Source organism: Taudactylus pleione, unplaced genomic scaffold (assembly GCF_031769625.1).
Source record: "Taudactylus pleione unplaced genomic scaffold, aTauple2 ptg000002l, whole genome shotgun sequence".
Taxonomy (NCBI): domain Eukaryota; kingdom Metazoa; phylum Chordata; class Amphibia; order Anura; family Myobatrachidae; genus Taudactylus; species Taudactylus pleione.
The window spans coordinates 475,647-619,825 of record NW_028284405.1 but is presented as its reverse complement, the minus strand read 5'-3'; the positions used below and the strand labels follow the sequence as shown (position 1 = coordinate 619,825).

At 45.0% G+C, this 144,179-nt stretch overlaps 1 protein-coding gene across 3 annotated transcripts; it reads left to right on the top strand.

Annotated features, from left to right (window-relative positions):
* The first annotated feature begins 62,047 nt into the window (after positions 1-62,047).
* Positions 62,048-133,449, top strand: BCAP31 (B cell receptor associated protein 31). Of its 3 annotated transcripts, none has more exons than XM_088468611.1 (8): positions 62,048-62,163; positions 71,851-71,962; positions 78,478-78,578; positions 90,476-90,620; positions 98,165-98,300; positions 103,868-103,988; positions 109,646-109,746; positions 132,919-133,449. In XM_088468611.1, the coding sequence occupies exons 2-8, from the start codon at positions 71,871-71,873 to the stop codon at positions 132,955-132,957; spliced, it is 735 nt and encodes a 244-aa protein (XP_088324737.1). In that variant the 5' UTR covers positions 62,048-62,163; positions 71,851-71,870; the 3' UTR covers positions 132,958-133,449. The 3 variants fall into 3 exon arrangements, with proteins under 3 accessions (XP_088324737.1, XP_088324654.1, XP_088324600.1); XM_088468528.1 differs by having other exon boundaries at positions 62,048-62,210; XM_088468474.1 differs by having other exon boundaries at positions 62,049-62,159.
* Positions 133,450-144,179: the final 10,730 nt, after the last annotated feature.

The following is a 144,179-nucleotide window of genomic DNA, read 5'->3' as shown; positions in this document are numbered from 1 at the left end:
ATAAAACGATTTAATAGCTTACATATGTCAGTCGACGTTTCGGTCCAACATGACCTTAATCAAGACCAGCATCAGCACAACGTGTGAACAAAAGACAGCATATGTCCAAACAGAGCCCCATGGGGCTATTAAACATGTATATATATATATATATATATATATATATATATTATATATATATATATATATATATATATACAAATAAAGTGAAAAATGCTAGATCCTTCATATAGTGTAAATAATTCACTTATTGCATAGAAGTGTATAACGTGTGAAATCAGCAAGAATGCATGCAAACAATTAAAATTTAAAAAGTAAAAAGATTTAATATTTCAGTATAGAGTTAAAACATTACTTGCATATTAGAAGCAAGATGCAAAAAAAATTAATTCAAAAATATATAAAATAATTTAAAACAAGCTCCAACGTGTTTCATCCTTTCAAGAGTTCATCAAGGGATGAAGTCTTGAAAGGAAGAAATGCGTTGGGTTTGATTTTTGCCTGCCACATTGACTACTAAGTTTGTACCTCAGATAAGCTGCTCTACCTATGTTTTCTTTTTCTGATGGTGTTTTAAATTATTTTATAAATTTTTGTATTCATTTTTTTGCATCTTGCTTCTAATATGCAAGTGATGTTTTAACTCTATACTGAAATATTAAATCTTTTTACTTTTTTAATTTTTATTGTTTGCATGCATACTTGCTGATTTCACATGTCATACACTATCGCGCCGCCTTTATCGGCTGGACGAATAATTAATTCTTTATTGCTAGATAATGTTTTCAAGGCTAATCGCTCTTGAGGTGTCAAATTCGGATATCAGAAGCAGATGATGGGGTAGATTTAGCAAAGAATTCCTTGAGTTTAAGCTGGCGATTCAGTTGATGGGTTTCAATTCACCATCGGAAATCATTAAAGGGAAAATTAGGCACGAAGGATAATCCCTTATTCAATAGATTAAATTCAGAATTCGATAGATCATATGAAGAATAATTAAAAATTATTTCTTCCTTTGGATAGGTGGTCTTCCACGTGCCTTGCTTTTTGTTTTGGCCTCCTCTCCTTGTGAATCCGCATGTATATCGGCCACCTTGGACCGAGTATTTTTGGTAACGGGGCACTTTTACTTTTGCTTGGTTCTGAATCAGTAGCTGTACTCATAGTTTCAACAGGCGAATCTGTATCAATGCGAGTTTTAGAGTTTTTGCATTTTTGTATTATTTACATTATATATACATATATATATCTATTGAACAGATTGATTATTACAAGATATTATTTACTAATTTTAACCAACTAGCCAGTCATCTAAAGAAAGGACGCCTTGATGTACTCTGTTGAAGTCCGCTTAACCACTGATACACTCTATGCTCATAGTCCAATTCCACCCTGTTGAGTTTTTTTGAACTTAATTAAGTCATGTTTGTATATGCCAATCTGATTATTCATTTTGTGAGCCCAATCGATATCACAATCATTGGTCAAATGGGTATGTATTTATTTTCAAAAGATTTGATCTGCTCTTTAACTGTTGTTAACTCTTTCCTGGATTGCTCGATGACTAAAAGTATTAGATCAAATGAGCATTTGTTAAGGATTGCGATCCATCTCTTGCAAAACTGTGGGTCGTAACGGCCAATGATAGGGCAATTATTAATTCTAAAACCCCTAGGGATCATCTTGGCATAGAAATAGTCGCTCAATGAATGGTGTTGTTTATTTCTCTCTGTATTTCAGCTACAGCACTGTATTTAATATGTTTACTTTGGTTGCCTGGTGATGGGCACTCTGTTACACGCCCACGACATTGCGGACGTCATGACGTCATCTATAGCTGACTCCAGACGGGTGGCTGGTCCCGCTCCCTGCGCGGTTTTCACTGGTGGTGTTACAGTATTTAAGGTAAGAACTTTTTGTATGTATTGTTATCCTGAAGATAGTACGTCAATGTACTGAAACGTTGATATTACAGACACAGTTGTCGTGTTCAATTTATTGAGAGTGCCGCACCTTTGCCCGATTATATATATATTTATTTATTTGTTGTACAGATTGATTATTACAAGATATTATTTATTCATTTTAACCAACTAGCCAGCCGCTCTAAGGTCAAATCTATGTACAAACATATGTATATATGCAAGTATTTCCTGTAACGATTCATGGCAGCACCACAATTAAAAGGAAAAAAATTAGGCGGCACTCCAAAATTGTTTCAGCGCTGGATGTCCCCACAGCACGGCCAGTGGGACTTCCGGCGGAAGCAGGGGGATCCAAGCTCGTCACCCAGCAACCGCGGACGCACGGCGAGCTGCATCACCAGGAGGCACGGCACTGCAACAATGTGTATCAAATCAATGAGACAAATGTAAATATCAGTGCACAGAATAAAAATAGTGTATCACTGATGTGAATGGCCAAATATACTCTGTACAGCGCTGCGGAATATGTGTGCGCTATATAAATAACTGGTAATAATAATAATAATGTGTATGATGGTGAAAATATAATGAAAAACCATTAAAATATATGTGCACTTCTGGATATCTGAAGATGGTGAAAATTAATGGGGTCAAACTTTGCGTTTTGGTGTTTGGTACATAGGGCTGAGATCGTAGTCCCCCATAGACAATAATGGTGACTGCGATCTGCAGTGACATTATGTAAATATACATGTCCTCATTGTAGTTATTTTATATAGCAAGTACCACTAAGGCATAGTATACAGCATTATAGGACTGAGTTAGATGCATGGATGTGCACCAGAGAAGGGCTCTGTAGCAGCATTCGCATAATGTCACAGACACAATTGCTGCAAAAAATGCAAGGAAGGCTGCAAGTGAATTAGGTCCTATGAGGAGGGTGTATCCCCCCATGACAGACCCCGCCCTCATTAGGGCTGCTTCCAGAAATTTCCCAGCCTGGTTTTCCATTCCAATCCACCCCTGCATGTTAAGTAATCTAATTGGACCCCTCCCAGCACCCCCTGTGGTGCACTTCCATCTGCGCATGCACAGGAGGCACTAGGGGGACCTCTGGGTCGTAGACCTAGAAGTCCTTCTATAGCAAACAACAGATCTTACTGAGAGAGCTGTCCTTTGCATTTTTCTCCATACTTACCGGCGTAATTAACACTGGCATGCATACAAAGAGTGGCAGGATGCATCGCATACAAATTTTGATGCGTCATGGACGGTTTAGTGTTAAGGGCTTATTTATCTTGCGGCACTAGGCCTATGAGGGTTTATTTATCTTGCGGCACTAGGCCTATGAGGGCTTATTTATCTTGTGGCACTAGGCCTATGAGGGCTTATTTATCTTGCGGCACTAGGCCTATGAGGGCTTATTTATCTTGCGGCACTAGGCCTATGAGGGCTTATTTATCTTGCGGCACTAGGCTTATGAGGGCTTATTTATCTTGCAGCACTAGGCCTATGAGGGCTTATTTATCTTGCGGCACAAGGCCTATGAGGGCTTATTTATCTTGTGGCACTAGGCCTATGAGGGATGATTTATCTTGTGGCACTAGGCCTATGAGGGCTTATTTATCTTGCGGCACTAGGCCTATGAGGGCTTATTTATCTTGCGGCACTAGGCCTATGAGGGCTTATTTATCTTGTGGCACTAAGCCTGTGGGGACTTATTTATCTTGCGGCACTAGGCCTATGAGGGATGATTTATCTTGTGGCACAAGGCCTATGAGGGATGATTTATCTTGTGGCACTGGGCCTATGAGGGATGATATATCTTGTGGCACTGGGCCTATGAGGGATGATTTATCTTGTGGCACTAGGCCTTTGAGGGCTTATTTATCTTGTGGCACTAGACTTTGGGAGATGATTTAGCTTTGGATGCGAACCCTGTGCAGGAGACATTTCATGGGCAATTTAAACTTGGGCACTAAGCCCATAGACATTGCATACTACCCTTGTTGGTGTCTCTGGGGTGAGGGGTTGACCGCTGCCACACTACCCACTGCACCACCAGGTGCTAACAGCACGTTTCCCACCATATTCTATACCATTAATGTAAATTGCTGTCTGCCTGAGTGTAATTCTGGACCTTGCTGTCTTATGTTTGGACATTGTCTAGCTGGAGAGCAGATTGTCTTTTAGGCCTGATAAAGATGTGGATGCAGCGCCGATCATTGTGCAGGTGGCCAATGAATTTTTTACTGCGCACATATCCGAGTCACACTGCGCATGCTCTCCAATGATTACTGTCAGCGATCGCAGAATACATTTCAAATGCAGGAAGGAACTTTGATAAGAGGTCCTGGGAGGTAACGGGGTGGCTAGCCAGGTGAAGGTGTGACACCACCAGTGACTGTCCTAAGATGCAGTTGCACTGGCTGCCATGTTACAATGGACATTCTAAGCAGCTCCAATGTCTGATGGTGTGACCGATGGTGCATCTTTGTACACAATCGGCATATTAGAGAAGCAGCCGGTGGGCATCTTGGTAGGAAGCCCATTGGCTGCAGCATTAGCAGAGATTTGCAGGTTCGCTGAGAAGAAAGATGCAGCCATAGCGTCCACCTCTGAATCAGCCCCTTAGCCTTTAGCATAGTGCACCACACCTGAGTTATTGTGTATTGTTGTGTCACACTAGGCCAGTTGTAGTTAGGGCCGTGTTATGTTAGGTAGCGGTTGGTTAGTCGGGTGACACATTGTTAGGTTAGTATGGAGGTAGTTGTGTGGGTGGCTGTGTAATATCTCCTCACAGGTGCTGTGTGACCCTCAAGCAAGGTGACAAGTATTACAATGGTGAGTATACACTCTGTGTGTGTGTCCTGATCTTGTCCCCTTCCTTCCGGTATCAGTGATCCTTGCACACCCGCATTTCACCCTCAGTGCACAAGTACTATTAGGTGATACCTGGGTGGCTGAGGCACCAGTGCCTGTGATGACCGTTTAACCTCCCAGTGAAGGTCACCATCAACCGTGAGCAGGACCGGATTAAGAGGGGGTGACAGGGTCGATCGCTCTGTGACCCCCACACACAGAGGGGTCCCCACACAGGGTCGGTGTGACACTGTCGAGAACAAGTATCTTCCCGGATGGGGGCTCAGCTGCCGCAGCCCTATGTTCTGAATGCAGCAGCACTGTCGGTACTGCTGCATACAGCACAGAGCGGTTCCCGAGTCCCCTCATCATTGTCACGTGACACATGACGTCCGTGAAACTGATCACTGATGTGTGGCCTCAGGAGCTACTCTGCGCTCTATGCAGCAGCACTGACTGTGATGTAACAGCCAGAATCACAGGAGGTGAGTAATCAGGGGTAAGGGGGTAGGAGGGGTGGATATGCTCCATGTGGCTTGCGGGTGTGGTGGAGGCTTTATGTGGCTTGGAGGGGGCCCCTTTAGCTTAGTTGCCCCAGGGTCTCCACAAGCCTTAATCTGGCCCTGCCCGTGAGTGTTCCCTTGCTTGGCAACCTAAAGGATGATACGTGCTGAATAGATCATTCTATTCTTTTCTCCCTTAGTGACAACGGCCGGAGGTCCCTACTGATGGTCCCTACTGATGGTCTTCAATGGCGCTCAGAAGGAGGACCCTGCTAGGGACACTCTGACAGTGAGCACCTGTCAGGGATCTTCTCCTCCCGAGTTCTTACATTACAATAATAAATACTCTATTAAATACTCACATTAGAGACATGAGAAATAAAACTTATTGAAGCACCATTAGCACAATGCATGTCAGCATTACCACTGTATCATGTAATTCTCAAACATATAATAGTGGACACACCCCATAATAATAATTAAGGATTTGTACTATAAAAATAAAACATATAAAATATTTTAGGATCACCCAGTGACCAGGCTTACCATTAGTGTCCCCCCTGAGATAAGTAATAGAGATATGTCCTAACTTCTATTCCTATTCAATGCTCCATAACCTCAAACACTATACAGATTATAAGGGGAAGCAGTCGGGAAGCAGGCAGATGCAATGCTGACCGCCGACTTCCTGTCTGCTTAATCCCGGCAAGGGTTAAATGACAGGCGTCGAAATCCCGACGCCTGTAATTTTACCTATGCCGGGAGACGGCGCCCGGCATCCTGATCGAAGGGATACCGGGCGCCGGCCATGGACAGCCACGGGGGGAGGGTTAGGTTTAGGGCTCCCGGGGGGGACTTAGGGTTAGGCACTCCCCCGGGAGGTTAGGGTCAGCCTAACCCTAAATCCCCCTGGGGTGCCTAACCCTTACCCCCAGGGGGATTTAGGGTTAGGCTAGGTGAAGGGGGGGTTAGGGTTAGGCACCCCCGGGTGGAGTGTAGGGTTAGGCACCCCCTGGGGGACTTAGGTTTAGGTGGCGGGGAAGGGGAGGTTAGGGTTAGGCACCCAAAAGAAGGGTTAGGGTTATGGAGGGAATTAGATTAGTTATATTCACCTCTCTAGACCATCAGGATTTCCTCCTCTGTCGGGCTGCTGCTGCCAGGATTTGAACCGCCGGCCATGCGGCCGATCATACTGATCCCATTATAAGCACCCACATTACTGACCTTATGGTTGTAGTATAATTACTATTGGTGAGTGGTTAGTAAGACAATATACACTATCAATCACAAGATTTAGAACAACCACATTTCCCAGCTCTTAGTGAAGTACATGCAGTTTAATGTCTCATTGTACAAAATTCAGGCCGTGATTCAGAGCCGGACGCTCTGACCAGAGCGCTCGCTCTGAATCAGGGCCCTCCTCCATTAATATGGAGCATCCTCCTGGATGCTCGTATAGCTGTGGGTCACCACCCATCGGACTTGCGAGTGAAACCCTGTGGTTGGGTTTCTCAACCACAAGCCCTGGAGTGATTTTGGCTCTATCAGAGCCAAAATCACTCCCACTGACATCACTAGTGATGTCAGTGGGGCCGGCTTCAGATGGTAGGCGTTCCCATGGGAACGCCTCCGTCTGGCAGGCATGCCCCTGGCACGCCCACCAAAGGGGGCGTGCTGTCAATCAACATTGACAGCACGCCCCCTTTGGTGCGAGACCCGGAGCGATGGAAAGTCCTTCGCTCGCCGGGTCTCGCGCATGCGCATGACGGAGCTCCCTCCGTCATGCGCATGCACAGTGGGGACCATCGACCCACTTGCGAGCGTACTGCCGCTCGCGAGTGGGTCTGAATGACCCCCTTAATCCCTATTTTGGACTCACAGTCATTCTTTCTCATACCTACCGACATTTGTAGTCTGCTGTCCGGAAGAAGTCTCCATCCCTAGATGCCGGTGGGCAGTGATGGGGGCGGGGCAGATGATCGTGTCATTAGGCCCCTCCCCTCACAATGAAATGCCAGGAATCACAGACATTTAGGTAGGGTGTGGGGCTAAATGATGTAATTATCATAGAAACACATCATTAAGCCCCGCCCCCTTCCGGCGGATCACGGAATCACGGTAATATTCTCCCCATTTTGCCCACTTCACTATGAAGTGGGCAGAATGTGGAAGAAGTGCGTGCTCTACCGGGGGTTGCGGGGGGCTACCCAAAATATTGTGAGCCTCACGCAGGTTCCGGGAGAGTAGGCATGTATGTTCTTTCTACAATGGAAATCAAACAGAGGGCCTGATTCAGAGATGGATGCTAATGAAGTTGCAGCTGCGATTTTTCATGGGTCGCAATTACGAAAATATACTAATGTTTCCAAAGCTTGCCCGGGCATAGGGATGCCCACTGCTGCCTTCTCATAGCCGTCCAATGTCTCACACCAGCATAACCATCGGTAACATCGGCGCAGATCGGGCAGCAATGCAGCGTATGCGACAAGTCTGACCTGTCTCACACACAGCGACTGACACGCAGAGAGCTCTCATGCTGCGAAGGAGATCGGAATGGCTCATTTATCCCCACCCATGAAATGGCGTTTAATCGGTCAGACACGGCTGCATTTCTCTAGTCACCCCGTTATCTCCCCCAAACGCTGACTACCTGTCACTCACTCTGCGATTGACTCCTCTGTACGAGCATAGTTGCAACACAATTGCTGCGCATGCACAGTGCGGCGTACACCCGCCCAATGCCCAACAATCGCTCGATCTGCGTAACTAACAGCATTACGTACATCTCTGAATCTGGCCAAGAGTTTGGGGAGTTCTTACTAACACTGTTGTAGAAGTTCTCACAGATGTGTCAAGATTAATGGTTGGTTGCTTTTACCCTTCTGTCCAGTTCATCCCAACCCAGCTCAGTTGGGTTTAAGGGCCTGATTCAGAGCCGCTCGTAAGCGGCAGTACGCTCGTTCCGAGCGATGTTCGCCCATCTGTGCATGCGTACGGTTTGTAATACGCGTGCGCGAACCAGTCAGTGCGGCCAGAAATCGTTTGTTCGCTATATAGTGAATGCCTTTTGAGTGACAGGAGGAGGCGTATGTGGATGGTAACAGGGGAAGGTGCTTTTAAAACGGGGAGTGGAATTCAGAACGCAGGCGTGCTTAAAGGTCAAAACGGGCGTTTTATGGGTGTGCATAATTAATACAGCAGCGTCATTGACCACGTCACTTGGTTGTTTTATAGTCAGAACTGCTTGCAATATAGTGGTTGGAAAAACCAGCCACAAGAATAGCGAGCAGTTCATATGCTGATCGATGTACTCGATTAATCTAATAAATAGCAGACATGACGTATGATGCGAGCGGCCAGGGGGCGTATTTTTCAAATAAACGTCCGCATGTTTTGTTCGCTCATTCAGACATAGAGGCGGCAACAGACCGCAAAGAGCGAATGGTTCATTTGAATAGCCACCCCCTTTTTCTGAATGAGCGAGCGCTAATAGCGTCCGGGTCTGAATCAGGCCCTAAGTCAGGAGACTGTGCGGCCACTCCATGATATGAAGCCTACCGTCTAGTTTTATTCCTCGGAAGGCAGTTCTGACATAGTCCGGACATATGTTTCAGGTTATTGCTGTACGATGAACTCTTGACCAATTAGGCGCAGACCAGAGGGTATTGCATGGCACTGCAAAATGCTGAGGTCACCCTTGTGGCTCAAGGTGACAGTAACTTCATGCAAGTTGCTGACTTTGGATCCAGCAAAAGAGCCCCAGACGATCACGCTTTCTACTGTATATATTGACAGTTGGTGTCACAAGGGTTTATTTACTAAGCTAGCCGCCACTTCCTGGTTTCAGCCTGAAATTTAAAAGGACAATGGGCTCTATTTATTAACATTATTTTTACTAAAATAAAGTGAAAAAGGGTGTTTTCACACCCTTTTCACATAATTTTAGTATCACCTATAGTTATTACAGGGCATGGGGTAGAGGGTGCGGAGGGTGCGCTCGCCCTATGGGTGTAATGCTGGAGTAATAGTGTGTTGTGGTCTTTCGTGTTCGATGTTGTGTGTGGAGTGATGGGGTGTAGGGAGGGAAGGGGGTCTAATGGACTGGAGGTGGTGGGTGAGGAAATGAGGAAATGAAGACAGAGGCAGAAATGGGGGCCAAAGGGTTTATTGGAAAAAAACAGTACTAATCCTGTTCGGTCCCAGGCACCCAGGTGGGGTGAGCGATCCACTTAGGGGTGTGTGTGGGTGGAGACGGGGAGGTGAGTGGACCCTTTTAGGGGGCTCCTTTCCGTGCAGTTCAATACACCGGCACGTTACCCCTGCTGGACCTTTGGTCAACAGTCTTAGGATGTGGTGGGTTGGCAGCGGGTCTGGCGGTTGTGGATGTACACCCTGGCGGCGTCCCGCGCAGGGGATAAGTCTCGGAGTCACTTACCTACCGGTAGGATTTGTTGGTGAAAAAGGCTTGGGCTGCTGGTAGCTGGTGTTAGTTTCCTTTTGCAGATGCGGTGTTGGATGGCTGCTGCGGTGTCAGCGGTTGGAGGAAGCTCTGTGTGTGGTAGTGGCTTGCTGGTGCACTTTGGGTCTTGGTGCACCGCGTTGTTGGCGTTCTGTTCCCGCTGCCTGGTGGGTGCCTGCTGGTGTGGATCGCTTAGGGATTGCTGCTGGACGAACAGCTGTGAGTGGAGCTGGTGTTGGTTGCTCCCAGGGGGCGGTGCGTGGTCGCCTGGGTCTAGCAGGTGGAGTGGTGATCAAGAGGGGTGCGAAGGGCCGCGCTAGGTGTGATGCCCAGCGCGGCCCTGCGGGTGGTGGGTAGAGAGGGTTCTGGAAGCAGCAAGGCTCGACCGAGTTCTCCGCAGGAATGAAGAGCTCTGGTGTGAGCTGGCTGTGGTGTCAGAATATAGGGGGTCTCCAATACGTTTCGGCAGGGGCTCCGCCTTCTTCAAGGAGGTAAGAAATGTGGCTATGCATGTGTGAGGTTTAAATGTGGAACTTCCGGGTTCTGTGTTTGTCAGGTGGTGGAGATGACCAATCAGGGCTAAGAGTGGGGGTGGCCCATGTATCTGATAGGTCATGGGTGATTGTGCGAGGCTAAGCCTGTGGTTGGGTAATAACATCACGTGGTTTGGGCAGCCAATGGTTTACTGTGCTGCTGTGGGTGTGTTAGCTGGGGCTCGTGTCTGGGTGCATATGTGGCTGCTATGGGGATTGTGACCGGCTGTGAATGGTCAGCGGTGGTCATGTGGTGTCGGCAGCCAATCGTGTGCTCTTCTGGTGTGGGTGTGTATGCTGGGGCTGGTGTGCTTTAATGCATTATGCAGCTGCTATGGGGATCGAGACCAGGTGCGGTTGGCTGGAGGTGGTCACGTGGTGCTGGCAGCCAATCTTGTGCTGTGTAGGGTTTCCGTATGTTTACATGGGTTGAGGTGACAGCTGGCTCTGGCGTGCGTTGGGCGGAGGAGGTATGCGGAGTGTTTTGTGCTGTGTGGAGGATTTAATGAGCGGGCAGGGGCATGTGGTGAGTAGGGTGGGGGTCAGGGGCACCGGAGTGTGTAAGGCAATTATTGTGGAGGTGGGGATGTGAAACCGCATTGTCGTGGTAGTTTAGTCCTGTGGTGCAGGCGGCCAAACGTGTGTGTGTGGGGGTGATTATGAGGGTGATGGTTGGTGGCTCGGGTGACCGCAGGGGTCCGGGGAGGTGTGGATGGGCATCTCTCCGGGGATGGTGGCTAGGTGATCAGGCAGGGGGAGATGGAATAAGACTGGTGCGTGTGGCATGTGTCAAGCTGGCAGTGCTGTGGTGGAAATTCCTGTTATGTGTATAATGGTGTCTAGATGATGGCCGTGTGTGGTGGGAGGGTGGGTGTAGTGGTTAGTATCGCTAACCTGTATGATATGTGGAATGCCAGGGTTGTGTAAGTATATATGTGGTGTGGCCAAGTGGTTAAATCGACTGACACGGGGAAGTGTGTCTTAACATGTGGCGAGGAGGAGTAAGGTTGGTGTGTTGACTAATAGGTTCTTAGTGTGTGGAATGTGTTTGGTGCAGTAGTGTGTAAATGGTCTTGTTGTGGAGAGGGGGGGAAGGGGTGCCGTCTTGGGGTGGTGTGGTCACTATAGAGGCAGGAATGTGTGTGGGGGCTGGGATAAAATGTAGCGTGAGGGGGGGTAGGGGGCAGGTGTGTGTTCATGTTGCGGATCGGTGATGTGTGTCAGACAGGAGCCATAGCAACATAGAGAAGCGGGGTGTCTTAAATGTGTGTGGCAGTGGGGTGTAATGGGTGCTTAATGTGCTGGGCGATGAGGTGAGGGGGACGGGGGTGGCTCGGATGAGGTCATGACTAGGTGTATAAGTGTGAGGGCCGCTGTCTGTTGTGTCGGGGGGAGTCCGTTTGGGATGTGGGTGGGGGTGTTGGAATGGGTGGTGCGGTCGATATAAGGGGTATGGGGGTGAGGGTGATCAAGGTGTCAGGGTGTGTATGTGTTAGGGCATGTCAAGGTAACGGTGATGCGGGGGGTGAATGGGCTCACTGATTCTGGGTGTCAGCATTTGAAGGTGAGTATGGCTTGATGGGGCGGTAGGGGGAGGTGGTAGATGATTTAGTGGAGGGGGGGTTTGGATGGTCAGAGGGTGAAAGGTCGGATTGTCTTGACATTTTAAGAGGTTGAGTACACGGGGTTGCGTGGGGATCGGTGTTGTTAATGTGTCAAGTATATGGTGGCCGTGTTCATTTAGAGATGACTGATTTAATCTCGTTATCGATGTTTAGTCCTTTGGGTGCTAGTGTTTTGAGGGTGAAGATCCACCGGAGTTCCTCCTTGTTTAGGGTCTTGGTGTGGTCCCCTCCCCTCCAGTTTTTCTTGATGTGTTTAATGCCTGTGAATCTGATGCCTGTCGTGTTGCTATGGTGGTGTTCTTGGAAGTGTATCGGTATGCTGTGGTTGTCTGTCTGTTTCGTGATGTTTCTGAGGTGTTCTTGGATCCTGGTTTTAAGTGGTCTGGTGGTTCTGCCGATGTATAGTTGGTTGCAGGGGCATTGTATAAGATATATGACGTTCGTGGTGTTGCATGTTATGTGTTCCTGTATTTTGTATGTTTCTCCTGTCTGTGTTGATGTGAATGATGTGGTGGATCTGGTGCTGCGATATTTCAAGGTGGTACAATTGGTGCACGTACCGCAGTGGAAAAAACCTTGTGTGGGTCTAGAGTTGTCCAGGGTAGTTTGTGAATGTTGCAGGGGTGGGATGTGATTGCGTACCAGTTGGTTCTGTATGGGGGCTTTCCTGTAGATGACTTTTGGTTTGCTGGGTAAGATGTCGATGGGTTGTTCGTCTTATAGTAGTAGGTGCCAATGTTTGTTCACGATGCATTTTATGCTGTTTGCATGTGTGTTGTATTGCGTGATAAATGGGATGTTGTTCTGTATATCTTGTGGTTTTTGTTTGTAGTCAAGAAGTGGCTGTCTGTCTTCTTTACCTATTTGTATGAGGGTGCATTCTAACTTGTATGGTTTGTATGCTTTGTCCAAAAATTGTTTTTTGAGGGTGTTGGCTTGTTCCTTGTAGTCTGTGTGTCTAATGCGTTTGAATTGTCCTGTGGGGATATTGTCAAGCCAGGTGGGGTGGTGACCACTGGTGTATAGGATGTAGCTGTTGATGTCCACTGGTTTTTGGTAGTTTCTGGTATGTATCTGTTGGTTTTCAATGCAGACTTCCAAGTCAAAGAAGTTGACTGATGTCTGGCTGTAGTGTGTCGTGAAATGGAGGTTTCTATCATTGTCATTGATGTACTTGATGAAGTCAAGTAATGTGTTGAGGGGGCCTTTCCAGATGCAGAGGACGTCGTCAATGTACCTCGTCCATAGGACCAAGTTCGCGTCCCAGCCATGGCCCGTCCATATGTGGAAGTCTTCCCAGCTACTCATGAACAGGTTCGCATAGCTGGGCGCGAACTTTGTCCCCATGGCGGTGCCCATCCTCTGCAGGAAAAACTCCCCATTGAACCAGAAATAGTTATGTGAAAGGATGTAGTCAATGCCTTGTAGAATGAAGGATAATTGGTCTGGTTCCAGTGAATCGTCGTGTTTGAGGTGTTCGTTGATGCTGTTGAGTCCTTGTGTGTGATTGATTACAGTGTAGAGTGATGTAACATCGCTGGTGACCAGCAAGTGGTCATCACCCCATGTTTTGTTGTCAAGGATTTTGAGTACATGGGTGGTGTCCTGGAGGTGTGATCGTTGGCGTTTGACGTGTGGTTGCAGGAAATGGTCAATGTATTGTGAGAGGTTGCTTGATATGGAATTAATGCTGGATATTATTGGTCTGCCTGGTGGATTGGTGATGCTTTTGTGTATTTTCAGGAGATAGTAGAAAACTGGAATGATGGGGTTGGAGTTGTATATGAAGTTGTATTCGTGTTTGTTCAAGATACCTTTCTCTAGTCCATTTTGGAGTATGTGTTTGAGTGTCATGTTAAAGTTATGTGTGGGATCTGTCCTGAGGGTCTCGTATGTGTTTGTGTCTTGTAGTATGCTTAGGGATTCTGTGATGTAATCGGTTTTGTTCAAGAGTACTATTCCCCCTCCCTTATCAGCTGGTTTAATTATGAGGTTGGTGTCAGTTTTGAGTTCTTTGAGTGCGCTGCGTTCACCTGCCGTGAGGTTAGGGTTGCGGTGTTTGATTCGGGTGTCAAGTTTGTTCATGTCTTCTGTTACCATGTGTTCGAAGGTGTTAATGAAATGTCCTTTAAGATGGCTGGGGAAGAATTTGGAAGGTGGTCTTAGTGTTGTGTGCTTGAATTTGTCAGGGTTGGTTTCTGAGGTGGTTTTGTTGGATAGGAAGTACTTTTTTAAGGTTAGTTTGCGGATAAATCTGTTGATGTCTAGGTAGGTTTCGAATTTGTTAAGGTGGTTGTTGGGTGCGAACTTGAGGCCTTTGTTGAGGAGAATGATGTCTTTTGGTGTGAGGATGCGTGAGCTGAGGTTGAAGATGCCATTGTTGTCGGGTGTTGGGGGGTCGGTGGGTGTTTGGGATCTGGTCGGGTGTCCGCCTCTGCATCCACGTCTCGTTGGTCTAGTTTTCTCTTTATGCTGTGTGGGTGTTTGATTAGTGATGGTGATAGGCAGGTGCGGATGCCTGCCTCCAAAAGTTATTACAGGGCAATTGGAGTAGAATTAGTAAAATTCTACTCCAACCCCCAGTATCACTTATTTTTAGTAAAGCAGATCGCATTTCTCATAATTGTAATGGGAAATGTGATCCAACCACAGTTACTAAAAATAAATTGTAAAAAAATACCGGGAAAGCCCTGTGATAATAACGCCACCTGGAGGTGGCGTTATCCAGGGTCTCCCCCGGTTACCGGGCTCCCACTCTGCTCTAACGGGGAGAGCAGAGCCGGGAGTCGGTCCCAGTAATCAGCTGTGTGGTCTAAGCAGACCGCAAGCTGATTTCTGTAAAAAAAAGAAAAAAAAAATGAAACTTTTTTTTTACTTACCTGACTCCAGGGACCGGTGATCGGGCCTCCGGTGATGGCTCCTCTCCGGTCAGCTGGTCTCCCACAGTGCACTGCGGCCCAGTCATCAGGTGATCAGACCCCAGTGCAGTATGGGAGATCACCTGATCGGGAAGCCCGGAGAAGATCACCGGAGGCCAGGAGGATGCAGGTAAGTGTAATGAAAGGAGAGGGGGTCGCGGGGGGTGGGGCTTAGCGCCAGGGGGCGGGGCTTAGCGCAGGTGGGGGGGCGGCAGCGACGGTGGGTCGGCGCATGCGCAGGCTCTTAGTCACGGTATTTTTTCCGAAAATACCGCGACTACAGTGCAGATGGGATCCGCAGGGACAGAGCTTTATCGTAAGCTCTGTCCCTGCAAGGGATTTATAGTAAATCCCTGTGATATTGCCTGAATTCGCAATGCAAATTCACTCGGTAATATCACACTACAATCCGCATTCAATATGCGGATTGTAGTAAATAGAGCCCAATGACCCTAATCTAAAACATGGAGTGTTTTGCCATTAAAAGCATTGCCCTTTTAAATTTTGGTCTTAAACATATGTAGAAATGGTGGCTTTTACAAGTTGAGGCCTAGTAATTATACCCCACACATTGATGAACCATCCTTTCGTTTACTCTACAGCATACAAAACCCTGCATGGTGAGCCAATGATTTAACATTTGGATTAATCAGCCCATAAGACCTTCTTCCAGTCTTCAGTAGACCACTGGCGGTATATCATGGCCCAGGCAAGCCTCTTTGTCATTGCTGCAGAACAGCTGTAAGTTCTTAGCCTATTGCGTGTCCCCTGACAAAGGTGTTTTCTTTAAAGTCTGAAATTTACATAAAATTTGGCTATTTTTCCTTATCCTCTAACTAGCAGCTCACCACTTCCCTATGTAAGGTTATTAACTGGAGTTATTATTAACTGGACTTATCAACTTGAATTGCTGAAGTTTCAATAAAAACTGAAAAAAATGGGGTTGTTGTAAATCTTTTGACCACTAGTAAAGTTACTAAATTAATAGTTTTTGGAAGTGAGGGCCTGATCCAGACCTGCTCGCAAGCGGGTCGATGTTGTTCCAGTGCGCATGCGCATGACGGAGACGGCTCTGTCATGCGCATGCGCGAGACCCGGATAGCGACAGGCAAACCATCGCTCCGGGTCTTGCTACAAAGGGGGTATGCTGTAGATGGTGAGTGACAGCACGCCCCCTTTGGTGGGCGTGCCGGGGGGATGGCTGGCCAGACGGAGGCATTCCCATGGGAACGCCTACCATCTGGGGCCGGCCCCACTGACATCACAAGTGATGTCAGTGGGAGTGCTTTTGGCTCTGATAGAGCCGAAAGCACTCCAGGGCTTGCGGCAATGAGACCCTACCACAAGGGTCTCGTTGCAAACCCGATGGTCACGATGGTCTTGACTATCATGACCATCTTCCTGCCCACTCACTATAGCTGTGGGTGGTCACCCACAGCTATGCAAGCGGGCAGGAGGCAGCTCTAAAAATCAGGAAGACCAGCCCTGATTCAGAGCGAGCACTCTGTCAGAGCATCCGGCTCTGAATCAGGGCCTGAGTTTGACTGATAATGATATCGTTATCATTAACGTTATCATTTAAATCGCTCATTAAAAATTACCCTACCAACTTACCATCGACCAGCGATGGATGATAGTGATATCGTCCATCGGCCGTGCATGCTGGTCAACTTGCTCGATTTCAAGCAAGTTACTATAGGGACCCGTGATCGATGATCACGGGTCGCTATAGTCGATGGTAAGTATGTGGTGTGCTGAGTGATCGATATCAATTACCCAGCACAAAAGGGAGGGTGCATAGCGATCTGGCAGCGATATCATATTGCTAGCAGATTGCTACATTAGAAGAGATGTTGCCCATAGCAACCAATCAGATTTTAGCTATTATCTTCTAGAAGGTGCTAGTTAAATGTTAAGTAGAATCTGATTGGTTGCTATGGGCAATATCTCTTCTAAAACTCACTTCTAAAAACTCTCACATTAGTAAATTTACCCTCTAGTGTAGATATTAAAGTTTCTGGGCCAAATGTAGTAGCCCGTGATTTACAGGAGCCGGCACAATTCTGGTGAGATAGTCACTCGGTTTAAAACTGATATTGCCTCTTACCTAATCGCTGCTTTAAATGTAAAGACTATGGGCCTGATTCAGAGCCACTCATAAGCGGCAGCTCGTTCGCTCCGAGCGATGTTTGCCCAACTGCGCATGCGTACGGATCGTTATACGCATGCGCGAACCAGTCAGTGCGGCCGAAATTCATGTGCTCGCAAAATAGCGAATGCCTGATAATTTGAGTGACAGAATGAGGCGTATGTGGATGGTAACAGGGGAAGGAGCTTGAAAACGGGGAGTGGAGATCCGAACGCAGGCGTGCTTAAAGGTCAAAACGGGCGTTTTATGGGTGTGCATATTTAAAATAGCAGCGTCATTGAGCGCGTCACTGGGTTATTTTATAGCCAGAACTGCTCGCAAAATTGTGGTAGCAAAAACCAACCCCAAGAATAGCGAGCAGTTCATACCCTGTTCGATGTACTCGATTAATCTAATAAATAGCGGACATGACGTAGGATGCGAGCGGCCAGGGGGCGTAGTGTCCCATAAAACGACCGCAAGTTTTGTATGCTCGTTCAGACCTAGAGGCGTGAACAGACCGCAAACAGCGAACGGTTCATTTGAATAGCCACCCCTATTTTCAGGACGAGCGAGCGCTAATTGCGTCCGGCTCTGAATCAGGCCCAATCTTGCTGGGATCATGGCAGCTTCCACAAATCATGGCCTATTACATTTGGCCCTCTTTCGCAACACCCCTAACATGAGATTGAGGGGTTTATCCCGAGATGGAAGGAACATCAACAAAAGTAATCCATGTTAAAATGCAAGGAGTGCAAATACATGTATTTTATTTCTGCATGCAGCACATCACCAATTTACCGCCGACTATATCAATCCGTGATCATCGATCGCGAGTCCCTATAGTAACTTGCTCAAAATCTAGCAAGTTAACCGACATGCACGGCCGATGGATGATATCGCTGTCGTCCATACGTGGCCATGCATTGCTGGTCACAGGTAAGTTGGTAGGGACCTTTTAAATGAGCGTTTTCAATGATAACGATATCATTATCGTTCAAATCGCTCTTTAAAATCAATACGTGTGTATGCACCTTCACTGATATAAAAGAAAAACTGCATGTAACCTAGGGGTGTGCACCGGCCACTTTTCGTGTTTTGTGTTTTGGTTTTGGATCTGGATCTTTCTTCGTGTTTTGGATCTGGATTGGTTTTGCCAAAACCACCCTTCCGTGTTTTGGGTTCTGGGTTTTGTGTTTTGGATCTGTATTTTTTTGAAAAAAAGCATAAAAACAGCTAAAATCACAGAATTTGTGGGTTTTTCTGCTCCTATGCTATTATTAACCTCAATAACCTTAATTTCCACTCATTTCCAGTCTATTCTGAACACCTCACACCTCACAATAGTGTTTTTATGTCCAAAAGGTTGCACCGAGGTAGCTGGATGACTATGCTAAGAGATACGAGTGGGCGGCACAAACACGTGGTCCATCTAGGAGTGGCACTGCAGTGGCAGACAGGATGGCAGTTTGAAAAACTAGGTCCCAAACTATACATAATGCAAAGAAAAAAAAGAGGTGCAAGATGGAATTGTCCTTGGGCCCTCCCACCCACCCTTATGTTGTATAAACAGGACATGCACACTTTAACAAACCAAACATTTCAGCGCCAGGGTCTGCCACATGACTGTGGCTGAAATGATTGGTTCGTTTGGGCCCCCACAAAACAAGCTGGCAATTAATCTGTCCCTGCACAAACTGGCTCTACGGAGGCAAGATGTCGTCCTCGTCCTCCTCATCCACCGATTCCTCACCCTCTTCAGTGTTGTGTACATCCTCATCCTCACAGAGTATTAATTCGTCCCCGCTGGAATCCACAACCACAGGTCCCTCTGTACGTTCTGGAGGCTGGTCTCCCTGGAAGAGTTGATAATTCATTTTATGAACATCATCTTCTCCACATTTTGTGGAAGCAACCTCCTACGCCTTTCGCTGACAAGGTTCCCGGGTGCACTAAACACTCTTTCGGAGTACACACTGGAGGGGGGGCAACTCAGGTAAAATAGAGCCAGTTTGTACAGGGACCTCCAAATTGCTTCTTTTTCCTGCCAGTACAGGTACGGACTGTCTGACATGCCTACTTGGATGCTGTCACCGATGTAATCCTTTAACAGACAGACGCACGCTTGTCGCTGCTGCTTTGAGGATGCAAGTGCGGCTACAGCCCACACAATTCACAAAGACAGAAAAAAAATGAACAATATTTTTATTGTTTGTGTAGCACACTTTGAGAGTTACACCACCCTTTAACAGACAGACGCACGCTTGTCGCTGCTGCTTTGAGGATGCAAGTGCGGCTACAGCCCACACAATTCACAAAGACAGAAAAAAAATGAACAATATTTTTATTGTTTGTGTAGCACACTTTGAGGGTGTCACCACCCTTTAACAGACAGACGAACGCTTGTCGCTGCTGCTTTGAGGATGCAAGTGCGGCTACAGCCCACACAATTCACAAAGACAGAAAAAAAAAGAACAATATTTTTATTGTTTGTGTAGCACACTTTGAGGGTGTCACCACCCTTTAACAGACAGACGCACGCTTGTCGCTGCTGCTTTGAGGATGCAAGTGCGGCTACAGCCCACACAATTCACAAAGACAGAAAAAAAAAGAACAATATTTTTATTGTTTGTGTAGCACACTTTGAGGGTGTCACCACCCTTTAACAGACAGACGCACGCTTGTCGCTGCTGCTTTGAGGATGCAAGTGCGGCTACAGCCCACACAATTCACAAAGACAGAAAAAAAAAGAACAATATTTTTATTGTTTGTGTAGCACACTTTGAGGGTTACACCACCCTTTAACAGACAGACGCACGCTTGTCGCTGCTGCTTTAAGGATGCAGGTGCGGCTACAGCCCACACATTTCACAAAGACAGAAAAAAAAGAACAATATTTTTATTGTTTGTGTAGCACACTTTGAGGGTGTCACCACCCTTTAACAGACAGACGCACGCTTGTCGCTGCTGCTTTAAGGATGCAGGTGCGGCTACATCGCACACAAGTCACAAACACATTAAAAAAATAGTGTTTTATTTTTTGGAGCACTTTGAGAGTTACACCACCCTTTAACAGACAGACGCACGCTTGTCGCTGCTGCTTTAAGGATGCAGGTGCGGCTACAGCCCACACATTTCACAAAGACAAAAAAAAAAAGAAGAATATTTTTATTGTTTGTGGAGCGCACTTTGAGGGTTACACCATCCTTTAACAGACAGACGCACGCTTGTTGCTGCTGCTTTGAGGATGCAGGTGGAATCTAGACGGGATTTGGAACCGGGGACACACTACCTCCATCAATTGTCTAAATCCCACTGCACTAATGGCGGATACCGGACGCACGTCTAACACCAACATAGCAGTCAATGCCTCAGTTATACGTTTTGCTTCAGGATGACTGCTGTCGTACTTCATCCTCATCGCTAGGGACTGTTGGAGGGTCAATTGTTTAGTAAAAGTAGTGATGTTCCTACTTCCTCTCTGGGATGATGAACAACTCCCAGCAGCAGCAACAGCACTAGGAGGAAGTGGTTCTTGATCTTTCCCTATTTTATTTTTATCGGAGAAAGTTTGGTCCTCCATTTATGTTATATTGATATATACGTGCGGCTAAAGCGCACACAAACACAGAAAATATTTTTTTATTTTTGCTGGAGAATAGTGCACTTTGTGGGTTACACCACCCTTTAAGAAATGAGCCAGCCAGCTCTTTACCTATGGGACACAGGCGCACGCTTGGCGCTGCTCCTTTGTTGATGCACGTGCAGCCACAGTGCACACAATTCACAAACACAGAAAATAATTTTTTTTTGGTTTGGACTGGAGTGTACTTTAGGGGTTACAGCACCCTTTAACGGTCAAGCCAGCCGGCCCTTTACTTATGACACAGGCGCACGCTTGGCACTACTTTGTTGATGCACGTGCGGCTACTGCGCACACAATTCACAAACACAGAAAATATATATTTTTTTGGTTTGGAGTGTACTTTGGGGGTTACAGCACCCTTTAACGGTCAAGCCAGCCGGCCCTTTACTTATGACACAGGCGCACGCTTGGCACTACTTTGTTGATGCACGTGCGGCTACTGAGCACACAATTCACAAACACAGAAAATATTTTTTTTTTGGTTTGGAGTGTACTTTGGGGGTTACAGCACCCTTTAACGGTCAAGCCAGCCGGCTCTTTACTTATGACACAGGCGCACGCTTGGCACTACTTTGTTGATGCACGTGCGGCTACTGCGCACACAATTCACAAACACAGAAAATAATTTTTTTGGGGGTTTGGACTGGAGTGTACTTTGGGGGTTACAGCACCCTTTAATGGTCAAGCCAGCCGGCCCTTTACTTATGACACAGGCGCACGCTTGGCACTACTTTGTTGATGCACGTGCGGCTACTGCGCACACAATTCACAAACACAGAAAATATATATTTTTTTGGTTTGGAGTGTACTTTGGGGGTTACAGCACCCTTTAACGGTCAAGCCAGCCGGCCCTTTACTTATGACACAGGCGCACGCTTGGCACTACTTTGTTGATGCACGTGCGGCTACTGAGCACACAATTCACAAACACAGAAAATATTTTTTTTTTGGTTTGGAGTGTACTTTGGGGGTTACAGCACCCTTTAACGGTCAAGCCAGCCGGCTCTTTACTTATGACACAGGCGCACGCTTGGCACTACTTTGTTGATGCACGTGCGGCTACTGCGCACACAATTCACAAACACAGAAAATAATTTTTTTGGGGGTTTGGACTGGAGTGTACTTTGGGGGTTACAGCACCCTTTAATGGTCAAGCCAGCCGGCCCTTTACTTATGACACAGGTGCACGCTTGGCACTACTTTGTTGATGCACGTGCGGCTACTGCGCACACAATTCACAAACACAGAAAATAATTTTTTTTTTGGTTTGGACTGGAGTGTACTTTGGGGGTTACAGCACCCTTTAACGGTCAAGCCAGCCGGCCCTTTACTTATGACACAGGCGCACGCTTGGCACTACTTTGTTGATGCACGTGCGGCTACTGCGCACACAATTCACAAACACAGAAAATAATTTTTTTTTTGGTTTGGACTGTAGTGTACTTTGGGGGTTACAGCACCCTTTAACGGTCAAGCCAGCCGGCCCTTTACTTATGACACAGGCGCACGCTTGGCACTACTTTGTTGATGCACGTGCGGCTACTTCGCACACAATTCACAAACACAGAAAATAATTTTTTCTTTGGTTTGGACTGGAGTGTACTTTGGGAGCTACAGCACCCTTTAATGGTCAAGCCAGCCGGCCCTTTACTTATGACACAGGCGCACGCTTGGCACTACTTTGTTGATGCACGTGCGGCTACTGCACACACAATTCACAAACACAGAAAATATATTATTTTTTTAGCACTTGGGGGGAGCACCCCTGATGGACAGAGCACCCCCTGGACAACACTACAGCACCCCTTTAGGACTGGGACACTGCACAGGACTTTGGAGTGGACACAGCCCCTATGGAGAACTGACTGCACAACACAGTCCAGCCAGCCCCTATGGACTTTGAAGTAGTGGACACAGCCCCTATTAACAACAGCAGCACAGCACAACACAGCCAGCCCCTATGGACTTTGAAGTAGTGGACAACAGCAGCACTACACTACACTACACAGCCCAGCCAGCCCTAACTCCCACCCTCCCTCTTCACTGTCCACAGCCGAGTGAGAAAATGGTGCCGACGCGGGTACCTCATATAGGATCCAAAACCCGCGAGACTCGGAAGGCGGGATGATGACGTTTTGCCTCGATTTCAGATCCGAGTCAGGCGGGAAAAGTCGAGCCTGACTCGGATCGGACTCAGATCGGGGGGGCTCGGGGGGGTTCGGATTTCAGAAATCCGAACTCGCTCACCCCTAATGTAACCTGTGCATCACATTATAGCAGCCCATTTTCTTTGCTGTTTTTGTTTTTATTTAGTTTCATAATAAGTGAAAATCAGAGAAGAAGGAAATAATGTAGGAAAATGGTCTCGGAAGTACTAGCAGGATCCGGGAGAATTATATATCACAGCAGCCAGTACAGACAGACAGATATCACCTGACTCTGATAGGCAAAATAAGTACAGTCATTACATATGAGATTTGGGTGACACATTGGACACAGCCCCAAAGATTCCCATCATAGTGCTTGGGACAGGGCCCACCAGTAATTTATATAAACATGGTTATATTATAGAACTGTGGGTAACAGGCAGTGACACTGGGCCTACAGCAGCTGGTGATGTCACAAAGCTTTATGATGTCATAGAGCCGCTGGCTCAGTTGATTACCTGCATAAGGTACGTTTGTGTGTTTTCACCTATTGAAGTGTGAAGGCGATTTTGTTCGTGCTTAGCGAATTTTTGTTTATTTTTCCTGAGTTTTCTTGATATGAGATCAAGAAAGAGGAAAAGGCGACCGGATAACAACAGGTCTGCTATTAAGGAGTGTAGTAGGAGTAATAAGGAGGATATCTGTGTGGGAAGAGGAGATTCTCCCAATATCACAGAGGGAGGAGATATTGAGGGGAGAGAGGACCATCCATGTAAGAACAACAGGAACCAGGCTAGAACATCAAAGCAGCCAGGTGAGGCCCCTAATAAGAGGCCCAAGGTAGACAGCACCATCAGCAAGAGATCAGCTGTAAAGAGACCCTTAGACAAGACCGGGGACACTGGCTGCAATAAGAAAAAGAAGGAGGAGCTGAGACATGACAGCCCAGGAGAGGGACCCAGTGCTCCCATCATAGAGCTCACAGCTCGGAGGGGCAAAAAGAGAACTCACAAAAGTGAGGCCCCAGACCATCAAAAGAAATTTAAAAAGGGAAGAGCAGGTAAAAAGCTTTTTGCTTGAAAACACTAATAAGGGAGAGATGTATAAAATCTTCTAAAGATAGAAGGTTTGATACATCTCCCCCCACATGTAATGTAATAGAGAAGTAAGTGAGATGTAGGTTAGTACTTACATGGTAAGGGTAGCTCCTGCACCTCCTGTGTGTAAGCGCTGAGCATATGGCTACACAGCGCACAGGTCTGACATAACTCTGACCCTAATATGTGTGATGCTCAGGGAGATGCCAGATACAGGACTGTGCTGCACTTACCTATAACACCCCTGATCTGCACTACACAGCACAAGGGGTGATAAGTGTTTGATGCTCACAATACTGGTGCAAATTGTGCACATGTGCAATACGGTGACGTCATGTTCTCACCTCTCACCACCATTCACATCCTTTCCCTATCACCTAACTCTACAACGCCTTTATACCTTGTTATTACTATTCTGCAGCACCTGTGACTGTTACATTGTCCTATCCAATGCTGGCAGCTATTCCCTATTCATTTATTTCATTTCTCTTACACCCCAGCAACATATATGCCCCTATTTAGTAATGAGTTTAATCACCAAAACGAGTGATAAATTTGTATGATAAGTGGTGCTCCAGCCAATCAGCTCCTAACTGTCAACTGTCAAATGACAGTTGGGAGCTGATTGGCTGGAGCACCACTTATCATACACAGTGACATTTATCACTCGTTTTGGTGATAAACTTGTTTGTAAATGGGGGCCACAATTAGGCAACATAACAATATTCTTACCAGATACTATATAATACAGGGTATAAATACTTTCTATGTTATAATTATCTCAAACCTTTAAAGGAAAAATGCCAAATATCTATGTTTATTTCAGTCAATAAATCTGATTTCTCTTTATACCACAAGGTGTAAGTGGGACCCCTTCAGCCAGCCCCCCGGAGACAGCAGCTGCCTCTCATATACTGGAACGTTTGATCTACCACAGTATTATTGGAGAGGGCAGTTTCGGGAAGGTAAGTGATCAGTACAGATTTGGTGACTTACCTGTAAACACTGCAGCAAATATAATAAAATGTGTAATGACTAAAGAACTCTGCTTTAATAACTATATCACATATCTCCCAACTGTCCTGCATTCAGTGGGACAGTCCTGTTTTTCTGGGATGGTCCCGCTGGGACTGCGCATGCACATGGCATCTGTTTTCATGTATATGGCTGCCGGGGGCTGCCCAGCATCTCGGAGAGTGCTGGGCATGCCCCTAAAGTGCCGAAAACGTTTTCATAGGCTTCGACCTTTTCGAATAAGCCACACCCCCTTTTTGACTGCGCGCTCCTTGGTCTCATCAAATGTTGGGAGGTATGATATCATTTAATTATCTATCATTACATGCACATGGATGCTTACATTGGGAGCTCTCCATTAAAAATACAGTGAGGCCTATGTAACAAGGCAAATTATACAGCAGCACATTCCCACACTCACCTCCATATATGGCTTTGGACTGTTGCTTTGTGCAGCTAACAGGGGCGTGGCCAGTGTAGGATTCAGGGCGGAGCTAGGGCACACTAGCATGGCAATGATATTAGTTATGCAGCCTGTTGTACCACTCCCTGTGCTGAAATCCTCTGTCACCTCTGAGGTGCTAGGGGACAGTTCTGCTCTGCATTTTAACAGAGCTGAGCTACATGTAATAGGTCAGTGTTAGATATATTGCTGTCTGCACAAAACTAGGGCTTCATTGTTGGTACATTTTGCTGCCCAGAACAGTCACCAAATAAGCTCACTTCAATGTTCAGCTTGTGTACAGGCTATTACAGAGACTATAGGGGCTACGAAGCTGGTAATGGTTGGTTGCTATCTCAGGAACAAGTGTACACCCACAAGGATCTACTAGATGGGGAGATTGGACTTTCTGTAATAAATGTTGAACACAAGAGATCTCTCACCATCCTGGGCTCAGGGAAGACGCGCGTCCCCTGTACTTTTCCCTTCACTGTGATGGGCCGTTCTCACTTTGCTGTGGTCAGTTTATCTTGCCATCTCCTGTTTGTACAATGATCTCTGGGAGTAAGCACGGGTCAGAGCCGGGTTTTACACCTTTTACGCTAGTGGCTGGACCTGGGTTATTTCCCAGGTCCAACTGTTTAAACTGGATCCAGGTCTTCTGTGATCTAGGTCTTCCGGCATTACAGTGGATGTTTAGAGATGTTGTAATCTCCAAGCACTACTAAAGCCAGCCAATCCGCTGGTTTGAGGCATGACTCGGGTCATCATGACCGTTACTTGGCCCTTCCTGGATTCAACCCTGATCAGGATCAGGGTCGGATTACTGGGTCACTCGACCCGGTTTATTTTTCCGGGACCCTTTTCCAGACGAGACCTGTGTAGACTCAGCAATAACCTGTGTTATTGCAGCAGTGGAAAAGGGGTATTCGTACCAGTGAAACAGCATCACCTGCCCTGTGTTACATGCCTGACTTTCTATGCTGCTCCCTGGGGCCCTAGTCCTTACTCTCTGTCTTATCCAGGTACTACTGGCATCCCATCCCAACAGCAGAGAACATCTGGCAGTCAAGCTGGTGAAGAAGAGGACACTACTCAGAGGCAAGAACCCTATTTTTATAGAGCGGGACATCCTGCAAGTAACCAGCAACAGCTCCTTCTTCACCCATGGATTTGCAGCATCCCAGACCCCGGTAAGAGTCTCTGTCACTCTGTCATAATTGTAACTATCTTCTGAATAGCAGCTTGTGTAATATAAGACAATTATTTTACCATTATGGGACACCAGCATAATTCCAATGGCACATATTGTATGAAGCATTATTCTGACACAGATGTTCATTATCCTAATTCTACAGCTTTCGTGTAGTATCTGGGCTCACTTACCCTATGTCCCATGTGCATTATATATGTAGAGGCCCATCTCCGACAGAACACCGGCTGGATACAGCGTATACATTGGGCCTCATTCACATCACTAGTGGTGACTGAGTATTACTGATTATCATCTGCTGTGTGTCAGAATTTGGGAGGCTAATCCTGGACCGTTTTTTCAATCCCGGGATTCGGGATTGAAAAATGCTCAATCCTGGAATTTCCAGGATCCCTTGGATTGTGTTGGTCAATAAAAATGTAAACACCCCCCAGGAATAAAATAAGTTAACTGACCCAGTCTGACTTCTCTCCTCTCCTTTCCTCCCCTCCTCCTCCTCCCGTCGCTCAGTGCCAGAACTAGTTTTAATTGAGACCTCAGGGCTACCTAAGCCATGCCACCACTGCTTACTGCCCTGTGTGAGCAGCAGCACCTCTGTCCACCTCCGCTTAAGATAGCTTCCGGCACGGCTGAAGGGGGACAGGCGGCCTGGGGCTGCGCTGCTTGACCTTTGATGCCACGCAGTGCCATGACAGCCACACAGCCAGGCAGCATCTCAGCCGAGTGCTCAGGTGCTCAGCGTTGCCTGGTAGAAACCACTATCCCGATATCCTGAAATTGGAACCTCCAATCCCAGAATTCAAATCCCTGTAATTTTGGGCCAAATCCTGGGATCCCACCAATCCCGATACCGGGATTGGCCACTCTAGTCAGAATGAGTAATGTCCATAATATAACATATCATGCTCTCTGATTACATAGGAACACGTCATCTTCATCATGGAGTACCTGAGTGGGGGAGATTTGTACCAGCTAATAGAGAGGAGCGCCCCATTAGGTAATGCTACTACCAGGTAAGAGAGAACATGAGTGTATTATTATTATTATTATTATTATTGATATGACAAATAGTAACATCAGTGTTTCCATCCCTGCACCTGGGCTGCAGTAGGACCTGGCCTATGTGGCCTAACATATCCAGGCTGGGCCTTTATAGGTGTCCATGGTGACAGGTCTGTGTATAATACAGAGTCTCCTGGACACAGGGGCTCCATTGTGTTACTCAGCTATACAGAGAGCATGGTGGATAATAATATGTCACGTGTCACTCTTATACTCTGATACTATATCAGGGGGAATGTACTATCTCATTATTGGTCATTTTGCTTTCAAAATATTTGCTATTAATATTTATTTTCTTTCTTCCTCATCAGATTTTTAACAGCAGAAATTCTTTGTGGGCTCCAATTCCTGCACTCAAGGGGCATTATCCATAGGTAACTTGTTATTTCTAATGATCACATACAGTAGCCCCCTATATGTAGTTACAGTATAGCTATTATGTTGCTGGGGGTCAGGCTATAGAGAAGTGTCTCTGCCCTTTTCTGCAAATGGGGGATCATTCATTCTTGAGTTACATGATATGTAGGGTGAGGTTCTTGTGACTGCTTCACACACCTTCTTATCTCCCTCTTTATCCCACCACATGAATAGGAGCCTATTTATCATAGATTTCCCCTGAAAACACTCATTTATAGGTGGTACCTGCAAATATTAAGTAACCCCTGAATGTATGTATAGGGGATCTCAGCACATATTGGGGATATCTGCTGTGATCCCCCATTTTCGATCACAAAAGCAGCCCCCATAGGTTTTTATAGGTTTCTACGGGGGCTGCATACATACTGAATTTACCAAGCTCTGGAATGTGAAGTATTCTGGAGCTTGGCCCCATTAGCTAACACCATTGTTAGATAGTTACTGGGAAAGGGATCCATAGGATCTCTGCATGGCAATGACTGCTCGCACATGCATGGTCTGATGGCCGCACATGCGCAGTAGTGCATCCAGCCCCCGAAGCAGAAAGTGATCTTGTTACACATCGCAGGGATGAGCTCCCGTCACAGCCCCTGTCCCTGCATTTGTTTTGCTCCATAATTTATTTGCCACGATAAATGGAGATAAGAAATTATAATTATTGGGTCTAAAACCTGATAACTAATAAATAGGCCCCATAGTGACTCTATGCAGCTGTCAGTCACAGTGATTGCCTCCCTACAGTCACCATGTTTTACATCACTGATCCCTTCTTCCCACTGTGATGCTGACATGGTTCTTATTGTGTCTCTGGGAATCTTTCTCTGTAACAAACAAAGTTAAACAGCTGGTAGTTGTCTGACAGGCAGAACTTACACTCATTCTCCTCACAGGGACATCAAACCGGAGAACGTGCTCCTGGATGCAGTTGGCCATGCCAAAATTGGTGATTTTGGTCTTGCAGTTAAAGACACCAATGGCCAGAAGATATTAGGAGCTGCCGGGACACTGGGTTACATGGCCCCAGAGGTGAGTAACAGATTCATTGTCTACAGGCTTCTCATATCTCCATTTCACTATTAATTGGGCAACATCTTGGTTCTTAATGATATCTAAACACAGGGATGGATGCAGTGTCTTATTCAGGGATGGATGTAGGGACTAATTCAGGGATGGATGCAGGGACTGATTCAGGGATGGATGCAGGGTTTGATTCAGGGATGGACGCAGGGTCTGATTCAGGGATGGATGCAGGGTCTGATTCAGGGATGGATGGTAGTGCACAGCCACAGAGAAGCAACTGTGTAATACCATACAGCTCAAATTGCCCCTCGCAAATCCATAGCCGAGGCCAGGAAATGCGTGTCAGAAGATGCAGACCCTGGCCTTGGTACTCCCAGAAAATGTGGATAAGACATGCCCCTTTTTCTGGAATGGAGGCTGGCCCCGCCCACTACCCGCTGAGTCACAGGCTGCGGCTTTGGGGAACTGTGAGAGCTCTCGAAGTAGAAGATTGATGCATGCACTGATCTAACATCGGAGTAGTACATATACCATCGGGTTTGCATACTCCTCTGAATCAGGACAGCAATGCAGATGGTTACATAGTTGAGCAATTATTGGTAATCTGCGCATGTGTCTGTATCGCACTGCGCATGCTTTAGGTTCCATTAATGCCAGCGGAAAATTATCGGGGCACAATTGTAACCAGGAGATATCAGTGATATCTCCTGCATTACAGGAATGATGAATAATCCTGACACTTCATTTATACAGAAGTAGGTGAAAATCTTAGTTTTCACCCCCTCTTATAGAAATTAAGTGATGATGTATGGACCACATAGACTCTCAGCTGAATATTGTATAATTACCAGTATATGTTCAATGACATTCTTCCTTCCATCAGATCTCTCAAGGGGGATAATTCAATTCAACAAGATGCTGAGTTTCCCTGGGTAGGAGTTCCCATAGCTATTCAATTCAGTGTTCTGTTAAGTCCGACTGCAACCACTTAAGTTGAAGAGTACTGGTTACTGCACCTTAAGCTGCGTATTTAGCCATGGTAACCAACATTCTCCGACTAAGGTGCCGGCCATAAGGCTGTTAGCACTGTGCTAATCCAGAAAGCAGCATTGTGGCCAGAACCTTGGTTGGATTTCTGCAAGCAGAAATTCTGTAGTCAAACGTAACACCGCACTGAATTGAATGGCCCCAGGAACTCCTTCCCAGGGCTATTTGGAATAGCGCTGAATTTAATTGCCCCCAATTTGTACAAACAGCAGCACTGTTAGCATAACTTGGTGCCGTCTGCCAGGTTGGACAATCTCCATCGGTTTCTCCATTATGTTTTTACAGCTGCTGAGACGTTTCCCATTTGATGCCATGGCAGACATTTTCTCTTTGGGTGTCATGGTGTTTGAGATGGCCACAGGATACCAACCGTTTTACTGAGGTGAAGAGTCTATGGAGGTTGTACGATCTGTCCTCACTGATGAACCAGTCTACCCAGAGGAACTAAGTCCTGGCATTATAAACATTATGAAGCGAGTGAGTATGCAGTATACAGGCTGATCACAGGGTCAGGAGATTATACAGTCACAGGGGAAATAAGGCACAGGTCTGAGAACATACATTAATACTAGCATAGGCAGTCAGCATGCCACCACATAGTTATAGCTACAACTCTCATTTGTAACTACAGTACCAAGGTGGCAAGGGTGACTAGTGTGCCCTGGGAAGATTGCCCCAATTTAAAGGGAACTATCATGAAGCTGTAATTGGTTTAGGCTTTGAGTATTATTATAATGATTATTTTCCTAATGGGTAATTAGCTGGGCAGAAAGTAAGGCCTGCAGGGAGCTGGGCTACATAGGCAGTCATATTATCAGTGGCAGGAAAAGGGAAGCACTTAGCAAATGGGGTGGAGGACAGAGCCAAACCAAATAGCTGCCCAAACCTGGGTAACCCCCTGTCAGGGCCAGCGTTGTGCTTCTATATTATGTAATGATAGTAAATAATAAGTAAGTGAGCAGGTCATACATTATGGAACAATAGAGACAGATAAGTAACATCACAAATATGTATATTACTAGAAGAATAGCAGGTACCTTGCATAAGCCGCCAGCAAATGTAGTTGTAAAACAGCATTAAATATTTTATACATGTCATCCTGAGAATAAAGTACCATTAGGAAAAGGTATGACATTGGTCAGCTAGTGCTTATCTGCCATAAATACTTTTCTGTTTATTCCTTTCATAGTTCTTATGCAAATCCCCAGAGAGGAGGCAGCAGCTATATTATAACATCAGGGATCATGTTTTTTTCTGTCCCATTAACTGGGAAGCCCTAGAGGCTGGCAGGATATGTCCCCCATTCAAAATGCAGCTGGTAAGTATATGAACAATATAGGAATGTACACAATATGTGCTCTGTCATACAGTCCTATTATCTCATAGACAATGCTGGTGATCAGGAGAGATGAATGTCATTGCACTAATGGTCACACAAATACCAATCTAGAGGGACAATATTCTGTATCACAAAGGTGCAAAGTTCCGGTCACACAATGGCATTCTTCACTCTATCTGTATGGATAAAGCTGGGCTGATAGTAAATTCATAATTGCTGTGCGGTGTGGTTGGGTATAACTGGGAACACTTATAGTACGGCTAAATTACTGCAGTGAAAAGTTTGTGGCCAAATGCAGAATGAGGAGAATATATAGTGAATTATATTTGAAAATTCCATTAATCTCTAACAATTGTGAATTCTCTCTTCAACATTGCCCCTGGTGGTGAACATGAGGCATTACAGTGCTATAACAGGTTGTGAGTGTACTGACCTTTGTGCCCTCAGTAGAATCTCAGAGCTCCTTTCAATGATTTTAAGAGGACCTATAACCTTTCTTTGCTAGTGATAACTTCACAGATCCAATGTGTTAACACAGCGCCTACCCGAAAACAGATTGTTAATAGGCATTTTTTTCAGAATCTGCTAAACTCCTGAATAGAAATCCTTGATAAACAGGGGTGCAGAGAGTGGGGGATTACCCAGGCCTGGGCTTGTTGGAGGGGTCCGGGTCTGATGCCACCCCCACTCCCCCCCACCTCCCATTACCTGTCAGCAGCCTAGCACACACTGCTGTGTGCTGGGCAGCAGTGGGACCAGGGAGACTGCTGCTGCTGAGCCTATGCGGGGGTGTGAGGGAGCGATCACCCTAATCACCAGGGGCTGGCTGGCAAAGTTTAGCCTGGGGGGCAAGCACAAAGCACTGGCCCATGAGTGGCAGCCCTAATTTTTAACTATGAAGGTGGTACTCCCTGTTCTGGTAATACCATCCACAGATGTCATCAGAATTTTTTTTTTAAAATGCTTGATTCTTGGTCTTCGCATATTGCTGCAAGGGGATGGGCCTAATGACACCCAGTCCTGCCCTCATCTACAACCTGCAGTTCCTGCATAGTAAGTGTGTAATGTGTATCATATATTTTATATATATATAAATATGTATTTATTATTCATTGTGGGTGTAGACTGTATGGCCTGTTTCTTATCTTTATGTTATTCTATGTGAACTGATTGGGGGCAGCTGTGCTCTGACTCTTGCTGCAGTTTCTTATGGCCCCTTTTCTTCTTTATGTGTAGGAAGCGGAGCTGGGGACACAGAAGGAGTAGGCTGGTATTGGAGGAGGAGGGGTGCTGGGTAATAGGTATAAAAGGATAGCCGGGGACAGGCAAAATAGGCTGGCATAGGTGAAGGAGGAGGGGTGCTGGGTATTTGGGGATAGCCAGGGACAGGAGAGATAGGCTGGCATAGGAGGAAGAGGAGGAGTGCTGCGTATTAGTGGATAGTCAGGGTCAGAAGTAGTAGACTGGGACAGGACACAAAATGAAGCCAGATACCGTACTGTGTAATCAGGGCCATAGGAAACCGAAGGGGGTATGGCGTATTTCCGGGTAGCGTGGGCACGCCCCCTAAAAAAAACCCTTTTGCACAGCGCAAATTTGGGGACGGGGTAGGGGATGTTTGATCAGTGTGACCGCTCTTCCCCCCTCCCACAGACAAAGGAGGCTGCAGTGAGCAGTCTGCTGATAGGTACTCGGTGCTCCTGCATGTAATAGGGGTTGAGAGGAGCCAGGACCAGGAGGAGTTGGGTGCCAGGTAATCAGTGGGTGGGATTTGGAGAAGGGGGCAGGGTGCCGGGTATTAGAGGTAGAGGGGAGCCGCAGCCGGGGAAAGGAGAAAGCATGAGCCATGCATTAGAGGCAGGGAAGGGACAGCTGGGGCCAGGTGTGCTGGGGTACTGCCTGGCATATCCTCTCTGGGGCTGACACTGAATGAGCATGGCCACACCTGCTTCCCTCAGAAAGCAGTAAGGGGAGGAGAGAGCCATACACATAAAGGGGGCGGGGCCATGCATCTGCGCTATTCCTACAAAGCACTGCCAAGCGCAGCCAATTGTGCAGCTCTGCAGGGATCTGCGGCCGGCCCAAAGTACTGAAAATGGGACCGGTCCGGGGGCATCTATCACCCTGACCCCCGGCCCAGCCCACCTCTGCTAATCACACACCCATACCTCCCAACTGCCTCGCATCCAGCGGGGGGTCAGCCCGTCTTCCAAAGGCTCTGCCCTTTTAGCACAAGCCACGTCCCCTTTTTGTCCCTCCTTAGGATTTTAAAATGTTGGGAGGTATGCACACCCCCCTCCTCAGCCTGCACAGCACAGGCTACACCCCCAATAAGTGTGGGCTTTAATTAGCCAGCAGTAAAGTGCCATGGATAATTGAATTTACCCTGTTGATTGTTTACATAATCACACAACATACAGGTATAGCATAATATAGTATAGTAAGCAGTTTGCACATTATCTAATTATTTTTCATTATGACACAGTGACAAAGAGCCCAATTAGCTGTGTATTTATTTTGTGTTTACAGGATGGATCTGATTTGTCTCCTCTTCATAGACCCCAGTTACCATCTGTGAATCCCATACATTGGATGACCTAATGCAACATCAAACATCAGGGGAGTCACCAATATCTGTGGAGGAGCAGCGCCGGTTCCGTGGATTCTCTTTTGAAAGCGACCGGTGGAAAACCATGGACCGCCAGTGACCTGCATAACATCCTGCCTGGTTTCATCACAGCAATTTTCATCTGCTTATTAACATCAAATACAGCAATAACACCTGTTGTTTACCAACATAACAGCAATAACACCTGCTGTTTACCAACATAACAGCAATAACACCTGCTCTTTACCACCATAACAGCAATAACACCTGCTGTTTACCAACATAACAGCAATAACACCTGCTGTTTACCAACAATCACAGCAATAACAGAAGAAGAAAGGTGTATAACCAGCGCTGAAAACACAAAATTATGAATGATGGACGGTTTTACAATGAATAAACAAGAATTTATTATATATTCTAAAATCTGTGGTCTGTAATTTATATAATAATAATAATAATAATAATTTTATTTATATAGCACTTTTCTCCTAAAGGACTCAAAGTGCTTTACATTTACAGTACAAAATACAAAATAAGCTTAAACAAGGGACATTAGTGAAATACTTGGGTGAATAGGTGAGTCTTGAGTCTATTTTTGAAGGATTCTAGAGTGGAGGCCTCTCAAACTGTGCGGGGAAGTGAGTTCCAAAAGGTTGGAGCCACAAAACTGAAAGTTCGACCCCCAGACGAATTCCGTGAGATTCTAGGTACTGTTAATAGTCCTTTGTCAACGGATCGCAGTAATCGAGTGGGACAGTAAGGAATCAGAAGCTGCTTCAGGTACCCTGGGCCATGGTCATGAAGGGCTTTGTAAGTTATTACAGGTGGTAGACAGGTGGGTTTCCAGTTGCATTGCCACCACTTTCTTAATGACCTTTCCTACAAAAGGAAGGTTTGATACTGGTCTATAGTTGGTCATGCAGTCAGGGTCTAAAGTAGGTTTTTTAAGAAGAGGTCTAACAATTGCTTCCTTTAGTGGTTCTGGAAAAATGTCTGTTTGCTAAGAGCATTGAACTATTTTTGCAATTACAGGGCCAATAATGTCTATACACCCTATGAGAAGTTTGGTTGAGGCAGGGTCCAGATCACAGGTGGTGGGTCACAACATTCTGATAATTTTAGCAATGTCTTTTACATCCATTATGTCAAAGCTATTCCAGGGAGACAGGTGGCTTACCTTGGCAGGCTTGGTAGTTTGGCACTCATTTGATGGCACTGTGGGGATTCCAGCCCGGATGGAGGATACTTTATTTGCAAAGAATTTTGCAAACTCATTGCATTTTGACTGGGAGAGGGTTTCATCATGCTGCAGGTATGCTGGTTTGCAAAGCATCTCCACTGTACGGAAAAACTGAGCCGGCCTATTGTTTGCTGCCTTGATCTCATTTGAAAGGAACTCTGTTTTTTTACGGGTGATTGTTGATTGATATTCTCTTATATGTTTGATTAGTGTTAACTTATCCTCTACCAGGTTCATCTTCCTCCATCGTCTTTCAAGTCTACGCCCCCTTTTCTTGAGTTCACTAACACTATTGTCAAACCAAGGGGCTTGACGGTGTGGTATGAGGGGTCGTATTCGCACAGGGTCAATAATATCCATTGCAGCTGTCACATCCCTGTTATAGTAATGGACAAGGGAACAAGGATCTTCACAGGCCCCCATTACCGCAGAAAGATCCAGGTTTGCTGCAAGAGCCTGGGGAGTCATGCCCCTCCTTGGACGATACCTTGTCAACTCCATGGGTAAAGTTCTATTTTGAGGGGTTGCAACTGATAAGTAAATTGAGTGGTGGTCTGACCACGTGACTGGGTTTATATTTAGGTCAGAGACATCTAATCCAATCTGGAAGACAAGATCAAGAGTAGCCGAAGGAATGACTTGTGTGAGGACCAGAGCATTCATTGTGTACAGGAGATCTTGGCCAAGGTGTGAGAGCTCATCATCAACCCATGCATTGAAATCCCCAAGGATCAGATAGATAGATAGATAATATTGAGGTAACAAGACACCACTAAAATCCGTTCCTGGAAAAGTCACTGATATAGGGTCTCTTCTATACTGTCCCAAATGTGAGTCATTAGCAGCAATGAAAACGATATCCAAATCAAATGGCTGAGGTGGTTTAAAGGAAAATCCTCTGGCATCCAGCGTAACCAAAGTGAAGGCCGAAGCACTATCCACAAGGAGTCATAAAAAAGCTGCAACAGGTAGTGATGTAAGGGAGCAGAGAGTCCAAATCGACAAATACAAAGGTTCAAGGAACCCGGATTGTGGGTGAGGGGTCTCAATGCGTTTCACTGAGCTATGAACGCGTGGCTTCCTCCGGAGTATGCTGTTTACCAACAATCATAGCAATAACACCTGCTGTTTACCAACAATAACATCTACTGTGTCCTCCTCAAATCACAAATAACCTGCTGTGTCCTCCTCAAATTACCAATAATCTGCTGTGTCCTCCTCAAATAACAAATAACCTGCTGTGTCCTCCTGAAATCTCAAATAACCTGCTGTATCCTCCTCAAATAACAAATTACCTGCTGTGTCCTCCTCATATCACAAATAACCTGCTGTGTACTCCTCAAGTCACCAATAACTTCTGATGTGTCTTCCTCAAGGCACCAATAACATCTGCTGTTCCTCAAGCCACCAATAATATCTGCTGTGTCTCCCTCAGGGGTGTATCTAGGGATCCAAGTGCCCCTGGCAATGTAGTGGACTGGCGCCCCCCTCCCCCCATATGCAGTGCCCCCAGTAGTAATCCCACCTATGCTGCATTGTCCCCAGTACTAGTCCCCCCTATACAGTGCCCCATTAGTAATCTCCCCTATGCTGCATTGCCCCCAGTAGTAGTCCCCTTATACAGTGCCCCCTTAGTAGTCCCTCCTATGCAACATTGCCCCAGTAGTAGTCTCCCCTATACAGTGCCCCCAATGCTGCATTGCCCCCAGTAGTAGTCCCCCTATACAGTGCCCCCAGTAATAGTCCCCAGTAGTAGTTCCCCTATACAGTGCCCCCAGTAGTAGTCCCCCCTATACAGTGCCCCCAGTAGTAGTCCCCCTTTATACAGTGCCCCCAGTAGTAGTCCACCCTATTCAGTGCCCCCAGTAGTTGCCACTCCCCCTAAATTGGTTGCCCCCAGTAGTGGCCACCCCTATACAGTGCCCCCAGTAGTGACCCCCCCTAACTTGCCCCCAGTAGTGGCCACCCCTATACAGTGCCCCAGTAGCGGCCACCCCCTATTTCAGTGCCCCCCCTGCTGTGCCAGGCTTACACACACACACACACACACACGCACACAAAAAATGCAACTTACCTGATCCTCGCTCCTGATGCGACCGCCGCTGTCCGCTCTGAGTCACTCCTGGCCCGCTCTTCTCCTGCATGGGAGAGACGTCATGACATATGATGTCTCTCCCATCACATGCTGCGGGGGGAGCCGGAAGACGGAGCTCATGAGTGAGCTCCAGCTGACTCCCTCCGCGGACGATACAGCAGCAAATGAGAGTCTGTCTGACTCTCATTGGCTGGCTGCTATTACAAACACACAGCCACCGCTGGTGGCTATGTGTTTGTAAACTGTGTAGGGCAGACCGCTCTCACTGCGGTCTGCCCTACACTTGTGGGGCCGAGGGACTAGCCCACCCATTGGCTACTGGTGGCACTGCCGGATGGCGCCCCCCCCTTTGGTCGGCGCCCCTGGCGAGTGCCATCCTGGCCAATGGTTAGATATGCCCCATGTCTCCCTCAAGGCACCAGTTACATTTTCTGCATCCTCGTCAAGTCACCAACATCTGCTGTGTCCTCAAATCAGCAATAACTTCTACTGTGTCTTCTTCAAGTCACTAATAACATCTGCTGTGTCCTCCTGAAGTCTGTAGCAAGATTACCTCTTACACCTGGATAATCTCATTATTCCATATAACTGGCATGCTAGTTGCAGCAGCCACTCTTCTCTACTTCAAACACTTGGGACAACAGAGGTAATTTTGATTTATATGATCTCTGACCTATTTTATTAAATTATAAAATTAGATTGTAGAATGATTTGCTGTGTACACAACTCTGTATTACTGTGGTCCACCAGTTACCACCATCTCTACAACCTAATCACACCATGTACAGTATGTGTATAATGGTGCACACCCCAGCACAATACACCACATTATAGTGACACTGATGTATCAATGATCAATATTCCAACAAAATTACTAATTGGAAAATAATCAGTATTATCAGATTACAGATGACATTACTTACCCAAATTTAGTGATTGTCTACTCGCATACATAACTGAAAGGGGATGTAGTCGACATCCTGGCGTGCGGGATGCCGAAGGTCTGAATACCGGCGCCGAAATCCCGACTGGTCGGAATCCCGGCACCAGTATCTCAACCGCTGGCATACCAAAGGTAAGTATCGGGGTGTTAGGAGGAGGTAATGGTTAAGGTGCGGGGTTAGGCACTAGGGGAGGGTTAGGCACCGGGGAAGGAGGGTAAGGATTAGGGTGTGGGGAGGGGAAGGTTAGGTTTAGGCACTAGGGGGAGGTTAGGATTAGGCACCAGGGAGGGGGTGTTATGTTTAGGGTGCGGGAAGTGGGAGGTTAGGCTTAGGCACTAGGGGAGAGCTTAGGGCAAGGCACTGGGAGTGAGGGTTAGGGTAGGGGTTAGGAAAACACTTACACTTGCTGCTTTCGTTATTCTGACCAGCGTATCCGACAGCCGAGATTTCATACCCAACTCAAAGATATAAACTAGCCAATAATATAGCCCAATGTATTAAACTGTCTGCTCAACAGGTGTAAGATGGAGAGACAAACCACTAATATATTAGTGCTCTCTTTGTGTAGTACTTTCCAGGTTAAGGAGTACATTTAGTAATGGTTGATTTTGGACGATTTTGCATTTTTGTGAGATCTGCTATCTAGTTTGGAAATTGGAAATTTACTAAAGTCAAAACTGATGCAAACCCGACCAAAAATCTATCTTTAGAACAGTTTAGAACATCGGATTAACAACTGATATTTTCACGTAGGCGACTATAGAAACCGGAGATTTACTACAAGTCAGTTTTGAAATTGACCATAAACAGTCCATAAACTGACCGGAAAACCTGAGCTAAAGTATTAATAGTATAATAAGTGATAGGTGGGGCAGTATAATGAGGGATCACTGTGCTTATTATGGCTGGAGGTAAGTTGAGGGGAAGAATAATGACTAATCACTGTACTTCGTTGTTGCTAGAGGTGTGTGGGACAGTATAACGACTGATCACTGTACTTAGTTGTGGCTAGATGTAAGTGTGTGGGACAGTATAATGAGGGATCACTGTACTTAGTTATGGCTGGAGGTAAGTGTGAGGGGCAGTATAATGAGGGATCACTGTACTTATTATGGCAGGAGGTAAGTTGAGGGGAAGAATAGAACTCACTGTACTTAGTTGTGGCTGGAGGTAAGTGTAAGGGGCAGTATAATGAGGGATCACTGTACTTAGTTGTGGCTGGAGGCAAGTGTGAGGGGCAGTATAATGAGGGATCACTGTATTAGTTGTGGCTGGAGGTAAGTGTGAGAAGCAGTATAATGAGGGATCACTGTACTTAGTTGTGGCTAGAGGTAAGTGTGAGGGGCAGTATAATGACTGATCACTGTACTTAGTTGTGGCTAGAGGTAAGTGTGTGGGACAGTATAATGAGGGATCACTGTACTTAGTTATGGCTGGAGGTAAGTGTGAGGGGCAGTATAATGAGGGATAACTATACATATTATGGCTGGAGGTAAGTGTGTGGGGCAGTATAATGAGGGATCACTATACTTATTATGGTGGGAGGTAAGTGTGAGGGTCAGTATAATGAGGGATCACTGTACTTACTATGGCTGGAGGTAAATGTGAGGGGCAGTATTATGAGGCACCATTGTACTTGGTTATGGCTGAGGTAAGTGTGTGTGGCAGTATAATGAGGGATCACTGTACTTGGTTATGGCTGAGGTAAGTGTGTGGGGCAGTATAATGAGGGATAACGGTCATTGGTTATGACTGGGGGTAAGAGGGCAGGTATAAAGCACTGTTAATGGTTCATGGAGTCATATTTCTAAAATTATTGGGGTGTGCTTATGTCCCCTGTATGAATGAGAAATGCCATACATAGTGTGATGTTCTGGGGTATTCTGCTCAGTAGTGTGGTCAGTGGTACAGTATTTGGGTGATAAAAGAAGAGTCACCATACAGCTTTTCCATGTTTAAATAAACTAATGATTTAATGTCAGTCTCGGAGTAGCTCCATATAAACATTACTGATTAAACAAAACGATCCTGCCTTCATCTTGCAGAGCATAGGAGCATTTGGCAGTGGAGAATGAGGTCAGGTCTACATGGGAACAGGAGTCACAGAAGAGTCTAATATAAAAAGGGAGTCTGGCCTGGAAAGGAAACCTAGGGGTAAATATACTAAGAATCGAGTCTGGGAGAGTTTGTTTTTTTTTCAACTCGATTAGCTTTACCTAAACTCGGGTGATTTGAAGCTCCTAAGACTTGCAAATTTACAAAGAAGGGGGTTTAGCTGAGAGTAAGATGGCCGATGGTGAAGCAGAACGAGATTTCTCCCCCGAGTAGCAGGTTTTGCAGGAGATTTCTCCCCCCAAGTAGCAGGGTTTGCAGGAGATTACTCACCCGAGATTGCAGTGTCTTCTCCCCGAAAAACTCTCCCGAGCAAGCAGCCTGCACATATCAGTGAGTATGTGTAAGCTGCTTCTGTTGTACCTGTAAAAAACGGGTTAAAAGTGTAAAAAAAAAAAAGAACTTGGGGTCCCCCCCCGAAAGCTTAACCAGCCCCAGGCTTGCCAGCCTGTCTTGGTTTCTTAGATTACATTGAACAAAATGTGTAAGGTTCTCCTGTAATGTAGAAACCAACACTAGGCTGCAGGTCCAGTCCTGATTTTAAATATAGTGGGCAAAAAATTGCGTAGGGTCCCCCCTATATTTAAAACCAGCACCAGACCCAAAACAGCTGGGTAGTAATGACACAGCCCAGAGACCCTTTCATTGGGGCTCCGGGTCCAAAGCATTATCAGCCCAAGCCGGTCAAGCCAAACAGGGGATCTCAGGGGAGGTGGGGACCCCCCAAAAAAGGGGTCCCCCCTCTCCATTAACCCCAGGCTTGGTCTGAAGCCCTGGAGTGTTGGGTATGGGGGTAATAAAGTGGGGAAAAATAAGTAAACTATTGTATTTTACAGTGGGACTACAGGTGCCAGCATGCTGCCCTTTGGCACTTGTGGAACTACAAGTGCCAGTAGTCAGGTGGCACCTGTACCCCCACTGTAAAATAAATAGTTAAAGAAGGACATAACACACACCATGCCAAGTATAACTTTATTACAGACACCTCTCCATTCACACATATTTACCTATACCAGATGTTTCTGTCCCCTTCTCCAATAGAATCCACATTGACTGGCCCTGCAAAAAAGATTTCATACTCACCTATATCCTGGCGCTGGTCTCCGCAGTAATCCATGGACTTTGTAAAACAAAAAAACGCTCTTACCGATCCACGCACCGGGTATCAGTATGTGTGTTGCTACACACACTGATACCTCCCGAATGCCACCTGATGGGACTGCACGGGGTTTGCATGTCCCGCCAGCCAATCAGCGGCCGCATTGACTGTAGAGCGGCCGCTGATTGGCTCCGGCTACTGACAGTTCCCACGTGCGTCCCGATTGCAGCAACTGGTTCGTGCACTGCATCTTATACGCATGCGCAGATTGCGAACATCAGCCAGCTGTGTCTGCGAACGCAGCCTTTTTGATCTGGATTGGTTTTGCCAAAACCTCACCTCCGTGTTTGTTTTTCGGTTTTGGATCTGTATTTTGTGCTTAAAAAATCATAAAAATCACATAAAATGGGCCTTTTTTTGTTCCTACAGTATTATTAACCTAAATAACATTTATTTCCACTCGTTTCCTGTAAATTTTGACCACCTCACAGCTCACTATATTGTTTTCATCCAGTTTAGGCCCAACATTTGCACCAAGCTAGCTGGCTGACTAAGCTAAGCTGCAGCAGTGGGCGGCACAAACATATGGCAGTTCAACTTCAAACATGGCACATCAGGAAACACTTTTATTTTCAAGAGAGGCCTGAGGGAGTTGGAGTATGTATGCAGTTGAAGGCAGGGCAGGGATAGGAAGGGTTGACTGGTAGTAAAAAATGTTTTATTTTTGTCAACAAATTTTTATTGACAGATTGACAAGATAACAAAATACATAGATATTACAATGTCTGGTAAAATAAACATGTTAAACTTATTAGAAGGTATATATTTTAAAACCCTAAAACATTGACAAAATATATCCATATTATACTCCATCAAATATAGAACAAAAAAATACATAATAGCCATTCAACTCTATCAAAATGGCACACCTGTGGACAAAACTTCCAAATTGTACCATGTGGTTAAACTGAAAGAACTTCGCAATGCTTCTTTTATCAGAAAGTGTGAGGACATAAGGGAGCCAAACATCAAAAAACCTTTCTGTCATTTTTTCTTTATGCAAAGAAGTCTCGGTCCAGTCCATAAAAAATAGAAAGGAGAGTTTAGTATGAAATAAGTGTATGGGGATAGGTTCTGATGAGACACAGGATGGTCTTTTTGGCAGCAGCTGCCAATTTAATCAGTATAACGCGATTCCCCATTGTTAATCCACCTTCCCTAGAGGTTGGATATATACCCCAAAAAACCCACTCTCTAGTAATCGTAAACTCTATTTTCATGATATTATTAATATAAGTTTGGAGAGATTTCCAAAATGATTGGACTTGAGAACAAGACCATAAACAATGCATAATATCTGCATCAGGGGTTCCACATTTGTAGCAGTTTGAGTCTTGTGCTTCTCCTATAACAAATTTTAATTTGGAGGTAAAAAAAGCCCTATGCAGTATTTTTATATGCATTTCCATATAAGATGCTGAAGCTAAATGCTTATTAACTCTCATATAGGCTTCTAGCATGTTTGTCATGGTAAGATCAGGAAATACCTCCTTCCATTTCAACAAGCCTACCGAACCAGTTTCCAAATTAAGTTCAGGACGGGAATGTGTATATATGGCGGAAGTAGTAAGGGGTCTTTAGGCTTATAATAAAGTATCCTATCAAGAGAGCAAAGCTGATCTAACTTATAATTTTGACTCCTTAAGCAGGTTTGCGCATAGCTGACAGCTTGTAAATACGGAAATAATGGGATAGAAAGGGAGGGAAATTTGTCTTGTAATTGCGATCTAGTATTTGGAGTTAAATCTTCCATGTTCAAGAATTGATAAATATAACATGGGCCCTCATTCAGAGCCGTTCGCTATTTGCGTTCGTTCGTTCAAAAACAAGGGGTGGCTATTCAAATGATCCGTTCGCACATTGCAGTCTGTTCACACCTCTTAGTCTGAACGAGCGAGCAAAACATACGCTCGTTTATTTGTTAAAAACGCCCCCTGGCCGCTCGCACCATACGTCATGTCCGCTATTTATTAGATTAATCGAGTACATCGAACAGGATATGAACTGCTCACTATTCTTGTGGTTGGTTTTTTCAACCGCTATTTTGCGAGCATTTCTGAGTTAAAAAAAACCAAGTGACGTGGTCAATGACGCTGCTATATTAATTATGCACACCCATAAAACGCCCGTTTTGACCTTTAAGCACGCCTGCGTTCTTATCTCCACTCCCCGTTTTCAAGCACCTTCCCCTGTTACCACCCACATACGCCTCATTCTGTCACTCAAAATAGCAGGCACTCGCTATATTGCGTACAAACGATTTTCAGCCGCACTGACTGGTTCGCGCATGCGTACTAAAAACCGTACGCATGCGCAGATGTGCGAACATCGCTCGGAACGAGCGTACTGCTGCTAGCGAGTGGCTCTGAATGAGGGCCATAATCCCTTATCGTGCCATGTTTTAAAAATAGAGGAATTCTGGCCAGGTGGAAAACATGGGTTCCCCCATAATGGCAAAAAGATAGTTTTAGTCTTGGGCAATTTTAAACTAGATCTAATCAGTCTCCACACCACACACGTGGAATATAGCAAGACATTGTCTTTAAATGACGCAGGAAGAGATGTTTGAGGAGTGTGTAATAGGGAAACCAGATTCCAGTCAGGATTAAAGGATTGTTCAATATGTCGCTGCATGTAAACATCAGATCCCCCGATCCAATCCAGCGCCACTCTGTAATTTGCGGTCAGGGTATAATTACGAAGACAAGGTAGATTAACACCTCCTAACTCTTTTTTTTGCTGCAATTTAAATAAGGATATTCTCGGACGCTTACCTGCCCATATAAATTTTGTCAGTGCTTTGTTCAAATTTGCCAAAAATCTTTTAGGCGGAATTATTGGAAGCATCTGTGCAATATAAAGGAATCTTGGGAAACATATCATCTTATATAGGTAACATCTACCCAGATATGATAAGGGAAGATGAGACCATCTATTAAAATCCAAAATGGTCTTTGACAGGAGAGAACAATAATTAATATCAAATAGATTAGCAGGATGAGACGGAATTGTAATACCCAGATAAGTGATGCCAACCTCGTTAGCCCATCTAAATGGAAATGAATCCCGCCAACCCAATTTAGCCTCAGGAAAAAAGGTTAGGGCCACGGTTTTAGTGTAGTTAATTTTGAATCCCGATACTAATTCAAAAGCGTCAAACAAGTCTAGCATGTAAGGCATTGCAAATTTTGGGTCAGCAAAATATAATAACAAATCATCCGCAAATGCGGAACATTTTACTTTGGTTTGCGCCAACATAATGCCTCGCCATCTAGTTTCTTTTAAAAAAAGTCTAATAAGGGGATCCAGAGCCAAATTAAATAAAAGCGGGGACAATGGGCAACCCTGTCTTGTTCCACGAAAAAGATCAAATGACCTTGTATTCAGTGCATTTATGGTCAGAAAAGCTGTTGGCATGTGATATAAAGCATTAAAGACATGGGTAAATTCCGAACCAAATCCCTGGTGAGAAAAAAATCTATTCAAATGTGCCCATGATACTCCATCAAAAGCTTTATCTGCGTCACAGCTGACAACTATACTAACTTTTCCCCGAATCTGGTGGGTTTTAATCATAACTGCAAGGAGTGTTCTTATATTATGTATTGAATGACGATTTTTAAGAAAACCGGTTTGGGCGGGATGAAGAATTTTAGGCAGTATTGATTGTAGTCTTATTGATAATAGTTTTGTAAAAAGTTTAATATCCTGGTTCAAAAGAGAGATCGGCCTGTATGAGGTAACTAGTGTAGGATCTTTGTCTTGTTTTGGTAATAGGATGACCCGGGCTATATTAAAATCTTTTGGGGCTGGATTACCTTGTAAAATAGAATTAAATAGATTAGAGAGATGAGGAACAAGATGTGGGGATTGTAATTTATAATAGGCCGCTGATAGACCATCTGGGCCTGCCGCTTTACCTGTAGGCAAACCTTTTATGAGTGACATAAGTTCTAAATCAGTAACTGGGGCCGTTAAAATGTTTCTATCATCTTCCGTAAGGGTTGGAAGATCAGCCTTATATAAAAGTTCCATACCTTGTGTGGGGTGGTCAGGAGATTCCAAATAGAAAGATTCAAAGTACCTAAGGAAAGCCTCACTAATCTGGTTTGGAGTGAAACCCATTGAATCCGAATCTAATTTAATGGTTGAAATATGCTTAGTTGCAGTTGCAGATTTCAACAAATGCGCCAATAATTTACCCGGGCGATTACCCCAGCGAAAATATTTATTATTACGATAAGTAATATTCATTCGAGCTTGTTCTTCACAAAGGGAGTCGTAAACAGTTTTCGCATCTCTATATGATATTCTATTTGCTTCTGTTGGGTTTGATAATAAGGTAGAGTATTTAGAAGACACTATATTAGCGGCCTGGGAAAATTTCTGTTGTATATCTCTTTTTTTTGATGCTACATAGGAAATCAAATAACCTCGCACAACTGGTTTCGATGCCTGCCAAAAGAGATTAATATTTCCAACATGCTCAGAATTATCAGATACATAATTTAAAAAAGTCTGTTGTAAATATCGTTGAAAATCCTCAGAGGAGGCCAAATAATCACGAAAACGCCAATTTTGGGAGCGAAAAATAGGAGATTCCAACTGTATCTTTAATTTAACAGGGGCATGGTCTGAAATAAGTATGTCCTCAATGGAAGCATCTAATATTCTTTGTAGTAAGGAATTGGACGTCAGCCAATAATCTAATCTGGAAAAACTTTTATGAGGATGGGAGAAAAAAGTATATTCCCTAGAGATCGGGTGCAGACATCGCCAAGGATCAATTAGCTCCAGGGAATCTAGTAGCAATGCCATGGTAGAGGGAGCAGAGTGAGCCCATCCCTCATGTCTAGGGCCACCAGAGACATCCAACGAGGAGTCTAGAGCCACATTAAGATTGCCCCCCATAATTAAGGTGCCCTCTGACCAGGCTTGAATAGTCACGTATAGAGAAGAAAAAAATTCCACATTAGGCATTGTGGGGGCATAAATACAGACTAAAGTATAAGTTTTATACTCAATAACAACCTTTAATAATAAGTATCTACCGTCCGGGTCTATTTTCTCATCTTTTATAGTGTAGGTAAGAGATTTATTGAACAGAATAAGTACCCCACGAGTTTTTGTTGTATATGAAGCGCTTCTATATTCCTCTACACATGTGTCCTTCAGGGAGTTTGGGTCAGTGCATCGCCAGTGAGTTTTCTGTAAGAAAACTATATCAGGACGGTGTTTCTTAAGGTGACTCAAAACTTTTTTACATTTGAGAGGGGTATTTCACCCTTCTACATTCCAGGATATAAGTGTGAGATCACGTTTAACCACCATATCCTGAGGCGTCTGGTTATACCTAGTAGTCATTAACCTATACCAACAACAGGAAAACCGGCTAAAAGATACCATCTAAGAAACTCCCCAAGCCCGTCCCAACGAGCAAGCCGGGGGAATCTCACAAACAGAAACCATAAACATTTGCATGGAGTAAAATCTAATATATACCCAACAATTGCAATAACAATAAGAAGATTATGAAAAAACAATCTGTCAATTTTTAAAAAATGTAACTGAACCCAGTATGACAATCCGAAAGATTGTCGCAATAATATAAAAAATTGAGCAAGGTTAGAGAAAATAAAAAAATAAAAAATGGCATGAAAGCTACAAGGACCTCTGGAGAGGCCCTCTAAATACACATTGAGAACAACATACATTGCCAATAATAGACCCTAAACAACATAATACTAGCAAAATCTGCATCGCAAAGAAAATAAAGACACTGTCAGCAAACATAAACAATGATACAATACGTCAACGTCGATGTGGTGGATTCAGTCATTGTCGTCCATGGAGACATGAGGGGAAGACGATCCCATCGATTTTATAAAGTTCTGCGCGGCAGATGGAGAGTCCAGATAATATGGTTTACCATTATGTATGATCCGCAGTTTAGCAGGGTAGAGTAAGGAAAACCGTATGCCTTTGGAGAATAAATCCTTACAGATTGGTGAGAATTCACGCCGTTTAGAGGAGACTTGAAAGGAAAAGTCTTCAAATAGCAGAAGTTTAGAGCCTTCGTAAGATAAATTGTTGAGCTTGCGGTATGCTTCCAGGAACTTCACCTTGTCGAGATAATTTAGTAATTTGAAAATTACTGGTCGTGGGCGCTGTTGTGTCTGTTGTCAGTCTGGACCAATTCGATGCGCCCTTTCCACTACTAAAGAAATTATTCCCAGAGTTACAGGAAGCCAATTATATACTATAGTGTGAAGATCTTTAGGTCTGACTGACTCAGGGAGACCTATTAGACGCAAATTATTATGCCTGTTGCGGTTTTCTAGGTCTTCAACCTTGTCATTTAAGGCCGCTATGGTGGCATCGTGAGAATGCAACAGGGATTTAACTTCATGGAGGTCATCTTCCAAAGTTGAAATACGATCCTCAGCTTCCGTCAAGCGTTTGCTGTGCTGGGATAGCTGTGCAGTTGCTGCGGTAATAGCTTCTGTGAGTGGAGCCAATTTAATACCTAGAAGCGGTGAAATTATATCAGAAATTTCTCTTGCTCTTTCTATGGAGAGCGAGCTGTATTTGTTGGTGTCAAATAATGCGTCTGAGGAGTCTTCTCCGGGTGAACGCGGTGATAATGACGCTTCTGAGACAGGAACTGCAGATTTATTTTTGTTTGACTGTGAGCCTTTAGAAGGTTTAGGTGTCTTTTTAACATATCTCTCCATAGTTATTGCGAAAAAAATTCTCAATCACAAACATGGAAATATAGAAAATATTGTGTATTATAACTAAGATATATGCTGATTCAACAGCAAAAATCACTGATATGAAAGTTCACCACTAGAGGGTAGCACAGGCCAGTAAATGGAATGATGAATTTATTTCTGAAGTGCTGTAATTCACCGATATTATCTATAATCTGTAACAGCTCACTGCTGCTAACACAGAACACAATGGGCCTGATTCAGAGCCACTCGTAAGCGGCAGCTCGTTTGCTCCGAGCGATGTTTGCCCAACTGCGCATGCGTACGGATCGTTATACGCATGCGCGAACCAGTCAGTGCGGTCGAAATTCATGCGCTCGCAAAATAGCGAATGCCTGATAATTTGAGGGACAGAATGAGGCGTATGTGGGTGGTAACAGGGGAAGGTGCTTGAAAACGGGGAGTGGAGATCAGAACGCAGGCGTGCTTAAAGGTCAAAACGGGCGTTTTATGGGTGTGCATAATTAAAACAGCAGCGTCATTGACCACGTCACTGGGTTATTTTATAGCCAGAACTGCTCGCAAAATTGTGGTAGCTAAAAACCGACCACAAGAATAGCGAGCAGTTCATACCCTGGTCGATGTACTCGATTAATCTAATAAATAGCGGACATGACGTATGATGCGAGCGGCCAGGGGGCGTAGTTTCCCAAAAAACGACCGCAAGTTTTGTACGCTCATTCAGACCTAGAGGCGTGAACAGACCGCAAACAGCGAACGGTTCATTTGAATATCCACCCCTATTTTCTGGGCGAGCGAGCGCTAATTGCATCCAGCTCTGAATCAGGCCCAATATGTGTTACACATCACGGTCTCCACTCACTATTTAAAAGGTATTCCCTATCTTAACCTATGAGTCCCACACAGTTGCAGAAGAAGGAGAGATAGTGTCTGGGGGGCACGCAGATCAGGACCTCTGTGGAGTGTCACCAGCTGATAAAAGCACTGGTGATTAATACACCTTGGGTCTGGCTATAACAAAGAGACAATCACAGCCTCCATCTAAATAGGATGCAGGCACTTCCGCTGTTAGTACAGAGTCCAGCCGTATGTTGCAAGGGAGCTGCATTAGGGGATGGGAGATCAAGGAGGAAGGATTCCGAGTAGCCCTCCACGCATTGACTTCTCACACCCAGGGAAAGGCACGCAGACAGAAGAGAGCGGCTCTAGCAGCGCACAACAGGTGAGTGACGGGCGCTGCCGCTGGTCTCTGGGTCCGGCGGTCAGATGCACACTCCCGACAAGGGTAGGGAGTGCGAGTAATGCGTCCTCCGTAGCTGCCTAACAGGAAGGCAGAGAAACGCTTTGTTGCCCAGTGGCGCACACACAGGAGGTACAACCGCCACCACCTACTCTCCTCTGGGTCCAGCGGTAAGCTGCAAACTCCGGGCAGGAAGCTAACAGGGAGTATGAGCAATGCATCCTCCGCGGCCAGGAAGCAGGGAGACGTGCCGTCACACTGCTAGGTATCCCGTCCCGGGAAGGGCAACCACGCGGCCAATACTTCTTATGGCCCGGTTCCGGCGGTAAATGGTCTCACAGGAACAAGAGACCTATGGATCTATTCCTCCTTTTCTGGGCTACACTCTGGGGCGTATAACAAGGATCCCTTTAGAATGAGGATGGAGGTCGGATCAGGGAGCCCTCTGAGAAGGACTCTAAAAAGCGGCCATATTAGCTGGCCCGCCCACCGGAAGTCGACTGGTAGTAAATTTAATTTAATTTTTTTATTCCAAAGAAAATTTATGAGGGAGAAGGGGAGGGGAGGAGGTATTTACAAAAAAAATGTGATACATTCACATCAGTCCTTGCCACAGAAGAATCCTTGAGCATGGGTGCTGCTGCTGGGAGTTGATTTTCTCATCCCAGAAGGGGACCAGGAAGACTTCTAGTAGTGCTTTCCACATGAAAAAGCATTTCCCAACCTGTACAGGGACATTAAAAAACCATAGTTAGTTAGTGGCCTCAAGCATAAGATCTATGAATTAAGGCAGGGGTAGTCAACCCTGGTCCTTGAGAGCTACCAACAGTGCATGTTTTCCAGGTCCAGAAGGGATGAAGACATTGTTTTTCTTCCTAACGGATATAGGTTTGAAGAGAAAGAGATACATGTAAATAACTACTGGCAGGAAAAAGAGGCAATTTGTGGATATATTTAAATTTCTAAAAATGAAAAGTGTTCATGTTGCCCATAGCAACAATTCAGATTGTAGTTTTCATTTCTCTATTGCATTCTAGAAAATGATAGACAGGGTCTGTTTGGTTGCTACAGGCAAGATTATACCATCACCCAAGCCTATATCGTCATCCCATCTTCTGTTGTGTATAATTTACAGCTGCGCTCCCAGTTAGATTGGGTATTCATTGTCCACTTTAGTGGATGTGAGCTCCATTTTAGACCATATCATCACCACACCCCCTACACATCTTCTGACCTGGGCTACAAGAGGAGCAGCTGCACTCTGGAATACTGTTGCATGGCGTTGCCCCTCTAACTCACTGAAATTTAGGTAGAGGGGCCATGGGTAGGGAGTAGGGCCACTATAATCAGAGAATGCAGTTTTAGCTGCTTTATTCCATTTTTTAAACCATATCCTCTATTTTCACCTTTGAAAATGTTTATGCAAGAGGCGTTTGTGATCCTATGGCTAACGTGCACACACTCAGAAAAAAAAACACATTGATTGATTGATTAATTCATTATTTTTTAGGGGGCACTTGGGAGGGAGAGCACATGAAAGAAGCAGCAGCCTCTTGATAAATGACACAGACAGCACAGCACCCCTGCGCACCAACGTTGCTGATACTCGCACATACAAAAAAATTGTTTTTATTTTTTGGGCCAGCAGCCCCTTGACAGAGAGCAGCACAGCACCCGTGCGCACCTACGCCGATGACAGGTGAGGCTAACACGCACATGTTGTTTTTTGGGGGGGCCAGCAGCCCGTGTGCAGCATGTGCATTGACCAGCGGCAGCGTGTGGAACATGTTTTGCCAAAGGAAAAAGCATTACTGTGATCTACAAAGGGTGCTAACAATAATTATCAGAGTGCCCACAGTGGTAGTGCCCCTTATGTAGTGCCCAGAGTGGTAGTGCCCCTTATGCAGTGCCCACAGTGGTAGTGCCCCTTATTCAGTGCCCCCAGTAGTGGTGCCCCTTATGCAGACCATACAATACTGGTAGTGCCGCTTATTCAGTGCCCCCAGTAGTGGTGCCCCTTATGCAGACTATACAATACTGGTAGTACCGCTTATTCAGTGACCCCAGTAGTGGTGCCCCTTATGCAGTGCCCCTAGTACTGGTAGTGCCCCTTATGTAGTGCCCCCAGTAGTGGTAGTGCCCCTTATGCAGTGCCCACAGTGGTAGTGTCCCTTATTCACTGACCCAGTAGTGGTGCCCTTTAAGCAGTGCCCCCATAGTACTAGTAGTGCCCCTTATTCAGTGTCCCCAGTAGTGGTGCCCCTTATGTAGTGCCCCCAGTAGTGGTAGTGCCCCTTATGCAGTGGTAGTGTCTAGATTGTGCACGCGAACTGTGATGCATCAGCAGTATGCAACAATCGGCCGATTTCATGCGTATTACCAGCTGCATTCCTTGCTGAATCAGGCCCTATATATGGTGCCATGATGGGGAAAAAATAGCCTAGTGGCAACTGCTGCATCCCAATTACAGAGGAATGCCCATTCTGCTATTATTACCTCTGTTTCGGATGCCTCTGGATACTCCCTCCTTACAACAAGTCTCCCAGGCTATCACTGATTCCACAAAAAGGAGACACTGGGCCAGAGATGTCTGCAAACCCGATGGTCTGCGTATATCTCTGATGGTGGGTGGGCTGCACATGTGCAGAAAGGGTCCTGCATCATTGCACACAGTGCCCCCAAGCTGCAGCATGATTGTCTGCATGTCTGCCCCATTTTCTGGGAGTGCCATGTCTGTGTCTTCATATGCAGATTTACTGGCCTCACAAGCGGGCAGGAGGTGGCCATTCTTAGTAAGCTTATGTTAATGAGATCCAGTGTCTTTGGACGCAGGCATCGGATCTGAGATACCGGCAGGAGGCGTCTTTTTCCTTTAGATGCCTCCTGCAGGCATTAGCATGTTATTGCACAAAGACGCAGCTGCTTCGCAAAAACGTACAACTCTGAATCAAGGCCACTGAGAGAAATGGAGAAGCGCAAATTGAGCTTTCAGTAATCCGTCATGATTTCCATACACGAGGGATCGGGTATAAAAGCTGAACATACAGGGCCTGGTGGAGAGGTTGGTGTTATTGCAGCGGGACTGCATCTTTATGTTAATGGCGCAGACGATGGGTTTCCTACTGAGACGCCCACTCACTGTGACTCTAATCTGCCACTGAGTAAGGAGACTCACCATCGGACATTGCACCAGCCGTATGGAGGTGCAGAATGTCTGTCTGAACATGACCGCCGGTGCCAGTGCGACTGTGACAAAAGACACAGCTGCCCACATCTAGCTAGCCGCCCCCCGTTACCTTCCAGGAATGCCCACCGAAATTGCCTCTCTCTGCATCCAAATCCATTCTGCATCTTTTGGCACCAATCATCGAGACGCATATGCAGCGCAACTCGGACGCATGCGGAGACTGAAAACATCGGCCCCTTGTGTCCGATATCACCACTGCGTCCACCTGAATCAGACCCACAGACTCTTCCTAATACTGCCATAATTAAGTATACTAGTACGGACAACTAGAATAGGCCTCTTCACAGTAGAACTTACAACGTTGAATAATCCTGATGGTTTGCAGCAAGTTAGGAGATAGAGGGGAATTCAGTGTTACAGTATATAGGATGCCTTTAAGGTAGGAGTGGGCAATTAGTGGCCCCCCCAGCTGTTGCAGAACTACACATCCCAGCATGCCCTGACACAGTGTTGCTCTATGGTCATGCTAATACTGTTGCAAGGCATGCTGGGATGTGTAGTTAAGCAACAGCTGGAGGGGCACTTTGTTGCCCACCCCTGCTTTAAGGCCTTTCTGGGTTGTCCCTGGTAAACATTTATTACCAGAGTAGCAGCCTTAATACATACATAGAATCTCGCCTAGCCTAAAAATTTTATAATCTGGAAAGGGTTTAACAAAGTCATAGATCGCAAATAATAATAAATCAGTTTCACTTCCAAAAAGATTGGTCAGACTATCTGTTTGATAATGTACTCTTAACATAGCATTTACAACATACTACTCTCCTGGAATGTGCAGGAGACGTCTGATTTTTTGGGTAGTCCCCCGGATCCCGGATGAGTGGGTTGATCTCCTACATCTTGTCCACTTCCTAATATGGAGCGGCTGGGGTTAAAATGCTCTGAGTCATTTTCGACTCGTCCCTTTCCCACAGACTGGAAATTTGCAGCAATTTACTGCGATGGGCAGGACCTAATAAGGTGAAGAGACCGGCTCTGCGGCTGAAGTGGTCGGCTACAATATAATCTCAGGTCTCTCTCAGTGGTCATGTTTTGGCCTCTTTTGATTGGAATGGGGTACCTGTCAAGGCTGCTTTCTATTGATTGCACTATTTGCATCAGCTATTGAACCATCCATTTTCTTGGGCCCTGTCCTCAGCGCACTGTGAACTCCTTCCTGATGTCTTGCTCAGGCTGATTGGCTGATGACCACATCAATGGCCTACTTCTCTCCTTAAGCCTTAGCCTTGCCTGACTGGATGGACAGGCTGCATCTAACGACTTCAGTAGCGAAAATTACTGCCCTCTCAATAGCTTCACCACTACTGACCTGACGAATCCTTCCCTGAGGAAGATAGTACTGCTCCTGCATGCAGGAGCTGGAGGTGGACGTAGCTGACCATCTGTGGTGCACTGGACGTGGCTACTAGCGGTATTACACTTTGGTAATGTACTGCCTCCAGGTCCATCCCCACCTTTGCACTCCTGGGGTTTTCCGACAGCAGCCATTTTGGAGGACACTACTCAGAGTGAGCGTGTGCTGTGCTTCCAGGTGGATTGCCTGCTACTACCTACTTTTCCATTTTTACCACCTTAACTTGCATTTGACCCATTCTACAGCTCTTCCTCATTTTTCTCTGCATGGATTGCACCTCAACATAAGGGGCCAAATTAAATAAGGTCCAAGTTTTGAAATTGTGCGAGTATAGAGCTCTGTAATAGGCTGCAAGAACATGCAAACTTGCATGTTTCTCACACCCCCACAACTCGCAATGGCAAAACTCAATTCCAGATTTTCCACCATTGTGAGGACACAACCGTGCCAATGTAATAAATAGATTGCAAGTTTTTAACTAACACACTATTACTGATCTAAAACCCGCTAAATAATAGACCTACTTCAGAATGAGTAGGGGTCCACAGTATTATCCATAAGCATCACCGGGCTCTTTCTAGTGGCGGTGCAACACGCAGCCGTGGGACCATGTCACCGGGTCCCTTGGCCAAAGCATTCATCACCCCACACTAGTCAGTCTAGGCCGGGGATCCCTGGGGACCCCTACTCATTTTGTTCCCTATATTACCACAACCAGGCCTGGCTCACTGTGCCTGCTGCAGGTTGATGAAAATACGAGGGACCTCTACGCCTTTTGTCCCCTGTATTTTCCACGACTGGCTCACATAAGCCTGGTGCTGTTGTGCTTTTAGGGGGGGACCCCAAGTCGTTTTTGAATTTTTATTTTTACATTTTAATAGCTTTTTTAACACAGAAGCCTTCACGGATCTCAAGGATCTGTGAAGCCTTCTGTGTAACTCGCACCTTGTAATGATAGTTGCATTACAAGGTGTGAGTTTACCGGTGGTTTCATTCGCATGTGTATCAAACTGTGACACTAAAACTCGCACCCTATTACATTTGCGAGTTTTGGGACAAACACGCACCTTCCAAATGTGCGAGAAGGTCCGAGTTTGTCCCGCACAAAAACATATCAATTTGCAGCTTCCCTCTGTTATATCATTGCTGGTGTGTTGCTGCCATCGAGTGCTCAACTGTAAGTACTACACTTGAAAATCAACTGTATTGTATGCACATTCTGTCATCATCTACATGTTTGTGGCTGCAGCGCCTCCTCCTGACAAACATTTCAGATGTCTACAATCTACTTCTTTCACAACTACCTGAGCCCTAATGTCAATCATGTGGCTCTTCTGTCCTCTTGCCTACTTACGTATGCTACACATCATGTGACTATATATATATATATATATATATAAAGTCCAGATTCAGCCCGGCACTTCCCTCCAATATCCACAGACAGCTTGCTCCTGGTGCCCTCCACTGGGGTACGAATCCCCCACAATATAGAAATGAAGAACTGGCGGCACTCAGACTTTTCTAGAAATAGTGAAAAACTTAGTGCTTTTAATTGATTAAAAGCACTAAGTTTTTCACTATTTCTACAAAAGTCTCCTGAGTGCCGCCAGTTCTTAATTTATATATATATATATATATATATATATATAGTGATAACTTGGGATAATTAGCTCGGTAGATTGGTATCAGCGGTGCAGTGATTAGGTGCAGAATTAGAGTCCACACAAGGCATTCCAGTAAAATAAATTAAAATGGTGCTTTACTTCCAGCATGGTAATCAGGAAACAGAAATAGCAAATAACAAACAACCTAGCCCACTCTTAGGGCACTAGCTCACTTCTTGAACCCTCTCTATCAAGGTGCAGCTAGTCTGCCAATAAAGTCTCTGCCTGCTTCTCTGCAGGTCTATAGCCTGGCTTGGCTTGGCTGCCACAGCTATACAAACACAGTCAGTCTTGGTGGCCTTCCCAGTATGCTCCAGGTATAGGCGCTGGCTTCCTCAGCCTGCAGCCCAGCTGCTTCAATGTCACCCAAGTCTGAGAGGTTTTTGGTCCCCCTTGCCTCCTGCAAGGTCCAGACACAGGCATCCTGGCCCCCAATGGCTTGCTTAGCTTCACTGGGCTCTCTGGCTGCTACAGTCCCACATAGACTGTCTCCAAAAGCAGCCTGACTGGTCTGCCTTCTCATCAGCCCACACCTGAGCTCTCTCCACAAGGCAGCACCAGGTGTGTCATAACTCAGTATTTCTACCCTGTGTGGGAGGATCTCTCTAATCCCACACAGAATCTGTTGCTCACCAACGCCATCTCTGGTAATACTGCCGCAATATATATAAAATAGCAATGTTCGAAGACCTAGGCAAAATACGAACATTAACAGTAACATAAAACAGGTATACCTAGTGCACACTGTCGGCTAAAAGTTGTTATGAATACCATTTGGTATGTTGGAAAGAACATAAGATGGTCTGTACTCTGTATACAGTAGTTGGTTGTGGAAAAGTTTGGATACATTTCTACTTGCATTGAAACAATGCTGGCAATAATAACTCTTTGTTTTGTGTGGTTCCCAAACAATCTATAATAAGCAAAAAGAGGAGGCTATTGGTGGCCATTTCTGCAGATGGTGGGACAGTGGGACTCCATTGTTGGAGAATAGCTATACAGGTTGTAGTTAGTATCCCAGCTGTCAGGATGCCAGGGCTCAGAATCCTGGCCCCGGAATCCCGACACTAGTCAGAATCCCGACGCCAGCATCCTGAGCACTGATATCCCGGTAAATATTGGGGTTAGGGAGACAAGGGAAGGAGCTCGCCTCCAGGTACTAGCCCTGAAGGGAGCACACACTCCATTGCTTCAGGTTCTACTTTATGTGCCCCAGAGCAGAAATAAGCAGGAAGCCATGGGGGCATGTGCCACAGTCCTACCTCTCCCAGGTCTCGCCTCTGGGCCCCTGCTATGAAATAACAGTTCTGCATATAACCCCAGTATAGCCTGACAAAGGGCTGCTCTGCATCCAGTGCATCTTTGTTGCAGAGTAAGCTTCAACTATGTTACAGACACACTGGATATTATCTGGGCCCTGTCTGCCAAGTACAAACCCCACCTGATCTTACTGAACACAAGACAGGATCAGGGGGCCCAGTCTGTTTATTACCATTATCGCGTACATTTTCAGGTCTATGTTCAACAAGGCATTAGGATGAGAATTCTGGACCAAAGCAAGGTCTTTTCCCAATTTTGAGATGGCTACTATTCTAGTCTCCGTTTTTCTAGGAAACATGCTCTTGTCAGTGGCCTCATTATATAATCCAGTTAAAATCTGGGTTGTCATTTTTTAATGTTGTGTAGAAACCATTATATATCATCTGACCCCGGGGCTTTACCCTTAGGAAGAGAATCTATGGCCCCTTGTACAGATGTGTAGCGTGCCGTATATTACTTTCAATTTTGCATCGCAGATGGAGCAAAACACCACTCACAGGGCCTGATTCAGACCCGCTCGCGAGCGCTGAGCACTCGCAAGCGGGTCGATGGTGCCCTAGTGCGCATGCGCACGACGGAGGGAGCTCCGTCATGCGCATGCGCGAGACCCGCATAGCGCCAGCCATGGTGAGTGACAGCACGCCCCCTTTGGTGGGCCTGCCGGGGGCGTTGCTGCCCAGACGGAGGCGTTCCCATGGGAGCGCCTACCGTCTGGGGCCGGCTCCACTGACATCACTAGTGATGTCAGTGGGAGTTCTTTTGGCTCTGATAGAGCCAAAAGCACTCCTGGGCTTGCGGCAGCGAGACCCTACCGCAGGGTCTCGTCGCAAGCCCGATGGTCGCGATGGTCTTGACCATCGCGACCATCTTTTTGGCCGCTCGCATAAGCTGTGGGTGGTCACCCACAGCTATGCGAGCAGCCAGGAGACTGCTCCAATTTTAGGTAGGAGGGCCCTGATTCAGAGCGAGCGCTCTTGTCAGGGCGTCCGGCTCTAAATCAGGCCCACAGTGTACTAGACACACTGGGCTGCGACTATAGCCGCACAGAAATTAGTTTTAAGCACATACACAGTTGTAAATGAAGCATAATGAAACTTGGCATGAGAAAAGCCACCGCCGCTTGTATTGGAGCCCTCTTACACAGATTCAAACTCAGTCGCACACATATGTACAAACATTGCACATCAAATTGATCAGCACCAGCTAGCAATGTAGTTTTGTCGCTCCCAGTTGCCTTATTTATGTGAATAAGATGCACATTTTGATCAAGAAAGATATTCGGTGCGGCCATGTTAAGTAGGGACCATTTGTGGCTTTCCTCTACCTCTGCAACCTAAATCTCCAAGGGGCCGGTTTATCATTGTATATTTGTGGATTAATCCTCAAAACCACCTGTTTCAGGGGGTTAACCACAATTATTGTTTCCCCCTCCCCTCTCTCCCCAACCCTCCCTTGGTGGTGCCTAACCCTAACCTCCCCGGGGGGTGCCCTAACCCCACCTTCCCGCACCCTAACCCTCCCAGGGGGGTGCCTAACACCAACCTCTCCCCGGTGGTGCTTAACCTTAACCCCCCCCTCCCCGCAGCCTAACCTTCCCGGGGGGTGCCTAACCCTAATTTCCCCCCGGGGATCCCTAAAGCTAACCCATTCCCGAGCCGCCGCGGATACTTACTGGCAGAGCCGTAACTAGACTTTTTGGTGCCATGTGCCAAAAAGAGCATTGGCACCCCCCTTATTTTTCAAATGGGGACAAAACGCACCCGAAATAGGGGCATGGCCTCATGGGGAAGGGCCAGGGAATAGATGGGTAGGCCAGGAGATGCTGGGGATAAAATAAAAGGAAGCTACAAGTGGGAATGATTATAAACAGAAAATTGAAAGGCTCGACCAGCACCCCCTGCCCTGCGGTGCCCTGTGCGGTGGCACAGGTTGCAAGTTACGGCCCTGCATACCGGGATCCTTCATTTGGGATTACGGCGGCCGGAACGCCGACGCCGGTATCCTGATCCCATTCGGGATATCGGCATCGCCATTTTTCCGGGCAGCAGGATTCCGGCGGCAGTATTTTGGTAGCGAGCATCCCGTCTGCCGGCATATGCACTACATCCCACCAGTATGTTTTGTAACTTTTTCTAGTACTGTGTATGCGTAAGAAGAGGGGGTCCTACATGCACACTGCTTCTCAAGAAGCGTCAGCGTGACTTATAAGCATGTATAATGCCATAATAAAATTACATTGTTTGTTTTTCACAAACTGCAATAAGGATAGATTATTGCGCTTTTCTAAACTGCAAACACACCTCAATCCCCATATCAGGCTATGGGGACGCAGTAAACTCCGAAATCAAAGGGACAGAATGGAAAATCAATGATTTCTCTACAGTGACTCTTTTGATAAATGGCAGGAACCAGTGATAACACTCTTTCCACCAAAAACGACACCGTTTGCAAAGGGCAGAGCTGTGATAATGAGATTTGATATCGCACCCCCACACTCCATATCGCACTTTTCACTAGGAAGTAGATGGGATGTGGGAGGGTGCTCAACTCCTCCCAAAAAATGTTGGCATGTCTCGGACATTCTAGGACACAGGTTCTCAAACTCGGTCCTCAGGACCACAAACAGTGCATGTTTTCCATATCTCCACACTGAATCAAGTGAAATAATTAGCTCCACTTGTGGACCTTTTAAAATGTGTCAGTGAGTAATAATTACACCTGTGCACCTGCTGGGTGACCTGCAAAATGCGAACTGTGTGGGGGTCCTGAGGACCGAGTTTGAGAACCACTGTTCTAGGAGAGTTGCCAAGTATGCACTACTTATACTGCATGTAGAATAACCTGTGCTGAATTATTCCAGTGATGTTATAAATTACGCCTTTACACATGTTCATTAATTCAGCACAGGCCATTTTAGTTTGATAAGCAGGAGAAGCAGAGTGATAAGGTACAGTAGGTAAGGAGGAAAGTATTTTTCAGGTAACATATAACACTGATATGAAAATATCTATTTCCAGACATGTTATCTATCTGTGATAGTGTCATGTTTGTATTGTACACCTACATAGCTATTAATATTACCAAGGCTTAGCATATCATTCATCATTACTAATAGCAGAAATGCTCGTTTCAGCATGTTTTTAGTTACAGGCCCATTTACTATTAGGGCATTCTTGCTGACTTTACATATCTCCTCCCTGGGAGAAGCCCGGGGAGGAGATTCTGTTGACTTCTTTGGGGGGTGGGGCCGGACGGTATATGTTATAAGGCTTGAGTCGCATCATTTTAGCCCCGCCCCGTTCTCGGGGACCCAAAAATTCCCGGTAAAATCTCCCTAACCTACCCACTTCACTAGGAAGTGACGCAGAATGCGGGAGATATGCCTACTCCTCCTGGGGTGCGGGGGGTTACTCGAAAAATCGGGAGCCTCCTGCAACTTTCGGGAGAGTAGGCATGTATGTATTAGGGGCCTGATGTGGCGTGCCTAATATTCAGCAAACTCCGAAAACTAAAAGCTTTGTTAGCTTGCCTGCGTTAACCTACGCTAGAGCAGTGCTCAACGGCAGCAGACGTGTGAAGTACTGCCTGGATGCTCTGGGCGGCTCTACAAACTGATTGGTGCATGCCTGAGGCGTCATTTGGTCCTTTGCTCCAAGCAGCACTGAATCCGCACTACTGGCCTTGGCACCCTGCTAGCCAGATAGAGGGACGTGGGACAGACAGGGTGCTGCCCCCAAGGCCCTGGGCGATGGCACCACTTGCACATCCCTCCCTACGGACCTGACCTCCGCGATCTTCAAATGGTGTCAGTCCACGGTTCCTTCCGCTCGTGCCGGCGCCCTCCAGTCAAACCCGGCAGTGTATCGGTACACTGCTACTAACTAGCTGTGTAACTGCAGGTGTTGGGGCTTTTCGGAACAGCTGTCCCCATAGCGGAGCCATCTTGAATTGCTCAGGTAATCTGATATAGGACGCTGAAACTCACAGCAATTTGGATACCTAAATAACCGGTCTGCTAGGGGCATACTAAGGAATATGCTCCTCTAGCGGGCCATACACGGTGCGATATGCACTGTGCGACACAACAGGGGTTTCCGGCATCCGACATATCGCGCGGTCCCCACATACGGTGCGATCAGGTGGCCGACCGCCCGACATGCCAGCTCCCCCCTCACCCACCCGCATAGCGCTGCATGGGATTGCATATCGCATCCCCTGATCGACTGAACTTGCAGTAAGATCTGGGGGTGCGACGTACAGCGGAACAGTCCCGTTTTTCTGGGACTGTCCCGCTGTCCCGCCCGCGGGCCGCAGTGTCCCGCGGTGGGGGGGAAGTTGGGGAGAGCACACCCACTGCTCTGCCTAGCAGAGCAGCGGGTGTGCAGAAGGTGAACAAATGCCGTGCGCATCGCACGACATCTGTTCAGTAGCGTAGGGAGAGCCTGGGGGGCTGCCTAGCATCTCGGAGAGTGCTGGGCACGCCCCCTATAGTGACGAAAACGGGGGGAAGCCGCGAGGCCCCGACCCGTTTTCATTTGGTCCCGCCCCCTTTCCTGAAACCCCACCCCTTTTTCGGACGCCTTTGGCACGAGCCCTGACCCTCCTTCCCATCTCCAAAAGTTGGGAGGTATGCGATATCATGCCCATACACGGTGCGATATAGCAGCCAAATCGTACCAATCCGTCGGATCGGCTGATTTATCGCACCTAGTATGGGCCGCTTTAGACTGGTACCCATAAGAGGCTTATAGTTCTAATTCAGTGGCTAGTTACTGGTCCACATGCACATTCCCATTTAACTCACAGCATAGCCTGCAGTGCTTGTCAGAATCAGACTGATTCGGTTAAAATAAAGTTTAATAAAAAAAAAAAACCTAACCCTGGCCTGATTGGAGGCCACAGATTGCACACCGGATGCGGCAGTGTGTACTGCTGTCACTGCTGGCAGCAGGCAGGCGGAGAGTGTGGGCAGAGCAGACGTAGCAGCACGCCGGAAGCCGGAAGTGGCTGCAGCAGAAGACAGTGTGGGCAGAGCAGACGAGGCAGGTGATTCCGGGCTGTGTGTGTGACTGGTGTATTACAGCGGCTGTAGGGTGAGGGCACATACACACGTACATGGCACGTCTCAGCGGTGTTACTAATCCTCCTCAGCCTCATATACTCTGCGCTGACTGTAAGGGAGTGTAACCTGGCCGCACATGCTCTCATTACTCCCACCTCAGGGTGCTGCCTGCCTTATACTGTGTATCAGCTGCTAGAGACTGCTCTGTTTCCTCTAATGCCAGAAGTGACATGTGTTTATCAGCTGCTGTGGGACTACAGGTCCCAGCATTGCTCCAGAATTGCTGGCCTACGTCTTTTCCATACAATAACTATTCCAATGTTTTTCTCTCACTCTCCCTTAGACTTTGTGTATGTTACATGGTACATATATTTGTGTGTGTATATACATATATAATGCAGATAACACCACTGTATAGCCAATGGTGTGACACCTGCACATGTGTAGTATATGCAGCCTAAAGATGGTGCCCGCCTCATGCCTGCATATGGGTTGCATGACATGTTTATCTGATATTCATGTTGCTGAACCTGGTATTGACCTTATCTAAGCAATACATCACATAATCTCTGAACTTTCACCACCCGCCAAAGTCCCAATTAGTATTTGTGTAAGAACCTCTCTCCATTGTCTGAGGCCGGGTGCCTGCCAGATGTGGAACACGAGAAAGCCACACTGCGTTATACACAACTTTTATTTATGGAAATGAGAAATGGTTATTTTTCTGTTGACAGTTGTCATTTTTATTTCTTATTTTATTGACTAGTGCATTAATTTAGTTTTTTTTTTCTAAAATATACTTTTATTTTTTTTTTATCATTCTTTAAATTAATACTAAACACTAATATTGGTGGCTGTAATTACCTCTGGCTAAATTGCAGTGTACATGCAAAACAAGTACTTTTTAATTCTAGTAGAAATTAAAATCTCCATCCATCGATGTAGGTAATAATACATTTTATTCAATCATAAGGATCACAGGAACCGCACATAAAAAAGATAAGAAATCACATATAGTGAAGTACAGTAAATCATTTAAAATGTCTAAAACACAAATCACCACCAATGGTGGGATTTCAAGGTGAAAGGAGGGAGCTAATACACCAGAGGGGAACATCCTGGAGGATTAGATGCACTAGCTTGTGCTGGAACAGGTTTTTATTCCGGATATCTCTCTGTTCATATCATACGCATGCTGGTGTACTGATTACACCCCTACCTCTGGTATGCATTTTCAAACCCACCACTGGTGGTGATTTGTGTTTTAGACATTTTAAATGATTTACTGTAATTCACTATATGTGATTTCTTATCTTTTTTATGTGCGGTTCCTGTGAGCCTTATGATTGAATAAAATGTATTATTACCTACATCGATGGATGGAGATTTGAATTTCTACTAGAATTACAAAGGACTTGTTTTGTATGTGAAATTTACTCACCCACCCTGCCCAGAGATTTGACTGTAACCCAGTGGAGAGCGCCCGACTTGTTTGTATCTTGGTCATCTGTTTTGGATGGAGACAGCGACCTCCAATCTAAAAGTCAAGTGGCTGCTCTCTGAATTGGAGCGCAAATTATATTCGTTTTGTTTACATTTTGCAGTGTACATGATTTGAGCAGATGCACCTACAAAGCAGAACGGTATTGTTTAAAGCTGTCAATGTTGAAAAGATTTTTATTTGTAACTGCTTATGCTTGAAAAATAGAACAAGCAGCTTAGCGTGTGTGTGTGTGTATATATATTAGTGTTCACTCTAGCTCCGGCGGCAGGCAGGGCGCCGGAGCTAGAGAGGGCAACTTTGTGCACGATCCGAAGGCGCGCACGTGCCCGAAAAAAGGGCGTGGCCGTGAAAAGGGGCGTGTCTATAAGACTCGCCCCCCCTTTCGTCATACTTGGGGGCGTGCCCGGTACTTACGAACACGCCAGGCAGCCCCCAAGCGCTGCAGACAGGGAGAATAGGCGGTGACCGGGTCACCGCACATTTCTCCACCCGCGGAACACTGCGACCCGCGGGTGAAGATGGCAGGACGCTGCGCCCCGCTAAAACAGCCTGGCGGGAACGCTATATATATATATATATATATATATATCGTGTTTCCCCGATAATAAGACACTGTCTTATTTATTTTTTTTGTTAACAAAAACACCATAGGGCTTATTTTCGGGGTAGGTCTTATATTAATTTTTTTACAGCAGTGCCCTTATGCAGGCCCCCCCTTGCAGAAGTGTCCCATATGCAGGCCACCCCCTTGCGGAAGTGTCCCATATGCAGGCCACCCCCTTGCGGAAGTGTCCCATATGCAGGCCCCCCCCTTGTGGAAGTGCCCCTTATGCATGCCCCCCCCCCTTGTGGAAGTGCCGCTTATGCATGCCCCCCCCTTGTGGAAGTGCCGCTTATGCATGCCCCCACCTTGCAGGCCCCCTTGTGGAAGTGCCGCTTATGCAGGTCCCCCCCGTAGCAGTGTCCCTTACTGTAGTGAACTTACCTGACTCGCCGCCGTCCGGGATGTCGCTCTCACCTGCGCGCTGACTGGATCTAACATGATCCAGCAGGCGCGGCCGCACAGGATCCTCAGCGCGCAGGTGACGTCATGACGTCACCCGCGCACTGCATGACTGGGAACGCTGGTCTCTGCAGCGTTCCCAGCTGAAAATGAGTTCAGGTAGGTCTTATTTTCAGGGTAGGGCTTAATTTGGACCGGGTTTCAAAATTAAGGGTAGGTCTTATTTTCGGGGTAGGTCTTATTATCGGGGAAACACGGTATATGTCTCTATCTATCTATCTATCCAGTCAAATGTTTGGACAGCTTCTCATTTAATGGTTTTTGTTTATTTAAATTATTTTCAACATAGTAGATTAATACTGAAGACATCAAAACTATGAAAGAAAGAACACATATGGAATTTATGTTGCAAACGAAAAAAATTGTTAAACAAATCAAAATATGTTTTAGATTCCTCAAAGTAGCCCCCTTTTGCTTGTATGACAGCTTTGCACACTCTTGGCATTCTCTCAATCACTTTCATGAGGTGTCTCCTGGAATGGTTTTCCAACAGTCTTGAATGAGTTCCCAGAGGTGCTGAGCACTTGTTGGCTGCTTTTCCTTCACTCTGCGGTCCAACTCATCCCAAACCAGCTCATTTGTGTTTAGCTTGGGTGATTATGGAGGCCAGGTCATCTGACGCAGCACTCAATCACTTTCCTTCTTGGTGAAGTAGCCCTTACATAGCCTGGAGGTGTGTTTGGGGTCATTATCTTGTTGAAAAACAAATAATGGTCCCAGTAAGCTCAAACCAGATGGGATGGCATGGCGCTGCAGAATGTTGTGGTAGCCATGCTGGTTAAGTGTGCCTTGAATTTTGAATAAATCAACCGTGTCACCAGCAAAGCACCATCACACCACCTCCTCCATGTTTCACAGTGGAAACCACACATGCAGAAAACATCCGCTCACCTTCTCTGCGTCTCACAAAGACACGGCGATTGGAACCAAAAATCTAAAATTTGGACTCATCAGACCATAGTACAGATTTCCACTGGTCTAATGTCCATTCCTTGTGTTTCTTGGCCCAAACAATTGTATTCTTCTTGTTGTTCATCCTCAGTAGTGGCTTCTTCGCAGCAATACGACCATGAAGGCCTGATTCATACAGTCTCCTCTGAACAGTTGATGTTGAGATTCATTTGCTACTTGAACTCTGTGAAGACCTTATGTGGTCTCTAATCTGAGGTGCTGTTAAGTAGCGGTTTCCGAGGCTGGTAACTGTATTGAATTTATCCTTTGCAGCAGAGGTAACACTTGGTCTTCCTTTTCTGGGGCGGTCCTCATGAGAGCCAGTTTCATCATAGCGTTTGATGGTTTTTGCAACTGCACTTGAGGAAACATTCAAAGTTCTTGAAATTTTCTGTATCGACTGACCTTCATGTCTTAAAGTAGTGATGGACTGTCATTTCTCATTACTGAGTTGAGTGGTTGGTGCCATAATATGGATTACAACAGTAGTCAAATAGTGGTGTCCACTGTGTACTAACCCTATCTCTGCACAACACAACTGGTGGTCTCAAACATATTAAGAAGGCAAATAATTCACACAGATTGACTCTTGACAAGGCACACCTGTTAATTCAAAACCATTCCAGGAGATTACCTGAAGAAGCTGACTGAGAGAATGCCAAGAGTGTGCAAAACTGCCATCCAAGCAAAAGGGGGCTCTTTGAGGAATCTAAAATATAAAACATATTTTGATTTGTTTAACACTTTTTTTTGTTTATAACATGATTCCATATGTGTTCTTTCATAGTTTTTGTGTCTTCAGTATTAATCTACTATGTTGAAAATAATTTAAATAAACAAAAATCGTTGAATGAGAAGGTGTGTCCAAACTTTTGACTGGTACTGTATGTATATATCTCCGTAAACCTTGAGCAGAACCTTTTAACATTTCTCATTGTTAACACCCAGTTCCTATTGTGTTAGAAATTACACAATTATAGCAAATATTACAGTCATGCTGTGTGTGCATAAGGTGTATATGCAACATAAATTAATTTAGTGTGTACACAAACTTTATTTTTAATAATTTTGTGCATCAAACAAAGTTTGTGTACATACATGAGATTCATTTATGTTGCATACACACCTTATACACACAGCCTGAAGGATTTTTATTTCAATAATTTTGTGCATCAAACATTGAAAAAAAAATCCTTCAGGCTGTGTGTATAAGGGGGAAGCAATTGGGAAGCCGACTGCCTATATACTGGCAGCCGGCTTCCCGACTGTCTTATCCCGGCAAGGGTGAAATGCCGGGCGTCTAGATGTAGACGCCCGCATTTCCCCGGCGCCAGGCATCACGATCGTAGTGATGCCGGGCGCCGCAAGCGGACAGCCGCGGGGGGGGGAGGGTTAGGTTTAGGGCTCCCGGGGGGGATTTAGGATTAGGCATCCCCCGGGAGGATTAGGGTTAGGCTAGGGGGAGAGAGGGTTAGGCACTCCCGGGGGGGGACTTAGGGTTAGGCACCCCCCTGGGGGACTTAGGTTTAGGTAGCAGGGAAGGGGGTGTTTAGGGTTAGGCACTTTTTTTTGGGGGGGGGGGGAGGTTTTAGGGTTAGGCAGCCCTAAGGAGGGTTAGGGAGGTTAGGTTAGTGGATACTTACCTATTCACGATCGGGATTTCCAGCGCTGTCGGGCTTCCGCTGCATCGCACTCTGCTCCTGTCGGCTGCCGCTGACGGGAATGCGGCTGGCGGTATTTCATACCCATTCCGTATAAGGTGTATATAAAACATAACAGAATTCTATGTATAGATTTGGGTCCCATTCCCAAGATATCTCATTATGGTATGCAAATATTCCAAAATACTTTAGGTTCCAAGCGTTTTGGATATGGGAGATTCAATCTGTATTACAATTAGAAAATGCGGAAATATATTTTAATCCCACATAAAATACTGGCTAGCAATACACTGAAGACTAAAGCTGCATACACACGTAAAGATTATCTGTCAAACCAACCAACTAGTTGATTGGTTGGAATGAAAATCTGGTAAGGTATGAAAGCAAATGAGAGATCAGCAATTTGCTCCTAAAAGCCCCCATTGCAAGGGGCGAAACGCGTCCGTGGACTTCCCCCATTCTAAAGTGTCATTTGCATACGGATGCTCCATATCGGATGTACCATCTCCGCACTTCAACAGCCGTTTCCTGTTCTGAGCGATGAATAGTAAAAATATAGTTTGTGTACATACACGAAATTCATTTATGTTGCATAAACACGTTATACACACAGCATGACAATAGTGTAATACAATATTTTTTGCACTAAACAAAGTTTGTACTTTGAACCATCAGATATCAAAGGTGTCACTGTCTCACTCATGCTCAAAAAATTCTGTACTTTGGAATATTTGGATAAGGGAGACTCAACCTGTATTGGGTGAATTGTGTTTGTCCCAGTTGCTTGGGCTAGTGATGTGGCACATCTCACACAGATATGCTGTCATTTGGTGATTTATTAGAAACTGACAACCATCTTATCTCACTGACTAAAGCTGGGTACACACTGACAGATACATTGGCCGGTCAATTGATCGGCCAGTGTATCTGCTGCCCGTCGGCCAGTGTGTACCCGCGATATGTCAGTGAACATCGCCGTTCATCAACATATCGCATTGGCTGTGCTGCACAGCCAATGGACAGATATGTCTGCAGACCACCCGTACACACATAGCGGCAGCCGCGAGGAGGGGGCGGGACACGCCCTCTCGTCTGCTGGGTCCTGAGGGTACAAGCAAACGATGGCCGTTCAGTGTGTATGAACGACCATCATCTGCAGATATATCTGTCAGGTATTTACCCACCTTTTAGAAGAGCATATAACCTTCTATACATCCCTACCAGTAAAATTTCATTTTTTTTTTATTCTTAATGCACTGATACCCAAATTGGAAACCTCATCATGATAGCACCTAATCAGAGCTGACGTTTGTGTATATTTCATCACTCTGAAAGTCATGGGTAGATTCATTGTTCTCATGTTTTTGTATAGTTCCACTGTAAAAAAACAACAAAACAAAAGTTCTTCATGTACTTTTTTTTTAACACATAATCCTATCAGTCAAGTGGTTGGTTGCTCTCCCAATAGTAATTAAGCAATAACACCAGCTTGTGGGTTTTTGGTTTCCGTTTTTTTCAGTAAAGTTATCTGCCCTGGGGTTTCTCTATTGATATCAATGTATGGCATTACAACTTTTGATTTGCATAATTTACATAGCTTTCAAATCCTGCTTGGGCTATGCTGACCAAGAAGTTGTTATAATAATAATAATATCATCTACCTAGTGTGTTTGCATCGTATTGTATTAAAGTAATGCACAGGCCTTGGGGTGCGTATACATTAGACCACCGGTTCTCAAACTCTGTCCTCAGGACCCCAAACCGTGCATGTTTTCCAGGTTTCATCACATAATCTCAAGTGAAATAATTAGCTCCACCTGTGGATCTTTTAAAATGTGTCAGTGAGTAATAAATACACATGTGCACCTACTGGGTGACCCGGAAAACGTGACCTGTGTGGGGTCCCGAGGGCCGAGTTTGCGATATCGTGAGCTATTTCCCTTGAACTCTCCCGGCAGTTCCCAGGCTCTCCAGGACACAATATGGTGCTAAAAAGTGTCCAGTATGACTTGAGATCTCATCTATTGCACAACATCGCGCATGAGATTGGCAAGTCTTGTCTACAGTAGGCAATATCTGAAGATGCGATGTATGACCAGCGGGTACGCGCATCGTGATTGTGAGTGGACACTCACGATTTGGACGTAAATTACACAATTTGTCGTTCCAATGCGTCGAAATTGGGCTAATCGTGTAGAATATCGTCTAGTGTGTAGGCACCTTAACTCTCTTGTATTTATTATTATTATTAGCATTTATTTATATGGCACCACAAGTGTTCCGCAGCGCCTTACAAAGTACAAAAACAAATTGTATACAAGTGACTTACAGAACAATACAATACAGGACATGGATAATATACATTGCTACATTAGTGACCATATCACCCAGATAAGCAACAGAGCATAAGCAACCAAGTGTTAGGTGCCCTAGTGGTGAGTAAGAAGTAAATGACACTATAGTAAGGAGAAGCACAAGAGGGTAGATGGCCCTGCTCGTGAGAGCTTACATTCTAAAAAGGTGGGGGAAGACAAACTGGGTTGACACAGATGGGGACGAATGAGCATGTAGCAAGGAGTTAGAATGATAGCTGGAAGGCTTTGATGAAGTAGTGGGTCTTGAGAGCCCGTTTGAAGGATTGCAAACAGGTGGAGAGTCTGATGCGGAGTGGGAGAGAGTTCCAGAGGTGGGGAGCAGTGCGGGCAAAATCTTGGAGGCGGGAGTGGGAGGAAGTAATCAGCTGGCATGAAAGGCGGCATGCATTAGTTGAGCGAAGAGGGCGGAGAGGAGCGTGAAGGGAGATGAGATCAGAGATGTATATGGGAGAAGATTGGGTGAGGGCTTTGTGAGCGAGCGTGAGAACCTTAAATTGGACTCTGAAAGGGAAGGGGAGCCAGTGTAGGGCTTGTAGGAGAGGGGAGGCAGATACAGAATGTTTGGAGAGGAAGATAAGCCGTGCAGCAGCATTGAGGACAGACTGGAGAGGAGAGAGATGGGATTTGGGGAGGCCAGATAGGAGGAGGTTACAATAGTCCAATCTGGAGATGACCAGTGAGTGTATGAGGGTTTTAGTAGCATCCTGGGTGAGATAGGGTCTGATCTTAGAAATATTTTTGAGATGGAAACGACAGGACTGTGAAAGGTTCTGGATATGTGGTTTGAAGGAGAGGGATGAGTCCAGGATAACTCCAAGACAGCGCACCTTGGGACTAGATGAGATAGTTATTCCATCAATTGATAAAGAAATAGTGGGAAGTGAGGTGATGTGGGAGGGTGGGAAGATGATTAGCTCTGTCTTAGACATATTAAGTTTAAGAAATCGCTGGGACATCCAGGAAGAGACAGCAGAGAGACAGTTGGAGATACGAGTCAGAAGAGAGGGGGAGAGATCAGGGGAGGAAAGGTAGATTTGAGTATCATCAGCATAGAGATGATAATGGAGGTCAAAAGAGCTGATGAGTTCACCTAGAGAGGAAGTATAGAGGGAGAATAGGAGAGGACCAAGAACAGAACCTTGGGGAACACCTACTGTAAGAGGCTGTGGAGGGGAAGAGGAGTCATGAGAGGAAACTGAAAAAGATCGGTCAGAGAGGTAGGATGACAGCCAGGAGAGGGCAGTTTCACGTAGACCAAGGGAGTGAAGGATATTCAGCAGGAGAGGGTGGTCCACAGTGTCAAAAGCAGCAGAGAGATCAAGGAGAATGAGAAGAGAGTAGTGGCCTTGGGATTTGGCAGCAAGGAGGTCATTGCTGACTTTTGTGAGGGCAGTTTCAGTGGAGTGGAGAGAACGGAAGCCAGACTGAAAAGGGTCAAGGAGGGAGTGGGAGGAAAGAAAAGTGGTAAGGCGGTTGTAGACAATCCGCTCAAGGAGTTTGGAGGCAAAGGGGAGGAGAGAGATGGGACGGTAGTTAGAAAGAAGGTTAGGATCAAGGGTAGGTTTTTTAAGAATGGGGGAGACAAGGGCATGTTTGAATGCAGAAGGAACAGTGCCTGATGAGAGGGAGAGGTTAATGAGGTGGGCAAGATGGGAGCATGCTGAGAGAGAGAGGAAGCGGAGGAGGCGGGAGGGGATGGGATCAAGGGGGGAGGTGGAAGGGGGGGAGGACCGGATGAGGGCCATGACTTCCTCTCCAGATACAGGGGAGAAGGATGTTAGAGTTGGTAAAGTTGATGGGGAGGGGTGACTAGGGAAAGGAGGAGGTGGAGAGCTGGGGGACTGATTGGATATGATGTCCTGACGTATGGAATCAATTTTAGATGTAAAGTAGGTAGCAAAGTCAAGGGCAGTGAGCAAGGAGGGGAGACGAGGAGAGGGTGGGCGAAGGAGGGATTTGAAAGTAGTGAAGAGACGCTGGGGATTAGAGGACTGAGAGGAGATGAGGTTCTTAAAGTATGACTGTTTAGAGAGGGAGAGCGCAGCACTATAGGATGAGAGCATAAATATTTACTGCATTACTTACTGTAATTCATATTTACATTTTTCTTGCTGTAGGTAATAGAATTTGGTGAACAATGAGTCTCCAGTGGACGGCGGTAGCTACCTTCCTCTATGCGGAGGTGTTCATCGTTTTGCTCCTGTGCATTCCTTTCATCTCACCCACAAGGTACCAGCTTCCTTTAGTAACTATTGATTCTTCTTACAGTGTCCTCACGTGAAATTGTCCTCGTTCTCAAATAACATCCTTGTAAGTTTCCTTTCAATATTTTTTTAAAAGCTTTTAAAGGTGATTGCATTACAGATTACACAGAAGCCCACGCTCAGTTGATGCAGCTAGTCATTAGAATTACATTTCAAACATTCGAGTAACATTTCTGTTATAGCTATAAATGCAGAATGAGACTTGAAGCGGTAGAGACGTGATTGCAGAATTGTGGGGGGGGATTAGGAGAAGTAAGGGCTGCAGGTAGTTATTGTGAGGAGTTAAAGAAGAAATATAACACCAGTGTTTATTTTGTATACCATACTGGACAATCAGCGGTATTCAATTCCTACCAGGGTTCCCACCCTCTTTTACCGTGTGCGATTTATCACCATTCATGTAGCGCCCAGTATACTCAGTGCTTTACTGATTAAATTGTCTCTAAATATAATTTCTCGGCTACATTGAGGCGGTTTGCCAAATTCTATTTTGACCTGTTCACGTAGAAACTAGAAAATAGTTTTCTGCATCCAATTCTTAGATATTGATATTGATGTGCATGGTGAATTTGCCACATGGCCTGTCCAGAAAATCTACATGAGTTGGTACGTGGCTGGTTATAAAGTTATTACTACAGTTGCTATGTGTTTTATATAAGTACAGTAGGTATGTTTTTCCAAAGTGTTTTAATTGCCAGCCATTCCTACCATGTGTGTTGAAGCTTTCCTTTTATTCGCACTGCATCCAGCATATCGAAGATACGGGCAGGAAGAAATTGTCTTCTGGTTGGGAACAAGTACCATCTTGTGTACACTTGCATGTGAGCATGTTCATTTATACAACTAGCTGTACAGTGCTGGATGTCTGTCCGTCCCTGCCCCCAAGCCTCAGATACAAGCTGTGTTAGTTGAGTCTCTAGGTTCATCTGATCTTGCCAAAACCGCCTTGTAAATCCAAGATATTCCTTTTTACGTTCCGGGATTCAGTTTTTCCCATTTTATTTATAGACTTCTGAAAAGAAACTGAAGGTCCAGCATCTGTATGTAATGTCAGCGTTGCAAGTTTATAAAATCTTTTACATAGGAGGTAGTATCTTTCCCGTAGAGCGTACATTATTGGCATGAGCTTCTGCCACATGAATTATGCCCACTTCTGTTTTTCACCCTATACCTACTCTCCTGACAGGTCCTCATTCAGCGTTGTACGGTATTCAAATAATTATTTTTTTTTGCCACACTGCACACGTCTCAGTTAGTGACCATAGACTCATTGAAGGAGTCGATGTTTGCCCGATCTGCGTCCGATGATGCGTATGTGTACGTAGTTGCCGGAAAGCTTTGATGTCTCCGGTGGGCGTTTCAGTACAAGTCCTGGTAACTGTTACATTAGCATCCTTTCGAAAATCCTCAACTGAAGAAATCGCAGCAGCAATAGCGTACAACTGTGAATCAGGCCCTCTGCATTAAATTAGATAAGAGCTGTTAGAGGCGTGAGATGTGCGGTGAATAAATATCGTCTGTTTGCTTCGTACCTCATATTATGGGCTATGCCATGCTATGGTCTGGCTTTGTTGAGTCCCTTTAATACATTTGTGAAAATGGGATGTAGTCAGAATATCGACGCCCAGGAAGCCGTCTGACAGAATCCCGGCATCTAAATCCAGACGCCTATCTTTAGCCCGACGACGGAATCCTGACTGACTGCTTCACGAACGAAGGTAAGTGGGGACAGGGTTAGCGTTGGCCGTGGAGGGAGGGAGGATTAAGTTTAAGCGCACCCAGGGGGACTTGGGGTTAGGCACCCCCCGGGGAGGGTTAGGCTAGGGGAAGGGGGGGGATTAGGGTTAGGCGCCACCAAGATGAGAGGATAGAGTTGGGCACCCACCTGGGAGGGTTAGGTTTACGGTGCGGGAAGGAGAGGTTAGGTTTATGCACCCCTGGGGGGACTTGGGGTTAGGCACCCCTAAGGGAGGGTTGGGGTGGGGATAGGGTACTTACCTTAGCCATCAGGAGTCTGCTTCTTCGGGCTTCCGGCATCAGCATTTCACCCGGTGGCTACTCAGCCACCGGGATTTCATACCCAACCTGTGCCTACTAACCGTGGGTCTAGTGCATTGTATGAACTGCCTGTACCATAACGAGTAGGATGTTACATTTTTTTACATAGGTGTAATAGGTGCACCTTTTTTGTTTGTTTGGTTTTTCTTTTGTATGTCCATAAGTATTTCACGTTTTTTTAGCCATTGTAGACCAAAGGTAAAGTTTTGATAAATTTTCATGTGATTTGTAATGTAGGGATAAGGCTTTTGTATTGGCATTGTTGTTTTTGTATCCTGGTAGTTCATATTCTGTGAGTTCCATTGAAGTTTTAGTAGTCAGAGGTCGGCCTGTGCCATCGTCTTCTCCATGCTATCCCGTCTGCGTTTCCAGTAGGCCATAAATACTGAGTATGTAGAATGAGGGAGCTCATCTGTATTTCAAGCAATTTGTTTGTAGGTTAATTGCAAGGTGCTTGATTGAATGATTTTATAGTCTCAAATTGATTAAACTGTACAGTAATGTCTCTTGTTGGTTGCGATCATTACATGTTCAGATAAGCAGGTATATTTATGGTTTAATTTTGTATGTTCATTTTGTTATATTTTTGCCAATCATTAATGTTTATTGGTTATAGCAGTGAATTAAACATGCATAAAGGTATTAGATCAAGCCTAATCCTAAGCAGAACCTCTGTCGCATTTTTCTGCCAGTGTGCCGCAGCCTCCAGTTCCCAACTGTAGGTATTATGAAAGTTTGTTTGGGGGGCTAGTCATGCTTTACTTAACCCAAATGGACTAATGTCCTGTTGGGTGATTTACAGTGTTACCCCAATTATTTTTATTTTTTTTGCCTTTTGTGACATTCAGTACTGCTCTATTCAGGACATCCACATAACTTCCCTTACTTTATTTAGTGTTTTTGTTTTTTTATAGAGGGGGCAAGACCTAGCAGGGTGGAAGAGAGGGGGAAGCATGTAGAGACTGAAGTGGATCCGTTCTACTACACTATGTAGACAAGTGATTGGACACTCTCACGTTTCAGCTGGTGTGGCGTGGGTCCACTAGTTGTAATGCATGGTCATATTAACTCTGAGAAGTATAGAGATGTTCTCGATAACTCTGTGCTCCCTACATTGTGGCAGTTCTACGGAAACAGCAAATGTTTTTAACAGGGAGACGCTGGACTAGAATACAGAAAATTCAGTAACCCGGATGGACTGGCCAGCTCAGAGTCCAGATCTTATCCCCATTGAGAACCTCTGGGATGAATTGGAGCAGCGGGTGCATTCTAGGCTGCCTCGACCTTCTTCAGTGTCACAGTTGATCACTGTACTTGAGGCGGCATTGCAAAATATATCGCCTGGTGTTGTCCGGGCACTTGTGGACAGTTTGCCAGGAATGGTCTCTTCAGTAATTGCTGCACGTGGTGAACCTACAAAGTACTGACGTCAATAACATCTCATTGATCAATTTGCTGTCCGTGTCCAATTACTTTTGTCTAGATAGTGTAGTATAATATAAATTGGAGCTTGCATTTTGCAGCTGTAGGCTGATTAAGAAGGGTGTTTGTTCATGGGCCTTTGGTTACTTTACATAACCAAAATACAAATAAACCGTAGCATTGAGTATTGGATTATTACTAATGATTGTCACTTGTATTGATTAAATTAGCCTCATTTTACCACCTTTTGGCCATGCATTGAGAGTAATGCCTGATGACCGATTTCTCAAAACCATCCCGTTCTCTTAGACATGCTCAGAAATCTGGTCACCAGGTAACCGCTAGCTACTTGTTTGCATGGTCATGCACCGATTATGATCTGGTTGCTAGACTTTCAGTTCTGGAAGGCCAGATATGTCCATTTTAGTTACGTGAACAAATTAGAATGGGTTTTCCAGGGTCAGGCCATCTTCCTGTGTGTGAGCAGACACAAGTCTAGGTTTTGTTTCCAGTACAGTATGTGGTTATACACTGAGTATCTTTTTGTGGCAATGTATAGTGTTATAGTGCATCCAATCACCGGCGTGACCGCTGCTCTGCTGTTTTCCCCACCCGCGGGACACTGTGGCCCGCGGTTGGAGGACAGAACCCGCAGGCTGTTTCAGCGGGGTGCTGCACTGGAGGGCAGCGTGCTTTCTGCCCTTCAGAAATAGGGCGCGGCACCCCCCCTGAAACAGCCTAGCGGGAAAGCTAATGTATATCAGGACTATCCCTCCCCTTTCAGTCTATAGTAGTTATCAATACTGCTTGAGGTCGTGAGTTTAATTCCTGAACAGGGCTCTATCGGAAATTTTTATTTTTTCATGTTTGGTGGGTACTTCGGTTTCCTCCCACATTCCCAAAAAAAGCCTACTGGCGGAGTACTTCGATTCTGAGAAATTTAGCCCTAGTGTGTGAGCGGTGGTACGATGTTGGTTCAATAAGTAAGGTAACAAGACCTTTCATTTGTGTAATGTTCTCTATTTCATTCTAAGTTGCTGCCAGGCCAGACCAGAGCAGGTAGACCACTGCTTCCTCTCACAGCCATTAGACTGCGCTTCATAATCAGTCATAGGGTAGAATTCAATTGTTAGCGCTGGGCGTCTAACTAATGGGCGCCTATTGGAGCAATTCAATTGTTGCTCCCATCAAACACACATTAGTATTTTACACGCCCCAATGGCCAACTTTTAGGTGTGTAAATCCTAGTCTAAAATCCTGCATTTGGCATCTAAAGTCCAACTAAACTAAGGACTTTTAACACATTTTTTTCTAACTCCTCCGGAAGCTGTGTATAAAAAAACTTTGAATTGCTCTGATAGACGCCCATTAGTTAGATACCCGGTGCAAACATTTCAATTTCCCCCTTACTGTCCCAACATCAGTTGTAAGAGCGGTGCTGGCAAAAACCTGGTCAAGCATTGAGGTGTGTAGTGTGATTAGATTTTTGCATGTAAATGGCACATCAGCAGTTAAAATTGTATATCAACTTGTCGAGGTGTATTGTGATAATGTCATCTGACGGAAACAGTGTTGGGTTTGGTGCACGACCTTTGATAACGACAGAACAGATGTTCAAGATGAGCAGCGATCCGGCCGGCCAAGCACGTCCACCACAGATAACAATTTGTGCTACATTAAAAGTCTGATCCAGGAAGACAGATGCATCTGAATTGGTGATATTGCTGAGGAACTGAACATCTCAGTGGGTACTGTGCACAACATTGTTCATGAGCAACTGGGGTACAGGAAAGAGTTCACGCTGGGTTCCCGAAGCAACTCACAGAAGTTCATAAAACAAATAGGATGTGATTGTCTCTCGTGCACTTGACATAGTACCATGAGGAAGGAGTGCGGTTCCTGCGGCATATTATTACAGACGATGAAACATGGGTGCATTATGTGACATTGGAGACAGTCAGCATCCATGACATTGAAACATGCATCGTCCCCAACTTCAAAGAACTTCAAAGCAACTCCATCAGCAGAGAAGGTCATGGCAACCGTGTTTTGGGACCACAAGGACGTGCTTCCTGTTTATTTCCTCACCAAGGGAAATACTGTGAATGCTGTCCGCTATTTTGAAACATTGAACCGGTTGTGGAGGGCAATTTTGTCGAAAACCAACCGCACGCGTGAGCTGTAACGGCGCTACCATTAGAAGGTACTGGACCATTCTCCCTACAGCCCTGACCTGGCACCGAGTGATCTCCATCTCTTTGGACCACTGACGAAGCACCTGGGTGGAAGGTGATTCACAACTGATGGTGAAGGTCAGCAAACCATCATGTCCTGGCTTCAGGTGCATGACACTGTCTTCTATGCCGGGATAGATGTCTTGATGTACCGTTGAAATAAATGCTTAGACAAGTATGGGGACTTTATGGAAAAATAATCTGTACCAAGACCGTAGTATTGATTTATACATATATGTACAAGTGGAATAAATTTACGCAATGAGAGGTCTTGTTACCTTATTTAATGAACCACACTCATATAGTCAGGTGCATAAAGGGACATTGACAGAATTCTCATATTTTGGCCTCTGTTCACCACCACAATGGCTTTGAAATGAAACAAACAAGATGTGCTTTAACTGCAGACCTTCAGAATTAATTTGAGGGTAATTACATCCAAATCAGGTGAACGGTGTAGGCATTACAACGGTTTCTATATGTGCCTCCCACTTTTTAAGATATGAAAATTCTGTCAATGTCCCAATATTTATGCACCTGACTGTATGTTAGGGAATTAAGATGGTAATCTCCAGTGGGGCCGGTACTGATATAAATGACAAATATTCTCTGTACAGCACTGTGTAAATTGGTGGAGCTATACAAATAAATAATTATAGTACTAATAATGCATTCTAGATGAAAAACACTGTCATAGAAGTCACAGGTGCTGACTGTGTTACCAGGCAGAGCAGCAGAATAATGCTTCATTTTTTTGTTTTTGCAGATGGCAGAAAATCTTCAAATCTCGCTTAGTGCAACTTATAGTGGCGTATGGGAACACTTTCTTTGTGGTCCTGATAGTGATCTTATTGCTGCTTCTGCTAGGTAAGTGCATTGGTAGCGACTAGTAGCAGTCTCCTGTAGGTGATACCTGCTCTGTGTGTATTCTGTACTCTAACCCAGGGATGGGGAACCTCCAGCCCGCGGCTCCTATATGGCCCGCGAGTTCATTTTATCAGGCCCGGCCAGCTGTGACTCTCTCCCCTCTGTTTTCTGCGGCGCATCGGTGAGATGTCAGATGTCACGCAGTGCCGCGCAGCCAGTCCTCCTTCAGCCTGCCTGCAGACATCTTATGCGGAAGAGGACAGAGAGGTGACTGACTGAGTGAGGAAGTGGCTTGCTGGAGCACCCCTTGCTTTTAATTTTCCTGTGGGGCTGGGCTAAACCATGGATGAGGTCCGAGGATGATGTGTATATTTTATTTCATATTTAGGCCCATATTCAATTTGGGAGTGAAAAGTCCGTGCTGGGTTTTTCGCTCGACATCGGAGCTTTTCCTGGGATAAAGTATCGGGCACGCGCCCGCTTTATCCCCGTATTCAATTAGGAAGCAGCGAAAACGGGAGCCTGCGGAAAGGTAAGTATCGCAAAAAATTTGGAAATATTCGGGGTTTGTTCCTAGGACCCCCCCTAAAGATGTCTAGACATGGGGGTTCACTCTGGGTACCCCCGTTTAGCCCTGCAGAATGTGTTCTGCATTTTTAAATAGCCGCGGCAGGTGTTTTTTCCCGACATTAGAACAAGTGATGCAGAAGAGCACTTAGGTTATTTTCTTTCGTTTTTTTAAGTGGTCCCATCAAATTTGGGGTACATGAAAATAGGTACTAGCATATTTTTAAGTCCCTAAAGTAATTTTTGATAAATTCTACAAAAATGCACCTGCCGCTAATAGCCTATTCTAGAAAACACCTGCCGCATACTTACAGAATACTCCTGAACTTATTGCGCTATTTTTAAAGACTGTTCCCTTTTTTTTTTTTTTTTTTAACCCCAAGATTCAAATAATTTTTTTGGGGTGTCCCTATTTTTTTTATTTTTTTTTTTACACAGTTCATTTTTCTGGGCTATTACCAGGGGTGCAGGCAATTTTTTTTTTTTTTTTTAAGACTGCACTCCTAAACCCCAATTCTGCACTTTTTTTCGCCATGTAAAACATGATGAAAAGTTATCCCCGTTTTTTTAAAAGACCTGCGAAAAGTCTTTGAAATTGAATACGGGGATAATTGAAATGGGCGAAAATTAAGTTTTGCGGCCTGATTGAATACCCCCCTTTAGTCTGCTTTAGTAATGCTATACAATACAGTGTGTGTTAATAATTTTGTATGGCCGCAAATTACTTTATAAATATCCAAATGGCCCTTGGCAAAAAAAAAGGTTCCCCTTTTTTATAAGTTGAAATCTGACTGTGTGTGTATATATGTGTATGTATATATATATATATATATATATATATATATATATATATATATATATATATATATATATATATATATATATATTAATTTTTTATTTTTTTTACTCACACTCACTCTTAGTAACACGGGGTATATAAGTGAGGACTCCAGACAGGCAGGTACTCTGTGAAGCAGTGTGTTTTTAATGGCAGCAAACACTGCACCTTAGCATACATGAGCATAGGCCTGGACACACACAAGTGCACAACAGAAAATAAGCAAATAAAAATAAATGTCCCAGCACTCCTTGTGCTTAAGTCAGCAGTTACAATATCTGAGGAGTTTCCAGGTCTTGGCACCCTGATGCTAACCACCACCCCCAGCCTATCGCCTGGCCAGCTTGTCCGGCATCAGGTGTGTGACAGTTTTAAACCCTTCCTGTGCTCCTGACTTCCTGCTGGCTCTGGGCAACCTGAAAAACAAGGAGTTCCATATCTCTATTTTGAGCTGTGCAGCTCCGAAAACCCGGAATTCCAAACTTCTATTGCAGTCTTTCCACTCCTGGTTATGCCCCCACCTTTCCCCAAGAACAGCCTGAATGCTTTGTGGCATAGTTTTAGCAAGGCATCCCTTTCAGATCTGGTCCATGGTGACAGGACAGTATCATACAATTGCTGAAACTCCCCCGTTCCACCATATCCCAGAGGGACTATGTTTGATTAATATCTGGTGGGTGTGTAGGTCTTTGTAGTACACATTGTCATGGTCATGTAACTAGTTTGAGGTGACGTGCTTTGTATCCTTTGCTATCCTGCTGGACATAACCAATAGAAGATGGATAAATTCTGGGTGTAAAAGGATGCATATGATTAGCCGCAATACCAGGCTATGCTCAGTTGGTATTAAGGGATGTAATGTGTGCAAACATTTCCCACACTGTTATACCACAACCAACCTGAACCAATGACACGAGGTAGAATGGATCCATATATTTATTTGTGTGAAATTCTGACCCTACCATCTTGAGATACTTCAGACCAGATATCGTTTATCAACTCTTCTTGTCATTGTGTCCACTGTAGCCTCAGTGTTCTGTTCGCACCTGACCGGAGAGAGAGCCAGTGTGACCACCTACTGCTGTAGGCAATACACTTCAAGGCTCAACGTGCTGTGAGCATAATAACACCTGGTTATTTCAGTTACTTTCACCTTCCTGTTAGCCTGGACAAGTCTGACCACTCTCCTCTGACCTCACTAACAAGGCACTTTCAGCCTCAGAACTGCCACTCACTGGATGCTGTTAATTTTACTCCCATTTTCTGTAAAGTATAGGGACCTGTTATACCTAATATATCAGCAGTTTCTGAGCTATTCAAACCACACTGTCGGACACCAGTTCCACAGTCACTTCGTTCACATTTCTGCCCCATTGCGGTGTTTGACATGAACAATAACTGAACCTCTTGACCACGCAGGAAGATAATCTTTCTGACTCCTGGTGGAATAAGGTTGTCTACGTGAAGTTTACTTTCCACCGTCTTTTGGATATAGCAATACATATGCGAATGTAATCGTCAGCAGCCAGCCTTCCTGTGTGTAAGTGGCCTCCCCCCATAAACCTGCCCGGCATAAAAACAAATCTGTGGGTGGATAGCTGCATCATTTGAAGCTTTATAAAGCACATGCAAACATACAGTGATGGATCTCACACACACACACTATTTGAATTTAAGTTTCAGCTGCTCTGTGAAAGCCCTAGAACCCACAAATGATGCCCATTTATATTCTCTCCTCTAACGCTATTCTCCCTTTAACTTTTTTCTTCATTTGTATAAATATAAATGTGATCTATAGGATACAGTGTATTGTATTTTCACCCTGCTTGCGATCAGTTGTAAGTATACGTCAGTAACTTCTTCTGAAGCCGGTTGTAGATGGAAACATGAGCAATAGAGTATAAAGTTCTCTCTCTCCTTTCTTTAGTTGTCCCATTACCGGTGGCGATGTGCAAACAGGTCTAGGATTATTATTAGCGTCTCTACAGTGCTATGGGCTGACTGTTCTACGTACAGAGATCTGCTACAATATAAAGAAAAAGAGATAAATAAAAGAACCGTAGTCCGGGCTGCCTGCCAAGTTCTATCGTGGCGAATAGGGAGGTTGATGTCGGAGCCTATTGTGACTCCTTTACAGTTATGCTTTATCCCACCTGCAGAACAGATAAAATACTGCAAAATGTCATCTCTGCATTTGCGGGGGTGGGAGAGGAGTACAGTAAAAAAAAAATAAGATTACAGATTTTTTGTATATAGCTAAAATACAAGATGCTCTGAGGCCACTATGATTGTCAACACTTCGGCCAATTCAGATTTGATTTGCGCAATTGTTGACTCCACCCTTTGTGGCCCCATCATTACAGAGTGACACAGAGGTGTGTTCCTGAGCCCCTGTTCTCTGCTCTGCCGCATTCCTTCGCCATTGTGAGGGACTTTGCAAGCGTCACGCGCCTGCGCTTGTTTTCTGTTGGGCCTATCGATGGTACCTCTGAGCTGTACTCCTGCATACATCTCATGGTGACTTCTGCTTCTCTCCTGACCTTCCCCTCACAACCCCATTTTTTACTTCAGGTTCCATAGGGGGTCCACAGGGTTGACCTTGGGGTATAGCTGGATTTGGATCCACGGGCACCACACAGTTAAAGCTTTGCTGCTCCCAGGATGCACTGGCTCCATCCTCCTATATACCCCGCCACAGGCACCTCAGTTTTAGTTGGTGCCCGGCCGGAGTCGGGTCACCCTAGCGCAGGGGGGCTGCTGGGCAGCCCCTAAGCTTATCTTTAGTTTAATTAATTTTTATTTATTTTTTTAACACTTTTTATGAGTGGTAGCTTCAGACTGTCCATTGGACGTCTAAGCTGGCGCTCCTCCATCCCCACTGGCGCCGCAACGCCAGTATTGATCTGGGGATCGCGGCGGGACCTCAGAGCCTGCACAGGCTCTGGGCTCTCCCTTGACTGCTGCCGGACGCGACGGGGATAAAGTAAGCCGTGGGTCACTGCTTGCTCTGACCCGCGGGTATTCCTATATATGCAGTCCTTAGCCTCCGGTCTCAGGGGATAGACCGGAGGCGCTAGTAAGTGGCGGTGGGCTCCCCCTATGCAGGCATACCCTGACGACCGCTAGACCACCAGGGACATTGTGCCGGTAAGCGGGAACCGGCGTCCAGGGGGTTAAACACTAGCCAGGGGAGAGAGCCTTCCCTGTTTAGCGGCTCCTCCCCTCAGCTCAGCGCGCCTCTAGCTCTGTGTTCTGGCACTGCTGAGCTGCTCCTCCTGCGGCCACTCCCCCACTGAGTTCTCCAGTGGCCATTTTTTCTTGGATGGGCAGCGCAGTTCTCTCCGGCGGTGTGTGGTCGATCCCCCTGTGTACCTCTCCCCTCCTAAAAGGTTAGTGTACACAGCGCTATAGCCCTCCCAGACACTGAATCTAGGCAGGTTGATTATAGTGTAAAAGTGCAGGCTGTTTATCTTTCTGCATTGTATGTGACTTTTGCTAGTCCTGACTGTATCTGCTGTTTTTCATAACTTTACGGTCAGTCTATACCTATCCCTTTCCTTCTTCTCCGGCCCTGGCAGATGTGTGTGGGAAGGGCTTTTTCACGGATCTCGCTTATATAAATCTCGTATCTGTGAGGTCTGTCACATACGGTTGTGTGCTGTACGTTGCCATATTTGGGGACTTGTGTGCTGCACACTTGTAAGCGAGAAGCTTCCCAGACGGTATTGCCATATTTCTTTGGGTATATATAGATATCTATAATCATATATAATCTCTATCTCAATTGTTTAGCATGTCTGATGAGGAAGTTGAACGCTCGGCGGCTCCCTATCTGCTCACTTGAAGACGATGCGCTGCAGCGGGGAGTTTAGAGGATTTAGCGCAGGCTGGTGTGTGTGTCCGGTGCCATCAGTTACCGGGTCCCTCTAATCCCGCACCTTCGGGACAGGATCCACCATGGGCAATGTTTTCCCAAGTGCTGGTTTCCATTGCGGACCGTCTAGTGATTCCGACCTCCCTTCCACATAGGGTGTTAACACAACCCGCCATCCCTTCTTCTCCGGGTGTACCGCAGTTGTTGCAGTCTCCCCATGGGTCCCAGACAGTTCATCCATATACGGGGTTCCCTATGTATGTACAGTTTTCACCTATGACGCAGCAGTACGTCATCCCTTTTTCAAGGTCTCCCGCCAGTTAATCCTCCGTGGGTCGATGTGTTCTCCAATTCTGTACAGAGTTTGGCAGCTTCCTCTTCGGCTTTTCAATCCATGTTGCGTAGTGACAAGCCTCACAAGGCGTCTAAACGCACTGTTCTGTCATCCCAGTCTGCACAGTTGTCAGACTCAGATTGCGTCCTCGGATGAGGGCGAGTTGCATGACTATTCTGATTCAGATTCTCCTGCTCCGGAAGCAGAGACAAAGTCTACCATTAATGTCCCGGCGTTAGTACGGGCGGTGCGGTCCATTTTGGATATTGAGGATGATGCTCCGGCCCCCGAGTCCAAATATCCCAACCTTAAACAGACTAAGGTGACGTCAGCTGTTTTTTTCCTTTATCTGACCAGCTGACTGATCATATGGCGGAGGCCTGGCAGTCACCTAGTAAAAGGTTTCAGACAAAGAAACGTTTAAGCAGTAGTTATCCGTTTCCTGCTAGTTATTGCAAGAAGTGGGAGACTCCACCGGCGGTCTATTTCATTCTTAAAGGACCCCACGGACAGAAAAGTGGAGACTTGTTTAAAGTCCATTTACTCTCTTTCAGGGGCGGTGGCCCGTCCGTCCATGGCCATCTTGGGTGGCTAAAGCCATTGAGAGTTGGGCCAATGTACTGGAGGATACGCTTCCTGAGGAAGCTCGGGAAGTTCAGAGAGCTTTAATTGGTCAAATGAGGGATGCCGCTTCCTATATTGGAGAAGCGTCTTTAGATGCTAGTCTCCTCACTTCTAAGGTGTCTGCGGCAGCGGTCTCTGCTCGCAGGTCTTTGTGGCTTCGTTCTTGGAGAGCAGATGCGGATTCCAAGAAAGGCTTAGAAGCCTTACCCTTTAATGGGGAAATTTTGTTCGGTCCTGACCTTGACAAAATTGTGGATACATTAGCTAAGTCTAAGTCAGCATTTTTACCATTAGCTGCCGCACCTTCTAAACCTCGGACATCAGCCTTTCGGTCCTTTCGGACTCAGGGTAAGTCCAAAGGTCAAGCTTTCCCAAGACAGTCGTCAAACAAGACTGCCCCTAAACCATAAATGCAAGCCTGGAGCACTAGACGTCCGGCTTCCAAACCCGAGGATAAGCCTTCAGCCTGATGGGATGGGCCTCTCTCTGGGGGATCCCAGAGTGGGGGGCCGACTTCTTCGCTTCGCCCAATGCTGGTGCAATACAACCAAGGATGCCCTATCCTTCCGGTACAGACTCCCTCAGCAATTTTTTCTGCATGAGCCTTTCCTTAGACAAGACCAAGGCGTTGTTAATCTGGGAAGCCATAGAGTCCTTGCTGAAAGCAGGGGTAGTTATTCCCGTTCCGTCATCTCAACACGGGACGGGTTACTACTCTTCTCTATTTCTAGTTCCAAAACCCAATGGGTCTCATCTGCCCATTCTCAACCTGAAATCGTTGAACAGGTACCTCAAAGTGCCTACGTTCAGGATGGAAACTTTGCGTTCTATCATTCTGGCCCCGGGGGATTATATGGTCTCCCTGGATATCCAGGACGCCTACCTCCATGTTCCTATAGCACCTTCACACCAGCAGTATCTCAGGTTTGCTATACAACATCTTCACTACCAGTTTCAGGCTCTACCCTTTGGTCTGGCCACGGCTCTGAGAGTGTTCACGAAAGTGATGGCTGTCATGGCGGCGCATCTGCGCAGCCGCGGTATACGTCTTCTACCGTATCTAGACGACCTCCTATTGCTGGGCAGCTCTCCAGAGGTCCTTTTACAACATCTGCACCTCACGATCACTTGTCTCCAACCGCACGGGTGGCTAGTAAACTGGAAAAAGTCCTCTCTCATTCCATCACAGCGGATGGTTCATTTGGGAGCCCTTCTAGACTCCTGTCAGCAACGGATCTTCCTGATTCCGGAGAAAGTTGCCTCTCTACAACTGAGAGTCGGCAGATGTCTAAAGAGTTCCCAGGTGTCAGTGCACTCTGCAATGAGAATTCTAGGGTCCATGGTGTCGACATTCGAGTATGCCCAATTCCATTCCAGGCCCCTTCAGAGGCTGATTCTATCCAAGTGGGACGGGTTGCCTCACCGAATCCGGACGCAAATGCTTGTTTTGCTTCTGCAGGTCTGCCTATCGTTGACTTGGTAGCTTCAGACAACTCATCTCACCAAGGGCTGCCCCTTTTGGATCCCGGACTGGGTCCTTCTCACGACGGATGCCAGTCTTCAGGGTTTGGGGGGCGGTGTCGGGTCCCCTGTCGCTTCAGGGTCATTGGACAGCGGAAGAAGCGGTTCTTCCCATCAATATTCTAGAGCTTCGGGCCATGTACAGGGCCTTCCAGGTGTCCGGTCACACTCTTCACGGAAGAGCAGTACAAATTCAGTCTGACAACGCCACCACAGTGGCATACATCAACCGTCAAGGAGGGACTCGCAGTCGAGCAGTGGTGTCGAAGGTGTCACACATCCTGTCCTGGGCGGAGTGCCACCTTCCGGCCATCTCGGCAGTCTTCATTCTAGGAATTCTGAACTGGGAGGCGGACTTCCTCAGCCGTCACGACGTGCATCCCGGGGAGTGGTCCCTTCATCCAGAGGTCTTTCAACTACTCGTGGACAAGTGGGGACTGCCGGAGGTGGACCTCATGGCTTCCCGTCACAATTACAAATTGCCTGTGTACAGGTCCAGGACAAGAGACGCCGGCGCGAGCCTAGTGGACGCGCTGTCAGTGAAATGGACATTTCAACTAGCGTATCTCTTCCCTCAGACTTGCTGCCTCGGCTCCTTCGGAAATTGAAACAAGACGGCGGCACGCTGCTGCTGGTGGCTCCGGGTTGGCCCAGACGTCCCTGGTACTCCTATCTTCAGAGTCTATCCATCGACGTTCCGTTTCTTCTGCCTCAACGTTGGGACCTGTTGTCTCAGGGGCCCTGCCTACACCCGGACCTGGGTCGTCTGTCTTTGACGGCGTGGCTCTTGAGACATCAATCTTGAGAGCCCGAAGCTTTGCTAGCTCAGTCATCGGCACAATGTTACAAGCACGTAATCCAGCTTCCGCGAGGATCTTCCACAGGGTGTGGCATACTTATTTTCAATGGTGTGAGTCCAGGAACTACGATCTTCAAGCGTTTCGGGTTTCCAGGGTTTTGGCGTTTCTTCAGTCTGGTTTGGATTTGGGATTACGCCTCGCTTCATTGAAGGTTCATGTGTCCGCACTTCTGTATGGTTCCAGCATAGAACCGCTACTCTGCCTGATGTTCGTACCTTTTTCCAAGGTGTCCTCCGGATTCAACCTCCCTTTGTTCCACCAGTGGCTCCTTGGGATTTGGCTGTGGTCCTTCGGGCCTTGCAGGGTCCTCCGTTTGAGCCTCTAGTGTCGGTGGCGCTAAAGTGGATGACACTTAAGACTGTTTTGCTCCTGGCAATTGCTTCAGCCAGAAGGTTGTCAGAACTAGGCGCACTCTCTTGCCGTTCGCCTTTTCTGATTTTCCACCAGAACAGGGCGGTTCTTTCGCACCTGTCCGGATTTTCTTCCTAAGGTTGTCTCCAAGTTCCACATTAATCAAGAATTGTGGTGCCGGCATTTCAGTCACCTGATCTCTCGGCTGGTGAGGCTTCCTTAGATGTTGTCCGTGCTCTCAAGGTTTATATTGATCGCATTAGTTCCGTTCGCAGGTCTGATTCTTTGTTTGTCCTCTTTGGTTTTCATAAGAGAGGTTGGCCTGCCAACAAGCAAACTTTGGCCCGTTGGCTTCGTTTAGTTATTTGTGAGGCCTATTCCCAGGCAGGCTTACCTGTCCCAGCCTCTGTTAAGGCTCATTCCACCCGGTCTATGGGTCCCTCGTGGGCTGCTGGCCGTGGCGCCTCAGCCGTTTAGCTGTGTAAGGCGGCCACTTGGTCTTCCATACAGACTTTTCTACAATTCTATAAGTTTGACACGTTCGCCTCTCAGGATGCATCCTTCGGGCGCCGGATTCTCCTCTCAGCACAGGAGCGTCCCCGCCCTTAGTCAAACTGCTTTGGGACATCCCAAAGGTCAACCCTATGGAACCTGAAGTAGAAAACAAGAGATATGGTAAGAACTTACCTTTGTTATCTCTGTTTCTACGAGGTCCATAGGGTCCACAGGGCGCCCGCCCTAATGCACCTGGCTTCAAATGGGCTATGTGGCTGGTCACCGGTTTTCCGTCTCCCTTTCTGTGAGTATGGTTCTTGTGTGTCCCAGTCTTCCTTCTCTCTGTTTTTATCTCCTCCGGCCTTGGCTACTTACCAACTGAGGTGCCTGTGGCTGGGGCGGGGTTTATACGAGGATGGACCCAGTGCATCCTGGGAGCAGCAAAGCTTTAACTGTGTGGTCAAATCCAGCTATACCCCAAGGTCAACCCTGTGGACATTATGGACCTCGTAGAAACAGAGATAACAAAGGTAAGTTCTTACCATGGGGTCATTCAGACCCACTCGCAAGCGGCAGTACGCTCGCAGATGGGTCTGAATGCGAGATGCGCATGCGGGGAATCCGTCGCTCGGGGTCTCACACCAAAGGGGGCGTGCTGTCGATGGTGACTGACAGCACGCCCTCTTTGGTGGGCGTGCCGGGGGCGTGCCTGCCAGACGGAGGCGTTCCCATGGGAACGCCTACCGTCTGAAGCCGGCCCCACTGACATCACTAGTGATGTCAGTGGGAGTGATTTTGGCTCTGATAGAGCCAAAATCACTCCAGGGCTTGTGGCTGGGAAACCCTACCGCAGGGTTTCCGTCGCAAGTCCGATGGTCGCGATGGTCAAGACCATCGTGACCATCTTTTTGGACGCTCGTATATGCTGTGGGTGGTGACCCACAGCTATACGAGCGTCCAGGAGGACGCTCCATTTTAATGGAGGAGGGCCCTGATTCAGAGCGTGCGCTCTGGTCAGAGCGTGTGGCTCTGAATCAGGGCCCATATCTCTTGTTTTCATATTCAGTGTACTGCAGAGGTGGGAGAAGAGCACAGAGGATAAAGCTGTTTGGAAGATGTTTAAATGACAATATCTAAATCCTATCTAGGTAACATGATGTTCATTTCCGGTTTTTAAGGTTTGGCTGGAATTGCTCTAAAGTCAAACTCCTCGCTCAGACCAGACACCGTTACTCCTGTTCAGGAGAGTAGGCTTCCTCTACTTCACCCTGGCTTGGGGAATAGCAGGAGCAGCTGTGCACACTCATGTGTGTCTGTTGTTAGCTAGCTGTCTTCTCTGCCTGATGCATTCTGTTGAATTGAGACCTTGATCTATTAACATGAGCAACACGCCTGAATGTGGATCAGAAGCTCCGCTGTTCAGCTACTCCCCACAGCTGTTTATCACAAGATCAACAGCTGTGCATTGTACGTAAATCTATCTGGTTGTGACAGATGGTAGGGGGAATACCTTTTGTGTTCTGATTATCTGACCTAGGATTGCCACACGTAGTGGCTGATTCAGTTAACTAAGAGGTTCCTCTGTAGCCCCGCGCGCTAATTCTCCGCAGTGTGTAAGAGCAGGAAACGTTACCCACATCCATTAGAGGTAACAGCTAAACCATGTAAGGTTTTCCTGTCACTAATACCAGGGAGGTGCACTGCCACACATTGTGTCAGAACCTCGTGGCTAATTTGTATATTCCCAATAGATGATAAAAGGAGACGCATAGTATTCTAGCAGCTAAATGACTCCACGACACACAGTACCCTATCCTGCTTCTTCCCTGTCACATGCTGATCAGACGTAGGGGTATTACAAGGCCCGGTTTCCCATTTACTTTGCTCAGATTTTCATAAGGTTCAAAGTGATGGATTATCTATCCTGACACTGCAGTGATGAAATTGTCCTGCATGATTTGCAAGTACATGGCCAGTAATGTATTGGCTTGTGTACTGCAGTGAGAGGGAGGGGAGGAGGGGGGTTATACTCATGCATGATGAATATAAATTTGGAGCATACAGAGTGATTGCCTATTTTACTTATTGATGGTTTATTGTCAGGACAGACCTGTGTGCATTCCAATGCTGGTGTTTTCCCAACTGCTTCTACTGAAAATGTGTTCCAAGCCTCCGCTACTTGGACAATGATCCTTTATTAGCCTGGTATTTATATGCTGAGCCTTTTATAGAAAACCTTAATATGTGTAACCCTTTGCCAGCCTCCCACTAAATCTGTCTATGTGTGGTTTTGCAGGCCCTTAAAACAACAGGGGCTAGGTATAATCCCCGTACCCCTGGGGGATGAGTACTTTCTCTCTCTCTCCTGCAATCTACAGGAACCGTACTGTCTCCCTCTGTCATAATAACTTCAGGGTTCCTTTTGCTTCACAGATGCGTTTCGTGAGATCCAGAAGTATGGAGTCGGGGAGCAAGTGGACCTGAAGAACAATCCGGTGGCTGTGGAACATATCCACATGAAACTGTTCAGAGCTCAGCGTAACCTGTACATTGCTGGCTTCTCCCTCCTCCTCTCTTTGTAAGTAGAACATTCTGATCTCCTTTTTAGGAGTCAATTCTATTAGGTGCAAGCTATGCGATGTGCCATTGCAGTGGCTTGGACATGCTGGCAATGGCACATCAGCTCGCACCGTCTCGCCCCTGAGTTGCAGTCTACTGTGGCTTCGAACAAAAATCAAAGTCCAGAACCTCCACTTACTCATGGCATGAGCCAACTCACTCCTAAATAATTCGACCCTGTAGTGCAGGGGGTTCCCAACCACTATCCTAAAGGTTCACTAACAGTCCAGGTTTTAAGGATAGCCATACTTCGGCACAGGTGTCTTAATTACTACCTCAGTTATTTGATTTAACAGTCTGTGCTCAAGCATGGATATCACTAAAACCTGGACTGTTCGTGTGCCTTGACTACTGAGGTTGGGAAACACTGCTGTAGTATCTAACACAGTGGTTCACTAACTGTGCACCGCGGCACCCTGGTGTACCTTGGAACACTTGAAGGGGTGCCTCAGGTTGGTGGTCCAGCACCAAATCAAATTCTTTATGGTCAATGTAATGTAAATAGGTGGACAAACAGGTTCAGTTATGTGGTGGACAGGTTTGCGCTTCTAAGAATGACATGTAAGCACAATTTATTTCACTTTACTACATTTATTCAGAATTTCTCAATAACAAATTTTTAGCTTAGGGGTGCCGTGAAAACCAGTGCTGATGCACTAGGACGCCCTGATTCAAAAAAGTTTGGGAACCTTTTGTCTAACGCTTCATTCTCTGCCTAATTATGTTGTGACCACATGGTGGCAGTAGAAGGTCTCTTACTATGTAGTCACTGTAATGTAATGCTCCAAATCATGGTCCTATCCACCAAGTGAAAATGTCACATGCACTGTAGTATTTTAAACCTTGTGTGCTCAGCCTAATCAGGGCAATATGTGATCCTACTACAGAAGCTTACACCAAAATGAATAGGGATTCTAGACACTATTGTTATATCTCCTTAACAGCCCATGGTAGACAAGATTGTGTTGCACGAAAATAATTTTACTACATTGTGTTTAACCATCACTTGATTCCGTTAATGAGCATAGAGTGTGGCCGTTTGAACCCTAAAATACATGTAGCGATAAACCTTCAATCAGTATGGAGTGCATTCTGTTTTAATTAGGTGAAGTTTTAACAATGTTTCTATTTCTGTTGGTTTCCCTTAAGGGGCCTATCCACTAGGCGACCTGAAAGACTGAACGTCTAGCGTTCAGACCTTCAGGTCGCCGAGGTGCGGTGCCTGCACTGAACGGCGTTCACTGAACGTCATTCAGTGCAGGAGCCCGACCACCTTTCTCTGAACATGCCGATCCTGACGTGCGTCATCAGGTTGACAGGCATGTTCAGTAGATAGTCGGGGTCGGCATGGACCCAGCGTGCATACGCATCGCTGGTCCTTGCCGGCTATACATTACTCGACTTTGTGAACAATGCGACCAAAACCTCCTGTTTTGGTCGGATTGTTCACAAAGTCGTGTAATGATTAGGCCCCTTTGCATGAGTTTTTGTCATTTTGTGTGCAGTTGGTCAATTTGTGCCACCACTTTTGGCTAGTCCTGCCGAGTTCCAGTTCCTCCAAAGCATGGTGACCATATTCTGTGCTCCTTCCTGGGTGTGGTGTTTTGAGTAGTTAGTGCCTTCAAGCTTGCTGGGATCTGGTGTCTATCTTGCAAGTTCACTTACTTCTTGACTGTGTTCTACAGCTATCCTGTTCCGGTGTGCCATATTGACGGAGCAGAGGTTCTGATAGGTATTTTAACCGTAACCCTCCCCTTAGTGCCTAACTCTAACTCTCCAAACAGCCTAACCCTAAGCTTCCCCTAGTGCCTAACCCTATTGTCTGCATTTCACATCTCAAATGTCTACATTGTGAACATGTCGCCATATCGACTACATAACTGTTGACATTACGGTCATCAACCTTGTTAATCTTCTGATTCCATCCCTCCTATTACTTTTCTGACAGATAAAGTGGGCACTTCCAGAGCATCTCATGCAAGGACTGCCATTCCCTGGGTTAGCTGCCACATTAGCTATCAAGTTCTACCTCCGTTCAGGCTCTAAAGATTTCTCATAGGAGGATGGTGTGATTCCTCAGGATCTTGCCTAGATGATTCATTCTATTGAGGAAGATTCCTTTCGAAGGCAGCTTGTTTTGGGGCTCCTGATCATTGGTCATTGTTTTAAGTGGAATGCAAAGCAACTGATTTTCCTTTCCCCTCAGTTGGAAGATTTTATTTGTGATGCATGAAGTACACGGGAGCATAAGTTCCAGGTTTGACGCAAATTAAAACTCTCTATCCTCTCCACAGTAAAGATATATTTAAATAGAAGTCTCCTTCCAAGGTAGATTCCCCCTCTGTGTGCTGTCCAAGGCCTGGGAAAGAGGCTTGTAGTCTAAGAAGAAGACTTTTAGACCATTTCTAGGAAAAGGTGGTATTCCACCCGAGCTGGTCAAGATTATTTAGAGCTCTTTCTGACCATTAATGTTTCCTGACCTAGGAGCTCCATATTTGCTCCTTTTTGGTCTGGAGGGAAGTCAGAGCGTTACACTTCCAGCAGACAATCCTTTGTCCCTCATGGAGGACCACAGAAGAAAATGGGGTTGGTCAGCAGTGCCATCTTAGATCTCATGAAGTCCCCACCAAGATGGCTATTCACCACCAACCTTCCTGGAGACCAAAATAAAAGTGTTGTCCTGGGAGACATTCAGTGCTTGATCTCCTCAGGTTTAGTTGTTCCAATCCCGGAAGAAGAAAGAATTGAGTTTTTACTCATATCTCCTCCGGGTTCAGGATTTAGTCATGGAGATGGTTCATCAACTTAAGGCAAAGGTCCCTGTTTCCTCCCCCATGTCTGACGTATGCCACTATTTTGGCAATTTCTAAATGGATTTTCATTGTCCTTCCTTAAAAGACATGGGGGCTTGTGTAATAGCCTGCAAAATGCGGGCACGAGAGCTATTTCAATGAATTTGCCCATAGTTTTAAAGCCGAATTAATTTGAAAGGAAAAACAATGTTGATTTTTCCATTTTATATGATTGCCGCTTTAAGAATATGGGCAGGCTTGCCAGAATCGTGCCACTGCTTGCATCTCGTAGGCAAACCAGCACATTAATCAGAAACTATGGTCCTTCTTGAGTTCAAAGCTTGGTGCTGACCTTCTGTTATTTGACAATTAGGACGATGAAGCGGTAACTTTGACACTGCTTTTGCCACACCGCTATTAGAGGAGTGACTGTTGAATCTTTGGGGACAATCTGATAAACTGGATGTTGAGACTTGCTCCATTTCAAGTTGAACTCAATCTGGAACGGAACTTGTACCACCTTAAAGGTGGAGACCATTTTCCCTAGGACTTTCAAGCAAAAGAGAAAAGACACCTGTTTGTCAGTTAACAGGGACGTCACAAATCCCACTGCATAGATCAATGTATCATCTTGTAAGAATACAATCTGACGCCAAACAGATGCTCCAGGCATACCAACCACTGGGAAGGTGTCAAGTTGGATTCTTGTAGTTAATGATCCAGCTGTGAGTTTCTAAGATGTGGAGATCAACCTGGTGTTGATCGACATTTATCGACAGTCTGAAGGTGTCCACATTTAACCATGTCATCCTAAGTATTTGTCTACATATTGGTTGTCAACTTAATGTCCATGTTGACATTTTGACTGTCGACTAGCTGACCAGATACCCAACTTTAGATATTAATCGATTTCTGGAAGAATAGGGCTCTCTTCACTCACTGAACATTGTCGGGCTTTTTAGGACCTATATTTTACTGAGCTGTACAAGGTGGTTACTTATAAGAAAGATTGGTTCGTTTCCAAGCAGACCATGGCTTGGAGGTTTACTTTGGTAATTGGCCAGGCTTCCATTGGAGCAGGCCTGTCTGTTCTGGGAAATGTCAGGGCACATTCTACTAGTATGGTGAATGCTATCTGGGTGGTGTGGTGTGGAGTCTCAGCTGGGTGGGACAGCCACTTTGTGGTCTTCTGTCTATTGCTTTCTTAAGGTTTTATAGGTTTTATGTGTTTGCCCTGGTTCTATGTAGTGTACCAATCCTTAGTCACAGCTTTTGGATGAAGGGACAAAATGGGCTTGGTATAGAGCAAGAGGAGTTTTAAGTCTGGGTAGAAAGTGCCCGTTCTCTGCTGAGAGGCTATACCCCGATGTCTCCAGTCTCCCCTCAGTGGATTAAAAGAAAATAAATTTAACAATTCTTGCTCCTATCCAGTAATTTAAAGCGCTGCCATTTTACACTGACCTGCATTGATTAACCTTTTGCATGGTTTATGTACCTTTTTTACTGCAAAGAATATATAGTCTTTACTTATAGAGCATGTATTGTAATTTAATATTTGCAAGTTGATCTATTTGAATTTTGATACGGCAACACTTTACAAATGGTATCCAGATAGAAGATCGACAATTAATAGGTCAACAGTCAATAGGTAGACCCCAGATGGTAGATGGGGGAAAGATGTTTTTTATGGCTTTTTCACCATTTTTAAGATTGGGGCCAGGCACCAGGGAGAGGGTTGGGGCGCCAGGCACCAGGGGGAGGGTTAGAATTAGGGTTGAATTATAAAAAAAAAAAGTCTTAACAGTTTTGAACCTGTCAACCATTTAACACTGTCAATCTTTTGTCCCTGTCGACCTATTGCATGTTGACCATTTGGTGTCGACCTATTGACTGTCAACCTTTTTATTGGCGATCTTTTATACAACACCCTTACAAACTTCACTATTGCAGCATTCAAACGACTTGTACAAGGTGTAGATTGATAGGTCTACATTCAGAAGTTACAATCAATAGGTCGACGCCAGAAGATTGATAGGGTTAAAAATGAAACTGGTAATTGGTTGACATGGTACGTGATTTTTTATTTTCGCCTAACCTAAAAAAATATGAGAACCTTTTTAACCTTCTTGACCTAGGTCACTGTCGACCAATTACGTGTTGACCTTTTACCCCTGTCGACATATTGACTGTTCACCTTGGGGTGTCGACCTATTGACTGTCTGCCTTTTTAGTGTAGACCTATACCATAGGTTTAGTAGTTCAAAATGTGGTCTGTATTTGAGAGAAGGTTTATAAGCCATGTGCATAAATGGTTAATTGTGACCTAAAACTGTGTTTTGGGGTTTATTTCTTTATTTTTATATTTTCCGTTTTACACACTAATCCATTTCACACCAAGCTGAGAACATTTAGCGAGTCCCTCAGGAAGTTTATTTTTGTGTGTCTGACAACTCTACTGGTCACGTGTGTACTGGCTTGTTAGCGTGTTGTGTACCCTTACTAGTGTTCTTGGAACTAGGGGTGGGCTTTCCAGGATGCAGGTCTTTCATAACATAAATGTTTATTATTCTAGTGAATGAATAGACTCTCACAGCCAAAGAAGTGTCATGAACTTGCTCTTCATTCCTTCGCTATTAGCTTGTTTTTGTTTTTTTGACCACCAGTTTGCAGCTTGAAATTGATGATCTGCATTCTGTGCTGGATTGCCAGCAAGGCAACATAGAAAGGGCATGTTCTGCTCTAGCAAGACTGGCAACAAGCTGTTGTGGTGCCACTATAATCTCCTTGTTAAATATTGATTTAGGAAAGGAGGAATCGTGTCCTTATAATCTCATTGGGTAACATCCATTTCATCCAATTGGGGGGGACACTAAGGGACCTTGGGATAGAAGTTCAGCCACAGATAATTTCTACACTAACCTCCTTCCCTTCTATACTGCTCTGCTGACAGGAAGCCAGTTCTAAGGGGCCCTCGTGAGTGCGTTGCATTTTTCCACAGCCCACTGCAGCAGCATTATCTGTTGCTTTTTAATCCGTTTATTATGTAACATTTTTGACCATTTAATCGCTGCAGTTTTACGGCATTTAAACAGTGCCAGGACTTATCAGATTCTGCATTAAAGCTGGGCAGTGCCTCCCTTAACTTCCAGTGCCCTTTCTCAGTTCCTATCAGTGCAGTACCAAATGCACAGATAATCGGGGGAACTGTTCTGTTCTCTCTCTCCATTGGAAGACTAAAACCGCTGTTGGCCTCTTTACTGAAACCTGCACAACACCCGTCGTTGCAGACCCCGTGGCACTGTAGGACCCGCGTCAGATGGGGGGGCCATCCTTGGGGATATGGCCAGGTCTGTGCTGGTCCCTGGGGGAAGGTGTTAAACACATCACAGCCAGCGCTACTGCTTCCTTACCGGAGTCTTATTCCCCGTGAGAAGCCCACCAGGACTGGCAGCCAAACAAGCCATATTCAAGCTGCTGTGGCAATAACCACGTCCCTAAGCAAGCATAAAAATAGAAAATACATCAGATGTTCTTGTATCAAGCCGTTTCTGTGCCTTGTGCAGGTTGATATTGCTGCAAGTGATGCACGTTGCACCTGCACAGATAACCTAGTGTGACAGCGTCTCTATGCGTTTGTTGTGCACGGATGGTTACAGCTCCTATTTCTGAAATCCAGCATACAGTCCAGATTGGAGGGGGGGTACAGAAACTTATACCAGGCAACTTGGTTTAACATTGTGTCATGTAAATTGCCTTGCATTGTCATTTCACTGTTAGCAGTTGTGCTGAATTACAAAGCACATAACACACTAATGTATTGCTGACTTGGATACAAGTCTTAATCTGGCTGCACACTATATAAGATTTTCCCTATTGATGCGACTAGACCAATTCAGACCAACCAAAACTATCCTGAAAACGGGCAATACACTCGACACACTACCCAATAATTTAGTTCCAAACTAACCCTTCAATTCCAAAATGTTCTCATCTCCATAGGGAGATGCTAATTAATTAGAATAGACTGGGCAGAGGTCTGTACACTTCACTTTCTGAATGATACCAAAAACGACGAGACCAACACAGGGCATGCAGCACACGCTCTATTGGGAGCCGAACCAACGGGCTTTAGACTGACCGTTGGGCCCTGGTGCTGCGTACACACAACACAATTATCTGCCCTATCTGACCGATACAGCCATGTCACGCCGAGAATCACAACCCAGCTTTACACCTACAGTGCAATAGAACAGCCAGCAGAGGACACACTTGAGCTGATTTGCTATCGGTGCAATATCTGTGGGATTAATGTTGCATATAATCTTCACTCAGCCTGTAAGTGAGTTATGCTTGTTACTAAAGTCTTAGGGGCATATTTATTAATTATGGGGTTTTAGACCCGACCATTAGAATTTCTTATGGCCGCGGGATAGTCGTTTGTGTGCACTCTTCAAAAACTGCTGTTTTCAGGGGGATATGATGCAAAGAATAATTGCTAAAGTGGCTCCGTAGCATTATTCAATTCTTGGTTCATTTCGATCAAATGTCTACCTGGCCTGGTAATCTCTTCGTTACATTGTTCTGCAGTTTTGAATTTCGAGATAAATAGATGTGGCTTAGATGAAACAGGCTGGCCCGTTAGTCCTAGTCACATGTGAACTGTCTACTACACACGTGTTACTGTTAAACACACTGTCTCTTTTTACCACAGCCTGCTGAGACGTCTGGTCACACTGATATCCAAACAAGCCACTCTCCTTGCGTCCAACGAGGCCTTCAAAAAGCAGGCTGAGAGTGCCAGCGATGCTGCCAAAAAATACATGGAGGAGAATGACAAGCTGAAGAAGGTATCAGACCCTGCTCTGCATGTTGGTGATGTCATCGGGGATATCCCTACTGATGAGTCCCAGGGGGAGGCAGCGGGGACCTGCAACAGAAATGTCACCTGTTATCAGATCCAATCAGCCACTAGTAGTCCCAGTTACACTGAAAGTGTACGATCTTCCTGTGTCAACCATAACCACTTATAGGGCTAATATTTTATTCCAAAAACCTCTCAGAAAATTTTGTGTTTTTATTGATTGAATTAGGTCAAGAACATCTATTTAAAACTTATGCAACACACTTTTTTTTTTTTTTAATTATTTTCTACTTCAGGGTCCATAGGGTATCCACAGGATACCTTGGGGTTTAGGTAATGACGTCAGGCATCGGGCACCATAGAGTTAAAGCTTTCAGCCTCCCAGGATGCACTAGGGTCCCCCTCCTATACCCCGCCCCCGAGCCAAGGCATCTCAGTTTAGTTTGGTGCCCGGCCGGAGTCGGATGCACCTGTTAGAGGGGGGCTAAGAAGAACCCCTGAAGCTTTGTACAATGCAGCTGTGGCTGCATATCTGGAAGTACAGCATGGACAGTCAGTGCTGACGTCCATGCTGTCTTCCCTACACCCCCGCCGGTACCAGAACGCCGGTACTGATCCGGGGATGCTGGTAAGCATCTGGGGTCACAGCTAGCGGTGACCCCAGATGTTTGGGACCATGGCCGGATCTAAGGGGGACAGCAAGGTAAGCAGCGGGGTCCCGCGGTGGGTCCCTGCTGAACATGGTCCACAGTCCCCAGGCAGGGGGCTCCCTGGGGACTGGCTGCAGCGTGGAGCCAGGTACTAACCTGCGCTTCCACTACCCCCCTGGGACAGCGGACCGTGGCTGAGTGGTAGCGCAGCGGCGTCCCAGGGTTTAAATGCATGCCAGGGGAGCGCGCCTTCCCTGTCTCACAGCTGGCGCCTCCCCCGCTGCACACAGCCCTCTCTGCACACGCCGACTGGCCCTGTGGCAGCGCTCCTCCCCCAGGCCGGCCTCCTCTGTGCTCCTCGGTGGCCATCTTATCTAACGCATGGTGAACGCTGCTGGAAGCCTGGAAAGGTGGCATCGCGGTCTGGGTGCCCCGGCATACCTCTCCTCCGTTAAGGTTCAAGTCAGTGTATGCAGCGCTGTGTCCTACCAGGCTCCTTGTCTGCGTAGTTGAGTAACACCGCTGATAGTGCAGGAATTCATTTTCTTTGCATTGTATGTGACTTCTGCTAGCGTCTGCTGCCTGTACTTTCATTTTCTACTATCGGCCATTTCACTGTCCCTGATCTCTTTCTGCTAAAGCCCTTGCGGTGCGGTGATTGCAGGGTGGTCTCTCACTATACTAAAAGTATCAATGAGAGGGGTCACATACTTACCATCATGTCTGAGAGTGACTTTCCTCTCCAGCTTAGGTGTACTACATGTAAGGTACCAATAGCGGAGGGGGAGGGTAGCGCGGAGGGGCTATGTCGGCAGTGTTATTTATTGGCGCGGCCAATTACTGTCACGGCCCCGGTACAGGAGCCGCCCTGGGCTTGTTTCGCCAAAGCACTTACAACCCTGGTGGGCCAGTTAGCTTCGCAGCCTGCTTTCTCACAGATGGGATTGTCCCAGCAGTCAGTGGTGTCGTCACCCATGCAGGGTTTCCCGAGACAATTGATGGTACCCCACAGCCTCCATATTACCCCTCCCCAAGTCTCTCAGGAACCTGCGTGGGTTAATTCGCTGACAAGTTCTGTACAGCACTTGTCGGACGTGTTACAAGGGGAGTCTTTGTTGCGGCCGGTGGCGTCTGTCTGCTCCTTATGAGGATGACGACGTGACGTCTGATGATGGGGAGATTCTGGATCTTTCTGACCAGGAACCTCTCCATACTAAAGAGGCGGACGCTAGGTCCAAGGTATATATTCCTGGACTTATTCGGGCAGTACGCACAGCTTTAGTGATTGAGGATGAAGAGCCTCCGGTGTCCAAATCTAAATATGCCTTTTTTAAGGATATTAAGGGTGACTTTCGGGTCAGTTAGTGGGCCATTTAGAGGAGGCGTGGAAACAGCCTAGCAAACGGTATCAGCCTCAGAGGCGCTTAGCGGTGGCTTATCCCTTTGCGGATAATTATTTTTCTAAGTGGGAGTCACCTCCACAGGTGGATTCTCATGTGACACGCCTGGTCCGTAGTGCTACATTGCTTCCATGTCTTCCTTGAAGGATTCTACGGACCGTAAGGTAGAGATCTGGCTAATGTCCGTTTATTCCCTTGCGGGGGGGGGGGCAACTAGGCCGGCTATGGCCATTTGTTGGGTAGCCAGAGCTATGGAGCGCTGGGCTGATAGGCGTCTTTCGATTCCGACTGTTCGGCTTAACAGTCCGAGTTGATGGGCAATATCCGGGATTCGGCCACTTATATCAATGAAGCGGCCTTGGATGTCAGTACCCTGGCGTCTCGGATTTCTTCAGCTGCGGTAGCTACTCGGCGCACCTTATGGTTGCGATCTTGGAAGGCGGACGCTGATTCCAAGAAGGGCTTGGAAGCTTTGCCTTTTTATGGAGAAGTCCTATTTGGTCCAGATCTGGACGAAATCGTAGCCACACTGGTGGCAGCCAAGTCGGCATGTCTTCCGTCTGCTGCCGTTCCTTCCAGTTCTGGTAGGTCGGCCTTACAGGGCCCAGGGTAGGCCTAAGACTCAGGGCTTCATTCAGAGGCGGTCGGAGGATGCAAGCGGTCGCTCAGAAACTGGGCGGCCGCTTGCATCCTGACCGGCCGCCTCTGTTTCGGTCGTTAGGCTGTGGGTTTAGACCCACAGCTCTAACGACCGCTAGGGTGATGGTCGCGATGGTCAAAGACAATCGCGACCATCGGGGCTTACGACGAGACCCTAGGGTAGGGTCTCACTTGTCGTAAGCCCCGGAGAGCTTCTGGCTCTGTCAGAGCCGGAAGCTCTCCACTGACATCACTACTGATGTCAGTGGGGCCTCCCCCAAACGGCAGGCGTTCCCAAGGGAACGCCTCCGTCTGGGCTGCCACCCCCCCGGCCCGCCTTCCAAACGGGGCGAGCTGTCAATCATCATCGACAGCTCGCCCCCTTTGGAAAGAGACCCGCTACGACCAGCGCTGTCGGCCGTAGCGGGTTTCACGCATGCGCAAGAAGGAGCCGGCTCCCTCGTGCGCATGCGCACTGGACAAACATCGAGGCGGCCGTGCGGTCTTCTATCAGACTGGAATAAAGCCGTGGAACTGCGGAAAGTTTTGCACACTATGCTCCAGGCTGGAGTTATAGTGCCTGTTCCATTCTCCCAGAGGGGCCAGGGTTTCTATTCCAATCTGTTTTTGGTGCAGAAACCCGATGGGTCGTATCGTCCGACTCAACAAGTCTTTGCGGGCTCTCTCCTGTAGACCCCTTTTTCTGATTTTTCATAGGAGCAGGGCGGTGCTGCGCACTCGTCCTGGTTTTCTTCCTAAAGTTGTTTCCAGTTTTCACATCAACGAGGAAATCGTTGTTCCGGCTTTTAACTCACCTGATCTTTCAGTGGGTGAGGCCACTTTGGACGTTGTGCGGGCCTTAAGGATTTATGTTGACCGCACTTCTTCTTTTAGGAAGTCGGACGCCTTGTTTGTCCTCTATGGCTTCCGTAAAAAGGGTTGGCCTGCTTCAAAGCAGACTTTGGCAGGCTGGATTCGTATGGCCATTTCAGAAGCTTATCTTCATGAAGGCCTTCCGGTTCCTTCCTCTGTGAGGGCTCATTCCACTAGGTCTGTGGGTCCTTCGTGGGCAGCTCGACGTGGTGCCTCTGCGGTCCAGATCTGCAAGGCTGCCACGTGGTCCTCTGTCCATACCTTTGTGAGGTATTATGCGTTTGACACCTTTGCCTCTCAGCATGCTTCCTTCAGGCGGCGGATTCTCCTTTCAGCACAGGAGCGTCCCCACCCTTGAAGGATACTGTTTTTGGACATCCCCAAGGTATCCTGTGGATACCCTATGGACCCTGAAGTAGAAAATATGAGATATGGTAAGAACTTACCTTTGTTATCTCTATTTCTACAAAGTCCATAGGGTTCCACAGGACTCCCGCCCTGTCGCACCTGTGCTGCAGATGGGCTTTGCTCTGGTCACCGGTTTTTCCGTCTCCCTCTGGTGAGAATGTGATTCTTGTGTGTGTCCAGATCTTTTTTCTCTCTCTTCCTTCTCCTCCTCCGGCCTATGGCTTGGTACGTAACTGAGATGCCTTGGCTCGGGGGCGGGGTATAGGAGGGGGACCCTAGTGCATCCTGGGAGGCTGAAAGCTTTAACTCTATGGTGCCCAATGCCTGACGTCATCACCTATACCCCAAGGTATCCTGTGGAACCCTATGGACTTCGTAGAAATAGAGATAACAAAGGTAAGTTCTTACCATATCTCATATTATTTAACACATTAATAGCAATTTATTTCTTTTTTCTTAATATATGATCGACAAACGAAACATCGTGCCATCGATAATCGGGCCATTACGACTTTACATTTCCCTGATGGCTGCTTATCTCTGCAGCTGCCTGGTATATACTGGGGCAGGGCGGCTCCTTCGTTACATGTCACTGGGCTGGCCGATCACTGCGCTCAGTGTTTTTCTGACAGATCTCTTGCACCCACCATGGAGCTGGCACAAGTGCCCATACTAATGATGAAGGCTGTGTCTGCAGATGCTGGAACAGTGGGTGGGATAGGCTTGCACTCTCAGTAGCACAGATTGTCGCATTAGTATGTGAAAGTAAGTACTGTGCCACTGCCTTTGGGGAAAGTGCACCTGACTCGGAATCGGGCCCCATGTGAGCAAGTTTAAGGTAACCACATACTACCAGTTATACCTAATTACTTGCATATGGTTTAGTTTGTGGGAAACAAAAGTCCAATCCTGCCCTAATGGAATTGCTGTAATAGTTTATATCGCTGCTCTTATACCCATGTTGGGTATGGGATGCCGTTGCCGGCATCCGGCTAGGTTACCAGGCCAGCGGCTGTAGGTAAGTATCCTAACCCCTAACCATTCCACCACGGTGCCTAAACCTAACCTCCCCCCCTCCCCATAATGCCTAACCCTCCCCCCAACCCCGCTACTTACCGTCAGGGCTCCGATTGTCGCGATGCCGGCGACGGTTTTCCGATAGGTTTCTGGATTCCGGCGTCGGCATTCTGTTCGCCGGAATCCCCGCTGTCATGATATAGCCGCCCAAGCTCCTGACCAAGCTGCAGTGTCCAAAAAGTTTGTAGTTCAGTCATAGGAAGGAAATTGTGGGTTGGCCGACCAGATTGAAATTGTGTTTTGTTGAGGGATCACACACTTTATGTAGCCTAAATTGCTCAGAATTCGGCTACTTCGGATGTCCTTTTGGTCACCAATGCAATAGAAAATGTGTGTTTTTTGTTTTGTACCCAAGAAAGCAATTTGCTCTGTATCTGTGTGGCTAACTCTAAAATAATCTAAGTATGACAAGTATATAAAACATCACATATAAGACTGTTAAGGTTTGAACTGGGTTTATTAACATTTCAGTGACTAGAACTCCTCTCTGTCTCCTCTTTGTCCAGCAACTGAAAGCCGCTGGGATTGAGGTTCGTGACATGCCGGAGACCAATGCCGAGGAGGAGAACAAGAAGCTCCAAGGAGAAGTCCGGAAACTCAAGGAGGAGCTGGAATCCACCAAGAAATGTAAATTGCTTCTAGTAACTCCCTTGGGCTGTAAACTTGCTCACCTTTGTCATCTATTAGCAATAATTGTCTTGCACAGAACTTCTGTCCCATCAATATATAACTGAGAACACCTGTCCATGTCATGCCCTTCAGTTTATAATCCGACACGTGTATGAAATACAAGGGCATATTGCTGATTACAGCAACAGAATGATCATGTCCCAATGAACCTGCCAAGGGAAAAGGTCACTTTGCCCTCAGAGCTTAGAAACCTGAGACATGTTGGTGGAAATTTTGGTTTCCTTAATAAACAGAGGGACTGATTCAATTTGGTGCGAAGGGGACGATGTTGACATAGCACCGCATCTCATTGCCCTGACCTTGCATATTTTTCTAACAGTGAGTCCAGGAGTTCGGCATAGAGGTGCACTGACTCGTGGGGCGAGTCTAATCGAATCGACCCTAAAGTGTCCGTTTGTAAACCAGCCATTACACCATCACTTACAGCTGTTTTCGAGCGACGGTTGTTTTGTGAATGGTGGAAAGTATATTTCTGGTATCTGTCCTGCTGAAAGTCACCTGGTCTAGAACCGTAAAAGCCAAGGCTGTCACAAATAAGTTGGCATGCACGTGCCGGCGGTTCAAGCAAGTAGGCAAGAAAAGGTCTCCATCAGTACGAGATGAAAACATCGAACCCAATATTAGTGTGCAAGGTTAGTGCCAGCGGAGTCACCTTATTGTATGAGGTGTTTATCCACTATGTACGAGTACTGTTTTCATTTGAAACACTGGTACTTTTTTGGTGGCAAGAGAACATTGTGACTCACCCAATATAGGTGACAAACTGGCATTTACTCGCTCTCGAGTGTCCACTGACAGGCACTTCTTATTTCTTTTTAAATGCCAAGTCCTTTTTGCCCTTCCAAGGTTAGACATTTGACCGTCGTGTTCAGTCACCTCCAGCTTGACGCTTCAAATTGCAAAACAAATATGTTCTTGAGCACAGATACCTATTGACCTGTCTATAATTTCACTTGACAGAGCTGAGTTATGGCCTCTCCCCAGTTCCTGGAAAGTCTGTCCCCATGGCTAGCACCTAAAGGTTAAATGTTTTTTTTTTTTATGTCCCCTTGAATATATGATGGATCTCTAATGCCTTTTTAGGGTTTACATTTTACTTTTATTTTTTAGTTGTAGCCCCTTTTATAAAGTTTAAGGCAAAATAACTTCTTCATCAGGCCTGCCCTATACATATATAGCACATACCCTCCTCCCAAGTAGCTCCTTGTTACCTGAATCAGGACAGTAAATCTCGGCACTGGCGGACACAGTGTGCCTATGGCTGGCTGCAGGGCCATCTGTATTTTCTGCATGATTGCTGCAGGGATTTCTGCCACAAATATTATTAAGCGTTCTCTCGGATTCAGGTAGCAGGTCCTTACAGTGCAGGATTGGTTAGGAAGGTTTGTTTACGGATTAGGATTCTTTTTTTTTTTTTTTTTTTTTTTTTTATTTGTGTCGTAAGCATTTGCTCTTCAAGATAAGTATATATTATAACAGTGTATATTGTTTTCTGCTAACTAGTATAATATGGGAGTTTGCCATCCCCATCACCCTTTACAAAAAGTAATGGGATATTGCCAAATATTGTTTCAGGGGCTAACTCAGGATTTTTACGTGGGTTTTATGAATGCTTGATTTAGGAACAAAGTGAAAAAAAAAAATGCTGCAATGAGACTAAAGCAGACACTTTTTGAGTAGTTTGATTGTTTAACGCACATACAGTTGAGTCCAAGAGTGTTGCTTTATGTATATGCTGATGAGCTGTTGCTTTATGTATATGCTGATGAGCTGTTGCTTTATGTATATGCTGATGAGCTGTTGCTTTATGTATATGCTGATGAGCTGTTGCTTTATGTATATGCTGATGAGCTGTTGCTTTATGTATATGCTGACGAGCTGTTGCTTTATGTATATGCTGATGAGCTGTTGCTTTATGTATATGCTGACGAGCTGTTGCTTTATGTATATGCTGACGAGCTGTTGCTTTATGTATATGCTGATGAGCTGTTGCTTTATGTATATGCTGATGAGCTGTTGCTTTATGTATATGCTGATGAGCTGTTGCTTTATGTATATGCTGATGAGCTGTTGCTTTATGTATATGCTGATGAGCTGTTGCTTTATGTATATGCTGATGAGCTGTTGCTTTATGTATATGCTGACGAGCTGTTGCTTTTATTTTATCTGATTATTCTACTACATCTATGCCGGTTGTCCTTCAGCTGATGTTCACATTTGCTATTTTTTTCTCGCCTGACCACAAACTGGGAGAAATCTCGTATATCCTTCCCCTTCGAGGGTCCTGCCCAGGTAGCCCTTTAATAACTCTGCCTCTTCGTTGGGTTTAAGTATTTGGAAATTGGTATTAGCAACTCCTCATCGGATTATATTGCCCTAAATGTCCAGCCACAGTTGACATAAAGGCCAAAACCCGATCTTGGAGTAAATTACCCCTTACATTAACTGGTAATCAACCTGGTAAAGTTGGTGATCCAGCCTAAGCGTCTATATACAGATGGGTCCTCATACATTTAGCCTCCTTGCTCATTGAACAGCTCTTCTAGTCGCGCCATGCTGTCTTTTGTGCGAGTTTTACCTTCAAATGCATCTTATTCGCACAGTGATGCGAATAGATAGCACAAGCAGTTTTTGCTGATTAAAATGATATGCAGCATGCCTGTGTTCTGTGTGTGTGCGGTTGTATCTGCATACGAAATGCTACGTTAGTGTTACAGCCGCTGTCACGGTAACGTAGCATTTCGCATGTAGATACACCCGCACTCGCTCAGAGAACATAGGCATGCCGCATATCATTTGCACAAGCAGCTTCTGTGGATTAAATCTATCAGCATCGCTGTTTGAATAAGATGCATTTGAAGGTAAAAAGTTGCACAAAAGATGCTCGGCGCTACCAAGTCACACTGAGCTCCCGCGTTATATGTGTTGCACGACTTGTAGCGCACGGAGGATAATTTATGTGGACACATCTGTATTTTCCTCCAGTCCTCTATTTATCTTCCAATATCATTATTCCACAAGGCGGAGGGCTTGGTTTCCTCTCTGGTCTGGGTGGATTAATGAGCTTGAATTAGTTACAATACTCTTACAAGAGCGATATCTGATGGAGGTCTGGCATTGCCGCATTTTCAGTTTTACTACTAAGCGGCTCAACTATCACACTTGAGGCTGCAAGATACCTCAGTAAATGCCCTTCACGCTTTGCTAGTCGCTCAGGCAACGCCGAGACTTACACCCTTGCAGGCCCTATTGGCCAATAAGGAATAGACTAGGCCCCCAGCTCCTTTTACAAGCTGTTAAACTATGGGTGCTGGTTAATAAACTCCTGGGTTTCACAGACATTGACCCTGTTACACCACCTATGGAATGCTAAAGCGTTGCCGGAACGATCATCCTTAGAGGCGGAAGCAGTATGGGGTAACAGAGGAATAACTGTGTTGAGACAGGTCTGACGATAATGTTCTAAAATCATTTACCTAAGAGTGTTGCTTGGCAACACTAGTGAATTAAGAGTAATCGAATATATCTAAAAGGGTAAAATGTTATTTCTTATGCTAAAATTATTTTTACCTGCGGTGACGTTTTCTACATCCACCACACAGTGTTATGCAGCAAGATATGTACACTTACCATAGAGACTGTAGTTCTCACTGAAACTACCACATGGTCAATGCCACCGTCTGGAGCGCAACTTAATTAATGTTTCATGTTTTCCAGGTTACACACATTGGCCCTCATTCAGAGGCGCTTGCTTTGAATCAGGGCGGCCGCTTTTTTTTTTTTTTTTATCCCGGCCTAATGGCTGCTCGCTAAGCTGTGGCTGACCACCCACAGCTTTTGCGAGTGGCCAGGTGATGGTCGCGATTATCCGTTGTGGTAGGGTCTCATCTGCCACAAGCCCCAGTGAGCTTACTGCATAAATAGAGCAGGAAGCTCATTACTGACATCACTCGTGATGTCAGTAGGACTGCCCGCAAACGGCAGGCATTCCTTCAGGAACGCCTCCGTTTGTCCAGCCACCCCCCCTCCCCGCCTACAAAACAGGGCGAGCTGTCTATCAACATCGACAGCCGCCCCGTTTGTAGCGAGCCCCGGAGCGATTGAATTCCTCACTCGCTACGGGGCTTGCGTGTGTGCAGTGCCCCACCATCGACCCGCTTGCGAGCGCATAGCGCTTACGAGCGGGTCTGAATGAGGTCCATTGTGTTTCAGTCCTTAGTATTAATACTGTAATCTTACAAATATACCACCACAGCCAATATTACACATACCCATGCTTATGGTTGACTCCAACTCTACAACCTAAAAGAAACCCAGCTTGTGCAGGGGCTGCTGACAAAATGTGAGGGGATACACAGACAGGCCGGAGACACAGACCCCCTGGCAAGACAGACACAAACACAAGGAGGATTCAGTGACAGACACACTGTAATGTTTGCAATGTCAGACAGATGGAGACCCAAGCGGGACTGAGGGACAGCCATATTGACCGTGCTAGACGACAGGCTCTCACAGGGCAGAGACACACACTGGCAGTGGTCACTTGCCCTCTTTTTTCCCAGTGGATCCAACAGCTAGAGACACCCCTGGAGGGAGTTCTCTCCTCCCAGAGCCATTGGCTGGGCGCCTCATGATGACATAGAGGAGACACTCTGAGCACGATTGGTCTGTTCTGCAGCTTCCTGAACTAATCCTCTTGTCTGCTGAGAGACTCCTGCAGAGCCCGTAGCTCCTGCATGTCAGGGAAGGTATACAATCCTTATCAGCTCCCAGGGAGGTTTCTATGCAACAGGAACCCTCATAAATGTGCCTCGGTGTAACTATCACAATTTGTCATCGGTTAAAGTGGATGGCTCAAATTCTATTGCTAAGCTGTACACTTTAACAGCAGGGCACTTTCTCAGGAATGGGGTGTGACTGACAGACATTTTATTGTGCACGCCTCTCTATAGGGCAGTTTTCTATTGAGTTATGTGGCCTTGACAAAGGCTTTATATTTCCTTCAGGGTCATTCTAAGCATTACAACAAGGGCATTTTTATGTGAAGATTTTGCAATAACAGTAGCATCTCAGAGACTTCCCACTTTGGTTTTGTATTCTAGCATATGGGTCACCATTTCCAAGTTAAATACTCTGCATTGGTACAAGAGTATATAAAGGAGGCGACACATGCAACTAAATGAAAAAAACATATTTCATTCATACTTGAGTTTCTCTTCTTTTTCTAGGCCTGGTTAGAATTGCCTGTTGTACCATAGTCCTGCTTCATGGCTGCTTCTTATAAGCTCAGAAGTCATTAAGGTTTGTCATGTTGCACCAAGGTTTGGTAGTTATGTCATCATCCACACTTGAATGTGTGCCAGGCACAAGAATAGACCAGTGTGACACATTAAGACACCGATGTTACTCTCCATCCTCTCTGAAACACCATATCGTGTTTTGTATTCCATTCTCAAACCCAAGTCCAGGTTAAACTTGGTGGCAAATAAAATCATTCTGTTTTTTTGAACCTGTTGGAGAAAAAAAAGCTTTGCCAGACTTGTTTTGCACATTAATTACTAGATAAAGTTATCCGTATTCTTTTCTTTCTACAGCTCTGCAGAAGTCTGAGAACGAGGTGTTTGCTATCAAAAAGCAGAGTGAGGGCTTAACCAAGGAATATGACCGGCTCCTGAGCGAGCATGCCAAACTGCAGGTGAGTGTTTGGTCTCCCCGCTACACTCCACATTATACATCCAGGAATGTAGAGGGGAATTCAATTAGAGGCGAAAAGCCATATTCGCCTGTTTTTTTGTGAAAAAATCGCCTAAAAAAAAATTCGCCAAATTCAATTCCAGGACAATTTCGCCTAAGTGGAAACAATTCTCCAAAAATGATTCTCCAATCAATAGCTGGTGAAAAGAAATGCAAAATCTTTATTTTGGGGTGCAAACGTGGGGAAACAACTCAGACCCCTTGGGACAGCCCCCCAAAGGACAAATACGCAAAAAATACAGAACTAAAACCTAAGAACACCCCGAAAAAGACATGTCATTTTTGGGGTGTAAATTTAAAAAGTGGGGGGATAAACATTAAAAGTAGCGAAAAAGACTTCTTGGGGATCCACAAGTATGGGTCAGGTGTTTTTGGGATTGCAGGTGCATGCAGCAGGTGGATTTTTCACATTTTTTAAAAGTTCACTTTAGAGACATAAAAACATGCTAGCACCCATTTTCAAGCTCCCCAAATTTGTCTGGACTACTTATTTTCACCAAAAAATACAGCTTTATGCCATTCTTCACCACTTTTACATAAACGCTAATAGCAAGCAATTTACACAACTTAAGTACGCAAAATAGTTTTATTAGGGCTATTAGTACACATTTATATTGATTCCCTATGTTAGAGCATCTTTTTCTGGGGTACAGACTGATTTCCCCAATTCTTTCAGTACTTTTCACCTGTTCCGCATTCGCCTATTTCCGTGTTCGCCTGTTTTGCAATTGAATTAGGCGAAAAGCGGGGACGAGCACTGAATAAATTCGCCTCTGAAACAGGCGAATGAAACGAACAGTCGGACAGGCGAAAACTTCGCCTCTAATTGAATATGGCTCATAGTCCCATAACGGCAGCAACGGTTTCAGACCTATTCAGTCTTTTTTAAGCTGCTGAAAGCATATCCTTGCATAAGAAGCAGCAACATAATATGTCTGGTTAAAAAAGTAGCAATAGAATTCTCTGCCCCATTTATCAAGGAATCTAATACCAGCGGCATATTTTGTTTAGTATCGCAGTGATACTAATGAATATGCCACTGGTATACATCATTACTTGCCTTCGGCGATGTACAGCGATGTCCTCTGCTCACCTGCTGGCAGCCTATATCTGCCACCGACGGGCTACTACGTCTTGCTCGAGGGTCAGACTGCGCATGACTGGTTTACCCCGTCAGCAACTGAGACGCTTCGCTGCTGCCGGGTCCACATTGCCAGCAATGGGGATTGCATCGCTCTCGCCATTTAAAGATGGCGGGAGCAATGCAGTGACAAACAGCGGTAATCTATACCGCACAAATTAAGTATTTTACTTTGGGTACAGTTGAATGGTTCAGACCTTTTCACACTTTAAAGTCCATTGCAGACATAGGTATATATTTTTTAAAATTGAACAACGATCTTATCATTGTGTAACTCTGTAGCTCTTGTGGTGCAGATAACATTGCCTAGTGTTTCCTAAATACCTTAGATAACAAGACCCCTTAATCATAAGATAGAATAAAGAAACCAGACGTGTTTTTATTGACCTTCCTAGTAAGACAAATAGCTAAATCAATCCTCTTTCATTGACGGCTAGGAAATTCCTATGCTACGGTGTAAAGTGTTGACCAGTGACTGATTTCTACTGTACAATAGATTAAAGCTCCTTGTTTGAGCTTTAAGGACCTGTGAGTGCCGCAGTTTTTTGCCTCTGGTATATGTTGGTATTTTGTGTACCCGCTGAGGGCACCTGGGCATTTGTACATAGATACCTGCGGAGTGGCGACTTTACATTTATATGTATGTATGTGTATATATATAATATTTGACTGTTTATTTCAAATGTGTCGTTTTTAATTTACTTTTTTGTATCTTTCTGGTTTGCTTTGGTGTTTTCAGCCAAAAAATTTTATATCCGCTAAACAGTGTTTTTGTTTTTTATTGGCTTTTACCTAGAACTCTTCAAATGATACATTTGTATCCAATGCAAAAATGTAGCTAATGTATTTTCTGTTTCATCAACCCCCCCAAGGGCAACAAAACTAAACAAATGTTGGTATGTTGTGTTTTGAACAATTATACCCATCTGGCCATTTTCCTACAAGAATAATTTATAGCCCCTTTTAGTGGGTGAGTTGGGGGAATGTTGATAGGCAACAAAGTAAATATGCACTCAGTGGCCAAATTATTATGGTCACCGGGCTATTTTATACAAAGTGGCTATTGTGCAGACACTGCTGACTTATGCTGGCCATACATGCTACAATTATCGGGACGATCCGCCCGATATCGGCAGATCGCCGCGATAATTGTAGAGTGTGGGGGGGCGACCGAGGGTTAAATATTGCTTGGTCGGGCATGCTGGATTGTCCAGCATGCCCCGTCCGATGCGATATTTCCCGTTAAACTGTCGGGCGCATCGGGCAGTGTATGCCCAGCGCAGCCGACAGACCGACATTTCCTGTGTACGGAAGGAACAGGGAAATGTCTCCTCTCCCGGGGGTCTGTGTTCGTAAATGACTACTGGATGCTCGAGTGTAATGCAGTGTGGGTAGACCTGTTCAGTCCAACAGTGCTTCAAATTACAGATCTGAATCAAGGACCGATTCAAAAGGCCTTTCGGCAAACGGTGCACCGCATATTACATTGTATGGGCTACAAAACCAGAAGGCCTGTCTGTACGCCATTGCTATCTGCTGCAAATAGGGTGGAACGTTCCCAGTTTGCTCAGGAACACAGGAATTGGACAGTAATAATAGGAAATGGTCATGTGGTCTGATGAATCGCGTTTTCAGTTGCACCGGCAGGTTGAGAGATACGGAGACGGTAACACAAAAGCATGGATCATTCTTGCGTTATCAGGCTTGTCGGAGGCATTATCGTATAGGGCATGTTTTCATGGGAGTTTCTAGGCCCATTGATCCGTGTAAACAGTTAGTGGAATCCATGCCTAGAGGAATTAAAGCCACTAAGGAGGGAATCCAATTGCAGGTGGGTTTTTAAAAAAAAAAAAAAAAACACCAGCAGCGTGGGGTTTTTTCCTGCAGACGCAGGGATTTGCTATTCAATTTAGATGCCTAAAAATGGGACGCAGTGATTTCTATAGAGATGGCCGCATCTTTTTGTTTTCTCGCACCTCGAGAGGAAGTGTGATTTTTCCTAAAATCATTAATTTTTGGAAAAATCTGCGGAGTTGTGATTTGGGAGCAAGATTGAGGTCTAGGATTTCAGTTTTATACTGGGTTAATTTTTAAATTGGTGACTTAGTTTAAAATAAGAAAATATCCTTTTCAGTGATCACCTGCGTAGAGTGGCACTTTATACTTTGAGAGACAAACTTAAGAGGCAGGACTCAATTAATACTGAATATCCATGGAGGGAAAGGGCATCCTTGTTCTGTTGTAGTTAAAACGTAAGAGATAATGCCATGAGTTAATACAGTAATGGTCCCTATGTCCCCACCACATAGGAACATTACCACAATATGCCATATATCCACCTACACTGTACGTATCTATAGAGGTTCAAGCGCTGAGTGCACTATTATCCTGTTTACCGGTAATTGACATCTTTCCTAATTAGCAACTCACCTCGCACTAATAGGAGTTTCCCAGTGCGCAGTGTCCATTCGTGATTATAAGTTAACAGCGTAACTGTGGGATGATCATATAGCCTAGAGACTCCTGAAAAAGCCACCCTCAAACGCGAGTGGAGGGTTTAGCTTTTGTTTTTTTGCATGAAGGCCAAAGATCCAATCTGCCTTTAACAGTGCATTCGGAAAGTATTCACAGCGCTTCACTTTTTTCACATTTTGTTATGTTACAGCCTTATTCCAAAATGGAATAAATTGATTTTTGTCCTCAAAATTCTGCACACAATACCCCATAATGACAATGTGTAAAAAGTTTGAGATTTAATTAAAATATAAAACTAAAAAATCACATGTGCATAAGTATTCACAGCCTTTGCCATGAAGCTCAAAATTGAGCTCAGGTGCATCCTATTTCCACTGATCATCCTTGAGATGTTCCTACAGCTTAATTGGAGTCTACCTGTGGTAAATTGAGGAGTTTGGACATGATTTTGAAAGGCATACACCTGTCTATATAAGGTCCCACACTTGACTGCATGTCAGAGCACAAACCAAGCATGAAGTCCAAGGAATTGTCTGTAGACCTCCGAGACAGGATTGTCTCGAGGCACAAATCTGGGGAAGGGTACAGAAAAATATCTGTTGCTTTGAAGGTCCCAATGAGAACAGTGGCCTCCATCATCCATAAATGGAAGAAGTTTGGAACCACCTGGACTCATCCTAGAGTTGGCCGGCCGTCTAAACTTGGCGATCGTGAGAGAAAAGCCCTAGTCAGGGAGGTGACCAAGAAAACGATGGTTACTCTGTCAGAACTGCAGCATTTCTCTGTAGAGAGAGGAGAACCTTCCAGAAGGACAACCATTTCTGCAGCAATCCACCAATCAGGCCTGTATGGAAGAGTGACCAGATGGAAGCCACTCCTTAGTACATGGCAGCCCGCCTGGAGTTTGCCAAAATGCACCTGAAGTACTCTCAGACCATGAGAGACAAAATTCTCTGGTCTGATGAGACAAAGATTTAACTTTTTGGCGTGAATGCTAGGCGTTATGTTTGGAGGAAACCAGGCACCGCTCATCACCAGGCCAATACCATCCCTACAGTGAAGCATGGTGGTGGCAGCATCATGCTGTGGGGATGTTTTTCAGCGGTAGGAACTGGGAGACTAGTCAGGATAGAGGTAAAGATGAATGCAGCAATGTACAGAGAGATCCTGGATGACAACCTGCTCCAGTGCGCTTGCGACCTCAGACTTTGGCGACTGTTCATCTTTCAGCAGGGCAGTGACCCTAAGCACACAGCCAAGATATCAAAGGAGTGGCTTCAGGACAACTTTGTGAATGTCCTTGAGTGGCCCAGAGATCTGAGAATGGCTTCCCAGCCAACCTGATGGAGCTTGAGAGGTGCTGAAAAGAGGAATTGGCGAAACTGTCCAACGATAGGTGTGCCAAGCTTGTGGCATAGTATTCAAAAAGACTTGAGGCTGTAATTTCTGCCAAAGGTGCATCAACAAAGTATTGAGCAAAGGCTGTGAATACTTATGTACATGTGATTTCTTAGTTTTTTTTATTTAATTAAATTTGCAAAAAATCTCAAGAACTTTACACGTTGTCATTATGGGGTATTGTGTGTAGAATTTTAAGGACAAAAATGAATTTATTCTATTTTGGAATAAGGCTGTAACATAACAAAATGTAGAAAAGTGAAGCGCTGTGAAAACATTCTGTATGCACTGATGGCATCTAAAGCCATCACCAAGGCGGAGCCATTTGTGGCATTGCCAATCTGGATCAAATTGATTATACGTCTGTTACCGAATGCTTGACTGCCTGGTATGACTCTCACCTGGTGTTAGTGAGAAGAGAGCTCTATACAATCTATTAGCAAAGAGCTTCGCAAAATGTTAGTTGAGCAGTTGAATTCTGTGATAATTGCAACAGCTATTGGGATCAGGACAATCTTTTGGACTAACCACAATCTCTGCCCAGGTACTGTCGCCATCAAATTTCGAACCCAGCAAGATAACACTACAACAGTTTATCAGAACAAGGATCTAGAATATCTGGAACTTTTTGTAGTATTTAGTTGACAAGCCATTGTGGCCAGGAACCGTTTTTTAATTTTGAAGACATTTAATGTTTAAGGAGACTTCCACAGTACTGATGTCCATGCCATGGTAATTTTTGTATTGTTAGGAAGAAGTGGGTTTAGGAAGGGAACAGTTGCCAATATAACACTATTATCCTTTTTATCTTGAAAGCGCAGCTGTAATATACAGTCATATGTAGATTTGCTGGAAACGCACAGCAATTGTTTTCAGGACCTTTATTCGAAAATAAAAGTCTGGGTGCGCTTGACATGAAGTTTTGCTGCCGATAAGACATCCTCTTTCTCTCTGCGGTCATAACATTTCAGCTATAGCCAGCTGACCATTTTAGCAGCCTTTGTGGTAAGATCTGGTTGAGTTGACACCTGGGAGTTTTTATTTATTTTATTATAAATTGAACATTTAGGGTGCTATTGGTGCTGGGATGTGTGATGCGCTGTCTGATCCTCCAGTTCCGTCCCACACTGTCACTTTTCCCGCTTCTGAGTAAGAGCAAAGGATATAAAATACCATCTAGTGGTAGCCTTATGGGCCTCTTAGGCAAGGTGGGGGATATGCCTGGATTTTCTGGGGCATTAGTTTAAATAAAAAAATAAATAATTAAGTCGAAAGCGAGGAGGAAATTAAAGGAACTGTAATGGGTCAAGCTCCACCAAAGCTGCTGTGTGATCTTGACCAGGTCACAGGGAAGATCTGAACATCCCTTGCCCAGCCATTAAGTAAGAAAGGATCAATATGCAAATGAAGGTTGTGCAGGGTAGAAAACTTAAGCTATATGTACTAGATCTATTGGATGATTTGATCATCCAGCTTACCCAGCGTGTACTCACTATCACCACTCCCGTGCGTAGTTCGTCGTATATTTTGATCTGCTGTGCATGCATGACATCAGAAGATCTGGCAGCCGACCCCATGCTTCTGGATGCAGCGAGGGAACGGCCTTAAAAAAAAAAAAACAGAGAAACACTATGCATTTTTGCTTAATTATTTGTGTGCTTTTTGGTTTTGTGTATTGCGAGCTTAATGAATGGGTAAGGGAATGTAAAAGTTAATTTACTCCTTTTTATGAAATCTCTCTATGGCAGGTGCAGCCCACGTAGGTCTCGTGCTCCATTGGAAATATCCCCATAATACTGTATTGTTTCACCCTGCGACAAGCAATGGCTAATTTAGTAGGCTCATAATTTGAAAGTGTTGTCTGAAGTCTTTGGTAGCCTGGGCGTAGACCACAGGAGCAAAATATATCCGAGAGCGAGAACTACCTACTGTGCGGAGCTTCTGCGGAAACCCATTGACTCTGCACTCACTGATTCCGAATAAATAAGAGAGGAGAGGAGATTATGTAGAAATGGCCCACGTTTTAAAAGCATTAACCCTAAACATTTTAGTGTGTCATTTTAATAATTTTACAAGTATTTTGAACATTTATCTTGTGGCTTTTTGCTGAAGTTCCAATATTATTCTGCCCAAGCTCGTCCCAAACAATCGCCAGAACAATTTCACATTGCACGTGTGTAAGGGTGCGTGTATATTTTGTCTGCCTGTCTATGTGTACACATACAATATTTACAATGGAGGGATAGTGCTGTGGGGTCATGTTAGCAAAGACCTATTAATTTTTAAAGGTAAATACAAACTCAAAAAGAAAAACAAACCGTGTGGCTAATGGAAACCTACAAGGATATATACATATAGTTAGTAAACACAGTAAATATATACAGTACATGTCTTTAGCTGCGGTGCTTGCTTTGTCTTTTTGAGTTTAAGTAAAACAAAGAAGACCTAGCGCTGATGATATTAAAAAGAGCACCTGTTTGTTAAACGGCTAACAATTAGGGAATACTCCACCCGTTAATTCTCAGTGGACATATAGAAAAGATTGACAATTGATTATTAAATTACATATAAAAATTACACCGGTCAGTATATACAAAACAATAGACTTTAAAAAGACCGGTAATGAAGCAAGTTGTCTTTAGATTAGTAGTATTAGAATTTGTACATTTGCTTTCAAAGCTAAGGTGCAAGAGTTAGTAAAGCAGTCACTACTTCAGGACAAACGTCCCAACAATGGCTCCTCTTTCTTAGTAGGCACAGAGATTAATTAAGCAAGCAGTCATTGGATTAGTAACCTAGGAGCTTGTAGGTTTACTATGACAAGCAAACATATGCTTTTAAGGTAGTGTGATTTTACCTTTTCTTGTTAAGTATTCCTGGCCAGGTGAGCTGGATATCAGCAGCCTAATAACATTTGATGTCCCAATAGGCAGAAGATTATAGATCAATGAGTGCACTTTCGTAATAATGCTGCAGCGCTGTATAGAACAGCCTCCTTCAAATTGTAGGTGCCACAGATCTGCAAATTGTCACAGGACTGAATAGGCAACTCCAGCTGGTACAGCAAGTCGCTTTACGCGTTTCTCCGCCTCTTATAAAACTCAGCGGCTTCCTCAGAAGATGTAGTGTACTTGTTCTCATTCCATGTTTAGATATCGCCGTCTGCCTTGTTGTCGATTGTAATGCACGCGGTTCAGGCTGTTCTGCGGTTCATATTGATTCCTGCTTGCCAAACCTCGTTTTTGGCTTCACTTAGCAATACTTTCAGTATTGAAAGCCCTAGTACTGTAATAGCGATCTGCACACGATGAGCCGATGTGTACGATTTCCCTTGAAACTCTCCCCAGCAGCTCTGCACACGATCTGCACACAATTTGGTGCCCAATCTTCAAACGATCTCTCCTGCATCCAGACTTTCACAGTGCATCGCCTCCTAGATTGTCAGATCTGCCCTACTGCACGGCAGATCTGACGATGCGATGTACGACCAGTGGGGACGCGCATTCCATTGTGAGTGGGGACTCATGATTTACTCAGGATTTGGCCATATTTTACACGATCTGTTGTTCCAATCTGTCGGAATCGTCCAGATCGGGTAAAATATCGCTATGTGTGTGGCCAGCTTTAGAATGGAACTTAGTCGCAACAATTACCCAATAGTTAGTTTACTGATTCATAAAATCTAAAAATGTATAATAGAAATATTATATATTCTTTCATTAAGATAGAGATCATCGCAAAACTGTATCATTTAATACATATATATATAATTTGATATATTCCATATTATACAGTGCACGCACATGTATATACTTCAAGTATAATTTAACATTTATTGAATAGAGATGGAGAGACTTGGATAATAAACATAAAAATTACTATGTAGTCAAATAAATTAATCATAAATAGCCAGTTAAATAAAATAAATATACTCTTTCATGTATACCTGGTGGATTTTTCATATAGCACCATAATAATCCGCCAGATGTTCTGAAACAACTTTATTACCCAAAATGTTATAATAAACTCCTTGGATAAATTCAACATTTTAAAAATCAGACTCGTCGATTCCGACCATTTTCGGGTCGGATTTGGAGAATCGAGATTGTCCAATATGTTGAACTGGGGCAATCCATTACAGATGTATGAGCCCAATAAATAAAATGGCGTTTCCATAGGTTACGCTGCTATTGAAGCAACTTTCAACTTTTTGTATTTATTTTGCTTTTTTTTTTTTTTCCTTTTTATATGTCAAATTAAATGTGATATATTCCGTTTCTCATGGGATAAACGCACTTTTCTGTTTAATGTTTTTAAAACATTAAACATAAATACTTCAGAAAAACACAATGATAATCGCCAGCGGAAACAATATCTTCAAAGGTCTTTCTGGTATAATTGCACAGTCCCTCTCATCCACTTGTTTTTGTTGCGGTGGATGATCTGTTCTATCTGTGCTTTTATCTACTTCACAAAAGTGTATGAGAAGGACTGTCTGCGCTAATATATTGCAAAAGCCTTGGAATAGATATCCTCTGCTGGTCATTATATCATTGTATGTATCTGAAGATTTTTCCTGTGAGTGCAGAATTTTTATGTGTTTTTAGTTGTCAAAAAACCTAGCACCTACTTTTTTGTTTTGTTTTCATTTAGAATAAAATGAAAGTTTGTTTATCCCTTGCGATACGTGGATTTCACATCACTTAATAGGCGATTGGCATCACATCAACTCACCGATTCCTTCTAGTTAAAGAAAAAAATTACACCATGGTGTGTTGTTTTCCTCTTTATTCTTAAACTCTACTGTTTCAATAATGATTCACAATGATACGCCATATGCAAATATAATTTAAGCCTTTATATTCAACTATATTAGGTGAGTATTTACACATTTATTTTTAGTTTATAAATAATCGCACAGTTTATTTCCGTTATACGCGATCGTCTTTGTCCCCTGTGCCAGAACCACCTGAGAATAGTAACTAGCTTTACAGTAAGGACCTGATCTTAAGGTCTCCACACAATATTGGCCTCCACTTGCAAGTATTAAATATCAGTGCCCAACCTACGTTGGGCATTAATAATTTTTGCGTTGCCTGGAAGGTACACATAATTAGGTTTTCTTAATTTTGAGCCCACCTGCACCGGATTCCTCTCCTTATTGCGTTCAAAATGGAAGCTAGATTTGGCAACTGCTGTATACGGAATTGGTATGATTTTCCGCCTGACCCATGCCTGGTGGTTGGATTCCCAACAGCTGCATCCCGGCAGAGGAGGAAATCCTGATCATCCTAACTAACTAAGTACTAACTAACCTTTTTCTACCCCCTAACCCTCCCTTAGGGGTGCTTAACCCTAATCCCCCTAAGTACCCAACCCCCCCCCCCCCCCCTTCCCTGCCGCCTAAACCTACCCTCCCGGTGGGTGGGGGGGGGGTGCCTAACCCTGTCCCCCCCGGGAACCCTAAACTTAACCCTCCCACCCACCGCGGCTATCCGCGCCCGGCGTCCCTTCTATCCGGATGCCGGGCATCAGGCTCGCAGCGTATGTCTGACAGGCATCGGCATATCGACGCCTGTCTTTAGACCCTTGCCGGGATGTGACAGTCCGGAAGCCGGCTGTTGGGATTAGGTCTGTCAGCTTCCCGACTGCATACCCTGTATACCGTTCCCTGGTTGCAGTTTATGGGGCTTTGTTTAAATGGACTTTCTACCGTGCTCTGGTATTGATCATCACTGATATTCAGTGCTGATTTTCTTCCCCCCTAAACCAGACAAGTCTGCATCCTGCAGCCCCGGTCAGCCCATTAATACTACATTACAGAGTCAATTAAAAGGCTGTCTAATCCCTGCACTTACGCCACAGCACCGTGGTTGCCAAGGCAAATCGGAGCTAAGATAGTTACTGTGCTCAGTGTTCTGTACACTATTTATAATATACATATGTTTCACAAGGAGTACAGAATGTGCTGGTTTAGTGTTTCTCTCTCTCTCCATGCCTGACCACCATGCCTTTTCAGGGGTGATGCTTCCTTGTACTTTATATAGACGTCCAATCAGGCGCTCAGTCACTAGGAAATAGGAGTTAGTTTTCAATGATATTATTTTTCTAGAAATGAGCAGTAAATAAATAAGGAAATCTGAATCTGTGGTGAGAAGTTTATTTGCATTTGTGGACTGCTGTCCCTCTTGTCCCTATTTTCTATATGCAACGTTCTATCATTGACAGCTGTTAAACCAATGTAGGAGACTTTTGTATATACATTGTCTATTGTCATTCCCTTCTTACTGGTATTCCCCCTAGCCTGGCTTTTGCAACACAATCAACATAAAATACAGCCTTTAACATACAAAACCATAAAAAATTAAAAAAAATAAAACCACCAGCTTTGCTTGCTTTCAAATATCTCCCAACTCCAACCCTTCCACTTTGCCTTCACCTGTCATAGCTTATGCCCATTCATGATTCCATTCTGTCTGTCATTATCCTCCCTAACCTAGTCAATCTTTGTAAACACCTGAACGATGGTGAGACGCGACAGTGTGATTTAACGATATATCGCATTGTTGTACACACTACACGACCCATCGTACGACAATGCAATATATCGTTAAATACTTAATGCAACACCACGGCGTCCGTGGAATCGCCCAATTGGAAGTGCAGAACATCCATTGGGATGATGCACGGGTGAAAACTATGGATTGTGGGGTACATACATGGGCGTAGCTTTTGTGTGTGTAGAGGGTGCCATTGCTATGGGGCCCAGAGGTTTGGGGGTCTCTGAACCCAGGTTATCTAGTTGCATATAAATTTCCAGGAGTTACCTGCTAAGCAAATAAGTCTGTTCCGTTCCCCAGCCTGATTGGGCTGACATTCCATTTTCAGTGAGAAGTATGTGTAGTGGATGCTATATTAGTAAGGGGACATGGTAAAGTAGCATAATCTGAACTGGAGGGGTACTATAATGTTGCATAAAAAGAACTGTGGCACTCTAATGTAGCACAATATGAAGTGGAGGCACCATGGTGTGGCATATGAACTGGGAACCCTGTCATAATGTGAATTGGGGGTACTGTGTACTGGCAAGCCCTACAATGTGCCATAATGTGAACTATGCATTATTTGGTTCATAAAATAAACTGAGGCACTACAGCCATGGCCAAAAGTGTTGAGAATGACACAAGTAATGGTTTTCACAAAGTTTGCTGCTTCAGTGTTTTTAGACTTTTGTCAGATGTTCGTAGAAGTATAATTACAAGCATTTCATAAGTGTCAAAGGCATTTATTGACAATTACATCAAGTTTATGCAAAGAGTCAATATTTGCAGTGTTGACCCTTCTTTTTCAAGACCTTTGCTATTCGCCCTGGCATGCTGTCAATCAACTTCTGGGCCACATACTGACTGATGGCCGCCCATTCTTTCCTAATCAATGCTTGGAGTTTTTCAGAATTTTAAGGTTTTTGTTTGTCCACCCGCTTCTTGAGGATTAACCACAAGTTCTCAAATGGGATTAAGGTCTTGGGAGTTGAGTTTCCTGCCCATGGACTAAAAAATTTAGATGTTTTGTTCCCCGTGCCACTTGCTTATCATTTTTGCCTTACGGCAAGGTGCTCCATCATGCTGGAAAAGGCATTGTTCGTCCCCAAACTGTTCTTGGATGGTTGGGAGAAGTTGCTCTTGGAGGATGTGTTGGTACCATTCTTTATTCATGGCTGTGTTCTTAGGACTGATGGTAGTGCTCACCTTTCCTTCTTCGGACAAGCATTTTTCCAGATGCCCCAAACAATCTGAAAGGGGATTAATCAGAGAAAATAACTTTACCCCAGTCCTCAGCAGTCCAATCCCTGTACCTTTTGCAGAATATCAGTCTGTCCCTGATGTTTTTCCTGGAGAGAAGTGGCTTCTTTGCTGCCCTTCTTGATACCAGGCCATCCTCCAAAAGTCTTCGTCCTGTGTCATGCCAACAGTAAAGCATCCTGAGACCACTTGTGTGTGTGTGGTTGCTTCTCAGACAAGGGCACACCATGAATAAAGAATGGTATCAAAACATCCTCCAAGAGCAACTCTCCCAACCATCCAAGAACAGTTTGGTGATGAACAATGCCCTTTTCCAGCATGATGGGAAGGGAACAAAACATCTAAATTTTGGGTCCATGGCCAGGAAACTCCCCAGACCTTAATACTATTGAGAACTTGTGGTCAATCCTCAAGAGGCAGGTGGACAAACAAAAACCTGCAAATTCTGACAAATTCCAAGCATTGATTAGGCAAGAATGGGCAGCCATCAGTCAGTATGTGGCCCAGAAGTTGACTGACAGCATGCCAGGGCGAATTGCAGAGGTCTTGAAAAAGAAGGGTCAACACTGCAAATATTGACTCTTTGCATAAACTTAATGTAATGGTCAATAAAAGCCTTTGACACTTATGAAATGCTTGTAATGTTACTTCAGTATACCATAGTAACATCTGACAAAAAGGTCTAAAAACACTGAAGCCGCAAACTTTGTGAAAACCAATACTTGCCATTCTCAAAACTTTTGGCCATGGCTGTACTATGGGGCATACAATTGACTAGGGCACATTGGGGCATAACAGTAACAACTGCTGCAGAGAGGTGTTTCTCTAGAAGCATTGGGACAGGAGCCCCTTCAAAATTTGCTATGGGGCCCACAAAGTTCTGACTATGCCCTTGTACATACTATATATTGTGCAATCCTGGTACTTTCGACCAAACTGCACGACTATCGTAGTGTATACCAAGCTGAAGACTTTCCCCTAGCCTCGAAACCCACACTGGAAAGCTCTCCTCTTCAGACAAGTTTATCATATTCCCGCTGCACCCTCCTAAACTATTCAGCTGTTTGATTATGTGCGGTCTGTGGCACTTACCAGCCTCTATCAAACGCCTATCATCTTATCGATTGTAAGCGTTGCCTTCCCAGCCCTCATACCTGTCTGTCAGAACCCAGTCTTGTATTTGTACTGTGGTTGTTCCGTGGGTGGTAGAGTAAGCTGGAGCCAGATGAATAAATGTTTTGATAATTTATTTTATTGAAGTTTTTTCAAAATAATTATAGGAGGATTATGAATAAACTGTTTAGTAGCCGGGCATGTGAGTTTCTTTAACCTTCAGTAATGTAGTACTCTGAGGGTGGAAAGGCAGGACATAATAATAATTATAATGGTTGTATTGTTACAGCAGAGATGGTCAGCCTATGCCCTTAACAGTCTCCATGTACACTACCAGCCTCTGACAGTGTGCTTACACGAGAGAATTTTATAGACCGCAAAGAGAAATTTGGAAGCATAACACTAAAATCTCTTGCACGTTGGCACTACGTAACTCAATAGTAGCCCATATTTAGTTTGGCATCAAAGTACTTTGCATGTTCGATCTAATGCTCTTTATACCAGCTATCAGATGACTGGGAATGACTATTACAGTTTGTGTGTTTTATCGGAGTGCATGGGACTTGGATTCAGATTATTATTGATATTAGATACCCAGCATTCAATAAGAATTCATGGAGCTGGTAAATTTCCATGCATGCTGCCTGTGACATTGTAGAGGATGCTCTGTGGACCTTAGGAGGGAGGGGTGATAGGGCCTGATTCAGAAGCTGCTAGTCAGACAGAGGAAGTCACCTGCCGCTGCGTACGTGCAGCCCAGCCTGTCGTGCTGGCATTTTCAAAGTCACAAGTCGAGCTGCTGTTTAATTACGTTTTAGAGTCAGACTAGGCGCTAGTAATAAAGATAACCTACACACTGGCAGGAGGGTGGGACCAGAGTACACTCCTGTTACACTGAATGTCATAGGGAGAGATTATTTACAATCTGCCGCCTCTGAATAGAAGCACTAGGAATGTGGTAACTATTGCAAGGGGAGTGGGGCTGTACACTTCTATACATTAGAAAGTTTGTCTTCAAGGTTCTCTGAACAGTGCCAATACAGGAGGAGGCAGATGGAGATTGACAGCCGGGTGTGTGTAAACCTTTTAGCTGACCAATATATTCCTGCAGAGAATTGTGGTGGAATTCAGCTAGCTCTGGAAAATCCACTTACTGCCCCCTGCAGGTACACAGCGCTCATGTACTTTGTACTGCCAAAGTTTTCCACCTATTTGTGACAGGGGCGGCTCTTCTCCAAAGTCAGTATTGTGTTCTTTATGCACAAGAAGATCACCATGTAGTTAGAGCATAATGTTTATGCAGCCAATCCGCCTAAGCTTTCTGCAGCACTATTCTCTATCTGAGGTATAAGTGAGCTGCATTGAAGCTGCTAGTGGCTGTAAATTGTATGCCAAACCCATGGTTTGGGGGGGGGGGAGTTTCTTGCATACAAGAACCCAAGGGGCATATGTACTAAAGTACAGGTTTTTAGAAGAAGAGATGTTGCCCATAGCAACCAATCAAATTCTAGCTATTATCTTCTACAGCCATGGCCAAAAGTTTTGAGAATTACACAAGTATGTTTTTAGACCTTTTTGTCAGATGTTACTATGGTATACTGAAGTAACATTACAAGCATTTCATAAGTGTCAAAGGCTTTTATTGACCATTACATTAAGTTTATGCAAAGAGACAATATTTGCAGTGTTCACCCTACTTTTTCAAGACCTCTGCAATTCGCCCTGGCATGCTGTCAGTCAACTTCTGGGCCACATACTGACTGATGGCCGCCCATTCTTGCCTAATCAATGCTTGGAGTTTGTCAGAATTTGTGGGGGGGTTTTGTCCACCCGCCTCTTGAGGATTGACCACAAGTTCTCAATGGGATCAAGGTCTGGGGAGTTTCCTGCCCATGGACCCAAAATTTAGATGTTTTGTTCCCCGAGCCACTTAGTTATCACTTTTGTCTTATGGCAAGGTGCTCCATCATGTTGGAAAAGGCATTGTTCGTCACCAAACTGTTTTTGGATGGTTGGGAGAAGTTGCTCTTGGATGATGTTTTGGTACCATTCTTTATTCATGGCTGTGTTCTTAAGCAAAATTGTGAGTGAACCCACTCCCTTGGCTGAGAAGCAACTCCAAACATGAATTGTCCCAGGATGCGTTACTGTTTTCATGACACAGGACTGATGGTAGCGCTAACCTTTCCTTCTCCGGACAAGTGTTTTTCCAGATGCCCCAAACAATCTGAAAGGGGATTCATCAGAGAAAATAACTTTACCCCAGTCCTCAGCAGTCCAATCCCTGTACCTTTTGCAGAATATCAGTCTGTCCCTGATGTTTTTCTTGGAGAGAAGTGGCTTCTTTGCTGCCCTTCTTAACAGTCTTCGTCCTGTGTCATGCCAACAGTAAAGTATCCTAAGATAATTCATGTGTGGGGTTGCTTCTCAGCCAAGGGAGTGGGCTCACTCACAATTCTGCCTAAGAACACAGCCATGAATAAAGAATGGTACCAAAACATGCACCAAGAGCAACTTCTCCCAACCATCCAAAAACGGTTTGGTGACGAACAATGCCTTTTCCAACCTGATGGAGCACCTTGCCATAAGACAAAAGTGATAACGAAGTGGCTCGGGGAACAAAACATCTAAATTTTGGGTCCATTGCCAGGATACTCCCCAGACCTTAATCCCACTGAGAACGTGTGGTCAATCCTCAAGAGGCAGGTGGACAAACAAAAATTCTGCCAACTCCAAGCATTGATTAGGCAAGAATGGGCAGCCATCAGTCATTATGTGGCCCAGTAGTTGATTGACAGCATGCCAGGGTGAATTGCAGAGGTCTTGTAAAAGAAGGGTCAGCACTGCAAATATTGACTCTTTGCATAAACTTAATGTAATTGTCAATAAAAGCCTTTGACACGTATGAAATGCTTGTAATTTTACTTCAGTATACTATAGTAACATCTGACAAAAAGGTCTACAAACACTGAAGCAGCAAATTTCTCAAAACTTTTGGCTATGGGTGTAGAAGGGGGTTGCAGTCAGGAAGCCGGCGGTCGAAATGCCGACCGCGGGCTTCCCAACTGTCAAATCCCAGCAGCGTAGTAATGACGACTGTCGTTATACCTACGCTGGGGGCCCGACTCACGGCATACCAAATGAAGGTAAACTGGGCGGCGGGCGCGGACAGCCGTGGGGGGAGGGGAGAGTTAGGTTAGTGGCTCCCAGGGGGGAACTTAGCGTTAGGCACTTCCCCCCCCCCCCCCCCCCCCCTTCTTTTCCCCGGAGGGTTAAGCTAGGCGAAGGGGGGGTTAGGGTTAGGCACCCCCCAAGGAGTCTTCGGTTTAGGCTGCAAGGATGGCGGGGTTAGGTATAGGCACTTATGGGGAATTAAGGTTAGGCATCGGGAGTAGGGTTAGTAAATACTTACCTTTTTAGCTGTCGGGCTCTTCACTGCTGCCGGTTTTCCGGCGTCGGGATTTGAACCGCCGCCGGACATGGGCCCGGCGGTATTTCATACCGATCCTGCAGAAGGTGGTAGATAAATAAGTAGAATCTGATTGGTTGCTATGGGCAACATCTCCACTTCTAAAAATCTGCACTTTAGTAAATCTTCTACCAAGTGTCCACAGAAAAAAAAATCTGTATATCAGCTGACTAAAAGTGTAGAAATAGTTTGAGATAATATTGGTAGTTCAAATTATTCCCGTTCTTGTTTAGCTAATCTGGGTGCTAAATTGCACGTCCCTTTTTTTTGTCTTTTAAACTGTACTTTTAATAACTGCTGTTCGAGATATATAAAATAGCATATGGAGCTTTCTATATTTTACTTCTTTTTTTTTTTCTAAATTAACATCTGCAAAATATTATGTCCCTTTTTGTGAATTCCAGCCTGCGTCCATGGTTTCCACAATACTAGACAGGACCTGTTTTTTGGGAGGTTGAACCCTTTGCCATTTACCCCTTACACCTCTCCCATCGCCTTTAAAATAGTGGCAAGCACAGATGCTAAATTCCTTTTGGATCACATGTATTGCATTACCAACTGATATAAATAGTGTGACATGGTGGTTTTAACCTGGGTTCCATGTAACTTCCCCAAATCCATATGTGGTAACAAATCTAAAGATGTGACCTAAACCTGTTCACTGCTGGTATGTAAGACTGCTGGGCGTGCCAAGATCTTAATCTATAGTATAAACGTAATTACCTGCACTGCATTAAACCCAATCAGCAAATTTTGTTGATGCAATTTAATCCTTTGCAAGGAATAAATCCAACGTTTGTGAGTTTTGTATGCTTTTTATTACTAATATATGGGCTTCATCTGCCTATAGTGCCCTTACATGCTTTGATGTTTGACGCAACTGGCATATGACCAAATTGGACCTAGACGTTACTTTCAATGTGACGATCGGTGTCCGTTCTACTCAAACAGCTTCTAATCCAACACGATAGTTTTATTGGATCAGAATTTTAGCCAAACATAGCAAGAGGCATTGTACTGCATGGTCTACCATGCATACTGATTATATGCTGACAGTTACTGTGTAGCGTACAGAACAAGCCTCTGTTTGTAGAGTAGCCACAAGTATTGAGGGTCGGCTATGTTTTTATGCTTTCTTTGGTTGTATTTTGGGCACGTTTGTGTGATTTTTAGCCCATGACCTGATTGTTTAGAGCTACAGAAATTAAGACCTCAGTGTTGTGTATTTTGACATTTGGACCATACCCTTATCTTATTATTATATTTGGGATATAAGCTCCACTGGGGCTGAGATTGATGTGAATGATTAAAATGTCTTTCTTTTTTTTTTTTTTTAATCCACCTTCCTTAAATATAGTGGAAAGGGGAGGGGGCTTGGACTGCACACCCTAATTTTAAACATAAGAGGTGCTGCCATGCTGAGACTTGTAGTACAATGCAAGGGACATAGAATGTAGGTGCACATTCTAGGTACTAAGAACATTGATAGTCAAAATAATGGAACCCCAGGTTCCTACATTTCTGTCTACATATTAGAATAAGCACTATTACAGGTAAGTCCTAAATAAATCTGACTTAATGTGTTAGTATTAGGGATGTATTAGAGATGGTAGAGACCCATCTTATGGGGTTTACCTTGACGTGGTGGATGGGCAAACATTTTTGGCCAAACATGTACTTATACTCCATGTTAATTGTAGAGTTTTTATCAGAATTAATTTGACTATCCTTGTTCTTAGTAGCTTGAGTGTGCGCCTACATACTATGTTCCTTCCTTAAATACTGTCCATTTCACCTTCACTTATATATGGTATATTTTATTGTTTTTGTGAAATTTTTTTTTTTTTTTTTGTATTACTGTGTTTCTGTGCCCTAAAAATGGGTTTCCTTTATAATATGTGGATACGACAACTGGAAGGCGTTGGATATAGAGATCTGATTAACACCACTACAATGACCCTGCAGGCTTGCACTCAATGTGAGATGCCACCACACAAAACAATTAGTTTTCTGTGTCAGTTGGTGTTAATTGGAATATCTCACCCTTGAAAATCTGTTGTGTTTTTTTTTTTGTTTTTTTCTACACGAGAGCAATAAAAGGTACCTTCCATCTATCTTGCATTTGGTATCTATGTCTAACATAATGTTGAGCAAATGTTTGCTTATCTCGGGCATCGTTTTGACTCGCTCATCCATGCATTCCCATTCCATACCCCCCACCCCCGTAAAACTTGTTGCAGGACATATAGAGGGGAGGAAGCACACAGGGCCATGGAGGCACAATGACGACAACTTGCATGGAACAGTCCTGTACTTTATTCACAAACTACACACAGGAATCATCAAAACATTTATTAGTCTCTACTTGCAGATTCTGAGTGCTGCGTTGTGACACTTTGGAATGGACATTGTAGTTTTGGCACTTTAATCTGAACGTACGGAGAGTGCTACTCTCTCCCTATAGACCCGTAAGTCAGATCCTTTCATGCGCTTCACATCTACCTCATTAAAATTTCATGGAATATTTAATACTGAACTTCTCAAAAACAGTGTTTGCGTCCTCGCCACCCTCCTATCCGATTTAACCAAGGAAGCCAAAAAAATTAAAAAATATAACTGGATCATCTTTGGTATTTTTATGTTGGCTATAGAACCATAGACATCAGTGAAAATTATTTTCCTAATTTCATTTACGTAATTAATAAATATATATATATATATATATATATATATATATATATATATATAATTTTTTTTTTATTTTTTTATCCTACAACATGCTTATGTGCCATAAAAATGTTGTGGTTAAGGCCACCGACGGAGGTGGTGTCCCATCTGTCTCTCTGTTTTGTACAGCTAAAAAAAGTATCTAGAGACTCGCACTAAATACAGTCAGGTCCATAAATATTGGGACATTGACAGAATTTTTATATTTTGGCTTCTATTCACCACCACAATGGCTTTGAAATGAAACAAACAAGATGTGCTTTAACTGCAGACTTTCAGATTTAATTTGAGGGTAATTACATCCAAATCGGGTGAACGGTTGTAGGAATTACAACGGTTTCTATATGTGCCTCCCACTTTTTAAGGGGCCAAAAGTAATGGGACTATCAACTCAAAAGCTATTTCATGGACAGGTGTGGGCTATTCCCTCGTTATTTCATTATCAATTAAGCAGGTAAAAGGTCTGGAGTTGATTCTAGGTGTGACCTTTGCATTTGGAATCAGTTGCTGTCGACTCTCAATATGAGATCCAAAGAGCTGTCACTATCAGTGAAGCAAGCCATCATTAGGCTGAAAAATCAAAACAAACCCATCAGAGAGATGGCAGAAACATTAGGTGTGGCCAAATCAACTGTTTGGAACATTCCTAAAAAGAAAGAACGCACCGGAGAGCTCAGCAACACCAAATGACCCGGAAGACCACGGAAAACAACTGTGGTGGATGACAGAAGAATTATTTCTCTGGTGAAGAAAAACCCCTTCACAACAGTTGGCTAAATCAAGAACACTCTCCAGGAGGTAGGTGTATATGTGTCAAAGTCAACAATCAAGAGAAGACTTCACAAGAGTGAATATAGAGGGTTCACCACAAGATGTAAACCATTGGTGAGCCACAAAAACAGGAAGACCAGATTAGAGTTTGCCAAACAACATCTAAAATAGCCATTACAGTTCTGGAACAACATCCTATGGACAGATGAGACAAAGATCAACTTGTACCAGAGTGATGGGAAGAGAAGAGTATGGAGAAGGAAAGGAACTGCTCATGATCCAAAACATACCACCTCATCAGTGAAGCATGGTGGTGGTAGTGTCATGGTGTGGGCATGTATGGCTGCCAATGGAACTGGTTCCCTTGTATTTATTGATGATGTGACTACTGACAAAAGCAGCAGAATGAATTCTGAAGTGTTTCAGGCAATATTATATGCTCATATTCAGTCAAATGCTTCAGAACTCATTGGACGGTGCTTCACAGTGCAGATGGACAATGACCCGAAGCATACTGCAAAAGCAACCAAAGAGTTTTTTAAGGCTAAAAAGTGGAATGTTATGCAATGGCCAAGTCAATCCCCTGACCTGAATCCGATTGAGCATGCATTTCACTTGATGAAGACAAAACTGAAGGGAAAATGCCCCAAGAACAAGCAGGAACTGAAGACATTTGCAGTAGAGGCCTGGCAGAGCATCACCAGGGATGAAACCCAGCGTCTGGTGATGTCTACGCGTTCCAGACTTCAGGCTGTAATTGCCTGCAAAGGATTTGCAACAAAGTATTAAAAAGTGAAAGTTAGATTTAGGATTGTTTAGTTTGTCCCATTACTTTTGGCCCCTTAAAAAGTGGGAGGCACATATAGAAACCGTTGTAATTCCTACACCGTTCACCTGATTTGAATGTAATTACCCTCAAATTAAATCTGAAAGTCTGCAGTTAAAGCACATCTTGTTTGTTTCATTTCAAAGCCATTGTGGTGGTGAATAGAGACCAAAATATGAAAATTCTGTCAATGTCCCAATATTTATGCGCCTGACTGTATGTAGTTCTCAACGCGACCCATCCATTCAAGTAGTTTGCAGTGCGAATTTGCACAAACCTGATGTGGGTCAAGTGTTCTGTGACCTAAATAGGGATAGGTATGATTGTGTATTCAGTCTTGTGCCTGCAGGTGCCTGATGTTTTTACGAACCTTTGCATTACAAATTTCCCCATCTTGTGGTAGTGTTCCGCAGTAATGAAAATGACTGATGAAAAATCTGTTCCACCACAACATGTCAAAATGTGTATTGGCTCTAAGTATACATACTACAGAGATGTACACGAAAACAAATTTCCCAGCTACTACTGCATCGGGCCCATAATCCACTTGTGATTATTCTATTTTGGTCACAGAATTAAATATTCTCTAGTATTTTGCATTAAGCACTTGCATCTTTGCAAATTCATTGTCTTGTCTAAAGCTGGGTACGCACTGGCAGTTATATTGGCCGATCAATGGGCCAGTGTGTACCAACGATATGTCTGTGTGCGACGTCGTTCACAGACATATCGCGTCGGCTGGGCTGCACAGCCGAAGGCAGATATATCTGTCCATCGTGCTGTGTGTACGGGCGGTCAGCCGACCGGCTGTACACTTGCAGCAGAGGCTGCGGAGAGGTGGGGGTGGGGGAGGGGGGGGGGGGCGCGACATAACCAGCAGCCAGATAATGGTGGTTCATACACACTGAACAAGAATCATCTGCAGATATATCTTTTAGGTGTATACCCAGCTTTATCTCTAAATTTAATTCACAAGTGGATGGGAACATAGCGCTTCTGGAAAAGCTACTTGTGAGGCCCCATTATGTATCCAATTTGACAGGTCTGTAGAATTAAGTTTAGAATGTTGCTACAGTAAGTCTCCAGGCCCAGATTTGGGAAAAGGTCTCACAGGCCTGGGACAGCAGTATTGCCACAATGGTAGGCGGCTGCGTGTGCCATTTGTTTTTTTTACCACATTTTTGTATTCCTACATGTGCCTTCCAGCATAAAGACAACTATTTCACAATAGAGTAAACTGATTTCTATACTGATAGTGGTTGGTTGTTTGGGCCTTGTAGGGCTTTGGAGAAAGAGGGATGAAGAAGCCACAACCTAGCTGGTTAAAAACAAATTCAGGGATCTAGATCACCTTGATGCATACCAACCTTCTATCTGTTTCCCTCCTACAGGCAATTACTGATGGACCAAAAGATAAGAAGGCAGAGTGAAGATTCGGTGGGAAGATGTCCCTGATTGATTGTTTTCCATCCAGCCATCATGCTATTTTCTTGAGCGGTGGCCCAGTGGGCAACATTGTTCGGCACTTCACGCTGACATCTCCTTGCTGTCAGTCTTATTCCATTGAAGGCTGCATCTCCACCTCCCTCTGCTCTGATTTCACCTCTTTCCACTGTTTGTCTCCTGCACAAGTCAGCAATGTCCATGTAATCTGTACAACAGGTCTATCCCTGCAGCTTCCAAACATGCCTGTTCTGCTGCTGGGGTGAGAGGCGTCTATACATGGAAGAATGATGACTTGTTTTTTTTTATTATTTGTTTTATTACTAGTATGCAGCATTGTTGTTCCACTCGTTTATGGTTAAACCGATGTTCTATTCTTCTCATTTAGCTTTACCTGCCTCAGCTGCAATCTCATGCTATTCTCTATCGTGTGCATTATCCAATGCCTTTCTTACATGTAATAAAAGCTCTCCATCCCATATCTGTGTTGCAATGTTCTGAATGTGAGTTATCGCCTGTGCACACCAGGTCCAGGAAGCTGTTTATCTTGCCAGTAACTTTCCACTCCGCCACCTCGTTATACCTTGCTGTGATTTATTTGCAGGTTTGCATTTCATGTTGCTAATCTCTTTTATATCAGAGCACAAAATCGGAATGTATACCAACATGCAGGAGCTGTAGGAGGCATGTGAATACCATCGTTTCTCATATAGAGATGTGTTTAACACCATAAGCTCCCTGGGGTAGTGAGACCACTACCCCATATCGCCACTGCTGCTGCTATTGGGAGACCTGACTTGCATGATCTAATTGTCAGTCTGTGACTTCCTGTTTGCCTTCATCCTCCTCCCCACATCACGCTACAGTCATTGTCCCATGCAGCCCTATCCTCACTAACCCGATCACATGATCAGATGGGCCACTGTCATCAAAGAGAGCCATATCCTGCTGGTGTGTGTTCTGATGACCGGATTGGTTAATATACATGGATGAATATTGAATACAATAGTGTGTTCCTGTCAAACATGGCTTTTTACAATTTGGAGCTTTATACTAATTGAAATTTTTTAGAGAAGGGATTCACCCTGTTGTCCTTGATGATGGGAATGGCTAATATTTGCATTGACAGAATCCTCTGTGGGGTCCTTGTGAGCTTACAGTTGACCCGCAGATCAAGTGACCACTAATGGAGGCTGGAGGACACCTGAAAGCTGGCAAGAATTGGCAGTTATTATGCGGCCCATGGGAAATGTGCTGATTAACCAGCAGTTTCAAATACAAGCGAAATAATAAAAGTTGATATATCTAATATGGAAATTTCTCAGAAGGGGCTTGGCACTTTCCCCTTCAGGGTGTCGGAAATGTTTGTGGTTTAGAAAGTTATGCTTTGTCGCACAAAAAGAAAATGGTCCTATACAACAAACTAAAATCGACCTATACATAGTTGCTAGGGCCCAGCGATATCACTGAGGCACTAGTTCTTGTGCATTGAGAGGCTACATTCTCATGACTATTTAATTCAACTCGCAAAATGGATGAAACATTGCCATTCTAAAAGGCTCACCATCTATTGTCTTCTGTAAGTTTGTCTATTGTATTCACACAGTGCAGGCAGCTATTTTGTGAGCTCAGCCAACATCCATGAGAATCATTGGCTCCTAGTGACGTTATAGCCTGCTTTCTCTTGAATTGTGAGTCACAAAATGGCTGCCTCACTGTATACGTAACCTGCACATTTAGGTTTGGGTTTCAGGTGGTGTGTAACATCCAGATGTTTTTTTGCATGTTGGAAAGTTTTTTTTTTTCTTTACTATAATGACACAACCGCATGCTCGCTAGGCAGCTGGTATAGTGACTTCGGGGTCTATTTACTAAGCTGTGTTAGGAGATCAAGTGAACGGTGATAAGGTACCAGCCAATCAGCTCCTAACTGCCATACACAGTCTGTTACATGGAAGATAGGAGCCGATTGGCTGGTACCTTATCACCGTTCACTTTATCTCCTAACACAGCTTAGTAAATAGACCCCTTAATCTGTAATGGAAATAACAATATTTTTTTTTTAATCTAATTACTTTTGTGGGGAAACAAAAATACATATTTTGGTGTTGATGAAACCCGTAATAGTGGTGGCCATTTTGCTTTCTTTGGGCGTGGAAATTACAAATGTAAACATTTTACAATGTGCAATAAAGTTTTGCTTTGATAATGAAATGGAGTCAAGTGAAGATTAATTTACCTGTTGGTGTAAAATAGTGTATACAGCCAGCATGCTGGGTCTGCTTACAGCTTCTCTCTTGTTGCTAGGCGAAGGTGTTATAAATAAAGCTTGGACATCTGCAGAGTCTCACCAGAACCAAGTGTAAGTTACAAACCACAGCACAAAGGCGCTGGTGATTTCTACAGGACTCCTTTTGTGCCACTGCACCCTGTTTTAAGGGAATAGGATGATGTCTGCAGGGTGTGTAGACATTTTAGAGGAGGAGATGGCAGTTGAAGGGTGTTTCTTGCTATGTGTGGACGAGGTGCGCAGAAACCTCTCTGATGCTGTGGAGCGAGCTCCATTGCAAAGGCATCGATTTGTGGTCTCCATTTCATTCTTTAAGCACCTTTGAGATGAATATCTTCAGGTGCACTTAGAACAGTTATAAAAAGCTTCAAACACACAAACATGTAATAAAGAGAGTTCAGGTGTCTAATAAATGACTGAACCAGATATCTTGGTCTTATTTTGGCAGCAAATGCTAAATCTGGGTAGAAATAATAACTCAAGGTCACACCAATGTTTGAAAGTGACTCATTTGGTCAATGTCCAACCATTTATCACAGCCACTCCTGGGGGGGAAGCACAATATGCCTATTAAAGAGCATAACTGATGTATTATTATTACAGACAACACACACCTGTGTCCGTTTAATCCCCGCCCCAGATAACAATATATCAGTTGGTTATTTGAGATCTGTGATGTATCTTCTGCATCTGACCTGTATAAACAAGACAGCAATTTATATAACTTATTTTTTTTCTCCTCGCAACTCTTTCATGTAACTGTGGCTTTAACAACAATACAATTACACACTGAATAAAACACCAGCTCACTCCAGATGGTGTAATAGTTCATATCTGTTTTAAATAACAAAAATTAGTTGGATGAAAATCCCTACTCACCTGACCTTTGGTGATCAGACGCTGAAGCTGTTAGTACTGAGTTCCGTCACTTGACAGGTGAGAAAGGGAGGGCTGGAATAGCAGCTGTGATCATTGCCAGTGAGCAGCTCATTGTGGAAAGTGATGTATTCACGATACAACTAGAGTTGACTAGATCCAGGGTTACCCCAATGGTTATCCAACAGTGCAATTTATCATTTGCTTTTTATTGCTTATACCTGCAGCAAAGTGACTGCTATATAAACACATGAACTGTCGCCGTACAAATGCATCGTCACTGGTTATCCATCGTAATGGAATATTTACAGCATTTGTAGTGTCTCTGAAGAATACAGTTTTTACAAATTAATCTTTCTATGAAAATGACCTGATTTCTGTGGCCATTTTGTGACCGTTCTAATAAATGAAGGAAGAATATTGCAGCTACACAGATGGCTACTTTGGGTCACTGCAGCATGAGGGTACCTGTCCTGGAGTTGGAAAAGTCATCCCTGTAAAATCTTTCTACCGGAACTGCGATCACCGCTGCTTGAACAGGTGCAAATGTAGGGATCACACATGGAAACTTTTGCACTTTAAGATTATTTTTTTTCTTCTGAATACTAAAAAAAAAAAAAAAAAAAAGGTTTAAAATCTCTTTATTGGCAGAGAAGAGCTTGTAAAATGTTTCGATTTGTCAGAGTACAGAAATCATTTGTTACACAGTCTGGCGGAGTTTAGGCAGGTCCACCTGGGACATATATTTATTGGATGGCATTATCATGAAGACATTAAGGGTTCAGTATATATATATATATTTTTTTAATCCAATAATTTTTTATTTGTTTTTGTAGATACAAAAACATTTGCATTAATTAAACAATGTAAACTTTACATTAATACATAGAAATTAATAAACAACAAAAGAATAATAAGGGGTACATACATGTGTGGTTTCTCTTTTTTACTATTCAAATGCATCTGTAGGTTACATTCTCTCCTCTGCATACAGATCAATTATTAAATCTATTAATCTGACATATATAAACATACTAATAATATCAAACACAGCATTGCAAGGGTTCAGTATATTTTATCGGCATTCACATCAACCAGGTCTACATTCATCATGTCAACATAGATGTAATATCGACATGATTACAATGTCAACAAAACATTCCTGGTGGTCCAGCGGTGACTTACCTGGGTAGGTGGGTCCGGCAGTCAGCTTACAGTGACATCTGGCTGTCCCAGTGGCAGTACTGGTTTGTATCACTAACCATAACCTTCCCTGCCGCAGTCTACGCCAAACCCTCCCATCACGCAACCTAACCGTAACTGTTGGAATTCTGAAAATGTTGGCATTTCGCATGCCGTAATTCCTGATGTCTATATTGTGAACATGTCCCTTATGTTAGTTATGTCAACATTGTTGAAATCTAATTTCACAGCTGCCAACATTTCTCTGCGGAGTCTATGTATTACTATCTTGGGTTACCCTTGGAGCACTGCAGGTCTAATCATGCCATTTACAGAAGCTGGCTCTTATAATGCTAAAAGAATTAAAAAAAAAGAAAAACAAATGTAAGATCTGCATCTAACATGCCTACACTTACTGTGCAATTGGTCCATATTCCAGGGACAAATCTTTAAAATCTGGAACTCTCCAATGACTCATGTGGGCAGACTGATGACATTAGACCGCCATCAGCTCCTGCTCATCTGGGTTTTTACAGTGCCCTAAAGCAGTTTTTCATGTAATCCCTTTGGCATGATACTGGGATATTAAAGCATAACATTACAGGGGTATATAGAAACCACCAAAAGGGGAGCTTCCCATGCAGTTACTCATATTTTTACTAAACAGGAGAAAGCTGGTTTCCACAGAAATGCCAAATTTACCCAAGCCGGACCCATGATTTGGCATAACCATACTCACAACCCACACAGGCCGGCTAGAGCACCAAATGTGACGACTACAAAAATTCGAAACTGATTCTGTGAAAGAGCTGAAATGCGTACACTAGTCTAGGAGGTCTTCCTCACTGACAAGTGTAGGGAACTCCAAATCAACAGAGATAAAACATTTATATGATCCTGTACCCATCATGGGGGCGAGCAAGCAGTGGGCGGGCTACATCAAGCATCACATTTTACATTCGATGCATCCCGACACTCATCGCATGCTGGAGTAAGTAACGCTGGAATGGATGAATAAAATCACTAAGGGCAACTCTCCCGGTAAGAGCTGTCCTTTGCGATAAAAAGACTTCCAGGTTTATGATCCAGAAGTCCTAATGCGCATACATCGTGAGACACGTGCCGCCAAGGTTGCCAGGAGGGATCAGATTGGATTCTTCTCAGGTGGAGTTACGAATAGAAGCCCTAGGCTTCTATTGGGCTCGCCACCTATACAGTCAGGTCCATAAATATTGGGATATTGTCAGAATTTTAATATTTTGTCCTCTATTCACCACCACAATGGCTTTGAAATGAAACAAACAAGATGTGATTTGTGGGTAATTACATCCAAATCAGGTGAACGGTGTAGGAATTACAACGGTTTCTATATGTGCCTCCCACTTTTTAAGGGGCCAAAAGTAATGGGACAAACTAAACAATCCTAAATCTAACTTTCAATTTTTAATACTTTGTTGCAAATCCTTTGCAGGCAATTACAGCCTGAAGTCTGGAACGCATACACATCACCAGACGCTGGGTTTCATCCCTTGTGATGCTCTGCCAGGCCTCTACTGCAAATGTCTTCAGTTCCTGCTTGTTCTTGGGGCATTTTCCCTTCAGTTTTGTCTTCATCAAGTGAAATGCATGCTCAATCGGATTCAGGTCAGGGGATTGACTTGGCCATTGCATAACATTCCACTTTTTAGCCTTAAAAAACTCTTTGGTTGCTTTTGCAGTATGCTTCGGGTCATTGTCCATCTGCACTGTGAAGCGCCGTCCAATGAGTTCTGAAGCATTTGACTGAATATGAGTATATAATATTGCCCGAAACACTTCAGAATTCATTCTGCTGTTATTGTCAGCAGTCGCATCATCAATAAATACAAGGGAACCAGTTCCATTGGCAGCCATGCATGCCCACGCCATGACACTACCACCACCATGCTTCACTGATGAGGAGGTATGTTTTGGATCATGAGCAGTTCCTTTCCTTCTCTTCTCTTCCCATCACTCTGGTACAAGTTGATCTTTGTCTCATCTGTCCATAGGATGTTGTTCCAGAACTGTAATGGCTTTTTTAGATGTTGTTTGGCAAACTCTAATCTGGTCTTCCTGTTTTTGTGGCTCACCAATGGTTTGCATCTTGTGGTGAACACTCTATATTCACTCTTGTGAAGTCTTCTCTTGATTGTTGACTTTGACACATATACATCTACCTCCTGGAGAGTGTTCTTGATTTGGCCAACTGTTGTGAAGGGGTTTTTCTTCACCAGGGAAATAATTATTTTGTCGTCCACCACAGTTGTTTTCCGTGGTCTTCCGGGTCATTTGGTGTTGCTGAGCTCTCCAGTGCATTCTTTCTTTTTAAGAATGTTCCAAGCAGTTGATTTGGTCACACCTAATGTTTTTGCTATCTCTCTGATGGGTTTGTTTTGATTTTTCAGCCTAATGATAGCTTGCTTCACTGATAGTGACAGCTCTTTGGATCTCATATTGAGAGTTGACAGTAACTGATTCCAAATGCAAATGTCACACCTAGAATCAACTCCAGACCTTTTACCTGCTTAATTAATAATAAAATAACAAGGCAATAGCCCACACCTGTCCATGAAATAGCTTTTGAGTTGATAGTCCCATTACTTTTGCCCCTTAAAAAGTGGGAGGCACATATTGAAACTGTTGTAATTCCTACACCGTTCACCCGATTTGGATGTAATTACCCTCAAATTAAATCTGAAAGTCTGCAGTTCAAGCACATCTTGTTTGTTTTATTTCAAAACCATTGTGGTGGTGAATAGAGGCCAAAATCTGAAAATTCTGTCAATGTCCATATATTTATGGACCTAACTGTAGATGGCATTGCCCACCACATCTAAGCCCAGGAAGGTATCGCATTGGTGCATATGTGGTGAGCGGCCAAACCTCTGAAAACTTCATTTTCGGAGGTTTGACCACAAAAACCGCATTGATGCATTCCACCCAGTGTCAGAGTCGCCGATGGGGGGGAAGGAGATAAAAGTCCAGGAGCACTGGAGACAAGGATAGTGCAAGGGGAAGAACAAGAGGGAATAGGGCTCTGCTTGGAGCTTACATTCTACAGCAGGGGTGGGGAACCTTTTTTCTGCCGAGGGCCATTTTGATATATATAACATTATTTGCGGGCCTGGTTCAGGCCATGCCCCCTCCATGTGACGTCACACGGGGGCTGGGCCAAAATCACCGGTGATTACAGCAATGCCCGGAGCATCTTGAGGATGCTCCTGGTAGCTGTAAGGACAGCGGTGTGACCGTCTGAACAGTCCTATGGACGCTCCAGGTGGCACTGTTGCATAGATTCTGGCTGCAGGGTGCCATTCTAGACACCCTGCTAGCCATATGAGGCCAGCAGAAAAAAGCTCAGAGGGCCAGACCAAATGATTCCGAGTGCCTTATACAGCCCCCGGGCAGGAGGTTCCCCATCCCTGTTCTACAGGGAGGAGGTAAACAGTTGGAGGGAGAACTGGAAAGGAGACAAGGTTGAGAAGGCGGGAGTAAAGAAGAGTTAATATAAGGGGAGGGATACATGACGCAACGCATTTGTATGCAATGCATCCTGCCACCATACGCATGCGTGCTGGCGTTAGCAACGTCGGTATGCATGAAGAACACCGCAAAGGACCGCTCTCTCAGTAAGAGCGGCCCTTAGCGATGGAGGGGCTTCTGGGTCCATAACAGAAGGACCCACGCACTGCAGGGGGTGCTGGAAGGGATATTGTATCCCTCTCACAGCACTCTCCCGATAGAAGCTCATAGGCTTCTATAGGGTAACGCCATCTGAAGCTGAATATCAAATGTTATATTTTCATTTTGAATAATTTTAAAGTATTCTGGTTTTTGAGAACTTATTCTATTACATGGTTTTGTAAGTTGGCTACTGTTGCTTTTTATTACTATCCTTATGGTTTATTATACCTTATACATTCATTATCATGTATGCTCACTGGGCCTGCTTCAGACATGTACGCCAATACCACTGCTGTTGTGAAATTGTACGCATCAGCTCTGCCAAAATATCCTCCGGCGGCTTCACAAATCCAAACAATTGCGTACAAAGACGTAGATCATTCGATTTTCGGACCGAATAACCCCGTGGCCGAGTAGAATGGCCACATGAACTGAGACGCCAGAGCCATTTTGATTGCATATGGGATCGCAATCGCAGTCTGTGGCATGCCCCCAAAATGGTCGCGACGTATGTGCATTTGAGCTTCCACTCTGCCTGTACCCCCCCCCCCAAAAATGGTTCCTGCCTGTCACTGTCTTTGCGAATAAATCCTCTCTGCGACCGCCGTTGCAAGACCATCGTGGCACACGTAAATTGCGATTCTGTCTGGGTCCCTGCAACGCACACCCTGCACCCATATTATACTTACTTTGTGCCCGCAAGCTGGTCCATCCTTTCCCTTGGCGCCATCTTCCCAGTGATATCTTTGGGATTTGCGCCAAAGTCTTTGCTTTCGTGTGCATTTGCGCCATGTTCCCGAATGTTACTGGAAGGTTGGCGCTGCGGAGGAGGAAGAACCCGCTTGCTGGCACAAGGTAAGATGCGGGGATTGGGGGGCCCCTTATCAGGGACGGGGCACGCTGCACACGGGCCCTCTCAGGAGTTATTACTCCCCTGGTGAGACTACTGCCATGTATTTCAAATTCAATCAGGATTTTGAGATGGCATTTTGTGATTCCTTATATCTTCATGTCTTATAATTTGCAGTCAATGACCTTTTTATTGTGATCCTTCATTGTAGAGTTTATACTGTCAATTTTTTTGGGTGAGTATACAGATGTGTCCTCACTTACTGGGCATCTATATGCCATACAGCTTGAGATGCCCGGTGTAACTGAGACCCTCCGAGAGGTGTGGCATACTGTATTTTTCTTTAAGTTTTGATTGTTATTTGCATAGCAGAATCAGCAAAATGCCGCTCACAGTGCACTGTGACACTGAGCTACTACTTTTACCACACAGGAATTCCTTTCACACACAGACAAAGTTGTAGACGAAGCACAAAAGAACCTGGCCGGAAAAGCCGCGGCTGCTCGTATCGGAACCCTTTTTACACGGATGCAGGCTCAGTCGTACACAGATAATGCACACCTAAGATCAGTGTAATCTAGCAATGTAGTTTTGTCACTTCTATGTGTTTTAATTATACAAATAAGACCCACAATGGTGTGCTTGGTTTTCTCCAAACAGAACATTTCTCATTTAAGAGTTCTGTTTTAGAGTCATCCATCCACAGAACATTCTTCCAATAGACTTCTGGCTCATCCAACTGGTCTATCGCAATATTTATACTGCAGCAATGTTCTTCTTGCAGAGCAGTGGCTTCTTCCTTGCTAATCTCCCATGCATACTATTCTTGTCCACTGTTTGCCTGATGTTGAACTCATGAACAATGACATTAACCAGTGCAAGAGAAGCCTGCACATTTGTTGACATTACACTTGGGTCTCCCAGTAAATTATATGCCTTGCTCTTCGAGTGATTTTTGTTGGAGGATTTCTCCTGGGGAGAGTAAAGGCGGGTATCCACTACCAGATCTGAAAACGACTGCACGATTACGACATTGTAATCGTTCAGTCGTTTGTCAGTCGTGTGATGAGCCTGCACTGAATGAGCAGTCGTTCAGTGCAGGGTCATCAATCATCTGGAAACATGCTGAACCTGACGATATCATCAGGTTGACCAGCATGTTGGAAAGATGATAGATGTCTAAACGACCAGCAGGAACGCGCATTGCTGGTCGTTTTAGACACTTGTGCAAACGATTTGCAAACGATTGGACGATCGTAATCGTTCAACTTAATCCTCTAGTGGATACCCCCCTTAACAGTTGTGCATTATATTTATATGTATGACAGTGGATTGGTGAAGGCCACAGTCTATAAATCATTTTGTTACTTTTTCCAGTCTGATGAGTTTCCAGTTGCAGAGCCGTAACTAGACTTTTTGGTGCCCTGTGCTAGAAAGAGCATTGGGACAATAGGGACATAAGATAGTACACCTGAAAAAGTGGCCATGGGGAAGGGCCAGGGAAGAGATAGGAGCAGCCAGGAGATGCTGGGGATAAAAGAAGAGGAAGCTACAAGTGAGAATGATAATAAACAGGAAAAGTGACAGACCCAAACTGCGCCCCCTGCCCTGCGGTGCCCTGTGCCAAGGCACTGGTCGCACTACCCTAGCTACGGCCCTGTCCAATCACATGGTATGCGTTCATGAACCTGTGGGGCAAAGACCATACTTTCGTAGTGAAGACTCTGATGTCTGGATTTAAATAGGGCAGGGCCACTAAAACTCATAGCTGATTGACATTTCATTTATTTATATTCCTGTGCACCTTCCAAAATCGTTAAGTCATTGTGCTCATTCCATAACAAGAGGGCAGAGTGAAGACCACCAGATTTGTTGACGTACGGAGAAAGAAATGGTATTAAAAGACAAAGTGCAACCTAATGTCTTTAATGGAATTACAGAAAATCATTGCTTGCACTCACTGATTCAGACCTGCTCGCGAGCGCACAGCGCTCGCCAGCAGGTTGATTGTCCCCGACTACGTATGCGCCACCTCCAACGTGCACATGCGCGAGACCCGTACTGCGACGGCAGCTCCGTCGCAATGGGTCTCACTACTAGACGGGGCGGCTGTCGATGTTGATTGACAGCTCGCCCCGTTTTGTGGGCGGGGTGGGGGGGTGACTGCATAAATGCAGGCGTACCTTAGGAACGCCTGGCGTTTGTGGACAGCCCTACTGACATCACTCGTGATGTCAGTAGTGGACTTCCTGCTCTATTAGACCAGGAAGTCCACTCGGGCTTGCAAGAGCTGAGACCCTACCATA

What these genes read in the sequence shown, in the direction of transcription:
- BCAP31 (XM_088468611.1), top strand. Translation starts at nt 71,871, where the DNA reads ATGAGTCTCCAGTGGACGGCGGTAGCTACCTTCCTCTATGCGGAGGTG. An exon ending in CTTATTGCTGCTTCTGCTAG is followed by an intron (nt 78,579 to 90,475) that starts GTAAGTGCATTG and finishes TTTGCTTCACAG; the next exon opens with ATGCGTTTCGTGAGATCCAG. An exon ending in GCGAGCATGCCAAACTGCAG is followed by an intron (nt 109,747 to 132,918) that starts GTGAGTGTTTGG and finishes TCCCTCCTACAG; the next exon opens with GCAATTACTGATGGACCAAA.